Raw genomic sequence first — 122,471 nt, forward strand, 5'->3', positions numbered from 1 at the left:
GCCCCAGTATTTATATCGCCCCCTACTGTTATAATGGTACTACAGTGCCACCAGTATTTATATCGCTGCCTACTGTTATAATGCTTGCCCTGAAGCGCTCCCAGTATTTATAATGGCCCCTGCAGTTAGATTCCTCTGTTTAGTGTCCTCAGAAATAATAATTCCTCAGGCCCTCCACCATACAGTCCCATGTAAATAACATTATTTCCCTCCCTCCGCCATAGAGTCCCATGTTAATACCATCACACCACCTCTCCAGTCTCCTCCAATATACAGTCCAACATAAATTACATCACCCCCTCCCCAGCCGCCTTCAACATACAGTCCCATGTAAAAAACATCCCCCCCTCCCCAGCCACCTTCAACATACAGTCCCATGTAAATATCACCTCCTAAATATTTAGTTCTATGTAAATAACATCAATCCCCCTGGACACCTCCAACATGCAGTCCTATTTAAATAACATTATCCCCCAACATTCAGTCCCATGTAAATAATATCACTCCCTCCCACTGCCACCTTCAACATATAGTCCCATGTAAATAACACCCCCCTGTCCCAGCCACCTACAACATGCATTCCCATGTAAATTACATCACCCCCTCAACTTTTAGTCCCATGTAAATAACTTCCCTCCCTTCAGCCCTAACATACAATCCCAATTAAATAACTACAACTCCCAAGATTGATCTGTCTCTCACACTGAGTAATCTACCCCTTCACTTACCTCTCCTCATGTAGCAGACCTCACCTCAGCTTCTTTCCAGGAATTCACTGCTGAGCCATCCTCTTCTGCACTGGTCACATGATGGTGACATCATTGCAGGTCCTTTTCAGCTACTGCATATAGAACTGGTGGTCACATGACCTGTGATGTCATCACAGGTACTTCATCTTTTGCAGGGCATTAGATTCAATTGTATTGCCGTCTTGAGGATGGCAATACAGTTGTATCTACAAACCGGATTCCAAAAAAGTTGGGACACTGTACAAATCGTGAATAAAAGCTGAATGCAATGATGCGGAGGTGCCAACTTCTAATATTTTATTCAGAATAGAACATAAATCACGGAACAAAAGTTTAAACTGAGAAAATGTACCATTTTAAGGGAAAAATATGTTGAATCAGAATTTCATGGTGTCAACAAATCCCCCAAAAGTTGGGACAAGGCCATTTTCACCACTGTGTGTCATCTCCCCTTCTCCTTACAACACTCAACAGATGTCTGGGGACCGAGGAGACCAGTTTCTCAAGTTTAGAAATAGGAATGCTCTCCCATTCTTGTCTAATACAGGCCTCTAACTGTTCAATCGTCTTGGGCCTTCTTTGCTGCACTTCCTCTTTATGATGCGCCAAATGTTCTCTATAGGTGAAAGATCTGGACTGCAGACTGGCCATTTCAGTACCCGGATCCTTCTCCTACGCAGCCATGATGTTGTGATTGATGCAGAATGTGGTCTGGCATTATCTTGTTGAAAAATGCAGGGTCTTCCCTGAAAGAGATGACGTCTGGATGGGAGCAGATGTTGTTCTAGAACCTGAATATATTTTTCTGCATTGATGGTGCCTTTCCAGACATGCAAGCTGCCCATGCCACACGCACTCATGCAACCCCATACCATCAGAGATGCAGGCTTCTGAACTGAGCGTTGATAACAACTTGGGTTGTCCTTGTCCTCTTTGATCCGGATGACATGGCGTCCCAGATTTCCAAAAAGAACTTCGAATCGTGACTTGTCTGACCACAGAACAGTCTTCCATTTTGCCACACTCCATTTTAAATGACCCCTGGCCCAGTGAAAACGCCTGAGCTTGTGGATCTTGCTTAGAAATGGCTTCTTCTTTGCACTGTAGAGTTTCAGCTGGCAACGGCGGATGGCACGGTGGATTGTGGTCACTGACAATGGTTTCTGGAAGTATTCCTGAGCCCATTCTGTCATTTCCTTTACAGTAGCATTCCTGTTTGTGGTGCAGTGTCGTTTAAAGGGTTTCTACCACCAGAAATACTGTTATGTAGCTGACTGACATTAGCGATGCACTCATGTCAGCACTACATAACAGTATGTTTCTAATGTTATTCCCTGCAGCCGTTTTTGTTAAAAATGCACTTTTATTATATGCTAATGAGCCTCCAGGTGCTATATGTGTAGTGTACGGGAGAGTAATACCCCGTCACTACAGAAGGGTCACTTGGGTACTGTCGTTCCCCCTGTATTTATGGGGAGGTTGGTATAGAACATCTTGCTAATGTCATGCTATGTACTTCCTGTTACTGTGAAATGTGCATGTGCAGGCCGGCTAGGGTGTCATTCCAGCTCTGAGTCAGTAGAGGGAGCTAGGGAACCCTAGTCTATATAAGGCCCAGTCAGGAAGTAGTAAGCAGGCAGACAGTGGGAAAAGGAGTCAGAGATGATCCTGTGTCTGAGTCAAGGCCAGGCCATGGGCCTGTGAGGGTAAAGCAGGCCTGAAGCCTGCCGACTAGGAGAGGGTAGTATAGGCCCTGTAACCGGGTTCCGGATCCAAGGAAAAGGTTCCCCTCCTGAGTCATCATCCGTTTAATCCGAAACATCATAATCAACCAGCCGGGACACAGAATACAACAGAGGCCAATCTGATAAAGCAAGAGGTACTCAAGATAACAGAGGAGGTACTAGATAAAAATAGCTTCAAGGATACGCCAGAGATAGGGCATTAGACCTTGGAGAATAAGTCACATATATTCAGGACCAGGCAGGAATAGAGTGCAAGCCGCCTGTACTGCAACTCCTGTAATTAACACTCTGCAAATAACATTGCTAAGACCGGCCAGTCTGTCACTTCTATGAACCAACTGTACTAATATACAAACCAACTGTCTTCCAATGGAACTGCGTTTCCAATTATGTCCGTGCGTGATTATTGCTGACATTCAGTAAAGTTCCAGTTTTGGTTGGCTATCCCGTGGTTGTTCCGTTATTCCACATTACTTTACACGGCGTGTCACCGTTTAATTGACACTGGCGTCACGAACATTAAATACCTGCCTGTTCCAGTATCTGCCCAGAATTGAAGACGTCAGTGAATCCCAGGTTAGTGGGTTACTCTGCACTACAAAGCCCAGCATACACTACTGACCCCCTGGGACACTGCATCGCTCTTTTTGGCGTCACGAACAGGATCCACATACTTCTGAAGTGCAGAGAAGTGTGAACTGTGTGCTTTAACTATTCCACCACCGTATTGCAAAGACTGTAACCTTTATTCCCAAATCTGTGGATTACAATTGTGCCTGGGAGGAATCGGAGGCGCTGGGCTATGCCGCGCTACCCCCAGAGAAAAATCGAATTGTTGGACTGTGACTTATTGGACTTTTCATCAACCTGCTTGCTGTTACTGAATTGCGGAAACAGGACACCCAAGATGGCCGCCGACGCTATGGAGCTTTTTACTGCGCCATCACGATGTACAGAGGCGCGAATATTTGGCGCCAAAACCCTCCAAGAGAAAGGAGGAGATTGCCCTGGAGCGCCACCCACCTTGATGAGTGATGATGCGGCTGACTTCCCTGAAGAGTTACGCCTGGGAGGCGGGCCTGAGATGGAAGTAGACCGGCCCAGTGAGAGGGAGGAGCCAGTGTGGTCTCTGAACATAGCGGAAGAGGAGATGGCAATGGCGGGTGCTGAGAGGCCCGAATTTGATGCCACGTGTGAGTGGGGCGCAACTCCACCGGACTGTCCTGCTTTAGAGACATGGGCTCCCCCAGCCTGGGCGGCCGGTTTCCAGGACCAGGAACAAGCTGTAGACCTACGAGTGACCCGTCGCCGGCATGCGCAATGGCCGACCCTAATGACCGAATTAAAAGCCGCGGTCGCGAAAAAAAAATACCAGCCGGAAGAAAAGATTTGAAGAGATGGCTAAATCCATTCAAGGGGACTCCTTCCCAGGTAAGCCCCAGCTGGAAAGGCGCCGCGGGATCGTGGTGGCCTTTGATAAGGAGCGGGAGTTCGGATTCATCCAGGAGCTGGGGACTGGCCGGGACTTCTTTGTCAACCGGCGCTCAGTAAAGCGGCACTATCTCCCGGAGCGCCTCCATAACTTGACACTGGGGGAAATAGTTGAATACACCCCAGCGGAGAGCTTAAGGGGCCCCTATGCTACCGCCGTCACTCGCCCGAAGGCGCCGGCTGAAACTTGGGACCCAGAAAAAGAGGAGACAGACCCGAGTGAGGCAGAGGAGGTGAGAATTGGGCCGGCCCGAACCACTTACCTGCATAGTCAGATTTATCTAGGCCCCGATGTCTTTTGGGAGCCCATCGTTTTGCAGGGGCCGGAAGAACAATACCCCCCTCCCGATGCGGTGAAGCGGGAGGTGGAGAAAGAGAGGCTAGACAGCTACCAGCGGGCGGAGGACTGCGCAGAGGCCCGGCGTCTAGCAGCAGCTGCCGTAGTTACACTAGAGGCCACTGTTACCGGACCCCCGGTGGAACCGCTGACCAGTACAAAGGCAGACCTAGCGGCCCTGAAGAAGAGGATCTACTGGGTGGAGGACCTCGGGTACGCCGGATGCCAGTGGGTCCCGTTTCCCAGAACCGATGCAGAGATAGAGGCGATGAAAGATAAGCCTCCCCCTTTAAAGATCATCAGAGGGGACGGATTCCAGATGTGGCCGGCCTTACCTGAACATTTGCTGCAAGGATCTCCTGTTGAGTCTTCATCGGATGAGGAGTATGACACTCGTCTGTGAGTAGGCCTTGCTATATGTTTTTCTCCATGATGGTCGAGTTGTCCCTCCTGTTGGCAGAGCTGGTAAAGCTCGCTGCCAGTTCTACACGGCCGGTGGCATGATGACCAAGAGGAAGTGCCACTGTATACCACAGCTCCCAGCCTGCCCATGTTGTGTTTGGGACACCCGGCCTGCTGCTACAATATCCCGGTTGTGCCTTTAGTTTTGCACCATTTTACCCCTTTTTACCCCCATTTCAGGTTGAAAAGACATTTTTATGTCAGCACTATTTTAAAGGGTAAGCAGGACTTGCCAGGATAACATGGCCCTGGTATTGTTAGAGTCCTGTATTGTCATTTTATATATGTGCTGCTGACTGTATTTAATAACCGGTTTTTATTCACGTCTATGTGCCCAGAGATGGACTTCCTATGTGCAAGCCTCTGAGAGGTTGATTTTATTATGGACTTATTTATTGTCATGGACTATCCTGGTTCTTTAAACATCCGCTGTGCCAGGTCAGCGCCCCCGTTCCACTCACTATCCTGAGAAGAAGAGATCGACGCCCCTTGTCACCGCACTTCACCTTTGCCAATTGGGTCTGATTTGAGTATAAATGACATATCTGTATGCATACATGTGTCTTTCTCTATTTCAGGTGATGATTCCAGTTGGGCGGGCCCTGATGGAGTACGAGGTCGTACTCAGCTTAAAGCAGCGGGGTATGTAGTGTACGGGAGAGTAATACCCCGTCACTACAGAAGGGTCACTTGGGTACTGTCGTTCCCCCTGTATTTATGGGGAGGTTGGTATAGAACATCTTGCTAATGTAATGCTATGTACTTCCTGTTACTGTGAAATGTGCATGTGCAGGCCGGCTAGGGTGTCATTCCAGCTCTGAGTCACTAGAGGGAGCTAGGGAACCCTAGTCTATATAAGGCCCAGTCAGGAAGTAGTAAGCAGGCAGACAGTGGGAAAAGGAGTCAGAGATGATCCTGTGTCTGAGTCAAGGCCAGGCCATGGGCCTGTGAGAGTAAAGCAGGCCTGAAGCCTGCCGACTAGGAGAGGGTGGTATAGGCCCTGTAACCGGGTTCCGGATCCAAGGAAAAGGTTCCCCTCCTGAGTCATCATCCGTTTAATCCGAAACATCATAATCAACCAGCCGGGACACAGAATACAACAGAGGCCAATCTGATAAAGCAAGAGGTACTCAAGATAACAGAGGAGGTACTAGATAAAAATAGCTTCAAGGGTACGCCAGCTATAGGGCATTAGACCTTGGAGAATAAGTCACATATATTCAGGACCAGTCAGGAATAGAGTGCAAGCCGCCTGTACTGCAACTCCTGTAATTAACACTCTGCAAATAACATTGCTAAAACCGGCCATTCTGTCACTTCTATGAACCAACTGTACTGATATACAAACCAACTGTCTTCCAATGGAACTGCGTTTCCAATTATGTCCGTGCGTGATTATTGCTGACATTCAGTAAAGTTCCAGTTTTGGTTGGCTATCCCGTGGTTGTTCCGTTATTCCACATTACTTTACACGGCGTGTCACCGTTTAATTGACACTGGCGTCACGAACATTAACCACCTCCGGACCGCCTAACGCACATGTGCGTTCCGGAGGTGGCAGGCTGGCGCACAGTCACGCATATATGCGTCATCTCGCGAGACGCGAGATTTCCTGTGAACGCGCGCACACAGGCGCGCGCGCTCACAGGAACGGAAGGTAAGCGAGTGGATCTCCAGCATGCCAGCGGCGATCGTTCGCTGGCAGGCTGGAGATCCGAATTTTTTAACCCCTAACAGGTATATTAGACGCTGTTTTCATAACAGCGTCTAATATACCTCCTACCTGGTCCTCTGGTGGTCCCTTTTGTTAGGATCGACCACCAGAGAACTCAGGTAGGTCAGTACTGTCGCACCAAACACCACACTACACTACACCCCCCCCGTCACTTATTAACCCCTTATAAACCCCTGATCACCCATGATCACCCCATATAAACTCCCTGATCACCCCCCTGTCATTGATCACCGCCCTGTCATTGATCACCCCCCTGTCAGGCTCCGTTCAGACGTCCGTATGATTTTTACGGATCCACGGATACATGGATCGGATCCGCAAAACACATGCGGACGTCTGAATGGAGCCTTACAGGGGGGTGATCAATGACAGGCGGGTGATCACCCATATACACTCCCTGATCACCCCCTGTCATTGATCACCCCCCTGTCATTGATCACCCCCCTGTAAGGCTCCATTCAGACGTCCGCATGATTTTTACGGATCCATGGATACATGGATCGGATCCGCAAAACGCATACGGACGTCTAAATGGAGCCTTACAGGGGGGTGATCAATGACAGGCGGGTGATCACCCATATACACTCCCTGATCACCCCCCTGTCATTGATCACCCCCCTGTAAGGCTCCATTCAGACGTCCGCATGATTTTTACGGATCCATGGATACATGGATCGGATCCGCAAAACACATGCGGACGTCTGAATGGAGCCTTACAGGGGGTGATCAATGACAAGGGCGTGATCACCCATATACACTCCCTGATCACCCCCCTGTAAGGCTCCATTCAGACGTCCGCATGTGTTTTGTGGATCCGATCCATGTATCCATGGATCCGTAAAAATCATGCGGATGTCTGAATGGAGCCTTACAGGGGGGGTGATCAGTGACAGGGGGGTGATCACCCCATATAGACTCCCTGATCACCCCCTGTCATTGATAACTCCCCTGTAAGGCTCCATTCAGACGTCCGCATGTCTTTTGTGGATCCGATCCATGTATCCATGGATCCGTAAAAAATCATGCGGATGTCTGAATGGAGCCTTACAGGGGGGGTGATCAGTGACAGGGGGGTGATCACCCCATATAGACTCCCTGATCACCCCCTGTCATTGATAACCCCCCTGTTAGGCTCCATTCAGACGTCCGCGTGTCTTTTGTGGATCCGATCCATGTATCCATGGATCCGTAAAAAATCATGCGGATGTCTGAATGGAGCCTTACAGGGGGGGTGATCAGTGACAGGGGGGTGATCACCCTGATCACCCTGATCACCCCCTGTCATTGATAACCCCCCTGTAAGGCTCCATTCAGACGTCCGCATGTCTTTTGTGGATCCGATCCATGTATCCATGGATCCGTAAAAAATCATGCGGATGTCTGAATGGAGCCTTACAGGGGGGGTGATCAGTGACAGGGGGGTGATCACCCTGATCACCCCCTGTCATTGATAACCCCCCTGTAAGGCTCCATTCATACGTCCGCATGTGTTTTGTGGATCCGATCCATGTATCCATGGATCCGTAAAAAATCATGCGGATGTCTGAATGGAGCCTTACAGGGGGGGGTGATCAGTGACAGGGGGGTGATCACCCTGATCACCCTGATCACCCCCTGTCATTGATAACCCCCCTGTAAGGCTCCATTCAGACGTCCGCATGTGTTTTGCGGATCCGATCCAAGGATCCGTAAAAATTATACGGACGTCTGAATGGAGCCTTACCAGGGGCGTGATCAATGACAGGGGGGTGATCCGGGAGTCTATATGGGTGATTACCCCCCTGTCATTGATCACCCCCCTGTCATTGATCACCCCCCTGTCATTGATCACCCCCCCTGTCATTGATCACCCCCCCTGTAAGGCTCCATTCAGACATATTTTTTGGCACAAGTTAGCGGAAATTTTTTGTTTGTTTTTGTTTTTTCTTACTAAGTCTCATATTCTACTAACTTGTGTCAAAAAATAAAATCTCCCATGAACTCGCCATACCCCTCACGAAATCCAAATGCGTAAACATTTTTAGACATTTATATTCCAGACTTCTTCTCACGCTTTAGGGCCCCTAAAAAGCCAGGGCAGTATAAATACCCCACATGTGACCCCATTTCGGAAAGAAGACACCCCAAGGTATTCCGTGAGGGGCATATTGAGTCCATGAAAGATTGAAATTTTTGTCCTAAGTTAGCGGAAAGTGAGACTTTGTGAGAAAAAAACAAAAAAAATCAATTTCCGCTAACTTATGCAAAAAATAAAAAATTTCTAGGAACTCGCCATGCCCCTCATTGGATACCTTGGGGTGTCTTCTTTCCAAAGTGGGGTCACATGTGGGGTGTTTATACTGCCCTGGCTTTTTAGGGGCCCGAAAGTGTGAGAAGAAGTCTGGGATCCAAATGTCTAAAAATGCCCTCCTAAAAGGAATTTGGGCCCCTTTGCGCATCTAGGCTGCAAAAAAGTGTCACACATCTGGTATCACCGTACTCAGGAGAAGTTGGGGAATGTGTTTTGGGGTGTCATTTTACATATACCCATGCTGGGTGAGAAAAATATCTTGGTCAAATGCCAACTTTGTATAAAAAAATAGGAAAAGTTGTCTTTTGCCAAGATATTTCTCTCACCCAGCATGGTTATATGTAAAATGGCACCCCAAAACACATTCCCCAACTTCTCCTGAGTACGGCGATACCAGATGTGTGACACTTTTTTGCTGCCAAGGTGGGCAAAGGGGCACACATTCCAAAGTGCACCTTTCGGATTTCACCGGCCATTTTTTACAGAATTTGATTGCAAAGTTCTTCTTACACATTTGGGCCCCTAAATTGCCAGGGCAGTATAACTACGCCACAAGTGACCCCATTTTGGAAAGAAGACACCCCAAGGTATTCCGTGAGGGGCACAGCGAGTTCCTAGAATTTTTTATTTTTTGTCACAAGTTAGCGGAAAATGATGATTTTTCTTTTTTTTTCTTTTTTCCTTACAAAGTCTCATATTCCACTAACTTGCGACAAAAAAATAATAATTCTAGGAACTCGCAGTGCCCCTCACGGAATACCTTGGGGTGTCTTATTTCCAAAATGGGGTCACTTGTGGCGTAGTTATACTGCCCTGGCAATTTAGGGGCCCAAATGTGTGAGAAGTACCTTGCAATCAAAATGTGTAAAAAATGACCGGTGAAATCCAAAAGGTGCACTTTGGAATATGTGCCCCTTTGCCCACCTTGGCAGCAAAAAAGTGTCACACATCTGGTATCGCCGTACTCAGGAGAAGTTGGGGAATGTGTTTTGGGGTGTCATTTTACATATACCCATGCTGGGTGAGAAAAATATCTTGGTCAAATGCCAACTTTGTATAAAAAAATGGGAAAAGTTGTCTTTTGCCAAGATATTTCTCTCATCCAGCATGGGTAAATGTAAAATGACACCCCAAAACACATTCCCCAACTTCTCCTGAGTACGGCGATACCAGATGTGTGACACTTTTTTGCTGCCAAGGTGGGCAAAGGGGCACATATTCCAAAGTGCACCTTTTGGATTTCACCGGCCATTTTTTACACATTTTGATTGCAAGGTACTTCTCACACATTTGGGCCCCTAAATTGCCAGGGCAGTATAACTACGCCACAAGTGACCCCATTTTGGAAAGAAGACACCCCAAGGTATTCCGTGAGGGGCATGGCGAGTTCCTAGAATTTTTTATTTTTTGTCGCAAGTTAGTGGAATATGAGACTTTGTAAGGAAAAAAAGAGAAAAAAAAAAAATCATCAGTTTCCGCTAACTTGTGACAAAAAATAAAAAATTCTAGGAACTCGCCATGCCCCTCACGGAATACCTTGGGGTGTCTTCTTTCCAAAATGGGGTCACTTGTGGCGTAGTTATACTGCCCTGGCAATTTAGGGGCCCAAATGTGTGAGAAGAACTTTGCAATCAAAATCTGTAAAAAATGGCCGGTGAAATCTGAAAGGTGCACTTTGGAATATGCGCCCCTTTGCCCACCTTGGCAGCAAAAAAGTGTGACACATCTGGTATCGCCGTACTCAGGAGAAGTTGGGGAATGTGTTTTGGGGTGTCATTTTACATTTACCCATGCTGGATGAGAGAAATATCTTGGCAAAAGACAACTTTTCCCATTTTTTTATACAAAGTTGGCATTTGACCAAGATATTTTTCTCACCCAGCATGGGTATATGTAAAATGACACCCCAAAACACATTCCCCAACTTCTCCTGAGTACGGCGATACCAGATGTGTGACACTTTTTTGCTGCCAAGGTGGGCAAAGGGGCACATATTCCAAAGTGCACCTTTTGGATTTCACCGGTCATTTTTTACACATTTTGATTGCAAGGTACTTCTCACACATTTGGGCCCCTAAATTGCCAGGGCAGTATAACTACGCCACATGTGACCCCATTTTGGAAAGAAGACACCCCAAGGTATTCCGTGAGGGGCATGGCGAGTTCCTAGAATTTTTTATTTTTTGTCGCAAGTTAGTGGAATATGAGACTTTGTAAGAAAAAATAAAAAAGAAAAAATCATCATCATTTTCCGCTAACTTGTGACAAAAAATAAAAAGTTCCATGAACTCACTATGCCCATCAGCGAATACCTTAGGGTGTCTACTTTCCGAAATGGGGTCATTTGTGGGGGTTTTCTACTGTTTGGGCATTGTAGAACCTCAGGAAACATGACAGGTGCTCAGAAAGTCAGAGCTGTTTCAAAAAGCGGAAATTCACATTTTTGTACCATAGTTTGTAAATGCTATAACTTTTACCCAAACCATTTTTTTTTTGCCCAAACATTTTTTTTTTATCAAAGACATGTAGAACAATAAATTTGGCGAAAAATTTATATATGAATGTCGTTTTTTTTGCAAAATTTTACAGCTGAAAGTGAAAAATGTCATTTTTTTGCAAAAAAATCGTTACATTTTGATTAATAACAAAAAAAGTAAAAATGTCAGCAGCAATAAAATACCACCAAATGAAAGCTCCATTAGTGAGAAGAAAAGGAGGTAAAATTTATTTGGGTGGTAAGTTGCATGACCGAGCGATAAACGGTGAAAGGAGTGTAGTGCCGAAGTGTAAAAAGTGCTCTGGTCATGAAGGGGGTTTCACCTAGCGGGGCTGAAGTGGTTAAATACCTGCCTGTTCCAGTATCTGCCCAGAATTGAAGACGTCAGTGAATCCCAGGTTAGTGGGTTACTCTGCACTACAAAGCCCAGCATACACTACTGACCCCCTGGGAAACTGCATATGGGCGTAAAATCAGCACCTAGAGGCTCCATCCACTCACCCTGTATTCCGCCCAGGTCCTGTGTTGTGCCCGCCCAGCTCCTCTTTATTGATGCCACTGTTCCCTGCATCATTGGCGAAATCCCGCGCCTGCGCCGTTCACTTCTGTCTTTGGCGCAGGCGCAGTGAGTGAATGATTCAATCCTGGTGCCGGCTTCCTCACTGCGCCTGCGCCGACTACGTCACAGTGAGGAAGCCGGCATCAGGAGAGCGCCCTTCACTCACTGCGCCTGCGTCAAAGACCGAAGTGAACGGCGCAGGCGCGGGATTTCGCCAATGATGCAGGGAACAGTGGCATCAATAAAGAGGAGCTGGGCGGGCACAACACAGGACCTGGGCGGAATACAGGGTTTGTGGACGGAGCCTCTAGGTGCTGATTTTACGCCCATCGTAGTTGAGACACATTTGCAGTCAAGAATTGAGAAAAGCTGGATTAAGGATCCCTTGTCTCTGAGGAATTGACATTCTTCAAATGACTCAATGCACCTGGTGCTCAACCCATCTTGACCTTCTTCTGCATTGGTATTAACTTCAGGAACCTCTGAGGAGATGTTCCAAATCTCGAGGTCTACAGTATATTTACCCTGAAGGACTGCAGTAATGATTTTCATTTCATATCAGATAAGGTGTCCATAAATCTATTCAGCTCTGAGCTTAAAGGGACACTGACAGGGCCAATAAGCATATTGAGGTAAATATATGGCACTACAGGTCTTATAATGGGTATTACAATCATATAAGTATCCCCCCTGTCCACATTATACATACAGTAAACTTAAAGGGAACCTGTCACCTGGAAAAGACAATTTACACTAATCACAGTACCTTAAAGTATCTCTCATAGTGTGCCCAAAGATGTATTCATATCTTCTTTCTGCATTATGCGGTCTCATAAAATCGACTTATAAAACTGTGTTTGCCACCTTTTTGAAGTCGTGCTGAAGTCACGGGGGCAGCGGCCTCCTTGACTTAACCGTCGGATAAGCCCGCCCCTATGCCGCTCCTCCGCATATTGATAGACATTTTTCCCTGTAGCCGTGACCGCGCTCTTCTCGCGCATGCGTCGTGCGTGTCCTGCCACAGCATGATCCCGGCTACGGCTCCCTCCCTCCCTGGCATCTTCTTGTTCACTGCGCCTGCGCCGTTCCTATACAGCACGCTCGCGCCCATCGCTTCTCTCCTGCGGCGTGAGCGCGATCACTGTCTGCTTGCACTGCAGCGCAGGCGCAGTGAACATGCAGATGCCAGGGAGGGAGGGAGCCGTAGCCAGGATCGCGCTGCAGCAGGACGCGCACGGCGCATGCGCGAGAAGAGCGCGGTCATGGCTACAGGGAAAAATGTCCATCAATATGCGGAGGAGCGGCATAGGGGCGGGCTTATCCGACGGTTGAGTCAAGGAGGCCGCTGCCCCCGTGACTTCAGCACGACTTCAAAAAGGTGGCAAACACAGTTTTATAAGTCGATTTTATGAGACCGCATAATGCAGAAAGAAGATATGAATACATCTTTGGGCACACTATGAGAGATACTTTAAGGTACTGTGATTAGTGTAAATTGTCTTTTCCAGGTGACAGGTTCCCTTTAAGTTTACTGTATGTATAATGTGGACAGGGGGGATACTTATATGATTGTAATACCCATTATAAGACCTATAGTGCCATATATATACCTCAATATGCTTATTGGCCCTGTCAGTGTCCCTTTAAGAGTCTATTTGATTTATAACCCATAAAAGTTGTACTTGGAAGTATTGTCTGTGATCCAGGGTCAGAAAGTCAGAAAGCACAGCACAGATGCTGTGAGACATGATCCCCCAAAATTTGTGGCTTGCGGGAGCTGCATATTTTTCTCCTTGAAGTCCAGGGCTGAGTTTGCACACACAAACTGCTGGGACAGTCCATGGGCAGGACTTCTGGCCATATTACAGCCTAAGGCCCCTTTCACACGGGTGAGAATTCTGCACGGGTGCAATGAGTGAGGTGAACGCATTGCACCCGCACTGAATCCGGACCCACTCACTTCAATGGGGCTGTGTACATGAGCGGTGATTTTCACGCATCACTTGTGCGTTGCGTGAAAATCGCAGCAAGCTTTATATCTGGTTCTGGGTACAAAACATGCCGAAAAATCACATATAGTCCCGCAACGCACCCACATCTTGTCCGGCCCTCACACGCGACGCCCGTGTGAAAGAGGCCTAACATTGGAGCAACCACGCTACTCTGCAGTCTACCTGCCTGGGGCTCTCAGGTTTGCATGCAAGCCAGCATGCATCACCACATAAAAGCCTATTGGTCATATTATTGCCTATTGCAGACCTAACTGGAGTGCCGCATCAAGCCTAGGCTGGTATCGTCTCCTGTTGCTGTGAGGCCTCCCAGTTGCCATTTGGCATTCATGACAGGGGACTAGGATTGAGTGAACCCAAACTGTAAAGTTCGGGTTCGTATCGAACTTTAGGATTTTTGGACCCGGACCCGAACTTTTCAGTAAAAGTTTGGGTTCGGGTACGGTGTTCGGCGAGTTGTTGGCGCTTTTTGAAAGGCTGCAGAGCAGCCAATCAACAAGCTTTTAACTCGTGTGCCCTTAGAAGCCATCACAGCCATGCCTACTATTGGCATGGCTGTGATTGGCCAGTGCAGCATGTGACCCCGCCTCTATATAAGCTGCAGTCACGTAGCGCCACACGTCACTCTGCTGTTACTAGTGTAGGGAGAGGATGCTGCTGCTGTGAGGGAGAGAATAGGACAGAATCTGTTATCAAAAGTGCTTGTTAACTCAGCGATTTACATAGATTTTGTTTAGTGAGTGCAGTGCACAATCTTTTTACCATGCCCTGAGCCCAGTGACACAGAAAACTAACTTGTATCCGTCTGTTAGTTAGGTGGGCGGCGGCGGCCATTTAATGCAAGCTCAGTGCACCAGCACAGCATATGTGCATTTGTGACAGTCAAATACAAGCTTGAAATACTGCAATTATATACTGGGTTAAAAAAAAAAAACACCCATTTTTTGCAGGACCCTACATCTGGGGCCTTTGCAGCATTTGTCAGTGTGAAATACAAGCTTGAAATACTGCAATAATATTCTGGGTTTTAAAAAACACCCATTTTGGGCAAAATACTAAATTTCCGGCGTTTGCTGCATCTGTCAGTGTGAAATACAAGTGTTAGATACTGCTGTTATATTCTGTTATTTAAAAAACACCAATTTTTGGCAATAACCTACGTCTGGGGCCTATAAAGCATTTGTTATTGTGAAATACAAGCTTGAAATACAGCAATAATATTCAGTTTTTGGGCAAAATGCTAAATTTGCGGCGTTTGCTGCATCTGTCAGTGTGAAATACACGAGTTAGACACTGCTGTTATATTCTGTTATTTAAACAAATAAAAAAAATTTGGGGAAAAATCCTAAATTTGTGGCGTTTGCTGCATCTTTTAGTGTGAAATACAAGCTTGAGATACTGCAATAATATTCTGTTAAAAAAACACCCATCTTGGGCAAAATACTAAATTTGCGGCCTTTGCTGCATCTTTCAGTGTGAAATACACACATTAGATACTGCTGTCATTTTCTGTTATTAAAAAAACACCCATTTTATGCAAGATCCTAAATTTGCGGAGAATGAGGAGAGCGTCAAATAAGGGACGTGGCCCTGGTCGTGGTGCTGCTGGTGGAGCTCCTGTTGCAGGGAGAGGACGTGGTCGATCTGTGCCAGATACACGCACAAGTCAAACCCCTTCCTCAGGTGCGAGTAGGCGACAGAACCTTCAGCGGTATTTGTTCGGGCCTAATGCGGCTCTACAAATGGTGAGGTCTAAACAAGTACAGGCGATAGTAGATTGGGTTGCTGACAGTGGATCCAGTTCCTTCACACTGTCTTCTACCCAGTCTCCTGCAGAAAGATCAGAGTTGTCACCTGCAGCCGATGACCATCAGTCTTTCACCTCACCCCCTTGCAAATCAGCCAAGCAGTCTGAGCCCCAATTCATGCAGCAGTCTCTTCTGGGTTTTTTTATGACTCTGTTAGCAGGCTTTCCCAGGGCCGTGCACATAGCCCTGCCCCAGAAGTGGAAGAGATTGACTGCACCGATGCCCAACCACTTATGTTTCAGGATAAGTACATAGGAGGACCATGGCAGCACGTCTCGGATGATGACCAAACACAAGTGCCAACTGCTGTGGCTTTCTTAAGTGTGCAGACCGACAAGGAGGGCAGGGGTGAATACTGGGTGAAGGATGATGTGGATGACGATGAGGTCCTCAACCCCACATGGAATCAAGGTCATGCGAGTGACCTGTGTAGTTCGGAGGAAGTGGCGGTGGTCGCACAGAGCCACCAGCACAGCAGAAAATGGAGCAGGGTGAAAAAGCGGAGCGGCCGTCCTCTAGACAGTACGCATGCTACTGCACACCACAGCATGGGACCGAGCACACCAAAGCCAGCTCCAAGGAGTTCCCTGGAGTCGCAGTTCTTCAGACAATGTGCCGACGACAAGACACGAGTGGTTTGCACTCTGTGCAATCAGAGCCTGAAGCGAGGCCTAAACGTTCTCAACCTGAGCACAACCTGCATGACCAGGCATCTAAGTGCAAAGCACGAGCTGCAGTGGAGTAGACACCTCAAAAACCAAGAAAGGTCTCTGGCTCCTCCTGCTTCCTCTTCTGTTTCAGTCTCGGCCTCTTCATCCACCTCTTGAATGACAGTGCCACCTGCCACCCCGCAAACAGAGGATCTGCCAGCAACACCACCACCTGGGTCACTAAGCATCTCCACAATGTCCCATGGAAGCGTTCAGCTATCTATCTCTCAAACACTGGAGCGGAAGAGGAAGTACCCTCCTACCCACCCGCGATCCCTGGCCCTGAATGCCAGCATTTCTAAATTACTGGCATTTAAAATGCTGTAATATTGTCTGGTGGAGACGGAGAGTTTTAAAAGCCTTATGGCGGTGGCTGTCCCACAGTACGTCGTGCCCAGCCGCCACTACTTTTCCATACGAGCCATCCCTTCCCTGCACAACCTAGTGGGGGACAAAATCAGGTGTGCACTGCGCAACGCCATCTGTGGCAAGGTCCACCTAACTACGGATACGTGGACCAGTAAGCATGGTCAGGGACGTTATATCTCCCTAAAAGCACACTGGGTAAATGCAGTGGCGGCTGGGCCTGAGGCGGATAGCAGTTTGGCACATGTCCTTCCACCACCGAGGATTGCAGGGCGCTTCAGTTTGCCTCCTGTTGTTTCCTCCTCATACTCCGCTTCCTCATCCTCTACCAGCTCCTCATCCGGTCAGCATTACAACTTCACCACCAACTTCAGCACAGCCAGGGGTAAACGACAGCAGGCAGTTTTAAAACTTATCTGTTTGGGGGACAAACCCCACACCGCGCAGGAGCTATGGACGGGCATGGAACAACAGACCGATGAATGGTTAGTGCCAGTCAGCCTCAAGCCCGGCCTGGTGGTGTGCAATAATGGGCGAAATCTCATAGCAGCTTTGGGAGTAGCCGGTTTGACGCACATCCCTTGCTTGGTGCATGTGCTGAATTTGGTGGTGCAGAGGTTCGTTGAAAAATTACCCCAACATGTCAGAACTGCTGCAGAAAGTGCGGGCCGTCTGTGCGCACTTTTGGCATTCTCACCCTGCTGCTGCTCGCCTGTCAGCGCTGCAGCGTAACCTTCCCGCTCACTGCCTCATATGCGATGTGCCCACAAGGTGGAACTCCACCTTGCACATGCTGGACAGACTGTGCGAGCAGCAGCAGGCCATAGTGGAGTTTCAGCTGCAGCACGCACGGGTCAGTCGCACTACGGAACAGCACCACTTCACCACCAATGACTGGGCCTCCATGCGAGACCTGTGTGCCCTGTTGCGCTGTTTTGAGTACTCCACCAACATGGCCAGTGGCGATGACGCAGTTCTCAGGGTTACTATCCCACTTCTATGCCTCCTTAAAAAAAACGCTTCTGGCGATGATGGAAGAGGATGTGGCACAGGAGGAGGAGGAAGACGGATCATTTCATAGGGTTTCCGGCCAGTCATTCACAAGTGGCTCCGAGGGTGGGTTCCTGCACCCACAAACGCCAGGTACACAATTGTCCAGCCAGGGCACAATTCTGGAGGATAAGGAGATGGAGGAGGATGAACCGTGTTCACAGCAGGGTGGCACCCAAATCAGCTCATGGCCATCACTGGTGCGTGGCTGAGGGGATACAGAGGACACAGACGATACATCTCCCACAGAGGACAGCTTTTCGTTGCCTCTGGGCAGCCTGGCACACATGAGCGATTACATGCTGCAGTGTCTCCGCAACGACCGCCGAGTTGCCCACATTCTAACTTGTGCTGATTACTGGGTGGCCACGCTGCTGGATCCCCGTTACAAGGGCAACGTACCGTCCTTAATTCCATCACTGGAGCGTGATCGTAAGATGCGCGAGTACAAGCGCACACTGGTAGACGCGCTGCTGGTGGCATTCCCACCTGACAGCGGGGGCACAGTGAAAGCACAAGAGGAAAGCAGAGGAGGAGGAAAAGGTCGCCAACGCAGTTAGTACACCGCCAGGACCTCAGAAGGCAGGGTTAGCATGGCCGAAATGTGGAAAAGCTTTGTCAGCACACCACAACAACCAGCATCACCAGCTTATATGGAACGTCTTAGCAGGAGGCAGCATTTCAGCATCATGGTGGAGAAGTATGTGTGCACACGCCTACACGTACTGAATGACGGGTCTGCCCCCTTCAACTTCTGGGTCTCCAAATTGGGCACATGGCCTGAGCTTGCCCTTTACGCCTTGGAGGTGCTGGCCTGCCTTGCAGCCAGTGTATTATCTGAATTTGTGTTTAGCACGCAGAGGGGGTCATCACAGACAAGCGCAGCCGCCTGTCCACAGTCAATGTGGACAAGCTCACGTTCATTAAAATAAACCAGGCATGGATCCCACAGGACTTGTCCGTATCTTGTGCAGAATAGACATGTATACCGGCACTAACCCGCCATTGTTATACTGCAGCACAATTGCTCATTGTTGTATTTTTGATATTTCCCCCTCTTTTGGGGTGTACCCTATTTATTTTTTTTATATTAAAATCAAAAACCAGTGTTGGCTACCTCAGCCTCCTCCACCGTCGCTTCCACCTACAACGCTACGTCCACCGCGTCCCCAACCTCCTACTCCATATGGACCTCCACCTCATACATCTAATATTTTATTTGAATGTATTTTATTTTAAGTTATTTCAATAATTTGTCGGTTACATTTTCGGGTGAAATTCACCAATGTTTGGCTGTGATATTGTCACGGGATGCCGAGGCGCTCACTCTCCTCAGCGCCATCAGCGTCCCCTCTCTGTGCAGGAGCCTCTGCACGGCCGGCGTCCTCGGTTCCCTCGGAAACCAGGGGAGGTCTGAGCACCGAGCTGGTCACTTGGTGCTCAGCTGTATTGACTAGTGTGGGTCATGTGGCGCTGGCCACGTCACATGACCCCAGCTAGCCAGTATTTAACAGGCAGCCTGCTGGCCAGAGGTTGCCTGTTAATTAGGTTCTTGGCGATATTTGTTACCTGGCATACTTACCTGTTCCTGTGTTCCCTGACGATCCTCTGCCTGCTCCTCCTGTACTGCGCTACTCTCCTGGTATTCTGACCCCAGCTTCCAGCTGACGATTCTTTGCAGACTCCTGTGGTACTTCATTACTCTCCTGGTATTTGACCCCGGTTTCTCCTGACTATTCTCTGCTTTATTCTTTTGTACTGCGTTGCTCTCTTGGTATTGAACTGGTCCGTTGACTATCCCTTATTTGTCTTGTCTGTCCTCCCAGCACGTATTCTAAGCTAGGGATTGCCAACCAGTTGTCCCCTGTCATTAGGACTTGCGAGGCAAGTAGGCAGGGCCAGGGGTGAGGGTGGAGCGCAGTGGTCACCATCCTCCCCACTGTGTGTGTGTGTACATGTCCGTTACAGATATAACCCTGCTCTACCTAGTAGACAGGTAAACAAATTTCACTAATTTGTCTGTTACATTGTCATTTGGCATTCACAAAATTTTGTGCTGTGATATACCCCTGCTCTACCTAGTGGAAAGGTTAATAAATTTCACTCATTTTTCTGTTACATAGTTGGGTGACATTCACAAATTTTTGGCTGTGATATACCCCCTGCTCTACCTAGTAGACAGGTTAATAAATTTCACAAATTTTTCTGTTACATTGTCGGGTGACATTCACCAATTTTTGGCTGTGATATACCCCTGCTCTACCTAGTGGACAAGGAAATACATTTCACTAATTCATCTGTTACATTCTTGGATGACATTTTACAATTTTTGCCGTGAATAAACCCCTGCTCTGCATAGGTGACAGGGCCCGAAATTTTTAAAAATCGTCTGTTCCATTGGTGGGTGACATTAATCAATTTTTGGCAATGAAAAACCCCTGCTCTGCATAGGTGACAGGGAATAAAATTTCAAAAAATTGTCTTTAATTGACTCACGCCCCCTCCTTTCATTCAATGCTTCAACTTTACCAACTTGTTCCACATTTCCGCTCAATCACATTGGAGCCATTGACCTCCCTTGAATGTGGTATCTCTTTCTCACGCTCCCTCTCCGGCGTGGAACCCTGATTCGCCATTTACCGTGATCAACATGGTAGGCGCAGAAAAGAACATCTAAAGTTGATAGAGAAGATATTCAAATAGATGGTGGACATCACGTGCGATCAGGCAGAAGTTATCTAGAGTCAACAAAGCGGCAGCAGGGCCTCTCCTGTGTAACGTTTCCAAATCCAAAATACCCCAGTGACATTCCCTATAATTTTTTATTACTCATTCCAATAACAGGGCATCTTAAGAGTCCTGTATTGTTATTTATCGTCACTACCTCCCCGAGTCGGGAGTGTGTAATTGCCGCGTGCCCCCTGCATTACTTGGAAGCTTCGGCTTCAATAATTTGTCCCATATTTTAGCTTGATCACATTGCAGCCATTGACCTCCCTTGGATGAGGTCTCTCTTTCTCACGCTCCTTCTCTGGCCTGGAACCCTGACTTGCTGCTAACCGTGATCAACATGGTAGGCGCAGAAAAGAACATCGAAGGTTGATAGAGCAGATATCCAATTGGATCGTGGACATCATGGGGATATGCACACGCCTACACGTAATGACTGATGGGTCTGCCTCCTTCATCTTCTGGGTCTCCAAATTGGGCATGAGCTTGCCCTTTAAGCCTTGGAGGGGCTGGCCTGCCCTGCAGCCAGTGTATTGTCTGAACGTTTGTTTAGCACGGCTGGAAGGGGGTTATCACAGGTTATGTTTCTCAATGTTTTGGGGTTTACCCTAATTTAAACAAAAAAATAAAAATAAAAACCAAAAACCAGTGTTGACTACCTCCTCCTCCACCGCCGCTTCCACCTACACCATCACATCCACCGCTTCCTCAACCTCCTACTCCATATGGACCTCGTCCTCCTAGATCAAGATTATAATTTTTTATTTTTGCGTATTTTATGTTATTTTAAGTCATATCCCTATCCACATTTGTTTGCAGAATACTTGCCATGCTCTTAACCACATTTTGCTGCCATTTTCATCCCTCTAGCCCTTTCCATGACTTTTTTAGAGCCATTTTAGCACTCCAAAGTTCGGGTCCCCATTGACTTCAATGGGGTTTGGGTTCGGGGTCAAGTTCAGGTCCCGAACTCAAACCTTTTTGTGAAGTTCGGCCGAACCAGTCAAACCCGAACATCCAGGTGTCCACTCAACTCTACAGTGTACCTCACTGTGTAATAGCAGTACCCTGTTAACTTTCTGGCAGTCATCTTGATCTAGGGATCTCCAGTGTTTGGCTGGTTGCCTGGAGGTGTGCTTGGGGTTAGCTGCTCTTCTCCTTCACCTTGGAAGGCATTTATATTGCTCCTAAGTCCTGGATTTTGCATTGAGGGGACCTTGGCTGTGCTTTGGGGTCCTCTGCTTGTCGGGGTGATAAGGGGCACAGAGTTGGACCACTGGAGAACTTATGGATAGATTTCCTTGTCATTGTTGAGGTTGTCATCTGCTGTGGAGCATGGCTGATAGGAGCTCCACGAGAGATACCGTCTGACCTGGAATCAAGGGAGTATAGCTATGTACAGACTTCTTTATTTGTTCCCTTTTTCATTCAGTGTGCTGTGGATCCCTGCCTTGTTGCTCATTCTAGACGGATCTCTTGTTGAACACTTTTTCACTTTAAATAAGCACAACTTCAGAACAATGAACTCTTCTTATTACTCCTTGCATACCTTGTGGACCATCTGCAGTTAGATCAGTTTGAGTTATTTATAGTTAGTTATACTTTACTTATGGTCTTTGCACATTAGAGATTTCTTATGTACAGCTTCCATCTAGTGGTTAACCTCAATATCAGTAGCCACTACTGAAATATCCTTACATAATACAACTAGAGTTGAGCGGACACCTGGATGTTCGGGTTTGTCAGGTTCGGCTGAACTTGAAAAAAAAGTTCGGGTTCGGGACCCGAACTTGACCCGAACTTGACCCCGAACGCGAACCCCATTAAAGTCAATAGGGACCTGAACTTTTGGACACTAAAATGGCTCTAAAATAGCCCTGGAAAGAGCTAGAGGGCTGCAAAAGGCAGCAAAATGTGCTTCAGAGCATCAAAAATACTCTGCAAACAAATGTGGATAAGGAAATAAATTTTTAAAAACATAAAATACCTTAAAAAAATAAAAAAAAGGAATGATGTAGGAGGAAGAGGTTGAGGAGGCGGTGAATGGGTGGAAGCGGTGGTGTAGGCTCACGTGGCGGTTTAGGTGGAAGCGGCGGCAAAGGAGGAATAGGTAGCCAATAGGGATGAGCGAACCCGAACTGTATAGTTCGGGTTCGTACCGAATTTTGGGGTGTCCGTGACACGGACCCGAACCCGGACATTTTTGTAAAAGTCCGGGTTCGGTGTTCGTCGCTTTCTTGGCGCTTTTTGAAAGGCTGCAAAGCAGCCAATCAACAAGCGTCACACTACTTGCCCCAAGAGGCCGTCACAGCCATGCCTACTATTGGCATGGCTGTGATTGGCCAGAGCACCATGTGACCCAGCCTCTATTTAAGCTGGAGTCACATAGCGCCGCCCGTCACTCTGCTCTGATCAGCATAGGGAGAGGTTGCATCTGCGACGTTAGGGCGAGATTAGGCAGTGATTAACTCCTCCAAAAGACTTCATTCAGAGATCGATCTGCAGCTGTGGATCATTGAACTGCTGCTATTGAATTGCTCACTGTTTTTAGGCTGCCCAGAGCGTTTTTCAGTCACTTTTTTCAGGGGTGATAGGCGGCCATTTTGTGTCTTGTGGTGTGCCAGAACAAGCTGCCACCAAGTGCAGTTAACCCTCAATGGTGTGGTTGTTTTTTGGCTAAATCCTACATCAGGGTCAAGCTGTCACACCAAGTGCATTTAACCAGCAATAGTGTGGTTATTTTTTGGCCATATACTACATCAGGGGCAAGCTGCGCCCGTCACCAAGTGCATTTAACCCTCAGTAGTGTGGTTGTTTTTTGGCTAAATCCTACATCAGGGTGAAGCTGTCACACCAAGTGCATTTAACCAGCAATAGTGTGGTTATTTTTTGGCCATATACTACATCAGGGGCAAGCTGAGCCTGTCACCAAGTGCATTTAACCCTCAATGGTGTGGTTGATTTTTGGCTAAATCCTACATCAGGGTCAAGCTGTCACACCAAGTGCATTTAACCATCAATAGTCTGGTTATTTTTTGGCCATATACTACATTAGGGGCAAGCTGAGCCTGTCACCAAGTGCATTTAACCCTCAATAGTGTGGTTGGTCAAGCTGTAACACCAAGTGCATTTAACCATCAATAGTGTGGTTATTTTTTGGCCATATCCCAGTCTAATTCTGTCAGTAAACGTATACCTGTCACCCAGCGCCTAAATAATAGGCCTCAAATTTATATCCAGCTAAATCTGTCGTTACTGCTGTGGCTGGTCAAGTTATTTAGTGTCCGTCAAAGCACAGTTTTTGTTCTGGGTTGAAATACAATTCCCAATTTAGCAATTTCCTAATTTAGTGGTTTCTGCTGTATCAGAGCTATTTTAAATCTATCCCTAAAAGGGTATATTAGATTCAAGGTGCACATAGGGTCATTCTGAATAACTTCACACACACCCGCTACTGTGCATATCCCAGTCTAATTCTGTCTGTAAACGTATACCTGTCACCCAGCGCCTAAATAATAGGCCTCAAATTTATATCCAGCTAAATCTGTGGTTACTGCTGTGCCTGTATTAGTGTAATACGGTACCTAAATAGATGCCAGATAGTGTTAGGTGTCTGTAAAAAAAAGGCCTGAATTTGAATTCAATACATTGGGCCAAATAATATTTTTCTTATTGTGGTGAACGGTAACAATGAGGAAAACATCTAGTAAGGGACGCGGACATGGTCGTGGTGGTGTTAGTGGACCCTCTGGTGCTGGGAGAGGACGTGGCCGTTCTGCCACAGCCACACGTCCTAGTGTACCAACTACCTCAGGTCCCAGTAGCCGCCATAATTTACAGCGATATATGGTGGGGCCCAATGCCGTTCTAAGGATGGTAAGGCCTGAGCAGGTACAGGCATTAGTCAATTGGGTGGCCGACAGTGGATCCAGCAGGTTCACATTATCTCCCACCCAGTCTTCTGCAGAAAGCGCACAGATGGCGCCTGAAAACCAACCCCATCAGTCTGTCACATCACCCCCATGCATACCAGGGAAACTGTCTGAGCCGCAAGTTATGCAGCAGTCTCTTATGCTGTTTGAAGACTCCGCTGGCAGGGTTTCCCAAGGGCATCCACCTAGCCCTTCCCCAGCGGTGGAAGACATAGAATGCACTGACGCACAACCACTTTTGTTTCCTGATGATGAGAACATGGGAATACCACCTCAGCATGTCTCTGATGATGACGAAAGACAGGTGCCAACTGCTGCGCCTTTCTGCAGTGTGCAGACTGAACAGGAGGTCAGGGATCAAGACTGGGTGGAAGACGATGCAGGGGACGATGAGGTCCTAGACCCCACATGGAATGAAGGTCGTGCCACTGACTTTCACAGTTCGGAGGAAGAGGCAGTGGTGAGACCGAGCCAACAGCGTAGCAAAAGAGGGAGCAGTGGGCAAAAGCAGAACACCCGCCGCCAAGAGACTCCGCCTGCTACTGACCGCCGCCATCTGGGACCGAGCACCCCAAAGGCAGCTTCAAGGAGTTCCCTGGCATGGCACTTCTTCAAACAATGTGCTGACGACAAGACCCAAGTGGTTTGCACGCTGTGCCATCAGAGCCTGAAGCGAGGCATTAACGTTCTGAACCTTAGCACAACCTGCATGACCAGGCACCTGCATGCAAAGCATGAACTGCAGTGGAGTAAACACCTTAAAAACAAGGAAAACACTCAGGCTCCCCCTGCTACCTCTTCTGCTGCTGCCGCCTCGGCCTCTTCTGCTGCTGCCGCCTCGGCCTCTTCTGCTGCTGCCGCCGCCTCGGCCTCTTCTGCTGCTGCCGCCTCGGCCTCTTCCTCCGCCTCTGGAGGAACGTTGGCACCTGCCGCCCAGCAAACAGGGGATGTACCACCAACACCACCACCTCCGTCACCAAGCATCTCAACCATGTCACACGGCAGCGTTCAGCTCTCCATCTCACAAACATTTGAGAGAAAGCGTAAATTCCCACCTAGCCACCCTCGATCCCTGGCCCTGAATGCCAGCATTTCTAAACTACTGGCCTATGAAATGCTGTCATTTAGGCTGGTGGACACAGACAGCTTCAAACAGCTCATGTCGCTTGCTGTCCCACAGTATGTTGTTCCCAGCCGCCACTACTTCTCCAAGAGAGCCGTGCCTTCCCTGCACAACCAAGTATCCGATAAAATCAAGTGTGCACTGCGCAACGCCATCTGTGGCAAGGTCCACCTAACCACAGATACGTGGACCAGTAAGCACGGCCAGGGACGCTATATCTCCCTAACTGCACACTGGGTAAATGTAGTGGCAGCTGGGCCCCAGGCGGAGAGCTGTTTGGCGCACGTCCTTCCGCCGCCAAGGATCGCAGGGAAACATTCTTTGCCTCCTGTTGCCACCTCCTCCTTCTCGGCTTCCTCCTCCTCTTCTTCCACCTGCTCATCCAGTCAGCCACACACCTTCACCACCAACTTCAGCACAGCCCGGGGTAAACGTCAGCAGGCCATTCTGAAACTCATATGTTTGGGGGACAGGCCCCACACCGCACAGGAGTTGTGGCGGGGTATAGAACAACAGACCGACGAGTGGTTGCTGCCGGTGAGCCTCAAGCCCGGCCTGGTGGTGTGTGATAATGGGCGAAATCTCGTTGCAGCTCTGGGACTAGCCGGTTTGACGCACATCCCTTGCTTGGCGCATGTGCTGAATTTGGTGGTGCAGAAGTTCATTCACAACTACCCCGACATGTCAGAGCTGCTGCATAAAGTGCGGGCCGTCTGTTCGCGCTTCCGGCGTTCACATCCTGCCGCTGCTCGCCTGTCTGCGCTACAGCGTAACTTCGGCCTTCCCGCTCACCGCCTCATATGCGACGTGCCCACCAGGTGGAACTCCACCTTGCACATGCTGGACAGACTGTGCGAGCAGCAGCAGGCCATAGTGGAGTTTCAGCTGCAGCACGCACGGGTCAGTCGCACTACGGAACAGCACCACTTCACCACCAATGACTGGGCCTCCATGCGAGACCTGTGTGCCCTGTTGCGCTGTTTCGAGTACTCCACCAACATGGCCAGTGGCGATGACGCCGTTATTAGCGTTACAATACCACTTCTATGTCTCCTTGAGAAAACACTTAGGGCGATGATGGAAGAGGAGGTGGCCCAGGAGGAGGAGGAGGAGGAGGAGGAGGAAGAGGGGTCATTTTTAGCACTTTCAGGCCAGTCTCTTCGAAGTGACTCAGAGGGAGGTTTTTTGCAAAAGCAGAGGCTAGGTACAAATGTGGCCAGCCAGGGCCCACTACTGGAGGACGAGGAGGACGAGGTGGTGGAGGAGGATGAGAAATGTTAAATGTTATGTTCTGTGGTTAACAAAAGAAACTTTCTTGCACTTTTACTGCAGACACTCCAAGTAGAATAACCTTCAAACAATGAAAACTAGGTGAAGAGATAAGAAACAAAAAAAAAAGACAAAAGTAATAAGGTGTCCCCTACTTTTATATAAATTCTTATCCTCACAATAACATGCACAAATTGGTGTTAAAGGCGTTTGTACTAGTTAGTAGTGATGAGCGAACTTCTGTTTTAAGTTCGGCGTCCGGTTAGCGGAGAATCCCGATATGGATTCCGAATACCGTTGTGGTCCGTGGTAGCGGAATCAATAATGCCCGATTATTGATTCCGCTACCACGGACCACAACGGAAGTCGGAATCCATATCGGGATTCTCCGCTAACCGGAAGCCGAACTTTAGACGTCGAACTTAAAACAGAAGTTCGCTCATCACTGCTAGTTAGCTAAAGGCAACAATATTCCCCCAGGCTTCATAGCGCTGTGGGCCGGGTGGGAAACTGTGACATAACCGGGAGTAGATGTCGCAAGGAGGACAGTTCCTCAAGTAAATCTGTTACTATTTAACCTTGGCTCCCCATGATTGTGGAAGATGCGCAAGAGAATTATGATACTCATACGTATGTCGAGGACGACATAAAATTTTGTGGGGGAGAGTGTAAGAGATGTCAAAAATAGGCACCCCATAAGAATAAACTAATATCTATATAATTTCTAGCTTCAACAATCCATGAGTATGACTGTATTATATTAAATTCATGACATTGCTATTAACCACCAGTAGATGGCAGCAGAGCGAAAGCTTGAATAGCAGAGCTACAAACAGCAAAGGGGAACTGAATAACGCAGATCTTGGTTTATGGGTGTCACGACCATGTTTATGGCCGTGACTCCTTGGGAGCCGCATACAGTTGCCCGCGGTTTGGGTTGTTGTGTTAACCGCAGCTGGAGGCATTTTGCTGTTTGCCTCAGGTGCGGTTGCCGCGGGCAACAGGTATGTGTGCGGTTGCCTTGGAGTTGTGTGCGTGTATGTATGCACTTTTGTATGTCTGGTGTGCACTCTGTTTTATGTTTGGTGTGCACTGACATCTTTCCTTCACTGTGGTTGCCCATGGCAACGTTTGGTTGTATGTGTACATGTGGTGGCAGTGTCCCGGCCTTCGGGCTGACTCCCAGGACATGGTTGCCACCCATGTCGTTGCCTGCGGCAACAGCCACAGTGTGTTCTTGGATTGGACACTTCCCGTTTAAGTTTGTGTTTCCCTTCCCTGGTGCTGGAAGGGTTAACTCCCTTCCCAGTATGTGTGTTTGTTGGGTGTGGCTACTTGGGCCTATAAAGCCTCAGTGTGTAGCACATGTCTGAGGGTTGCTTCAGCCATGCTTAGCTGGAGCAGCCTCCTGTGTTTTACACCTGCCAGTGGGGGCCACCTTTGTGGTCATAAGATTTATGTCACATTAAGTTTATGTCATGTTTATGTGTGATGTCTATGTGATGTTCAGTTGGGATTTCCCTTTTGTTGTTTGGTGCAGCTTATGGATCTGGATTCCTGTGTGTGGATATGTGTTTGCTGGGTTCATTGCATGTTCTGTGGACATCAGCTTGCCAGCACAGGGATCCAGTCTGCAAGGCTGTGGCAGGTAGGTGGAACTACTTCAGTTCACCTGCCATATCCGTAAGACTGTTAGTGTTCCCCTTTTCCCTGCAGGCGCACGCTGGTAGACGCGCTCATGAGAGCTTTCCCGACTGACGCCGGGGGACAAGTGGAAGCACACGGCGAAGGCAGGGGAGGAGGAAGAGGTCACCAACGCAGCTGTGTCAGTGCCAGCACCTCAGAAGACAGGGTTAGCATGGCCGACATGTGGAAAAGCTTTGTCACCTTGCCACAACTACCGTCCCCAACTGCTGATATGGAGCGTGTTAGCAGGAGGCAGCATTTGAACAACATGGTGGAACAGTTCCCGCGCACTCGACTACACGTACTGACTGATGGTTCTGCCCCATTCAACTTCTGGGTCTCTAAATTGTCCACATGGCCAGAGCTTGCCCGGTATGCCTTGGAGGTGCTGGCCTGCCCTGCAGCCAGTGTACTCTCTGAACGTGTATTTAGCACAGCAGGAGGCGTCATTAGAGACAGACGCAGTCGCCTGTCCACAGCCAACGTGGACAAGCTCTTGTTCATTAAAATGAACCAGGCTTGGATCCCACAAGACTTGTCTGTACCTTGTACTCAAAGGCACTTATTCCTTTTTTTTTTATATATGTCCCAATATTTTGGGGGATACCCCTATGTAAAAATGCTAAATAACACACATCTGTGTTGGCTACCTATTCCTCCTTCGCCGCCGCTTCCACCTAAACCGCCACATGAGCCTACAGGGCCACATCCACTCATTCACCGCCTCCTCAACCTCCTCCTCCTACATCATTCCTAATTTTTATTTTTTTAAGGTCTTTTATGTTTTTTTTATTCATTTCCCTATCCACATTTGTTTGCAGAGCATTTTCCATGCTCTTAAGCACATTTTGCTGCCTTTTGCAGCCTTCTAGCTCTTTCCATGACATTTTTACAGCCATTTTAGTGCTCAAAAGTTCGGGTCCCCATTGACTTCAATCGGGTTCGGGGTCAAGTTCGGGTCCTGAACCCGAATTTTTTTTCCAAGTTCGGCCGAACCTGCCAAACCCAAACAACCAGGTGTCCGCTCAACACTACCTATAATCCTAGATGTGCACTATATGAAACAGATGTATGAGAAAGCTGTATTTCTGGCCTACATTGTACAGTCACTTATGCAGCGATAATCCTAGATCGGCAGACATTTTATGCAACGATAGTGCACCAGCAAATACAGCTTTTAAACACTGGGGTTAAAAAAACAAATTTTTTCATATAGTGCACCTATATGAAAAAATTTGTTTTTTTAACCCCAGTGTTTAAAAGCTGTATTTGCTGGTGCACTATCGTTGCATAAAATGTCTGCCGATTATGTATTGATATTGACAACTGAAGGAAAAAAAGTTCGTTTTCAGCAGTAGTTGGCTCAGGGCAGGCTTAAAAAAATGGTGCACTGCACCCACTAAACACTTTTTCTGTAGATCGCTGAGTACATAAACCAGTTCTTCATAAGATTTCTCCCTGATCTCTCACTTAGAGCAGCTGCAGCCTCTCCCTACACTAATCCGAGCAGAGTGACGGGCGGCGCTACGTGACTCCAGCTTATATAGAGCCTGGGTCACATGCTGCAGTTGGCCAATCACAGCCACAGTAGGCATGGCTGTGATGGCCTTTTGGGGCAAGTAGTATGACGTTTTTTGATTGGCTGCTTGGCAGCCTTTCAAAAAGCACCATAAAAATTGGCGAATACCGAACCCGAACTTTTACGTAAATGTTCGGGTTCGGGTCCCGGTGCCGAAAAACGCTCAACTCTAGTGCTCACTAAAAATCCCTTTTGATTTAATCTAATATTATCATTCTACAAACAAATTTAGATAAAATGTAATTCATTTGAATCCACCCCAAATTTTTTGGTAAAAATAAAATAAATCCAGGTCCAAAAAAAAAAAAATACCAGGAGACACTTGTGAAAAATCAAATAATAAAGTATATATAATCCTAGTATATTCCACTGGAGCAGAAACATGATAACCTCAACAGATCCTACTGTGATCATTCAATATAACATCTTATTTCCATATAATATGCTACTTGATGTTTTACTACAATATAATTGCAACAACTGATCTCCAGATCTCACATATGAAAAGATCAGACATGAGTGGAGATCCAGTGCATTATTTCTCGTGTCTGGGTCTCCACTCATATGATGGAGAAAAGAGTTATATAAAATGAATAGTCCCGATAATGTCTGTTGTAACGCTACTTGTTATGTTTGCAGTAACCCTTCAGTAGCGCCAGGGTCGAACTGTGGTTCCTTGGGCTCACCAGAGGAAATTATTATGGGGGCCCAACCCACATATCAACGATACAGTCTAAATTTCCATTCAAAGAAATAGATCCTAGCTGCAATGTTCTGTGTCCAAAGGCAGCTCCAAATGATTTGTTTCTCCTGGTATCAGAGCCTAGGTGGCTGACCGCAAGATCCTCAGTTAGGCCACATGCACACGAACGTATTTTGTTTCCGTGTCTGTTCGTTTTTTTTTTGCGGATAGGATGCGGACCCATTCATTTCAATGTCCTATTCTTGTCCGCTTTAGGCATTGTTACAATTGATCCACAAAAAAAATGGATGGCATCCGTATTTTTTGCGGACCGAAGAAGACGTAAGGTCATGTGCATGTAGCCTCACTCTGGTGGGCCAGTCTGACACTAAGTAGCGCTAATTGTATAATTAAACCAGGTAATGATAATTACTGCTGGATAACTGTGTGATTTCACAAAGAAAATTCTAATTACTGGTGTTGAGGAAGTCAATAGTTCGGTCAGAGCTGGAAGAAGCAAAGTATATGAATAATCGCCTATATATCTTGCCTATATAGCAGTCAGAGCTTTATTTTTCTTAGGCTACTTTCACACTTGCGTTTGGTGCGGATCCATCATAATTCTGCACAAACGCATCCGTTCAGAATGAATCCATTTGTATTATCTTTAACATTGCCAAAACGGACCCATCTTGAACACCATTGAAAGTCAATGGGGGACAGATCTGTTTCCTATTATGCCAGACTGTGTCAGTGAAAACGGATCCGTTCCCATTGACTTACCTTGTGTGTCAGGACGAATCCGTTTGGCTCAGTTTTGTCAGACGGACACCAAAATGCTGCAAGCAGCGTTTTGGTGTCCTCCTCCAAAGCGGAATAGAGGCGGAACAGAGCCAAACTGAGCCAAACTGATGCATTCTGAGCGGATCCTTATCCATTCAGAATGCATTAAGGGCAAAACTGATCCGTTTTGGACGCTTGTGAGATCCCTGAACGGATCTTACAAACGGAAACCAAAACGCCAGTGTGAAAGGAGCCTCCATTTCCCCTGCACAGGCTTAGAGTTCAAAGATGAAATTCTGCTCCATTCAGTCACCACTAGGGGGAGACAAATGTATGCATCTCTTAAAGATGTGTCTTCAGCAAGCTCCTAAGCTCCCTCTAGTGGTGGCTTCAAAGTGATTTTCTGGGGGTATAATATTGATTATATAGCCTCAGGATAGGTCATCAATATCTGATTGGTGGCATCCTCGAAGAACAGCTGTGTGAAAAGGCTAAGTAATTAAAGGGAGGCTGTTATTTGAAGATTTACATTTCTGGAGGCACAGACTCCCCTAAATCTCGAGAAGACAGCACTTTTTTATTTTTATGAAACCAGCCAGAGGCATAACTAGAACTGACTGGGCCCCATAGCAAATTTTTGTACGGGGCCCCCCACACACACTTCTTCACAAAGACTTTTTATTTACTGTATTTACTGTCATTTTTAGCACGACTGTTTTTTGACATTTCCAGTTACTGACGGAGTTAATATTCAACTCAACCCCTTTAAAACCTGCGCTGCAATAGTAATAGACCCGTCTGATTTACCTTTACATATCCACAAGTATTTTAGCCTCTGTACCTTTCATACCACATACACGGACGCAGTCATACACGCACTCTCCACATACACGGACGCAGTCATACACGCACTCTCCACATACATGGACGCAGTCATACACGCACTCTCCACATACACGGACGCAGTCATACACGCACTCTCCACATACACGGACGCAGTCATACACGCACTCTCCACATACACGGACGCAGTCATACACGCACTCTCCACATACACGGACGCAGTCATACACGCACTCTCCACATACACGGACGCAGTCATACACGCACTCTCCACATACACGGACGCAGTCATACACGCACTCTCCACATACACGGACGCAGTGATAGAAACACTCTCCATATACATAGATGCACTCCTACACATACATGGACACAGTCATACACGCACTCTCCACACACATGGACGCATTCATGCACATACTCTCCACATACATGGACGCATTCATGCACATACTCTTCACCTACACGGACGCAGTCATACACGCACTCTCCACATACATGGACGCAGTCATACACGCACTCTCCACATACATGGACGCAGTCATATACGCACTCTCCACATACATGGACGCAGTCATACACGCACTCTCCACATACATGGACGCAGTCATACACGCACTCTCCACATACATGGACGCAGTCATACACACACTCTCCACATACATGGACGCAGTCATACACGCACTCTCCACATACACGGACGCAGTCATACACACACTCTCCACATACACGGACGCAGTCATACACGCACTCTCCACATACACGGACGCAGTCATACACGCACTCTCCACATACACGGACGCAGTCATACACGCACTCTCCACATACACGGACGCAGTCATACACGCACTCTCCACATACACGGACGCAGTCATACACGCACTCTCCACATACACGGACGCAGTCATACACGCACTCTCCACATACACGGACGCAGTCATACACGCACTCTCCACATACATGGACGCAGTCATACACGCACTCTCCACATACACGGACGCAGTCATACACGCACTCTCCACATACACGGACGCAGTCATACACGCACTCTCCACATACATGGACGCAGTCATACACGCACTCTCCACATACACGGACGCAGTCATACACGCACTCTCCACATACACGGACGCAGTCATACACGCACTCTCCACATACACGGACGCAGTGATAGAAACACTCTCCATTTACATAGATGCACTCCTACACATACATGGACGTAGTCATACACGCACTCTCCACATACATGGACGCAGTCATGCACATACTCTTTACATACACGGACGCAGTCATGCACATACTCTTCACATACAGGGGCGCACTTATACACACAGTCACCACATACATGGACGCACACATATAAAATACACATATATAGACACCCAGCTTTCCTGCTGTGCCTCTCCCCCATACTCTAATGCCTCTGCACTTGTGCCATGCAGGATAGCAGGGAAGCTGGATGACATCTCATGATATAATTCACCCAGTTCCCCTGCCACTCACATCACTGGTGCAGTTGTGGCAATCCAACTGGTGTTCAGCATGCTGGGCAGGGAAGGTTCAACTTCAGGCAGCAGGAATCGCGGTCATAAAAGGGGGCGGGGCTATTATAGCTCCGCCCACATCGGGCCGTCCTGTTGCTGGTCATGCTGATGTCACTGATGTCAGGTCAGTGACAGAGCGACTCAGATAGAGATAGCGCTAATCTGACTGGCGCCAGTGCAGCAGCACTCCCTCTCCCTCCCTAGTCCCTCCACAACAGGTAAGCCCCTCCCCTACACGGCCTGGCTCGGCCCCGCCCCCTCCACAGTTCGGCCCCGCCCCCTTCACCGCCTGAGTCCGCCTCCTCCTCCCTCTAGTTACCTACCTCTTCTGCTCGTGCGGCAGTGAGCCCCAGGCCCGCCTGCTTCAGCCTCCAGTCCTGACCTGACTACTCCTCCTTGCCTTCCCCCCAGCCAGGCCCGAGCCGCGGACCGCCCACGCCCCGCCCACTACACTGGGCGGGCGGTCGGGCCTGGCTGCCTGTGTGTTTTTACTGTGCACTGTGACTTAATAAAAAAAAATAATAATAAATTTATGCGGTCCGGACGGGCCCCCAGTGGCGTAGGGCCCCATGCCACTGCTATGGTTGCTATGGCGATCCCTACGCCACTGAAACCAGCCTAGAGCTCAGCTGATCTCCACACCTATGGTTTTTGAAACTTCTGGATATCAGTTGTTGAAGTTGTCAGCAATTGTTCATTATTGTTGATGCTCGGTAATTGTTGTACTATGTGATGGCCAATCAAGTATGGGCCCGGTTTTTGTCTCTAGGGTAAATTCTCCAAATGCAATTGGGATGCATAATGATAAGTACAAAAATAGGTGAAATTCAGAATCACCAAATTCACGAATGCAGGCGGTTCACCAGTGTGTCCTTACAGTGCAGTACCCATCCTATTCCACCATGTCTGTTGAGGAGTGAAAGCTTCAGAACTGCACCAAGTCCATGCTGCTTTTTTTCTCACAGCTATTACTATATTGCTTCCAAAAAAGTGATAGAGGTACATGATTAATATAGTGTTTTGCAACCTTCTCCCAACATTTAAATCCTAAATCCAATGTTTAACCCCCACTCATAGGAACATCCGTAAAACTGCCAGAACTAGCCTTTTAATGCAAATGTGTATAAACCATGATGCCTCAAGAAACCTGGTTTGGGCAGCAGTCCAGGAGGAAAAGAGACTGTCATATCAATACTGTCCCTACCTGTGGGTCCTCCTGTCATTCCTACAGCACTGCGTCACCTAATGAACAATTTGAACATCATTTATATGTAGATGTAGAAAGTTCAGATGTGGTTGTGTATGTCTATTTTATATCAGCCTCACATTCCTCAGGACTTCCTATAGGCAGGTGCCTACAGGTAAGTCCAGCCCCGTATGTAAGTACATTTAGTAGGCAGTTAAATGAGTTACCAAAGCAGAGGAAATGCTGCATCTGCTGATTGTAATCATGTATCAGTTTAAATAATTATACAGAATCCACTGAACATAATGGGATTAAACAGCCTCCTCCTCCTCCTCCGTTCAGTCTATTTCACTTGTATTTCAGCGTATTCTGTTTCGGGCTGACTTGAAGCCACTTTGATGGGTTTAGCAGTAAAAGCGAGCGTGGAATAGTGCAGGTCTTCCTGATCCGATGTGACCTCACTTGAGTCCATATCGTTGTCTTTGGCCTCCTATGCAAGAAATACAAAATTTTACTATAAAATACTTTTATAATTATTTTTCACTTACATGAACATTGTGATATCAAGGTTTAAAATTGCTCTTTTGTCTTGCATTTGGAAGATGATCTAAAGTCAACAAGTCAACAAGGTCTGAGATCCTCCTTCTCTCCTTGTTGGATCCATTAGTTGTTGATCCTCTACACAGGCACACATCCTTCAGCTGGACTTTGTGTCTCAAGGACCGACTGGGGCTAAGCTGACCCAAACTTACTGCAACCTACTGATCTATAAGGTAGTGGGTTCCAGCCGAACCATTGTTCTACTGAGTACAAGACATCAGACCTGAGATGGAATTTATGGCATCATAGATCCCTATGATGTAGTAAGTTTGGGTCAGCCATGCAACAATCAGTATGAGAACTGTGGTCGTCATTAGTGTCGAGCGCAAATATTCGAATTGTAAATTTTAATCGAGAATATCGCCACTTCGAGAATTCGTGAAGATTTAGAATATAGGGCTATATACTCGTATTCGCGAATATTGTAGATTTTGTTTAATCTGAATCCATGATTCTTCTCTGCTTCTTGCTTGTGGGCCAATGAGAAGGCTGCAATGTCTTTGTCTGAGCTTAGCAACATCCCTAGCAACCAATAGGAAAGTTGCCTACCCCTTACTATTTAAGAACCACCCAGCAGCCATTTTCTGAGAGAGAGAGAGCAGTGTCATTGCTCTGCTCTGTGCTTTCCACACTACATTAGATAGATAGTTAGAAGCTTATATATATATACAGTACAGACCAAAAGTTTGGACACACCTTCTCATTCAAAGAGTTTTCTTTATTTTCATGACTATAAAAATTGTACATTCACACTGAAGGCATCAAAACTATGAATTAACACATGTGGAATTATATACCTAACAAAAAAGTGTGAAACAACTGAAAATATGTCATATTCTAGGTTCTTCAAAGTAGCCACCTTTTGCTTTGATTACTGCTTTGCACACTCTTGGCATTCTTTTGATGAGCTTCAAGAGGTAGTCACCTGAAATGGTCTTCCAACAGTCTTGAAGGAGTTCCCAGAGATGCTTAGCACTTGTTGGCCCTTTTGCCTTCACTCTGCGGTCCAGCTCACCCCAAACCATCTCGATTGGGTTCAGGTCCGGTGACTGTGGAGGCCAGGTCATCTGGCGCAGCACCCCATCACTCTCCTTCATGGTCAAATAGCCCTTACACAGCCTGGAGGTGTGTTTGGGGTCATTGTCCTGTTGAAAAATAAACAATGGTCCATATAAACGCAAACCGGATGGAATAGCATGCCGCTGCAAGATGCTGTGGTAGCCATGCTGGTTCAGTATGCCTTCAATTTTGAATAAATCCCCAACAGTGTCACCAGCAAAGCACCCCCACACCATCACACCTCCTCCTCCATGCTTCACGGTGGGAACCAGGCATGTAGAGTCCATCCGTTCACCTTTTCTGCATCGCACAAAGACACGGTGGTTGGAACCAAAGATCTCAAATTTGGACTCATCAGACCAAAGCACAGATTTCCACTGGTCTAATGTCCATTCCTTGTGTTCTTTAGCCCAAACAAGTCTCTTCTGCTTGTTGCCTGTGCTTAGCAGTGGTTTCCTAGCAGATATTCTACCATGAAGGCCTGATTCACACAGTCTCCTCTTAACAGTTGTTCTAGAGATGTGTCTGCTGCTAGAACTCCGTGTGGCATTGACCTGGTCTCTAATCTGAGCTGCTGTTAACATGCGATTTCTGAGGTTGGTGACTCGGATGAACTTATCCTCCGCAGCAGAGGTGACTCTTGGTCTTCCTTTCCTGGGGCGGTCCTCATGTGAGCCAGTTTCTTTGTAGCGCTTGATGGTTTTTGTGACTGCACTTGGGGACACTTTCAAAGTTTTCCCAATTTTTCGGACTGACTGACCTTAATTTCTTAAAGTAATGATGGCCACTCATGTTTCTTTACTTAGCTGCTTTTTTCTTGCCATAATACAAATTCTAACAGTCTATTCAGTAGGACTATCAGCTGTGTATCCACCTGACTTCTCCACAACGCAACTGATGGTCCCAACCCCATTTATAAGGCAAGAATCCCACTTATTATACCTGACAGGGCACACCTGTGAAGTGAAAACCATTTCAGGTGACTACCTCTTGAATCTCATCAAGAGAATGCCAAGAGTGTGCAAAGCAGTAATCAAAGCAAAAGGTGGCTACTTTGAAGAACCTAGAATATGTCATATTTTCAGTTGTTTCACAATTTTTTGTTAGGTATATAATTTCACATGTGTTAATTCATACTTTTGATGCCTTCAGTGTGAATCTACAATTTTCATAGTCATGAAAATAAAGAAAACTCTTTGAATGAGAAGGTGTGTCCAAACTTTTGGTCTGTACAGTATAATACAGATAGTTAGTGTAGGTTATATCCTGATATAGTGCAGCTGATAGGTTCTGCTGTCCATACATACATGCTACAAACATAGTGCTGGGATGTCACAACAATACTTAGTGCACCAATCAGTATTATGTAGTCAGACCTGCTCAAATGTGAAGTTGCACATATTGCACCAAAATATGAACATCATTAATTGCCGATTTGGGCAATTGTGAATATATTGGAGCACTCTATCTACATATAAAGCTATAAAGCTATTGTAATTTTCTGCTGTGCCAAACATTTTCTCCAGTCTCTAGAAATTTCTAGCAGCTTGAAAAAGTAGCAAAAGTGACCCACGCCTGAATTGCTCGCGCAATACGCGCATATTACATTGCCGGTTAAGAAAATAATGGCAAATTTGCGTATTTATGATGGATATTCACCCACATATTTGTGAAATATTGCAAATTTGAATATTGCCCCTGCCGCTCATCACTAGTCGTCATATGGATTGTATTTCCCAGACTGCACAAACTCATTTGACACTATCCTTAGGGATAGCTCCTAGATGGGACAAGCCCAGGCATTTAACAAATATAATACACACATATACAGTACAGACCAAAAGTTTGGACACACCTTCTCATTCAAAGAGTTTTCTTTATTTTCATGACTATGAAAATTGTAGATTCACACTGAAGGCATCAAAAGTATGAATTAACACATGTGAAATTATATACCTAACAAAAAATTGTGAAACAACTGAAAATATGACATATTCTAGGTTCTTCAAAGTAGCCACCTTTTGCTTTGATTACTGCTTTGCACACTCTTGGCATTCTCTTGATGAGCTTCAAGAGATAGTTACCTGAAATGGTTTTCACTTCACAGGTGTACCCTGTCAGGTTTAATAAGTGGGATTTCTTGCCTTATAAATGGGGTTGGGACCATCAGTTGCGTTGTGGAGAAGTCAGGTGGATACACAGCTGATAGTCCTACTGAATAGACTGTTAGAATTTGTATTATGGCAAGAAAAAAGCATATAAGTAAATAAAAACGAGTGGCCATCATTACTTTAGGAAATTAAGGTTAGTCAGTCTGAAAAATTGGGAAAACTTTGAAAGTGTCCCCAAGTGCAGTCACAAAAACCATCAAGCGCTACAAAGAAACTGGCTCACATGTAGACCGCCCCAGGAAAGGAAGACCAAGAGTCACCTCTGCTGCGGAGGATAAGTTCATCGGAGTCACCAGCCTCAGAAATCGCAGGTTAACAGCAGCTCAGATTAGAGACCAGGTCAATGCCACACAGAGTTCTAGCAGCAGACACATCTCTAGAACAACTGTTAAGAGGAGACTGTGTGAATAAGGCCTTCATGGTAGAATATCTGCTAGGAAACCACTGCTAAGGACAGGCAACAAGCAGAAGAGACTTGTTTGGGCTAAAGAACACAAGGAATGGACATTAGACCAGTGGAAATCTGTGCTTTGGTCTGATGAGTCCAAATTTGAGATCTTTGGTTCCAACCACCGTGTCTTTGTGCGATGCAGAAAAGGTGAACGGGTGGACTCTACATGCCTGGTTCCCACCATGAAGCATGGGGGAGGAGGTGTGATGGTGTGGGGGTGCTTTGCTGGTGACACTGTTGGGGATTTATTCAAAATTGAAGGCATACTGAACCAGCATGGCTACCACAGCATCTTGCATAGGCATGCTATTCCATCCGGTTTGCGTTTATATGGACCATTGTTTATTTTTCAACAGGACAATGACCCCAAACACACCTCCAGGCTGTGTAAGGGCTATTTGACCATGAAGGAGAGTGATGGGGTGCTGCCCAAGATGACCTGGCCTCCACAGTCACCGGACCTGAACCCAATCGAGATGGTGTGGGGTGAGCTGGACCGCAGAGTGTAGGCAAAAGGGCCAACAAGTGCTAAGCATCTCTGGGAACTCCTTCAAGACTGTTGGAAGACCATTTCAGGTGACTACCTCTTGAAGCTCATCAAGAGAATGCCAAGAGTGTGCAAAGCAGTAATCAAAGCAAAAGGTGGCTACTTTGAAGAACCTAGAATATGACATATTTTAAGTTGTTTCACACTTTTTTGTTATATATATAATTCCACATGTGTTAATTCATAGTTTTGATGCCTTCAGTGTGAATCTACAATTTCCATAGTCATGAAAATAAAGAAAACTCTTTGAATGAGAAGGTGTGTCCAAACTTTTGGTCTGTACTGTATATCCAAAAATATATCTTTATTGAAATTGATTAAACAAATAAATAGATGCATAAATTGGCAAAGACAAACACAACCACATGGAGCGTGCACAAAACACGTCGGGACATCAAGTTATAGCATTGCAAGTAATGTAAATACAAGTATAAGTAAATACAAAATCAAACCATGTGGCTCTCCCACCTAGATTAAAAAAAACATGATTCACAGCATATACACAATGCAGACCCGGCTAGTGGCACCTCCAAGAGACCCCGACATGTGTTTCGCGCCAGCTTCCTCGCCACCTTCTCCATTACTTGCAATGCTATAACTTGATGTCCCGACATGTTTTGTGCACTCTCCATGTGGTTGTGTTTATCTTTGCCAATTTATGCATCTATTCATTTGTTTTATCGATTTCAATAAAGATATATTTTTGGATATATATTTGTGTATTATATTTGCTGAGTGTTTTATCGATTTCAATAAAGATATCTTGTTGGCTATAGTGATGAGCAGCATAGGCAATATTTGTTTTCGCAATATTTCACAAATTTTTGGCCTAATATTCGCAATAAATTTACAAATTCTAGAATTCATGATCTCCGGTCATTATTTTGCTGACTGCAAAAATCGGCAATGTAATATGCGCATAATGCGCGCAATACAGGCGTGGGTCACTTTTGCAAAATCTTTCAAGCTTCTAGAAGTTTACTGAGACTGGAGAAAATGCACAGTACAGTAATTCCTATCACACTACCTAACACCCTGCACTGGAACCTATCAGCTACACTATATCAGGATATAACCTACACTGACTATCTCCCACTCACTATCTGTATTATATATATATAAGCTAACTAACTAATGTAATTGGATAAGGATCTAGAAAACTCAGCAAAGCACAGAGCACAGCAATGCCACTGCTGTCTCTCTCAGAACTGCAAAAAACTGCAGAAAATGGCTGCTGGGGAGTTTTTTATATAGTAAGGGGTAGGCAATAGTGATGAGCGGCATAGACAATATTTGAATTTGCGATATTTCGCAAATTTTTGCCCGAATATTCACCATAAATTTGCAAATTCAAGATCTTCATTCAATGTTTACTTGATTGCGAAAATTGGCAATGTAATATATTCGCAATAAATTTGTGATAAATTTGAAATTAGAATATTCAACACTATTCGCAAATACGAATATATAGCACTATATTCAAAAAATTTGCGATTCGAATATTCGTACTCAACACTAGTAGGCAACTTTCCTATTGGTTACTAGGGATGTTGCTAATCTCAGGCAAAGATTTTGCAGCCTTCTCATTGGCTCACAAGCAAGAAGCAGGAGGGTACTGATGAAAAAAAAAATCTAGAATATTCACGATTATGAAGAAATAGTACTATATTCTAAATCTTCGCGAATTCTTGAAGTGGCGATATCCTCAATAAAAATTTGTGATTAGAATATTCGCAATCAACACTATTTGGATATACATTTGTGTATTATTTTTGCTGAGTGCCTGGGTTTGTCCCATCTAGAACACTTGCGTTCTATTTGTGTTGTACAACCTTATTCCGGTTTTGTGTTTTATTGCTCATTGGTATCCTACTATCCTTAGAGACAACCTACAGTCCATTCCCATAACTCAGAAGGGCATGGACAGAATCTGCTCAATTACTGTATATACAGTACAGTACTCAAAAAATGCAAGTGTCAATCTAACAATTGCATGATGGGGCCCTAAAAAGCAGTAGAAAACATTTTTAAACCTCCTTTCACCAGGATTAAAAAATAAACATCGAGAAAAATAGGCATAATAGGCATCGCAACATCAAAAATGCCCATACTATTAAAACCGCAAACAGTGTAAAGGGGAAAAAATAGCCGATTTGCCGCTTTTTATTCATTTCACCTCCCAAAAGTTTTACAAAAAAGTGATTAAAAAAAATACAAACTACAGATGATCCTGTGAAAAATGATCCCCCACACAGTTCCAAAGATGTAACTATAACTATAAGCACGAGAACTCCTGCTCATGAGACACATTGATTCGTTAGAGTAGATCTTCTCATCCCTACTGGAATTTCTCATGAAATAAAATCAACACAAGGCTACCCAAACCCTCCATGGGCTGCAGTTCACAACACAACCACAGTGTGGCCTCATACAACATGCACCTGTAATGTACATATCTCCTGACACAGTGTCACAAATTAATCATGTTTTTCAAAAAAGCAAAAGGAGTGTACCTCAGCTTTCTGTTCAGGTTTGCTGACATTCATGTATATCTCATCTGTCGGTGGTTCTGCACTGGTAGACGGTTCTTCTGTTCTCAGATAGGTCTTCTTATTGGTTATTGTTTTCCTAAAATAATTTGCATAAGTGATCAGAGAATGACACATTGTTTATGTTCCAGCCATTCCAGAAGAAAATGTAAATTGTTTCACATATTTTGACCACTAGGAGTAACGTACAGAAATGAACACATCTGTGTCATGACAGCACGCCAGGTGGTCAGGCAGAGTATTGCAAGTAAATAGAATTTTGATTGTTTGAGTTTTAATAGGGACGTCTTTCACTTTCACAATGTAATGTTTTGCCCCTGAAGCATGCATGATGATACCCGTCTCTCTGTACTTTTGCATTACACAACCACAGGAACTTTGTGTAGATTCAGAGTAGAATGACAACAGACAGTGCAAAGCATACAAGTTCTTGCCTTTGAATTAATTTGTACAGCAGAAGGATTAACAAAACAATACTCATTCCACATATGAAGGCAATCGCTACATCTCGGTATAAAACTGAACCTGCGGAAGAAGCAAAGAAGATAAAATTAAAGATCTGCCAGTATTTTTTTGGTTCCTATTTATTATGGTTCCTAAATGGATCCTAACACTATGTCAGAAGTTGAACTATCGAGATAAAGGCATCAGAGAGATACCCCATAAAAGTTATACTTGTGGACACAGATAAATCCATAAAACAGATACACAAGGTACTAACTGGGGGCTGCAAATAAAAAGTGTCCTCATTGTGTGGAGTCACATGGTATATCACATGATCCCTCTCAGCCAATCAGCATATTTGAAAAGGATCAGGTGATGCAGTTGGCAACTGCTTTTTGTGAGGAGTCATGGAGAATACTGCATGTCACATCAGAGTTAGGAGGATAACAGAAGAGACAAGGACAAGGCAGAAGAGAAGAAGTAGGGGAGAATGAGAATGGAGAAAGTAGAAAAAGATGAGCAACAAAAGAGGAAAAAAGAGGAGGATGAGATAAAAAAGGCAGAAATCAAGATATAGAAAAAAAAAGATTAAGAGTAGAGGAGGGTGAGAGGAAGGAGAAAGTGGTAGAAGAATGGGAAAAGAAAGAGGGAAAAAGATACAGAAAGTGGAAAAAGTAGGAGGAAAGAAAAGAAGAGAAGTAGAAGAAAGAAAAGGAGACAGAGAAGAAGGAGATAGAGAAGGTGAGATGAAGAGGGAGGAGTAGAGGAAGTCAGGGGAGTAAAGAAGTAAAGTAAAAGGGGGGTGGAGAAGAGCAAAACAAGGAGAAAACAGTAGAGGAAGGAGAAATTCAAGGAGAAAAAAGGGGAGGAGAGGATGAGGAGCAGGATAAAGGGGAGGAGGAGGAAAAATAAGGAGAAAAATGTGGTAAAATTGAATAGACAAAACAAACCAAATAGGATGACAAAATGAGTGAAAGGTAAAGTCTCACCAAGGGTTGTTGGTTCAGTTACTGTCCCCAAATCAGCTAAAAGAGATAAAGAATAAAATCTCATGATCAACATTAAATAATATCATCTGAACAGTTAAAGGGGTTTTCCAGGTTCAGAGGTAAACCCAGACACATCCCCCATCTTCATGCTCTAATGCTCTCCATTGCTCAGCGCTTAATCGCAGGGTAAAGGCATTTTTAGGAGATCCGGTGATGTACTGGATTCTCCTTATGGTTGCCAAGCGGAGGCTTCCCCCCAGCAGTAAGCCCAGTGACGTCACCGCCACTAATGGATGGGCTTTAGCGCTGCCCTAGCCTGTAAAACTACTAAAGCCCGCCCATCAGAACCGGTGATGTCACCGGGAACACAGCTGGGTGGAAGCCTTCGCCCAGCAGTGTGCAAAGGTAAGAAAAAGTGCCTTTGCCCTGCGCGATACAGCGCAGGGCAATGGAGAGCATCAGAGCATAAAATGCTCCAATGCTCATAAGAGGGGGGCCGGAGGGGTAAAGATGGGGATATGTCCGGGTTCAGCTAAAACAAGCCCTTTAATAATTTACATTAACTTAAATCCGCTGTCTGACATCAATTTTATATTCATGGCTGATGTCTGACATTGTAACTCAACCTAATTGCCTTTTTTTTATTTATTTTTATTATAAATATTTTTATTTTCATTTTCAATATAAAAAAAGAGAAACAAAAAAGAAACAGAAATATGCACAAACAATAAGTATTACATGATTATCGTTGATAACATCGTATTTATATCGTTATCGTTATTTGATTTCACATAAAAAAGGTATATATAGCCCCCCCTCCCACCCCCCCTGGGTTGTCTTGGGTGTTTCCAGGAAAAATTGATTTCATGATCTCATATCGGGGGCTTCAGTCGTCCTTCATTCATTATTTATTAGTTCGACACTTTTTGACTCTTTATTCCCCTTTTCCTTCTGTCTATTTACCTTCCCTTTTACTTTCTTTTATCTTGCAGATATATTCATATCTCTGCGTCCTCTCACATAAATTCTTCCATTCTTCAATATTTGGTGGTCTTTCCGCCCCCCCCCCACTCTCTAGCCACAACGACCCGCGCCATCATTAATCCTTTTTCCCATTTCACCTCACATTTTCTTTCCAAACCTATTTCTCATATATCCAAACACAGCTATCAAAATCTCCAATGGCTTAATACTACCAGTTACTCTGCTAAGCTCTTTAAATACTTGAGTCCAGTAGACCTGTATAAGAGGACAGTACCAGATTAAGTGGGTAAAATCCACGTTATCTATTCTGCATTTCCAGCATCTAGAGTCCCTTGTTTTATACATCCTGCTCAACACCCAAGGAGTTATATAGGTACGATGGAGAATAAAATACTGTATCAGCCGGAAATTACTCAATATAGTGCTCCTTTTTATACTTTTATAAATAAATCTCCAATCTATAGTGTTAGAATCCACTTCTTGTGCCCATTTACTTTCACTTTTAAATTTTCACTACATTTACTACTATCAATATCTGTGAAATTGATACTTTGGTAGCGCTACTATGATAGCAGAATTCTACAAATTCTGTTTAGTGATTAAATAATATTTATTCTCGGTTGAGTCAAATGCATGCTTCAATCGAAGATATCTAAACCGTGTAAGGGGGTCTAGCTCAATACTAAGCCCCAATTCCTCTAACGTCTTGAGCTTTCCTTTGACCTCAATCTGTGAAACAAACTTAATGCCATTTTTTTCCCAAAATACATAGTCATCCAACCTCTGAAACTCACCTAAATTAATATTTCCCCATATAGGGGTGATCCTTAATGAGTGGTTTATACCCAGTAGTTTTTTTACATTAACCCATATTAAGTGCATCATATTACTAATTGGACACTTCCTTCCCTTAATTTTTATAATCCCAGTTTCTAAGAAACTGAAGATGTTATATCGGAGACTTTCGAACTCACCCACCAAATAATGACGCAATCTGTCATCCTCCATTGTTAACCACTGTAGCTGGGATGCATAATAGTAGCCTCGAAAGCAAGGGGGATATGTCTGGGTTCTGCTAAAACAAACCCTTTAATAATTTACATAAACTTAAATCCGCTGTCTGACATTATTTTTTTTATTCATGGCTGATGTCTGACATTGTAACTCAACCTAATTGCCTTTTTTTTCATTTTGGACAAATGTCTTACTGGTTTTTTTTATTTAAAAAAAGTGTTTACTTTAATTTTATTTCAGTCTCCTCTGACGTTTACTACGGTCTTTGTTCTTTCATAGTCTCATGGTGGACTTCCTGTTTGAGTTATTCCTTTTGTTATCATCTGTTCCTCTTCTGATGGTTTTACATCTAATTCCTGCTTTAAGAAATGCTTCATTTTGTTTGGACTTTTCCTATTTTTAATTTCCTTTTTTTCAGAGCTTACTTGTAAATTACAGAAAATCCTTCTCTTCTCGTCTATTATAAGAATACTTCTATGAGCAGGTGAAAATTCTAAATCCCTGGGAAGGTAAAGAGTTTCCAAGATCATCTCATCACCTCAAGATCTCCAAGCCTTAAGGACACTGTCAATAAATATCCGCAGCACAACTTCATGACCACACACACCAACTCACATAGTGACATCTGCATACTTGTAATCCAAAATTGGCCTCACTTAGGCTACTTTCACACTTGCGGCAGTGTGATCCGGCGGGCAGTTCCGTCGTCGGAACTGGCCGCCGGATCCGCCGATCTGCTGCTGCCTGAAAGCATTTGTGAGACGGATCCGGATGCGGATCCGTCTCACAAATGCATTGCAAGGACGGATCCGTCTCTCCGCTTGTCATGCGGACCGACGGATCCGTCTTGTACATTTTTCGCATTTTTACCGATCTGCGCATGCGCATGCCGGAACGACGGCTCCGGCATTCCGGTATTCTGAATGCCGGATCCGCCGCTAATACATTCCTATGGGAAAAAATGCCGGATCCGGCGTTCAGGCATGTCTTCAGTTTTTTTCGCCGGAGAAAAAACCGTAGCATGCTACGGTTTTCTCTTTTGCCTGATCAGTCAAAACGACTGAACTGAAGACATCCTGATGCAAACTGAACGGATTACTCTCCATTCAGAATGCATGGGGATATGCCGGATCAGTTCTTTTCCGGTATAGAGCCCCTGTGACGGAACTCTATGCCGGAAAAGAAAAACGCTAGTGTGAAAGTACCCTGATTAAATGATATTTAAAGAATTTCATGAACGTCCAAAACTCATTTTCAGGGAAAGGAGGAGGGGGGACTCTGAAAAGCAGCATAGCCCAAAGCAGGCTACACCCCACTGAAAAAAACGTTAACATGAAATATCAATAAGAATGTAACAGGAATAATCAGGTACAATTCAACGACGTATAAATGTTGTGAAACCATCTGCTAGAGATGAGTGAAGTTAACAAAAATTTTATTTGACTGCTTCGCTGAATTTCACAAAGAAGTTCAATTACCGCATTTTCCGGCGTATAAGACGACTGGGCATATAAGATGTCCCCCAACTTTCCCAGGTAAAATATAGGGTTTGGGCTATACTCGCCATATAAGACTACCCCTTCAATGCTATTTAATTTGGCATCAAGATCTGCAGGTAATTGTTGTGCAGGTTTCGTCTTTTGCCTCAGTACCATACTATGCCTTTCCAAGACTCTAGTGCACCAGGATGCAGTGGCCTTAAATCTGTGGCTATGATCTGGGTTAGATTTAGCCACTGAAGTGCAAACAAACGTATTTTATTTCGTGTCACTACATAACCGTTTTGGCGATGGTCATTCACCATGTCTGCTACATGTTTTTCGAGTTATGGCCTCTTCCTAATGCACACTTAACCCTTGGCATACTCTTTAAGGCTTTTTCATTTGCTTTCCAGTCCCGAAACATATTTTCTGTTACTCCATATTGTCTTATAGCAGCACAGTTATTATGTTCCATTGCAAAGGTTACAACTTTAAGCTTGAAACTGGCTTTATATTTCTTTCTTCTTGCTGGTAGAGCCATGATGGGGTCTTGACTGTTAGCCATTTGTATACTGTACTGTATGTACTGGCGCTATACTGTATGAACCGATGCAGATACTGGTGCTGTACTGTATGAACCGGTACAGATACTGGTGCTGCACTGTATGTTCAGATACTGGTGCTGTACTGTATGTTCAGATACTGGTGCTGTACTGTATTCGCCACCACATGTATCTGCTCCTCAGATAGACTCAGTTTTTTCAGCACAAATAAGATGCACACCAAACTTCATTAGAGATCCGCCATTCCAACATTAGAATTGGCTGAAGTGCAGATGCTCCTGCTTCCCCTAGAATCGCCAATCCAACCTAGTATACAACAACCAGCCAATCACGGCAAGCGATGTACCAGTATTTTCTGTGCACACTGCATACCAAGCCTGCTTGGATTGGGTGGGTCAGCTCTCCCTGCCTGCCCAGCCCTCCCTGTCTTCAAGACGATCTGAGCGGTAGTACGCAATGTGATACTGTCGGCATGAGAAAACCACTGAGAGTAGGGAGAGGGGGCTGCTTCAGGAGCGGCTGGCCGGGATGCAGCGCACAGTGGCTCAGCTAGAGGGCGCCTGTCCCTGAAGCTGGAGAAGGACAGCTTCTCCAGTCCGGCTAGGAAGTAAGTTTCAGTATGCTGTATACCGGCATAGAAGACGACACCTGGCGTATAAGACGACCACCGACTTTCGAGAAGATTTCCATGTGTTAAAAAGTAGTCTTATACGCAGGAAAATACAGTAGTTACAAAGTACTTTGTCACGAGTTGCATTCCATTGTATGTAGCGGTTGCAATGATGGGGAACTCCAATCGTGCCCCCCCATCAATGAACCCCTCAGATGCCGCTTTTCATAGCGCTCTGATGTGGTGATGTTACACTTCCACAATGGCCTCTCCACGAGCAAATGGATGGGGTCAGCATTTTTTTCTTACCACGAAGCGCGAGTTAAATTGGCTTTGTGGCGAATCAAAATTTTCCTAAAATTCTAATCGAAGTCAATTCGTTTCACTTCGATTCGCTCAACACTACTATCTGCAATAAAGAGGTCCACTTTCAATCTTCCATTACCAGATAACTATTTGCAGTATCTTCTTTGACCTGTGCCTCTGAATTTGTATGTACAGTATTTTATTAAAGACACGTGTGGGCGACAGGACATTGGACAAAACCCAATGATTCTCAGAGCCCGTATCAGTCGTTCCCGTCGATTCTATGAAATGCTGGCTATAAAGTGTTACTCTTAAGCCCATATATCGGAATGTGCAGTACGGATGTCTTTAGTTGCAAGCTTGTCCACACAAACATCCCTAACTCTAGATAGTCCCTATAGGCATCTGAATGAGAGAAATACATTGAGCATGCATGCGCCTTTAAAGGGGTCGGCACATCTCACACATTGTTGGCATATCGCTAAGATATGCCACCAATATCGGATACGGGCAGGTCCCATCTATGGGATCTAAATTAATCTCTAGGATGGGCCTCCAAACAAACGGAGAGCACAACTCTCATGTGCAGCGTCCTCTTTATTAACTTCTAAGGGAGTTCTAAAAAGAGTCGCGTGAACGCAGAACTCCCTTAAAAGTGAATGGAGAGCACACCGCGCAAGTGCAGGCACCTGTCCATTCTCCTCAATGGAAGTTCTGGAAATATCTTGCATTTGGCTATTTATCTCTCTCCGATAGAAGTGCATTGTGCATTCTCGTTCATTCACTTTGGAGCCCCCATTCTAGAGATAAGTGAGGGTCCCAGACATGGGACCTGCGTCTATCTGACATTGGTAGCATATCCTAGTAATATGTCTCCAAGGTGGGAGATGGGCCAACCGCTTTAAACGGTTACTCCAGGCTCCTGTCCTGATATTTGATGACCTATCTTCAGGTTAGGTTATTATCAATATCCAATCGTTGGGGTTCTACACTCCACACTTCATCAGTCAGTCGTTTCCTGTGGCTTCTGGCTCAAGAATTAGCACAATTAGCCCAGAAAATCCCTGGAGTCCATTTTGGAAGTTAACGTCACAATGATTTATTTTTTTCTCTCATCTCCACATTATTTTTCAATCAACAAAACCATACAAGGGCTTTAATTTATGTGCGAAAAGTTGTATTTCATCTTCTAATGTATTGTAAAACGATTATGGAGGTACCAAAATAAATAAAAAAATTAAGTAGTTTGTAATGCTTTGTGTTTCTGTATACTGATATCCATATCTTTTTTTATTTCTCTACTGACGAAGCGCAGTAAGGGGTGGTTTTTTGCAATGCAAATGTTGATAACATTGATAACACCGATAACATTTTGATGATTTTTTAACCTGACAATTCAGACATTATAATTATTTTTATTTTTTTACGCCGTAATTTAACTCCTTTCTGACACAGCAATTTTCCATTTTTGCATTTTGGTTTTTTGCTCCCTGTATTCCCAGAGCCATTATTTTATTTTATTTTTTCCGTTCACAAACAGAACCTGTAGGGCTTGTTTTATGCAGGAGAAGTTGTACTTTCTAACCTTTTAATATGGTATACAATGTAGAGGAAAGATGAAAAAAAAAAATCCAAATGGGGTGGAATTGGAAAAAAACACAGTACCGACACAGTTTTACGTTTTTTTTTTTTAGGGTGTTCAATATGCGGTATTACTTTTGCTTCATTTTCCCGGTCAGAATAAGGCTACAGGCACATGACTGTTGTGTGTTTTGCGGTCCGCAAACCGCGGATCTGCAAAACACGGATGACGTCCGTGTATATAACTGCCTATTCTTGTCTGCATAGCGCGGACAAGAATAGGACAGGTTATGTTTTTTTGCGGGGCCATGGAACGGAGCAACGGATGCGGACAGCTCACGGAGTGCTGTCCGCATCTTTTGCGGCCCCATTGAAGTGAATGGGTCCGCATTTGAGCCGCCAAAACTGCGGCCCTGATGCGGACCAAAACAATGGCCATGTGCATGAGGCCTAATTATAGCAATACCACACTTATATAATTGCTTTTGCATTTTAATACAAAAAAAATTAAAATAAATTTTTTTCTTGTCATCTCCATATTCTGACCCCCATAGATGTGTGAACGTTCATTATTTTGCCTGAAAATAGTTTTTTTATAATATCATTTTGGGGTGTGAATTACTTTTTCAATTTTTACATTTTTGGGGGGAAGTGATGAAAAACAGTGAGACATTTTTATTTTTTCTGTTATGTCATTGTATAAAAAAAACATATTTTCAACGTTACAAGGCTATAGCTTTTTATTATGGGTTAAATGATGGGAAAAAAAACTGAAGAAAAAATCTAGAAGACTCTTCTAGGATTTGAACGTGAGACATCTTCATGCACGGCTGACCACTTGCCTCCAGAGTACAGCCTTATCATATTGAGAAGAGTGGTTTTCTACTTAGAAAGGTAATACATATTACTGGTATCTTTATAATTAAATGTTGTGCCTGTGAATAAACCAGTAATATGCATTAGCTTTCTAAGCATAGAAAACTTCTATTCTCAGCATGGTAAGGTTGTAGTATAGTATATGATGTGCATATGCTAGGACACAGCTTTGCCCTCATCATGCTGATGTCTAGCACTGTCAATCAAGGGGAGGAAGAGTGTGCAGACCACAGAGGTGTTACAAAAGTAGTGCTCCAAGGATTCAGCCCAGCCCCCCCGGTCCTCCAATGTTCTAATTTGCATTTGCAACTGTTTAACATACAAAAAAAAAAGGTTTTGTTTTAATCAGCATTATCAACCCTAGCGTTTATTAAAGTTAATCATGCTGACAGAGACTCTTCAGGACATAACATTTATTGTTTGTGTTTTTGAAAGGGTTATCCAGGAATTTGATAGTGATGACCTATCCTCAGGATAGATTATTAATATCAGATTGTGGGTGGCCCGGCTCCTGGTATTTTTGCCAATTAGTTGTTTGAAGAGGTTGTTTCTCTCACTGAACCTCCAATGAGAGCTGTGATCTTTTCATAACTTACACAGAATTATATCATTTTATAACTGAACTGCGTCTAGGCCACATGACCGATGTACGGTGACGTCACTGGCCTAGGAAGAGGTCTGAGTGCTCAAAGAGCGCTGCAACCGCCTCCAACAGCTGATGGACGTGAGTCCTGGGAGACAAACCCCTACTGGTCTGATAATGATGACCTATCCTAAGGATAGATTACCAATGTTCTACTCCCGGAAAACCTCTTTAACAAAAAATACATACTTTTTGTTTTACAATTATTGAATAGCTTTTAAAGAAACAGTTGAATGAGCACTTGGCAACTTAAGGCATCTGTGTTGGTTAAATGTGTCCTCATTCCTGAGAAAAATGATGTTTAAATATATGCAAATAAGCCTATAGGAGCAACGGGGACATTGTCATTGCACCTAGAGGCTCTGCTGTCCCTGCAACTGCTGTGCCTTCGGACTTCGATTTACATAGCCAGACATGATCATGCTTACACTGCCTGGGTCTATCCATCAAAGTGGAGAGGACATGGCAGTTGCAGAAAGAGCAGAGCCTCTAGGTGTAATGGCAACGCTCCTGTGGTACCATATTGTGGCACATTATATCACCCCAACAGAGCCAAATACCACAGTCCCTCACAAAATACTGCCCCATCAGCACAAAATACATCCCCAAAAACGTCCACTGGCCGGGCATGAAGAAAGCTCAGGTGGCCCCCCGGGCATCGGCCCACCGGGAAATTTCCCTGTAAGGTGTATGGCCAATCTGCCACCTTGTAGAAGTCTTCTACACAGCTTAAAGGCCTCCATACACAATAGAGAATGGCAGGTTCAGCCAACAAGTGTGTGAAGAGCTACCAACTCTCTCTCTCGGGGGAGAGAAGGATCGAGCAAAGGGAATATTTTCATCAAATCCTTTTGCTCTCCAAGGAGATAAACTGGAAACCAGAAGTGTCTGGCAGCTACTTTCTCCTCTCTCCCCATTGAATATTCTTCCACATTTGAACAAGCTGAATGTGTATGGGGTAGTCTGCAGACAGCTATTGAATGTGTATGACTGCCTTAAAGGGTTTTTCCTAGAGGTTTTAACTGATGACCTACTGTATCCTCTGGATAGGTCATCAGTATCTGATCGGTGGGGTTCCAACACATGGGACCTTCATCGATCATCTGTTGATTCTACATGCCCTGTGCAGCCATTTTGTCCAACACAACAGGCAAAAGTGTGTGTCTTTCACACAACAGTATTACCCCTTGTCTTCAGAGATACTACCCTAGGAAGCGCTGTGTCTTTTTTCTTTTTTAGTGTGTCTACTGTTAGTAGGATTTTCTGGTTTTACAAAAATAAATGTAATTTTATAGTAATAAAAAGTGTTCCATCATTTTGTAATATACTCTTTGTGTCAATTTCTCACAGTATTTAAGATCTCTGCTTACAGATGCTAGCACAGGTACATGGCTCCAATTAGCAGGAACATTAGCTATGGAGCATTTTCAGCTGCACAGGGGCCCTGGGACCCAACACCTATTAGTAGTAAAGGCCCCCTATATATAATCATGTTAAAGAAGCTTATACCGAGGAGGCACAAGCTTGTCCGGCCTTGTACCGAGGAGGCACAAGCTTGTCCGGTCTTATACCGAGGAGACACAAGCTTATCCGGTCTTATACCGAGGAGACACAAGTTTGTTCGGTCTTGGTCTGGAGAAGAAGAGGCTCACTCACAGTTGACTTCTGCTGTTTGTATCCACCCTGCTTGGCTCATTATAAAGGAGATCTCTGATTACTGTGACAAGCCATGTACCGGTGTGACCACTTACTAACCAGGATGGATATTCATCCTAAGACAGTAAACTATTGAGGTTTCCAATTAAACTACAGAAAGTTGAAGTTTTCTAAATCCTAGACTCCAGCTTTAGAACATCTGTATTAAAGTGCTAAATCTCCATAGTTCGGTGCTGTACAAAGACACAGAGCATCTATAGTTCAGTTCTAATGATACAACTAGTTTTACCAGGTTTTTCTCCAACTTGAATCCGTCGTTCTATCAACCCAATTGCATTCCACGCCAGGCATCTGTAGACGTCAGAGGTTGATAATGTCACGTTTATCATTGCTGATGATCCACTGTTATTCGTTTTGGGTGATTGCATATCTACTTCCCCCTTTACCCAGACCACAGTAGCATTTGGGTTAGCATCAACATTGCAGACAAGGGCCAGCGTCTCGGTTGGATCAATAACCACTGGTTGACTAGATGGACGTTCTCCACCTGCAAAAATTTTACATGTGACAAATTGATCAGTGGCTGCATTGGTGCGGTGTGCTTCCCATTAATTTCTATGGGACATCAGAAAAAAGCAGAGTGTGCTGCTTGCATGCATGCTCTTCTTCACTTTGCTGGCATCATTTTAGATATAACTGGGGCTTCTATGGTGTATTGGCTACAAATACGACTCACCTGATTCTTCAATTGACAGCCCGAGGGAGTTCACTGGGACACAACATTGTAAAAAAATGGCATAACCTAGACCCAATGAGGTAGATTTCTCAAAATTAGCTACAGCTATCAGACATTGGTGGCATATCTTAGTGATATGCCACCAATGTGTGAGATGACCCAACCTTTTTTAAGGGGTTGTCCCGAGAAAAATCTATATCACCAAGTTACAGGATAGTTGACAAATGTTGGATTGCTGAGGGTTCAACTGCTGGGATCCTCATTAATCTTAAAAATAGGTATCCCTGAGTTACCTTCTTAGAATGCAGTAGTGATACCCATGTAGGTCCACCTCTCCATTCACTTCTATGGGACTGACAATAGACAGTGCTCCATGAGTCCTACAGAAGTGAATGAAGTTGTGGATCAATATGCATGCCACCACTTCATTCTGAGGGATCCAGCAGTTGGACCACAAAAAAAGAAAATAGCTATGGATACTTTTTCTACGATATTACCATTGTAAGTGCAAAACAAAATTAAAGACTGTGGACACCTTTGGGGGCAATTGTTTTTGATTATTATTGAGCTAAAATATTATTTTAATTGGCCTTTGTTAAAAATTGACATCCCCTTTCTCTGTACAGCCTTGAGATTCTCTAGTACCAGGCTCTGTGTTTTCCATCAGGAAGAAGTTTTGATAAATCAACATACCAGGGTTCCAAGATTTTCCTAAACAATGGTCGAGGGTGCCCTCTTCCATAGACCATGGCAATTAGTTGTAATTTGTAAACCCAGCTGCCAGAGGTCAATTCCCCTGCACACCCACCATAGGGGAACTGAAGCATTACACGGTTCTCATTGACATCAGTAAATGGGTATAATAAGAACATAATGGGTCCTCCTGATATTCTGTTAAATAGATTGATAAAACCTTTTTTCCTTCTGGCTAGAATGGGGCATACGTTCAATACTTAGTTTAGAAGCCATTCTTATGGGTTTTTGCCAGATTTTAACCAGCTGTGTAGATTAAGTTAAAGATCCTGAAACAGAAACCATAGTGTGACAATGCTGGCTGTTCACAGACAGAGGAACTGGTCCTTCACTTGTAGTTGTAACTTTTCCTGAATACAGTACTAACTGTATACATCATTACTTAGATATCTCCAGGACTTACAGTAGGGCCAAATTACAGTATATACCAACCAGATGGTTGCAGGAAAAATATATTAAGCACGTATGAACAATGGCAGGCAACAAAGCTACAGAAATAAACTCACTGATAGACAACAGGAGCCAAGTAACGATGGCAATTGATTAAGGAGATGGTAGTCCGTCAATAAAGCAGACGGGAGAAGACACTGATATTCAAGATGAATAAAAAAACAACTCAGCAAACAAATGACAACATTTAGCTGTAGCAATGAACAGCAGGAGAATCACAGGTCATGTGACAATCACACAACACTAATAGAACATGATACCACAAATCTGAAAAAAATGCACAGAAGCTATGTTATCACCAACACAGAAGAGCAGAAACATTTAAAGGAAGGATAACCAATCAAAAACTTATCTGTATATTAACCACACTAAGCAAGGGGATAATCTGACCCAAAATTCAGGTGTAAGGCAGTTGCATTGCAATGTAAGGAATCTTAGTATACAAGAGAAGAAGAGGCAGCCCGGAATTCTGTTCTGTTCTGTTGCTTGTAGCACAGAGGTCATGTCTACCAAGGGTGTACCTTACTGGAGCATTTTTAGAAACGATAAGGAGAGCATTCTGGGGCACTCTCTAGCTGCAGCCTCCTGTTCTAATAGTGGAAGAGTTTGGATTGCAATCAACACTCTATCTGGAAGAGACAGCAAGGACAGTAAATTGATGTTAATTAGAAGTGTGTAATGCTTCATGTCTCCAGTAGTGGCGCTGCAGAGAACTGGAAGAGTGACCCTTCTAACACAGAGGGATTGTCTAAAAACTCTTACTTTTACCTGCCCTCCAATGTGAAATCACATTTAAAGCAGATCTGTCCACATGCTACCCCACACTATGTGAGGGGAACATATTATGGGGGTGGCTATTCTTTTCCATTAGCCCAGACAGCTGCTTGGCTAATAGAGTCTAATGCTACTTTCAAACTAGTGTTTTAGTTTTCCAGTATTGAGATCCGTCATAGGGGCTCAATACCGGAAAAAAAATTCTCAGTTTTGTCCTGATTCATTGTCAATGGGGACAAAACTGAACTGAGCAGAACGGAATGCTCCAAAATGCATTTCGTTCCGTTTAGTTGCGTTCTTATACCGGAGAGCAAAACGCAACATGTTGTAATTTGCTTTCCGTCCTAGGATGCTAACACGGAATAAAGTCCACAGTCTGCACTATTCATGAGCCGCCCTTCATACAGCAAACTCAATTGTATAAGGCTCAGTCTGCTTCAGTACATATACAGCCAGGTCCATAAATATTGGGACATCGACACAATTCTAACATTTATGGCTCTATACACCACCACAATGGATTTGAAAGGAAACTAACAAGATGTGCTTTACCTGCAGACTGTCAGCATTATTTTGAGGGTATTTACATCCAAATCAGGTGAACGGTGCAGGAATTACAACAGTTTGCATCTGTGCCTCCCACTTGTTAAGGGGCCAAAAGTAATGGGACAGAAAAATAATCATAAATCAAACTTTCACTTTTTAATAATCGGTTGCAAATCCTTTGCAGTCAATTACAGCCTGAAGTCTGGAACGCATAGACATCAACAGATGCTGGGTTTCATCCCTGGTGACGCTCTGCCCGGCCTCTACTGCAACTGCCTTCAGTTCCTGCTTGTTCTGAGGGCATTTTCCCTTCAGTTTTGTCTTCAGCAGGTGAAATGCAGCTCAATCAGATTCAGGTCCGGTGATTGACTCGGCCATTGCATAACATTCCACTTCTTTCCCTTAAAAAACTCTTTGGTTGCTTTTGCAGTAGGCTTTGGGTCATTGTCCATCTGCACTGTGAAGCGCCGTCCAATGAGTTCTGAAGCATTTGGCTGAATATGAGCAGATAATATTGCCCGAAACACTTCAGAATTCATCCTGCTGCTTTTGTCAGCAGTCACATCATCAATAAATACAAGAGAACCAGTTCCATTGGCAGCCATACATGCCCCACCCATGACACTACCACCACCATGCTTCACTGATGAGGTGGTATGCTTAGGATCATGAGCAGTTCCTTTCCTTCTCCATACTCTTCTCTTCTCATCACTCTGGTACAAGTTGATCTTGGTCTCATTTGTCCATAGGATGTTGTTCCAGAACTGTGAAGGCTTTTTGAGATGTCGTTTGGCAAACTCTAATCTGGCCTTCCTGTTTTTGAGGCTCACCAATGGTTTACATCTTGTCGTGAACCCTCTGTATTCACTCTGGTAAAGTCTTCTCTTGATTGTTAACTTTGACACCCATACACCTACCTCCTGAAGAGTGTTCTTGATCTGGCCAACTGTTGTGATAGGTGTTTTCTTCACCGGGGAAAGAATTCTTCGGTCATCGACCACAGTTGTTTTGCTTGGTCTTCCGGGTCTTTTGGTGTGCTGAGCTCACTGGTGCGTTCCTTCTTTTTAAGAATGTTCCAAACAGTTGTTTTGACCACGCCTAATGTTTTTGCTATCTCTCTGATGGGTTTGTTTTGTTTTATCAGCCTAATGATGGCTTCACTGATAGTGACAGCTCTTTGGATCTTATCTTAAGAGTTGACAGCAACAGATTCCAAATGCAAATAGCAGACTGGGAATGAACTCTGGACCTTTTATCTGCTCATTGTAATTGGGATAATGAGGGATTAACACACACCCGGCGATGGAACAGCTGAGAAGACAATTGTCCCATTACTTTTGGTCCCTTAACAAGTGGGAGGCACATATGCAAACTGTTGTAATTCCTGCACCGTTCACCTGATTTGGATGTAAATTACAGCTGACAGTCTGCAGGTAAAGCACATCGTCTGTTTCATTTCAAATCCATTGTGGTGGTGAATAGAGCCAATGTTAGAATTGTGTGAATGTCCCAATATTTATGGACCTGACTGTACATATATAACATATTAAAATATGTAACTGTACCTTTGGATGACATAATGGTGATTTTCATATTTCTAGGTGAGTCTGTAAAAAAAGTGTTTTAAAAAAATCACATTTTGTGTTAATTTTTTTCATGATGTATGTTATTATCTGGTAAAAACTTAATAAATCCGACATGTCAATGTTTTTCTCATGAAAACAATCCCTGTCCATGTGCCCGATAACAGATTGTAAGGAAATGGATTCCCCACATCTGCGCTTGGAATTCCATTTTTCTATTTAATGATAGAAGACACAGAAACAAAAATACTGGCAGTGCTGAATCCATGATATGAGAAGAAAGAGCCGCTAATGAGACATGACTAATATTAAATAAGCCAGCATCTCAGCTTCCCAGAATTCCAGAGGAACATGTATGGCCTATAAGTCTTCTCACACTGATTAAGGCACTCTCTAAAGAGATAGCACCCCCTCAAATCCTGACTTAGGCCTCTCACCCTGTTAGGCCATTACTCTCTGTTCTGCACTGATGAGGGGCAATCACCCTGAGGCAGCTGACTGCAGATGAGGTGCTGGCTTATTTAATATCCGAGTCATGTCTCAAGGCCTAGTTAATGGGTTGAACATTGACTTATCAGATAGCTGCCTTACATCTGTTGGCATTAGAGGTGGAGCTTGTTAAGAGTTCATTTGCATCCCTTTCTTCCCAGAGTTCCATACACGCATATATGGCCTATCAGTCTTCCCATGCTGATTAAGGTGCTCTCTCCCCAAGCAAAGATTGTTCCCCCCCAAATACATCATATGAGTATCACCAGCAGCATCTGATAAACTCCATTGATTATAATGGAGTCTGTTATTCTGTCAGGCAAAAATTTGCTACATAGTTTGCTATGTATCCTGCATTTTTGATGGGATCTGCAATGGAGGTCTCTATTAGACCCTCCAACACATTTATGAACGTAAGGTCATCTATAAGCAAAGATTTAAATCATGGCTATAATATGCCTAAAAAACAATGGCTAGGTATGCCTGAATAAAAATAGTATCATAAAGTAAATCGCCAATAAATATATATATATCTATAAGTATCCACACGTGTATTCAATTTAAATCAACATACTGGTAAAATGGTGGTTTAAATGTCAATTCATAAAAATCCTGTTGGGAAAAAAATCCTAATGAAAAAGGGAGATATTATACATCTGTTGAAAAAGAGTCTATGGAAGGAGAATCCAATCTCATGATGCGGTATCCAGTGGAAGGAATGAAATTACAAATCCTGTTAATAAAAACTGATAGACAATGTCCTGAAATGTCAATTGTATTCAAGTCCTGTTGTAGGAAAAAACGTCTGGTGGACCAATGAGATAAGTGTCTCCTTGTGACAAGAATATCACATTAGATTTGATATAGAATTTCGTTACAGGTCCAATGACATGAGCTGTATATATGAGAAAACTACTGCTGTATAAGCAGGTACGTTACCCTCCTGTTAGTCGTTGGTGGAATAGTGAGGTGGAATGGTTCGAACCAGCCAGCACCAAGGAAAAGGATTCTATAACCTAACAGAAGCTCCGGAGCTATTTTCCTTCCCCTCCTGTTTAAACTGCAGCACTTTTCCCGCCACCCACTTCCATGTGGCAAGCCGACACCAAGTCGAGCGGGAAAATCCGCTTCAAACGCATGTGACGTCACCGGAAGTGAAGACTGCACGGCCGGAATACTCAGCGGGCGGGAACCTCGCACGTGCACGCCGCTCTGCAGGCAGGAGCCGCTCACTATTCCACCAACCACTAACAGGAGGGTTACTTTATGATACTATTTTTATTCAGGCATACCTAGCCATTGTTTTTTAGGCATATTATAGCAATTCTTTAATAAATAACTCTTGAATAAACATATCATCCATACATCACATATGTTTTGAGTGCCATCCCTTTACTTTCGCCTACTCCTCCTCCATTACAAGCGTTGGGTACGCTTTGTCTGGATCGAGCACCTTAATCCACCCCTTTGAGTCATAGTGAGCCGCCTCATTCTTATACTAAAGATTTAAATCATCTTTATATCTTTACACAAAATATAACAATAAAAACACATAAAAATCGTCTTACAAGGTGAGACACAGCAATCAAAGACCTGGACCCGTCCTCCAGAAAGTTGTATGACTCTGGTTACATAAGCAATATCATAGCATGTTCTAGAAAGATATTAATCAGACAAGTACAAACTGGATATCCATATTGTAAAAACAAATAATTGCAATGAAAAGAACACATGTATACCCAGTAACAAGCGCGTCCACCCTAATGTGCGTTTCGACTTCAACCTTCAAACATTATACAGTGTGTAATAGTGATACTTACATTGTACAGTTATGTTGATATTTGCACTTTTTTTCTCATATTCATTCTTGGCTGTGCAAGTGTAGATACCGGCCTGGGTCATCATGATGTTTTCTAGTTTTAGCTCTAACTCCTTTCCAGTTCCACGCTGAAGAATGTTGTTCTTATTATCCGTCCAAGTCACATCAAGTGGTAGGATACTTTCCACTAAGCAGGTCAATGTCATTGATGAACCTTCATCCACTTTTATAGGATCTGGTTTATTTTTTTTCTTTCCTAGGAGAAAAAGTCAAACAACCGTTTATAAACTACAAATGGAGATGATGTACTGATGTATTGGTGGTGATAAGCATTTTAGAACTCAGAGTCCAAATCCAGGCTGTCCACAGAAGCGACAACTTTTGGAAAGAAGCCCGTTAGGAATTTACCCAAGAATCATGGAAAGTTGATGAGGCAATGAAACCCAAGTCATTCTATCCCAGTCAATATGAGACATCAAAATGGGAGATTTCACTCAATACAGGTGGACTTACTGTTAAAATGGTACATTATTATGGCAAAGTTGACATACGAAGATGGAGATCCCACCTCTGGGACACATGCCTTTCTCTAGAATGAGGCTAATTCTACTCCATCCTGCAGACTGCAAGAGGCGGCTAAGTTAAAGGAAAGTTCAATGTGCTACAATCTTTCCCGATTTATTTCCATAGACGTAAATAGGAGTTACCAAAACACTGTAGCACAGTGAGCTTTGCTATTTCCATAGACATGGCCATCCATCACAGGCTTCATGAAGGAGCAAAGGAGCAGGGTGTGGCAGGACTTGGTTGGGGCCTACCTGTTCTATAGATATCCTGTGGATATGTCATAGTTTTCTGATACTAGAACACCCTGTTGACCCAGTTTTGTAATGGCTCACAGAATTCCAAGTAAGCAATATCAATCTACTCCTTTGTTAAACATTCTCATCTTCTTTATAAAGAATTTGTCTGGTATTTTGAAAGCTCCTTGAGATGAGCAACTTCAATAGCAATTAAAATATGAGTGACAAATTTTCAAGGGAATTTATGTTGGCCTCCAAGACTACCAGAGAGAACAATGCACAGTAAAAATAATTAAAAAGTTTGTCTGCTTTGGTCTGCATACACACTGTATGTTCTGTTTGGGCACATGGCCATTAAAGAAGATAATCCCTAATGGAGGGGAAAACCAAAATTGGTATTCACTGTCAGGATGACCCATCTTGCCCATGCATTAATTAGGCAATCAACTGATTTCCATTGGTCACATATAATACGCCATTTTTTATACATTGTTTCAATAGAACACGTGAACACTTCCTGCCACTTTTACTTCCAAAAAGGCACTTGTGGATATTGGAGTCCATGATGTGATATAGGTTGTGCCCGCCTCTGTCTTGCTGTCCTGGTCATGCGCAAACGTTGCCCGACTCTGTGAACTTTTCTTCAGCACTGCAAAAGTGAATCCTTTCCTCCTGCCCCTGCCCAGGTGTTGGTTAATTTGACCTTCTGTCCCCCTATTTTGCTGGGCTGTGATTCCACCTCCTCACTGCAGCTTTGAGCTTGTCTAGACTCTTGTAAATAACAAAGGTGTGTTCTCCTGTCTGACTAATAGTGATGAGCGGAATAGGCAATATTCATTTTCGTGATATTTTGAATTTTTTTTGCATAATATTCGTAATAATCTTGCAAATTCTAGAATTCGTGATCTCCAGTCATTATTTTCGCAATTGCGCAAATCAGCACTAATGATGCGCATATTTTTTGCGCAATATGTGCAACTTCACATTTTATCAGGTCTGAGTAGATATTACTGATTGGTGCACTATGTATTGTTGTGACATCACAGCACTAAGTCTGTAGCATGTATGTATGGACAGCAGAGAAACAGTAATCCCTATCACACTACCTAACACCCTGCACTGGAACCTATCAGCTACACTATATCAGGATATAACCTACACTGAGTATCTCCCACTCACTATCTGTATTATATATATATGAGCTAACTAACTAATGTAATTGGATAAGGAATAGGATCCAGAACTGCAAAAAAGCAGCAGAAAATGGCTGCTGGGGAGGTTCTTATATAGTAAGGGGTCGGCAACTTTCCTATTGGTTGCTAGGGATGTTACTAAGCTCATTGCAGCCTTCTCATTGGCCCACAAGCAAGAAGAAGGGAGGTTACTGATGAAAAAAAATCTAGAATATTCACGATTACGAATATATAGCACTATATTTTAGATTTTCACGAATTCTCGAAGTGCCGATATTCGCAATAAAAATTCACGATAATAATATTCGCGATCGACACTACTGACTAACCGTGTACCAAACCTTGCTTGCCTTTTGATTTTGCTCCAAAGTTGCCGCTTGCCCCAAGTGCTATCTGGATTACGCATGTACTCAGCCTGCCCCACCTTGGAATAAGCACATACTCAGCTTGCTCAGGCCGTGGACTGTATTCAGACTATGTATTCTACCTGATTCCATACTGCCCCGCACCTTTGTCTCTGACCCCTGTGCGTCAGCGCCCACGAGACCAGGACTACTCCAGGAGATAGCGGCCTGGTTGGTTTTCGGTGTCAAAGTCCATATCCCTGTACAGGGTTTAGAGGGTGAAGACCAAGGAACTGCCAGAACAACGTTTTTAGGGTCCATTAACACGTCCGTATGTGTTTTGCAGATCTGCAAATTGCGGATCCGCAAAACACGGACACCGGCAATGTACGTTCCGCATTTTGCGGACCGCACATCACCGGCACTCTCATAGAAAATGCCTTTTCTTGTCGGCAATTGCGTACAAGAATAGGACATGGGCTATTTTTATGTGGAACAGAAGTGCGGATGCGGAAGTGCGGATCTGCAAATGTGGTCAGCACATTCCGGCCCCATTGAAAATGAATGGGTCCGCACATGTTATGCAAAATTGCGGAATGGATGCAGACCCATTTTGCAGACATGTGAATGGACCCTTAGGTGTAGCATAAAAGTCAAACTGGTTAATTTGCACAGTGGGTCAACATCGACTGTCTGTTCCAAGGTCTAGGTAATGGTTGTCTAAGCCGTAGTCCTTCACTTGCAGCAGAGTCTTTAAAGTGGTGATTTTGCTGATCACCCTGTTGTCTAGGCACACTAAGGCTTTTTGGAAGCTGTTTTCTTGATTTTGTCTACAGTATTTTCCGGTAGTGAAAGAGACTGTGAGACACAGGAGAACTGTTGTGTAGGAGCTCTGATGTGCTTCCTACCTCTGCTCTGTCTAGACTCACACTCCCCCACCTGGCAGGAAGTGGGACCAGCTCACTTCTACCAAGAGGGGAGTAACAACTATTGCCAACCATACCTCCAGTGCTGATATACATTGCAGAAACATATGATAATACACAATAATGATACTAAATATAACCATACAATGAGTAACAACATTTCAGATACCTCCAAGTCTGGGGTACAGCAAACTCTATAAAAAAGGCATACTGCTTGGTACCTTGATACCTGTCTTGTGAAAGTCAGTTGTGGCGCTCCTGAGAAGAATAGACTTTTTTTTCTTTATGCAACTGAGGACATCAATGCATTGAGAGGTGGGGCCTAACCCCCGGTGCACCTCAGCGTCCCAGCTTTCCAGTGCTGGGCCTGCCCCTCAGGGCACTAAACTCTCACACAACTCTTTTTCTTATAAACGCCACATGTCATTGTAATCAGCAGGATAAACCCTATCAGGCAGTAAGTCTTAGGGCGGATCCTGCTGGCAGGTACTATTTAAAAGTAATGTCTCACTTCAGCAAATTACATTTATCATGTAGAGAAAGTTAATACAAGGCACTTACTCAGGGGCGTAGCTAAAAGCTCATGGGCCCTAGTGCCAGAGTTCAGCTTGGGGCCCCCCTTCCCTCTGTGCTTTGTGGTCAGGGGCAGGGAAGCACACAGCCTTTGTGCTGTCTGATGCAAAAAATTTAACGGCAACACCAACCCTTCATGCCAAATTCTTGACCTAACCCCTTCCCTCCCAGCCAGAGGGGTAACTTGACCAGCATGCACTTTATATAATACTGGTGTCTTATTCACCACGAGGGTCTTCCCCCCCCCCTCAGACTCCTGGGCCCAGTAGCGACTGCTATCTCTGCACCCATTATAGCTACGCCCCTGCACTTACTAATGTATTGTGATTGTCTGTATTGCTTCCTTTGCTTTCTGAATTCATTTTTTAATCGCATTATACACTGCTTGTTTCCATGGTTACGACCACCCTGTAATCCATTGTCAGTGCTCGTGCTTGCACAATACAGGAAAAAGCACCAGCCTCTTTGGTGGCTGGGACCATGGGAGATCACATGAGCTGGTGCTTCTTCCTATAGCGTTCAAGCAGGGCCACTGTTGATGGATTACAGGGTGGTCGTAACCATGGAAATGAGCAGTGCATAATGTGATGGAAAAATGAATCAAAACAGCAAAGGAAGCAATATGGATAATAACAGTACATTAGTAAGGCGCTTGTATTAGCATCCTCTGCATGATAAATGCTATTTGCTGAAGTAACACAACCCCTTTAAGTTTTACAGAGGTAGCAGCGCTAGCTCATTCATTTTACATTGTCTGCTCTCGTAGTATTGGAGGCCAACACACATACATTCTAAAGTTGAGTTTTAACACAGCTGGTTCAGCATGAGGTGTCAGTTATGGATTAAGTAAGGACAGAAGGAAAATCACCAACATCATGACATTTCAGTGAGTTATCCAAGTACAGAAAACAGTAATACAGCAAATTCTGCTCTACATGATGAATATGTTCTTACCAGGAATGTTCCATGTGATTGTAATGGTTAAGGGACCTGTAATAGAGAATATATAAATGCAAATCTACATTATTATCCCATTAGTTTAATGATACAGTGACACATTCTCTGATTTGCTATATGGGATCTCTTCATTAAGTATGTTCATTGTCTCTGTCCCTCTTATTTGTGCTGTTTTCCTCCACATTCACCACCCTTTTACTCATTCATTGCTTTCTATACACATCAGCCCCTCTCTCTTTCCTTCCCCCATATACAGCTCACATGCTTTATTCACCTTCTTAAATCATTCTCAACCCATCATGTCCCAGGGTGAAGCTCAATTACAGAACCATTTGCCCTTTCTCTTTACACGTTTCCTTCTAACTTCAGGTGACATCTCACCTAACCCCGGCCCACGCTTTTCCAATTCAACTCCCATGCAATATCACATAGAAACCCTGATAATCTCATTAACATTTGTTGTGTTTCCTCTCTTCCCTCTTTTAATTGTGTGCTCTGGAACCCAAGGTCAGCGTGCAAAAAACTCCCCTACATTTACGACTTCTTTCTTATTAATTCACTTAATTTGCTGGCTCTCACACAAACTTGGATTCAGCACTGACACTCCTTCTCCTGCTGCTCTTTCTAATGGTGGCTTACATTTTTATCATACCGCCAGACCTGGAACAGACATCAGTGGCCGTAGAGACTACATACTTTTCTCCCCACAATCCACTTTCCTAGTCATTCCCCCAGTACCATCACTCTCATTCTCATTTTTTGACATCTACACCATCAGAGTCTTCCATTCTCGCTCTCTTACAGTGGTGGTTATTTACCGATCTGCTGGCTCACCCACCTAGTTCCTGAATCACCAATTACCAACTTTGATAAATAGAGGTCTTCCTTGTAGTCTCTTATATCTATGTATAATTTTATCTACACTGAACAAAAATATAAACGCAAGACTTTCGGTTTTGCTCCCATTTTGCATGAGCTGAACTCAAAGATCTGAAACATTTTCTACATATACAAAAGACCCATTACTCTCAAATATTGTTCACAAATCTGTCTAAATCTGTGTTAGTGAGCGCTTCTCCTTTGCCAAGATAATCCATCCCATCTCACAGGTGTGGCATATCAAGGTACTGATTAGACATCATGAATATTGCACAGATGTGCCTTAGACTGCCCACAATAAAAGGTCTCTCTGAAATGTGCAGTTTGATCACACAGCACAATGCCACAGATGTCGCAAGGTTTGAGGGAGCGTGCAATTGGCAGGCTGATTGCAGGAATATCTACCAGAGCTGTTGCCCGTGCAATGAATGTTCATTTATCTACCATAAGCCGTCTCCAAAGGCGTTTCATTGAATTTGGTAGTACATACAACCGGCATGACAACCGCAGACTACATGTAACCACACTAGCCCAGGACCTCCACATCCAGCATGTTCACCTCCATGATCGTCTAAAACCAGCCGCACGGACAGCTGCAGCAACAATCGGTTTGCACAACCAAAGAATTTCTGCACAAACTGTCAGAAACCGTCTCAGGGAAGCTCATCTGCAGCTCGTCGTCCTCATTGGGGTCTGGACCCGACTTGAGTGGGCAAATGCTCACATTCGATGGCGTCTGGCACGTTGGAGAGGCGTTCTGTTCACGGATGAGTCCCGGTTTTCACTGTTTAGGTCAGATGGCAGACAAAATGTGTGGCGTCGTGTGGGTGAGCAGTTTGCTGACATCAACGTTGTGGATCGAGTGGCCCATGGTTGTGGTGGGGTTATGGTATGGGCAGGCATATGTTATGGACAAAGATCACAGGTGCATTTTTTAATGGCATTTTTAATGCACAGAGATACCGTGATGAGATCCTGAGGCCCATTGTTGTGCCTTTCATCCACGACCATCACCTCATGTTGCAGCATGATAATTTACGGCCCCATATTGCAAGGATCTGTACACAATTCCAGGAAGCTGAAAACATCCCAGTTCTTGCATGGCCAGCATAGTCACCAGATATGTCACCCATTGAGGATGTTTGGGTTGCTCTGGATCGGCGTATACGACATCATGTTTCAGTTCCTGCCAATATTCAGCAACTTCGCACAGCTATTGAAGAGGAGTGGACCAACATTCCACAGGCCACAATCAACAACCTGATCAACTCTATACCACGGAGATGGGTTGCACTGTGTGAGGCAAATGGTGGCAACCCCCCCCCCCCCAGTAAGGCAAAACTGTGCACATTTCAGAATGGTATTTTATTGTGGGCAGTCTAAGGCACACCTGTGCAATATTCATGCTGTCTAATCAGCACCTTGATATGCCACACCTGTGAGATGGGATGGATTATCTCAGCAAAGGAGAAGTGTTCACTAACACAGATTTAGACAGATTTGTGATCAATATTTGAGAGTAATGGGTCTTTTGTGTCTGTAGAAAATGTTTCAGATCTTTGAGTTCAGCTCATGCAAAATGGGAGCAAAACCGAAAGTGTTGCATTTATATTTTTGTTCAGTGTATATGTTGTGTGATTCTGTGTACTTTAATTCTTTTCATACCGAGCCACTTTTCACCTTAAATCCCTGGCCGATTTTTGCAAATCCGTCACTTTGTGTCACTTTATGTGGTAATAACTTTGGAACGCTTTTACTTATCCTTAGACTTTTAGAAGACTTTTTTTTAAAATTTTCAACAAAATTTCCACAACCATTTTTTTAAGCACCAATTCAGTTACAGTCAGGTCCATAAATATTGGGACACCAGCACAATTGTAACATTTTTGGCTCTATACACCGACACAATAGATTTGAAATAAAACAAACAAGATGTGCTTTACCTGCAGACTGTCAGCTTTAATTTGAGGGTTTTACATCCAAATCAGGTGAACGGTGCAGGAATTACAGCAGTTTGCATATGTGCCTCCCACTTGTTAAGGAACCAAAAGTAATGGGACAGTTGGCTTCTCAGCTGTTCCATGGCCAGGTGTGTGTTATTCCCCCATTATCCCAATTACAATGAGCAGATAAAAGGTCCAGAGTTCATTTAAGGGCTGTTTCACATGAGCAGATGCCGTGCGTGACATCCGCTCCGTGAAAGAGTGACAACTGTGATTTCGTAGTAAAGAGATCACAGAGAGGCACGGAGCATTATCAGTCATGTTAATGCTCCATGCCTCTGCAGTCTGCATCAGGTCTTGGCACTCTTTCACGTAGCGGATGTCACGCACGGCATCCGCTCGTGTGAAACATCCCTAAAGTGTGCTATTTGCAGGCGGAAAGCTGGAGCATGGGAGCGTCTGACGTATGATGCTAGGCTCCACCCCTCCGCCGTCCCTGCACGCTGGCCGCCTGATACCACCCGGATCACCTGCTCGCTGAGCCTGCCTGCTGTGCGATGGTGTCTGTGATCGCTTGGGCCCGTCCTCGGCGCTCAGCCCTGCCTGTCGCTGTTGGAGTCCTGTGATCTATGCCTGTCGCTGATGGAGAGGGCTCTGATCCCTGCCCGTTACTGCTGGAGAGCTGCTTGCCGGGTGGTGAGTGACTGTAGTGGCTGAATTGAAAGAGCGAAGGAGATCGATAGTAGAGGTACTGCTAAGCTCCGCCCCTTCTGCGCTCCTGTACGCTGGTCATCTGTCCACTCGCCGCTGCCGTCGACTGCCGATATGATGCTTGCGGCCACCGCCAATCTGCGACTAATGCCATGCCTGCTCTGAGAAGCCCTGTGGGACCTAGATGCCGTTGCTGAGGCTGGTTTGCAGTTTCCCACTCCAGTGAGAAGTGGGGGGGATACAACAGCTGGCGAGTGTGGTATAATAAGGTTGGAGTGGCTGGGGAGGCTGGGGCCACAGTGGAAAATCCTATTGGGCCTGATACAAAGGGAATTTATTGCTCTGAGGGTCTGCTCCTGATGTCCTTTTTCTTTTGGAAGGAATAAAGTAAGAAGTAAGATTGGAGAGAGGGAAATAGGGAAGGAAAACAGAAAAAAAAAAAAGGGAAAAGGGGGATTGAAGATATCCGTTAGGTGGCTGATACAGTTTACTGTAGCCGCTATATGCTTTCCCCTATTGGTATTCTTGTATGTGTCTGGACCCTAGACCCTAACCCTCTAAAGAAGCTGTTTCCTTCTACAGGACTAATCCCTTATTTAACATTGTTGAATTCTTTTGGACTAATCAGGGACTAACCAGGGACTAACTTACCTCTATGCGTCTTTACTCTTGTATTTGAATTGCAAAGGGACTACTCGCTGTGCCACTATTGTGACTTTCTCTTTCTTCCCGTTCTCAGGAATTGGAGTCTCTCTTCATTTTTACGTGGTATTTATGGATGTTAGGAAATCATCTCAACCCGATTGTTGGAATTGTTTTCTTTAACTCCTTTTTTTTTTTACCTTCCTCTTGCCCCCCCCATATACTAACAATTTGTGTCTTTAACAAATGTATGGTTGCTGTAACTGATTGTTTGCTATAATACGCAAACAAGATCTTGAGTTTGAGGGTCAACATATCGCTGGACTTAAGGTTTTGGTGTAAGATAAGTATATCAGTGTAACGTGGAGGGGGGAAGGCGAGGGAAGCGAGGGAAGGGAGGGGAAAGGAAGGATAAAATCTAAAATGCCATAAAAAAAAAAGGAGGAACAGCGCGGCCCTACGGGGAGTACCGCCAGGCGATCCGTAACAGGGTTAGAGAGTGGGCCTAAACAACAGGGTTTAAATAAGTTTTTGGTCCCGAACTCACCTGGGTCCAGATCCCCACAAAAAGAAAAAACGATGGATGTCGGGCCTCAAGGCCCGAAGCATGAGATTGCGCTTGCGGGGGGAGGGGGAGAGAGGGGAACCTCGGCGACATTTACAGAAACAGATGCAAGAATGATGCAGGACATATTTTGCACTGTCTCGAGGATGGAAAATGTAATGGGTAACATAGTAACACAGCTCGCGGCAGTACAAATAGATGCTACGGTAACACGGGACGAGATGGAGAAAGTAAGGCAGCGCTTGCATGAGATGGAAAAAAGGATTCCCGTCCTGGAACACTCTGTTCAGAATTTAGAGAAGGAGGTGGTACTTTTAAAACAGATAAATGGCAAGATGGAACAAAAATTAACTAATCAAGAAGATAGATCAAGATGATCTAATATAAGATGTGTAGGGATCCCAGAGCGAGCAGAGGGGGGTAATTGTACTGAATTTATGGAGAAATTGATAAGGGAGAACTGTAAGGAGGGTACTCTTTCCCCCCTGTTCGCTATTGAAAGAGCACATAGGGTCCTCACAAAAAATAGGGTCCAGGGGGATTATCCCAGACCGATACTGGCGAAATGTTTAGTAACTAAGGACCGCAACATAATATTATCTGATGCCAAAAATTCTGAAAAATATCAGATACAGGGTGTAAAGATTAGATTTTTTCCAGATTATTCAGCTAATACTAATTCACAAATAAGAGAGTTTATAACTGTAAAAAAAAGAATAAGAGAGGCAGGTTTAAAGTAAAGCTTACTTTTTCCGGCAAAATTAAGGGTGGAATATAAAGGAAGGAGTGTTTTTTTCCAGACTCCGGAAGAGGTTAGCGAGTGGGCGGACGGGGAGGGCCTTTGAGGCTGGTGGTGGCGGAGGGGAAAGGAGTCTTTATGCTAGGTTATGGAGTCGTCCCGACTGCTGGCTAGCAGAGGGGGGGACTATTCAGAGTGGTCGGGGGGTATGGGGAGGGGGGAGGTAGTTTGGAGAGGAGGGAGAGAGAGGAAGGGAATTTTAATTATTATTATTATTTTTTTTTTTTTTTTTCTTCTCTTCCCTCTCTGCTAGATGGTTAGGATCCTTTCATTGAACGTGAGAGGTTTAAGAGCGAGAGTAAAGAGATATGCTATCCTTGAGTGGATGAAGAGGTTCTTGCCAGCCATTGTTTGCCTCCAAAAGACACACCTAGACAAAGAATCTCTAGGGTGGTTAGAGAAGAGATGGATAGTGGAAGGGTATCATTCGGTACATACTACTTATTCAAGAGGGGTTTCAATTCTGATACATCATAGGATTAAATTTGAGTGTGTCGCATATGAGGCTGACGACTGTGGTAGGTACCTCTTTTTGCAATGTAATATAGAAGGGGTTAAAATAGTAATCGCAAATATATATATTCCACCACCATATAAGCCAGATGTTCTGTATGAATTACATAGATTTATGTTGAATAGACAAGAATGTATAATGGTAGCGATAGGTGACTATAACGCTGTAATGGACCCACTCAAGGATAGGTTCTCTAGCAGAGGGGGAAGAACACAAAATGTAGATTTGTTTAAATTGGCCTCGGAATTCAACTGGATAGATGTGTGGCGCTATCAGAACCCGGAAGAAACCATGTATTCTTGCTATTCTAAAACTCATCAAACCTGGTCAAGAATAGATATGGTCTTGGGAAATAGAAATCTAGTGTCTCAAAATAGGATTAAGATAAAGTATTTACCCATGGTCCTATCGGATCATAGTGCAGTGGTAATGGAATTGGATTTGAATAGAAAGAACAATCTCCAATTGTTCAAGTTCAACCCTCATTGGCTGTCATTGATTTCAGATACAGAGTGTATAATGGATGAACTAAAAAAAAAAAATTCCAGGAGAATAACAATTCTGCTAACAGATTGATAGTCTGGGACACCGCCAAAGTATTCCTGAGAGGACTTTTGTTTAAAAAGGTGAATTACTGGAAAAAAAAGTAATAAGGAACGAGGTAATCTAAAAATCTATTGGAAAAGAAATTAGAAGAAGCAAGAATAGCATGTATGATGAATCCTACTGAATACAATAGGAAGGAATGGGAGGAGGAACAGGAAAAGCTAAAAAATACATCAGCTAGAGAAAAGTAGGAAAGATTTGTTCTTCCAAGGGTTTCGGCTGGCTTCAGAGGGAGAAAAAGTTTGAAAAATTTTGGCAAGTATTGTAAAAAAATCAAAGAGGCAAATCTTGGATAGGGGCAATTAGAGACAATAGGGATAAAATAATTAGTTCACCGGAAGGAGTCAAAAAGGTTTTCATGGAGTATTTCCAGGAACTCTACAAAACTAGGGTACGATACACAAGAACAGAGTTGGATTCATATTTAGACCAGATCGTCTGGAGAAAGATATCCCAGGCTCAAAATGAAATTTGGATAGAGAAATATCAACCGTAGAAATTAATGAGGTTCTGGTTAAGGTAAACCCCGCAAAAACACCAGGGTGTGATGGCCTCCCCTTTGAAATATATAAGGCCTTTGCCCAGGTTTTAACACTTGAATTAAAAATAGCATTGAATGAGGCACAAAAGATAGGGGACTTACCAGACTCCATGAAAGAGGCAATTATTACATTCATTCCAAAAAAGGGTAAAGAACAATTAGATCCTGGATCATATAGACCAATATCCTTGTTAAACACGGATGTTAAAATCTTGGCAAAGGTTTTGGCAGGGAGGCTCTCTAAAGTGATTAAAGGTATAATCCATGAAGTCCAGACTGGCTTTATACCTGGTAGAACTATATATTCAAATATAAGAAGGTTGTATCTTAATATCGAGGCTAATAGAATAAAAACAAGTGAGAAAGCTATACTTTCATTGGATGCTCAAAAGGCATTTGATTGTATTGAATGGGAGTATCTATGGGCAGTCTTAAAAAGGGTCGGGATAGGGGAGGGGTTTATAAGATGGATTCAGCTCATATATTCCAACCCGAGGGCTAGGGTGATGGTGGATGGGAGCCTGTCCCTGCCTCTTGCCCTTCATCGGGGCACTAGGCAGGGATGCCCTCTCTCCCCATTACTATTTGCTATAGCAATTGAGCCCCTCGCAAGTATAATAAGTAATGATAGGGAGTTTAAAGGTTTTCAACATGCGGAAGGAGACGAAAAACTATTAATGTATGCCGATGATATTTTATTATTTATGCACAACACAGGGGATCAGTTTAGTAGAGCAATAGATAAAATAGATAAGTTTGGTTCTTTTTCTGGATTAAACATTAATTGGGGGAAATCCCATTTGATGTTATTGGGAGATGGGCAATTAGGGAGGGACTCAAGGGTGCATGTACTTGAGAAACACGAGAGCTTTAAATATTTAGGCATACAAATCTCCGGCAGTATAGAAGAATATGAAAAACTAAACGTACTTTCCGTAATAAAAGAACTTAGAACCAAAATACATATTTGAAAAAAATTACCACTCTCTATTCAAGGTTGGGTAAATCTAATAAAAATGATTTTTCTCCCAAAGTTACTTTATGTTTTACAAAATGCCCCAATAAGACTGCCGCAGAAGATATTTAGATTACTGGATCGCCTAATGGGGGAATTTATTTGGAAAGGTGCTATCCCTAGGATAAAAAAAGAAGTGCTACAGCTCCCAGTAAGAGAGGGTGGTTTGGCAGTTCCTAACTGGTTTTCGTATTATTTGATAACACAATATAGTCAGTTAAGAGATAGTTTGAATGGTTTAGTGGGAAGACAGGAATTAAATAAAATGGGTTGGAGAGGGGAATTCAATCACTTAGAGATATTGGAATCTGGTACACTAGGGAAAAATACCACAGGAAATAGAATAATGAATTCAATGGATCACACATGGGGGCAGATTAAAAAACTATTGGGGATTAAAGTAAAATGTAAATTTAAAGGAATTGCAAACGATTAGGAGTTATATTGATTGGGGAAAAAAAGGGGATAAAATATCTAGCCCAAGTATTTGAAGTAGATAAATTGAAGGACTTTAATACACTCGCTAGGGAGTTTGGGATCCCCCAAAAGGATATTTACAAATACCTCCATCTCAGGAACGCTTTGAGGACAGTGGTAAAGGTAGATAAATATAGAAAGGAACAATCAGACAGAATATATAAATTCACTAACGGAGAGGAAAAAAGAGGTATAACAAAAAAAAGATACGGGATATTGATGGAAGGAAAGAAAGAACGGATTACAATACTTGCTAAAAAAAATGGGAAAAAGAACTTCAGCTTTTCTTTTCAGAAGAGAAATGGAAAGATGCTCTTAGAAGTTATGCTATGGTATCGGATAGGGGTTCACGTAAAATATCATAGTTTTTTATAGTACATAGATTACATCGATCTCCTAAGATGCTAAAGAAAATGGGGGTGAGAACTTCAGATAATTGCCCAAAATGTAGGGGAGGGAACGCAGATCTAATACACTGTTTTTGGAGATGCCCGAGACTCTTTAGATATTGGAAGGAGATAGCTGAGATTGTATTTGTATTCCTGGATGTTCAGGTGCTTCAAGATCCAGTAGTTTGTATATTGGGAGCAACTGAACATTTTAAATTAGAGAAAGAAGTACGATTGGTTCTGGGTAAAGTACTATTTCAAGCTAGACTCCTCATACTTAGGAAATGGATAAAGGAAGACTCACCCACAGTGGGACAGTGGCGTGAAGCAGTGGTTAATCTCATTAAAACTCAACGGGTTTCTGAGTGCTATACTAAAAATCCAGAAGGACTTGATGAGATATGGAATAAATGGCCATATTAGGTTGAGGAAAAAATGTTTTTAATTTTTTTAAATTTTTAAATTTTTTTCTCAGTTCCTCTCTCTCTCCTTTTTTCCATGGGGTGGCGGGCGGGTATTTGGGTGAAGAAAAAAAGAAAGAGGAAAATAAATAAATAAAATAAACTAATGGAGGTCATGGATAAGGTCTAAATGAGTACTGTTCATAGCAGCAAGCCTTTTCCAAGTCCTCCTCAGTTTACACAGGCAAGCCATGATTGTGTCATTTCTTTCATCAAATTACCTTATTTCTGCATTTTCTGTAACTGTGATTACCAAAGTATGTGATCATCTATGATTATGGAGCACTTTTATGATGTTATTTGTTTTATACCTGCAAATGTCATGTCAATTGATGGAAATATTTGTCAAAAATTAAAATAAAGATTTAAAAAAAAAAAAAAAAAAGTCTGCTATTTGCATTTGGAATCTGTTGCTGTCAACTCTCAAGATGAGATCCAAAGAGCTGTCACTATCAGTGAAGCAAGCCATCGTTAGGCTGAAAAAAAAAAAAAAAACATCAGAGAAATAGCAAAAACATTAGGCGTGGCCAAAACAACTGTTTGGAACATTCTTAAAAAGAAGGAACGCACTGGTGAACTCAGCAACACCAAATGACCCGGAAGACCTCGGAAAACAACTGTGGTGGTTGACCAAAGAATTCTTTCCCTGGTGAAGAAAACACCCTTCAAAACAGTTGGCCAGATCAAGAACACTCTCCAGGAGGTAGGTGTATGTGTGTGAAAGTCAACAATCAAGAGAAGACTTCACCAGAGTGAATACAGTGGGTTCACTACAATATGTAAACCATTGGTGAGCCTCAAAACCAGGAAGGCCAGATTAGAGTTTGCCAAACGACATCTAAAAAAGCCTTCACAGTTCTAGAACAACATCCTATGGACAGATGAGACCAAGATTAACTAGTACCAGAGTGATAGGAAGAGAAGAGTATGGAGAAGAAAAGGAACTGCTCATGATCCTAAGCATACCACCTCATCAGCAAAGCATGGTGGTGGTAGTGTCATGGCGTGGGCATGTATGGCTGCCAATGGAACTGGTTCTCTTGTATTTATGGATGATATGACTGCTGACAAAAGCAGCAGGATGAATTCTGAAGTATTTCGGGCAATTATATTGCTCATATTCAGCCAAATGCTTCAGAACTCATTGGATGGCGCTTCACAGTGCAGATGAACAATGACCCAAAGCATACTGCAAAAGCAACCAAAGAGTTTTTTTAAGGGAAAGAAGGGGAATGTTATGCAATGGCCAAGTCAATCACCTGACCTGAATCCGATTGAACATGCATTTCACTTGCTGAAGACAAAACTGAAGGGAAAATCCCCCAACAACAAGCAGGAACTGAAGACAGTTGCAGTAGAGGCCTGGCAGAGCATCACCAGGGATGAAACCCAGCGTCTGGTGATGTCTATGCATTCCAGACTTCAGGCTGTAACTGACTGCAAAGGATTTGCAACCAAGTATTAAAAAGTTAAAGTTTTATTTATGATTATTATTCTGTCCCATTGCTTTTGGTCTCTTAACAAGTGGGAGGCACATATGCAAACTGCTGTAATTCCTGCACCGTTCACCTGATTTGGATGTAAATACCCTCAAATTACAGCTGACAGTCTGCAGGTAAAGCACATCTTGTTTGTTTCATTTCAAATCCATTGTGGTGGTTTATAGAGCCACAGATGTTAGATTTGTGTCGATGTCCCAATATTTATGGACCTGACTGTATAAAGTAATTTTGAGGGGCTTATGTAATGGAAACACCCATAAATGACCCCATTTTAGAAAGTACACGCCAGTAAATTAATTAAAACAGATTTTACAAACTCTGTGTTCCACAAGTATTGATGGAAAATCGAGGTGATATTTCTAAATTTCATATTTTGGTAGATTTTTTTTATCAATTGTCAATGTTAATCAATTTTTTTCTAAAACACAGCAAGGGTTAAGAGCAAAATAAACCTCAATATAAATTGCTCTGATTCTGCAGTTTACAGAAATACCCTATATGTGGTGGTAAACTGCTCTATGGGCACCTGGCAGTGGTCAGAAGGAAAGGAGTGCCATATGGATTTTGGAGGCAGATTTTGCTAGAATTTGAAGAGACCCTGGCGTACCCCTACAGTAGAAACCCTCAAAAAGTGACTGCAGTGGCCAGGTTTGATGTGGCTCCAATGCTACACTGGGTCCCCCGGACACCGTCGAGGTGTCACCACATGTTGCTACCCTATGGAAGGGATGGTAAGGCGTGGTACACCACATTGGGAAATAAGTCCAAAGAGTCAGGGTCTGCAGTAAACCAAGGTGCTTCTTTATTGGAGGAATTCAGGTACAAAACAATACAGGTAAGGCATTGGGCAGGCTTCTCCAGTCTCCTCCCTGGCAGAAGAAGGGCTTTATGCTGAGGAAAGGTCTGAGCTAGCTGTCCCTCTTTCTTCTCAGAAGGGTGGTACCCTGGTCCAAGGCTGGTGATCCAGGGCCTGTGGCAGCGTATCCCCATCTCAGCGTCTTTTTCTGGTCACTCAGTATTTTGGCAGAGTCTCCTCCCTGGCAGAAGAAGGGTTTGATGCTGAGGAAAGGCCTCAGCTAGCTGTCCCTCTCTCTCTCAGAAGGATGTCATCCTGGTCAAGGACCCACAGTCTGTAGCTCAGTAGTCCAGGTGGCTCCTTGGTCACAGGGCTAGTGACCCACAGTCTGTGGCTTAGTGTCCCCATCTCAGCGTCTTCTTCTGGTCACTTATGCAGGCATGCATGAGTCTTTCCCCTAAGCACTGGTCCCTAACTGCAGCACCATAGGGGCTCTGACTGCTCTCCTTATACTCAGTTTTTGCTAGACTAGAACCTTCTAGTGGGAGGGGTGGAGTGGAGAAACTCAGCACAAAGATACATTGTTTCAGCTTTCATCTGGTATAGACTTACATTAAAGCTTTAATGATACTCAATGGCAATGACACAGCGGGTTTTCCAGACAAAAACAGGTTTCCAGACATAACAACATAGCTAAAAACCAGACATTTAAAAGGTCAAGCTGTCTGCTTTTGGTGGTAAACAAGTCTGTGTTTTTCCCTCCAAAACTTGGTATTCTTTAAACCCTACGGCAGCTGTGGAAAATTACCAGCTTCTCAATCAAAGCCCTAACAGTCTCTCAGTATTCATTAACCCTTTCCACAAAGCTATGTAAATACAGTGATAATGAACAGGATAATGAAAATGCAGGTACACAGTATTAAACAGTATAAGTTAACCCTTTAAAGAGAAATAAAGCAAGAAGTTTTAACTTTGCATAGGGGGTATAGGCAAATGTCCACAAATGTCCAAATGTAAAAGTACTCCCGCTGTAGGGCACTACATGACCCCATTTTGGAAACTACACCCCTTAAAGAATATATTAAGGGGGTACTGAGTAGTGTTAATTAGCTAAAATGCTCCATAGTAGTTTTTTCTTTTCGAATATTTGCTATATTGCTATATATTCTTGTTTTTGAATATTACGAATATTTAAAAAAAACAAATATATTCGTTTTATAGAATATATATTTTTTTTTTTATCTGTACAGTTGTTCCACTTTGGCATACTCCTCCCCAACAAGCGTCCCTGTCACCATGGGAATGCCATACTATCGGATCTGAGTTTTCACAATCTCATTGATTCTCATTATGAAAATTCGCATCACAAAAATTCTCATAATGAAAATTTGTATTCCGAAAATTCGCAATCAACACTACTAACGAATATTCAAATTTGCGAATATTCGACAAATATTTGATGAATATTCCACTAAATATTCGTGAAATATCGTGAATTTGAATATGACCCCTGCCACTCATCACTACTACTGAGCACTTTGACCCCTTAAGCGTTTTATGAAATTTGGAAACACTTGGCTCTGTAAATAAAAAGTTTAATTTCTTCCAACAAAATATTGCTTTAACCCCAAATTTTTCATTTTCACAAGGGGTAACAGGAGAAAAAGCATCCCATAATTTGTTACCCATTTTCTCCTGATAATGGCAACACTACATATGTAGTGGTAAACTGCTGTGGGGGGACATGGCAGGACTCAGAAAGGAAGGAGCGCCATATGGCTTTTGCAGCGCAGATTTTGATGGACTGGTTTACTGGTGCCATAGTTTTTTTATTTTTTGAGTGATTGTCTAATGTGGGCGTTAATTTTTTTGCGGGATGAGGTGATGTTTTACTTGTACCATTTTGGAGTACATATGACTTTTTGATCGCTTAGTTCATCCTTAATAAATGTATTAAGGATCCATCGTTTGGCCTACAATACTGTGTACCCGGTGTACCGTGGGCTCTCTATAATGAGAAAGAGTACCACTTAGACAATGCATACTGTATATATTGTTGGGAAATACACATTTGAGTACTAGTCTCTCTCTAACTCTGTGTGTATGATTCTCATATATTGGTTTGCCGGAAATGAATAACAAAAAGTTCAATAAAATCTGACCTTTTTGAGAAGTCAGAACCACTTAGTTCATCCTTAATAAATGTATTTGTGTGTATATATTGATGGATCATGTGAAATTTTTTAGAGCCAGTCTATACGAATGCGGCAATACCTCCCCCCCCCCCTATTTCTTTACAATTTTAAAAAAAAATATTTTGGGAAAAGGACACTTTTTTTTAACTTGAAACTTAAAACTTTTTTTTTTTTTTTCTTTTTGTTTTGTCCCACTTTGGGAATTCAACTTTTGGGGGTCTAATCCCCTCTACAATGCATTACAATGCTTCTGTATTGTAATGCATTGGCTCTAAGTGTATTACACTGAGTAATAAACTTCAGCCTGCTTGCCTGTGAGATTCAGGGGGCTGGATCTCACAGGGATGGCAGCCATGATGCCTAAGAAAAGCATTGGGCAACCTTCCAAGCCATCGGACTCCGTTACAGAGTGGGGACCTGATGGACATCGCGACCTGACATGATACCGCACATGGCATGGTCAGTGGTGACCGCGGCATTGCAAAGGTTAATGCGCTGGCATCGGTGTTTTCACTGATGCCGGCACATACAGCAGGGGTCTCGCTATCAGTGACTACCAGACCCCTGCAGCTGATCGTGCGGGGGCAGCTCCTGCGCCCGCCCAATTGGCACGCTGTAGCTCGGATTTAAGACACAGTTCCCAGCACTGTACATATACAGCGCTGGTATCCTAAAGGTTAATGCCACCATTCTGTAATATTATCTCTACTTTGTTGCTCAGGATCAACCTGTTTGGGGAATACTTATCCACCGTGGAGGAAATACAATTAGTACTAGCCTGCTAAATACTGCTAAACACTCCACTCATTACAGCTGACATCCCATATAATTTGGGATCCCTACAACGGTTATATTTGGTATTAATCCTTTGGCCACCTCTGCCATACATGTACGGAGAAAGTCGACACTTCAAAGATGACTCCCACTCACGCGTGCAACTGGCATGATAACCACCTGGTTTCTGCTGTTTCAAACAGCAGAGACCCGCATTGGATGTAATTGCATACATTTCATTCCTCAGATGCATTGATCAAATGTGACCACAGCATCTGAGCGGTCTGTATGTGGGAGTTGCTCGCTCCTGCACCTGTAACAGCACTCTCTGGCTGAGATCGGAGAAGCTGTTACAGTATAGTAATAGCCAGCAGCCTCCAGCAGGCTTCGGTAGCAATAACTAAAATATACCAATACAGGCCAGCAGGTGACAGCACTGTATTGGTATATTGTAAATGAATTGTCATTGTTGCCATTGTTCCGTTTTTGAGTTCCGTTGTGTTTCCGTTTCCGTTCCGTTTTTCCGTATGCTATGTACAGTATACAGTAATTACATAGAAAAAAATGGGCTGGCCATAACAGTTTCAATAGATGGTTCAGAAAAAACGGAACGGAAACGGAAGACATGCGGATGCATTTCCGTATGTGTTCCGTTGTTTTTTTTTGCGGACCCATTGACTTGAATGGAGCCACGGAACGTGATTTGCGGGCAATAATAGGACATGTTCTATCTTTCAACGGAACGGAAAAATGGAAATACAGAAACGGAATGCATACGGAGTACATTCCGTTTTTTTTTGCGGAACCATTGAAATGAATGGTAGACGGCCCGTACACTGGCAAAAAAAAACGTTTGTGTGAACTAAGCCTAACTCTGTGTGTCTGTCTCTCATATATTGGTTTGCCTGAAACGAATCACAAAAAGTTCAATTAAATCAGACTTTTTTTTAGAAGTCAGAACTAGGGATGAGCGAACTCGAACTGTATAGTTCGGGTTCGTACCGAATTTTGGGGTGTCCGTGACACGGACCCGAACCCGGACATTTTCGTAAAAGTCCGGGTTCGGGTTCGGTGTTCGTCGCTTTCTTCGCGCTTTTGTGACGCTTTCTTGGCGCTTTTTGAAAGGCTGCAAAGCAGCCAATCAACAAGCGTCATACTACTTGCCCCAAGAGGCCATCACAGCCATGCCTACTATTGGCATGGCTGTGATTGGCCAGAGCACCATGTGACCCAGCCTCTATTTAAGCTGGAGTCACATAGCGCCGCCCGTCACTCTGCTCTGATTAGCGTAGGGAGAGGTTGCGGCTGCGACAGTAGGGCGAGATTAGGCAGATTAACTCCTCCAAAGGACTTGATTAACTGATCGATCTGCAGCTGTGGATCATTGAGCTGCTGATCCTCAATTGCTCACTGTTTTTAGGCTGCCCAGACCGTTTGTCAGTCACATTTTTCTGGGGTGATCGGCGGCCATTTTGTGTCTTGTGGTGCGCCAGCACAAGCTGCGACCAAGTGCATTTAACCCTCAATGGTGTGGTTGTTTTTTGGCTAAAGCCTACATCAGGGTGAAGCTGTCACACCAAGTGCATTTAACCAGCAATAGTCTGTTCATTTTTTGGCCATATACAAAATCAGGGGCAAGCTGCGCCTGTCACCAAGTGCATTTAACCCTCAATGGTGTGGTTGTTTTTTGGCTAAAGCCTACATCAGGGTGAAGCTGTCACACCAAGTGCATTTAACCAGCAATAGTCTGTTCATTTTTTGGCCATATACTAAATCAGGGGCAAGCTGCGCCTGTCACCAAGTGCATTTAACCCTCAATGGTGTGGTTGTTTTTTGGCTAAAGCCTACATCAGGGTGAAGCTGTCACACCAAGTGCATTTAACCAGCAATAGTCTGTTTATTTTTTGGCCATATCCCAGTCTAATTCTGTCACTAAATCCATACCGGTCACCCAGCGCCTAAATACTAGGCCTCAAATTTATATCCCGCTAAATCTGTCCTTAGTGCTGTAGCTGGGCGAGTTATTTAGTGTCCGTTCAAGCACATTTCTTGTTCTGGGTTGAAATACAATTCCCAATTTAGCAATTTCATAATTTAGTGGTTTCTGCTATATCAGAGCTATTTGAAATCTATCCCTAAAAGGGTATATAATATTCAAGGTGCACATTGGGTCATTCAGAATAACTTCACACACACCCGCTACTGTGTATTTCCAAGTCTAATTCTGGCACTAAACCCATACCTGTCACCCAGCGCCTAAATACTAGGCCTCAAATTTATATCCAGCTAAATCTGTCCCTAGTGCTGTAGCTGGGCGAGTTATTTAGTGTCCGTTCAAGCACATTTCTTGTTCTGGGTTGAAATACAATTCCCAATTTAGCAATTTCATAATTTAGTGGTTTCTGCTATATCAGAGCTATTTGAAATCTATCCCTAAAAGGGTATATAATATTCAAGGTGCACATTGGGTCATTCAGAATAACTTCACACACACCCGCTACTGTGTATTTCCAAGTCTAATTCTGGCACTAAACCCATACCTGTCACCCAGCGCCTAAATACTAGGCCTCAAATTTATATCCCGCTAAATCTGTCCTTAGTGCTGTAGCTGGGCGAGTTATTTAGTGTCCGTTCAAGCACATTTCTTGTTCTGGGTTGAAATACAATTCCCAATTTAGCAATTTCATAATTTAGTGGTTTCTGCTATATCAGAGCTATTTGAAATCTATCCCTAAAAGGGTATATAATATTCAAGGTGCACATTGGGTCATTCAGAATAACTTCACACACACCCGCTACTGTGTATTTCCAAGTCTAATTCTGGCACTAAACCCATACCTGTCACCCAGCGCCTAAATACTAGGCCTCAAATTTATATCCCGCTAAATCTGTCCTTAGTGCTGTAGCTGGGCGAGTTATTTAGTGTCCGTTCAAGCACATTTCTTGTTCTGGGTTGAAATACAATTCCCAATTTAGCAATTTCATAATTTAGTGGTTTCTGCTATATCAGAGCTATTTGAAATCTATCCCTAAAAGGGTATATAATATTCAAGGTGCACATTGGGTCATTCAGAATAACTTCACACACACCCGCTACTGTGTATTTCCAAGTCTAATTCTGGCACTAAACCCATACCTGTCACCCAGCGCCTAAATACTAGGCCTCAAATTTATATCCCGCTAAATCTGTCCTTAGTGCTGTAGCTGGGCGAGTTATTTAGTGTCCGTTCAAGCACATTTCTTGTTCTGGGTTGAAATACAATTCCCAATTTAGCAATTTCATAATTTAGTGGTTTCTGCTATATCAGAGCTATTTGAAATCTATCCCTAAAAGGGTATATAATATTCAAGGTGCACATTGGGTCATTCAGAATAACTTCACACACACCCGCTACTGTGTATTTCCAAGTCTAATTCTGGCACTAAACCCATACCTGTCACCCAGCGCCTAAATACTAGGCCTCAAATTTATATCCCGCTAAATCTGTCCTTAGTGCTGTAGCTGGGCGAGTTATTTAGTGTCCGTTCAAGCACATTTCTTGTTCTGGGTTGAAATACAATTCCCAATTTAGCAATTTCATAATTTAGTGGTTTCTGCTATATCAGAGCTATTTGAAATCTATCCCTAAAAGGGTATATAATATTCAAGGTGCACATTGGGTCATTCAGAATAACTTCACACACACCCGCTACTGTGTATTTCCAAGTCTAATTCTGGCACTAAACCCATACCTGTCACCCAGCGCCTAAATACTAGGCCTCAAATTTATATCCCGCTAAATCTGTCCTTAGTGCTGTAGCTGGGCGAGTTATTTAGTGTCCGTTCAAGCACATTTCTTGTTCTGGGTTGAAATACAATTCCCAATTTAGCAATTTCATAATTTAGTGGTTTCTGCTATATCAGAGCTATTTGAAATCTATCCCTAAAAGGGTATATAATATTCAAGGTGCACATTGGGTCATTCAGAATAACTTCACACACACCCGCTACTGTGTATTTCCAAGTCTAATTCTGGCACTAAACCCATACCTGTCACCCAGCGCCTAAATACTAGGCCTCAAATTTATATCCCGCTAAATCTGTCCCTAGTGCTGTAGCTGGGCGAGTTATTTAGTGTCCGTTCAAGCACATTTCTTGTTCTGGGTTGAAATACAATTCCCAATTTAGCAATTTCATAATTTAGTGGTTTCTGCTATATCAGAGCTATTTGAAATCTATCCCTAAAAGGGTATATAATATTCAAGGTGCACATTGGGTCATTCAGAATAACTTCACACACACCCGCTACTGTGTATTTCCAAGTCTAATTCTGGCACTAAACCCATACCTGTCACCCAGCGCCTAAATACTAGGCCTCAAATTTATATCCCGCTAAATCTGTCCTTAGTGCTGTAGCTGGGCGAGTTATTTAGTGTCCGTTCAAGCACATTTCTTGTTCTGGGTTGAAATACAATTCCCAATTTAGCAATTTCATAATTTAGTGGTTTCTGCTATATCAGAGCTATTTGAAATCTATCCCTAAAAGGGTATATAATATTCAAGGTGCACATTGGGTCATTCAGAATAACTTCACACACACCCGCTACTGTGTATTTCCAAGTCTAATTCTGGCACTAAACCCATACCTGTCACCCAGCGCCTAAATACTAGGCCTCAAATTTATATCCCGCTAAATCTGTCCCTAGTGCTGTAGCTGGGCGAGTTATTTAGTGTCCGTTCAAGCACATTTCTTGTTCTGGGTTGAAATACAATTCCCAATTTAGCAATTTCATAATTTAGTGGTTTCTGCTATATCAGAGCTATTTGAAATCTATCCCTAAAAGGGTATATAATATTCAAGGTGCACATTGGGTCATTCAGAATAACTTCACACACACCCGCTACTGTGTATTTCCAAGTCTAATTCTGGCACTAAACCCATACCTGTCACCCAGCGCCTAAATACTAGGCCTCAAATTTATATCCCGCTAAATCTGTCCCTAGTGCTGTAGCTGGGCGAGTTATTTAGTGTCCGTTCAAGCACATTTCTTGTTCTGGGTTGAAATACAATTCCCAATTTAGCAATTTCATAATTTAGTGGTTTCTGCTATATCAGAGCTATTTGAAATCTATCCCTAAAAGGGTATATAATATTCAAGGTGCACATTGGGTCATTCAGAATAACTTCACACACCCGCTACTGTGCATTTCCAAATCTAATTCTGTCACTAAACCCATACCTGTCACCCAGCGCCTAAATACTAGGCCTCAAATTTATATCCCGCTAAATCTCTCGTTACCGCTGTCCTGTTGTGGCTGGGAAAGTTATTTAGTGTCCGTCAAAGCACATTTTTTGTTCTGGGTTGAAATACAATTCCCAATTTAGCAATTTCATAATTTAGTCGTTTCTGCTATATCAGAGCTATTTGAAATCTATCCCTAAAAGGGTAGATCATATTGAAGGTGCACATAGGGTCATTCAGAATAACTTCACACACACGCTTCTGTGCATTTCCAAGTCTAATTCTGTCACTAAATCCATACCGGTCACCCAGCGCCTAAATACTAGGCCTCAAATTTATATCCCGCTGAATTTGAATACAATACATTGGGCCAAATAATATATTTGTTGTTGTGGTGAACCATAACAATGAGAAAAACATCTAGTAAGGGACGCGGACGTGGACATGGTCGTGGTGGTGTTAGTGGACCCTCTGGTGCTGGGAGAGGACGTGGCCGTTCTGCCACATCCACACGTCCTAGTGTACCAACTACCTCAGGTCCCAGTAGCCGCCAGAATTTACAGCGATATATGGTGGGGCCCAATGCCGTTCTAAGGATGGTAAGGCCTGAGCAGGTACAGGCATTAGTCAATTGGGTGGCCGACAGTGGATCCAGCACGTTCACATTATCTCCCACCCAGTCTTCTGCAGAAAGCGCACAGATGGCGCCTGAAAACCAACCCCATCAGTCTGTCACATCACCCCCATGCATACCAGGGAAACTGTCTCAGCCTCAAGTTATGCAGCAGTCTCTTATGCTGTTTGAAGACTCCGCTGGCAGGGTTTCCCAAGGGCATCCACCTAGCCCTTCCCCAGCGGTGAAAGACATAGAATGCACTGACGCACAACCACTTATGTTTCCTGATGATGAGGACATGGGAATACCACCTCAGCATGTCTCTGATGATGTCGAAACACAGGTGCCAAACTGCTGCGTCTTTCTGCAGTGTGCAGACTGAACAGGAGGTCAGGGATCAAGACTGGGTGGAATATGATGCAGGGGACGATGAGGTCCTAGACCCCACATGGAATGAAGGTCGTGCCACTGACTTTCACAGTTCGGAGGAAGAGGCAGTGGTGAGACCGAGCCAACAGTGTAGCAAAAGAGGGAGCAGTGGGCAAAAGCAGAACACCCGCCGCCAAGAGACTCCGCCTGCTACTGACCGCCGCCATCTGGGACCGAGCACCCCAAAGGCAGCTTCAAGGAGTTCCCTGGCATGGCACTTCTTCAAACAATGTGCTGACGACAAGACCCGAGTGGTTTGCACGCTGTGCCATCAGAGCCTGAAGCGAGGCATTAACGTTCTGAACCTGAGCACAACCTGCATGACCAGGCACCTGCATGCAAAGCATGAACTGCAGTGGAGTAAACACCTTAAAACCAAGGAAGTCACTCAGGCTCCCCCTGCTACCTCTTCTGCTGCTGCCGCCTCGGCCTATTCTGCTGCTGCCGCCTCGGCCTCTTCCTCCGCCTCTGGAGGAACGTTGGCACCTGCCGCCCAGCAAACAGGGGATGTACCACCAACACCACCACCACCACCTCCGTCACCAAGCGTCTCAACCATGTCACACGCCAGCGTTCAGCTCTCCATCTCACAAACATTTGATAGAAAGCGTAAATTCCCACCTAGCCACCCTCGATCCCTGGCCCTGAATGCCAGCATTTCTAAACTACTGGCCTATGAAATGCTGTCATTTAGGCTGGTGGACACAGACAGCTTCAAACAGCTCATGTCGCTTGCTGTCCCACAGTATGTTGTTCCCAGCCGGCACTACTTCTCCAAGAGAGCCGTGCCTTCCCTGCACAACCAAGTATCCGATAAAATCAAGTGTGCACTGCGCAACGCCATCTGTGGCAAGGTCCACCTAACCACAGATACGTGGACCAGTAAGCACGGCCAGGGACGCTATATCTCCCTAACTGCACACTGGGTAAATGTAGTGGCAGCTGGGCCCCAGGCGGAGAGCTGTTTGGCGCACGTCCTTCCGCCGCCAAGGATCGCAGGGCAACATTCTTTGCCTCCTGTTGCCACCTCCTCCTTCTCGGCTTCCTCCTCCTCTTCTTCCACCTGCTCATCCAGTCAGCCACACACCTTCACCACCAACTTCAGCACAGCCCGGGGTAAACGTCAGCAGGCCATTCTGAAACTCATATGTTTGGGGGACAGGCCCCACACCGCACAGGAGTTGTGGCGGGGTATAGAACAACAGACCGACGAGTGGTTGCTGCCGGTGAGCCTCAAGCCCGGCCTGGTGGTGTGTGATAATGGGCGAAATCTCGTTGCAGCTCTGGGACTAGCCAATTTGACGCACATCCCTTGCTTGGCGCATGTGCTGAATTTGGTGGTGCAGAAGTTCATTCACAACTACCCCGACATGTCAGAGCTGCTGCATAAAGTGCGGGCCGTCTGTTCGCGCTTCCGGCGTTCACATCCTGCTGCTGCTCGCCTGTCTGCGCTACAGCGTAACTTCGGCCTTCCCGCTCACCGCCTCATATGCGACGTGCCCACCAGGTGGAACTCCACCTTGCACATGCTGGACAGACTGTGCGAGCAGCAGCAGGCCATAGTGGAGTTTCAGCTGCAGCACGCACGGGTCAGTCGCACTACAGAACAGCACCACTTCACCACCAATGACTGGGCCTCCATGCGAGACCTGTGTGCCCTGTTGCGCTGTTTCGAGTACTCCACCAACATGGCCAGTGGCGATGACACCGTTATCAGCGTTACAATACCACTTCTATGTCTCCTTGAGAAAACACTTAGGGCGATGATGGAAGAGGAGGTGGCCCAGGAGGAGGAGGAGGAGGAGGAAGAGGGGTCATTTTTAGCACTTTCAGGCCAGTCTCTTCGAAGTGACTCAGAGGGAGGTTTTTGGCAACAGCAGAGGCCAGGTACAAATGTGGCCAGCCAGGGCCCACTACTGGAGGACGAGGAGGACGAGGATGAGGAGGAGGTGGAGGAGGATGAGGATGAAGCATGGTCACAGCGGGGTGACACCCAACGCAGCTCGGGTCCATCACTGGTGCGTGGCTGGGGGGAAAGGCAGGACGATGACGATACGCCTCCCACAGAGGACAGCTTGTCCTTACCCCTGGGCAGCCTGGCACACATGAGCGACTACATGCTGCAGTGCCTGCGCAACGACAGCAGAGTTGCCCACATTTTAACCTGTGCGGACTACTGGGTTGCCACCCTGCTGGATCCACGCTACAAAGACAATGTGCCCACCTTACTTCCTGCACTGGAGCGTGATAGGAAGATGCGCGAGTACAAGCGCACGTTGGTAGACGCGCTACTGAGAGCATTCCCAAATGTCACAGGGGAACAAGTGGAAGCCCAAGGCCAAGGCAGAGGAGGAGCAAGAGGTCGCCAAGGCAGCTGTGTCACGGCCAGCTCCTCTGAGGGCAGGGTTAGCATGGCAGAGATGTGGAAAACTTTTGTCAACACGCCACAGCTAACTGCACCACCACCTGATACGCAACGTGTTAGCAGGAGGCAACATTTCACTAACATGGTGGAACAGTACGTGTGCACACCCCTCCACGTACTGACTGATGGTTCGGCCCCATTCAACTTCTGGGTCTCTAAATTGTCCACGTGGCCAGAGCTAGCCTTTTATGCCTTGGAGGTGCTGGCCTGCCCGGCAGCCAGCGTTTTGTCTGAACGTGTATTCAGCACGGCAGGGGGCGTCATTACAGACAAACGCAGCCGCCTGTCTACAGCCAATGTGGACAAGCTGACGTTCATAAAAATGAACCAGGCATGGATCCCACAGGACCTGTCCGTCCCTTGTCCAGATTAGACATTAACTACCTCCCCATAACCATATATTATTGGACTCCAGGGCACTTCCTCATTCAATCCTATTTTTATTTTCATTTTACCATTATATTGCGAGGCTACCCAAAGTTGAATGAACCTCTCCTCTGCCTGTGTGCTAGGCCTAAATATATGCCAATGGACTGTTGCAGTGGTGGGTGACGTGAAGCCTCATTCTCTGCTATGACATGCAGACTAATTCTCTGCTGACATGAAGACAGATTCTCTGTTACGGGACCTCCCTCCTCTGCCTGGGTGCTGGGCCTAAATATATGCCAATGGACTGTTGCAGTGGTGGGTGACGTGAAGCCTGATTCTCTGCTATGACATGCAGACTAATTCTCTGCTGACATGAAGACAGATTCTCTGTTACGGGACCTCTCTCCTCTGCCTGTGTGTGTGCTGGGCCTAAATATATGCCAATGGACTGTTGCAGTGGTGGCTGACGTGAAGCCTCATTCTCTGCTATGACATGCAGACTAATTCTCTGCTGACATGAAGCCAGATTGTCTGTTACGGGACCTCTCTCCTCTGCCTGTGTGTGTGCTGGGCCTAAATATATGCCAATGGACTGTTGCAGTGGTGGCTGACGTGAAGCCTCATTCTCTGCTATGACATGCAGACTAATTCTCTGCTGACATGAAGACAGATTCTCTGTTACGGGACCTCTCTCCTCTGCCTGTGTGTGTGCTGGGCCTAAATATATGCCAATGGACTGTTGCAGTGGTGGCTGACGTGAAGCCTCATTCTCTGCTATGACATGCAGACTAATTCTCTGCTGACATGAAGCCAGATTGTCTGTTACGGGACCTCTCTCCTCTGCCTGTGTGTGTGCTGGGCCTAAATATATGCCAATGGACTGTTGCAGTGGTGGCTGACGTGAAGCCTCATTCTCTGCTATGACATGCAGACTAATTCTCTGCTGACATGAAGACAGATTCTCTGTTACGGGACCTCCCTCCTCTGCCTGGGTGCTGGGCCTAAATATATGCCAATGGACTGTTGCAGTGGTGGCTGACGTGAAGCCTCATTCTCTGCTATGACATGCAGACTAATTCTCTGCTGACATGAAGACAGATTCTCTGTTACGGGACCTCCCTCCTCTGCCTGGGTGCTGGGCCTAAATATATGCCAATGGACTGTTGCAGTGGTGGGTGACGTGAAGCCTCATTCTCTGCTATGACATGCAGACTGATTCTCTGCTGACATGAAGCCAGATTGTCTGTTACGGGACCTCCCTCCTCTGCCTGGGTGCTGGGCCTAAATATATGCCAATGGACTGTTGCAGTGGTGGCTGACGTGAAGCCTCATTCTCTGCTATGACATGCAGACTGATTCTCTGCTGACATGAAGCCAGATTGTCTGTTACGGGACCTCTCTCCTCTGCCTGTGTGCTAGGCCTAAATATATGCCAATGGACTGTTGCAGTGGTGGCTGACGTGAAGCCTCATTCTCTGCTATGACATGCAGACTGATTCTCTGCTGACGTGAAGCCAGATCGTCTGTTACGGGACCTCTCTGCTCTGCCTGTGTGCTAGGCCTAAATATATGCCAATGGACTGTTGCAGTGGTGGGTGACGTGAAGCCTCATTCTCTGCTATGACATGCAGACTGATTCTCTGCTGTCATGAAGCCAGATTGTCTGTTACGGGACCTCTCTGCTCTGCCTGTGTGCTAGGCCTAAATATATGCCAATGGACTGTTGCAGTGGTGGGTGACGTGAAGCCTCATTCTCTGCTATGACATGCAGACTGATTCTCTGCTGACATGAAGCCAGATTGTCTGTTACGGGACCTCTCTCCTCTGCCTGTGTGCTAGGCCTAAATATATGCCAATGGACTGTTGCAGTGGTGGCTGACGTGAAGCCTCATTCTCTGCTATGACATGCAGACTAATTCTCTGCTGACATGAAGACAGATTGTCTGTTACGGGACCTCTCTCCTCTGCCTGGGTGCTGGGCCTAAATTTATGACAATGGACTGTTGCAGTGGTGGCTGACGTGAAGCCTGATTCTCTGCTATGACATGCAGACTGATTCTCTGCTGACATGAAGCCAGATCCTCTGTTACGGGACCTCTCTCCTCTGCCTGTGTGTGTGCTGGGCCTAAATATATGCCAATGGACTGTTGCAGTGGTGGCTGACGTGAAGCCTCATTCTCTGCTATGACATGCAGACTGATTCTCTGCTGACATGAAGCCAGATTCTCTGTTACGGGACCTCTCTCCTCTGCCTGTGTGTGTGCTGGGCCTAAATATATGCCAATGGACTGTTGCAGTGGTGGCTGACGTGAAGCCTCATTCTCTGCTATGACATGCAGACTAATTCTCTGCTGACATGAAGACAGATTCTCTGTTACGGGACCTCCCTCCTCTGCCTGGGTGCTGGGCCTAAATATATGCCAATGGACTGTTGCAGTGGTGGCTGACGTGAAGCCTCATTCTCTGCTATGACATGCAGACTAATTCTCTGCTGACATGAAGACAGATTCTCTGTTACGGGACCTCTCTCCTCTGCCTGGGTGCCGGGGCCTAAATATCTGAGAATGGACTGTTCCAGTGGTGGGTGACGGGAAGCCAGATTCTCTGCTATGGAACCTCTCTCCAATTGATTTTGGTTAATTTTTATTTATTTAATTTTTATTTTAATTCATTTCCCTATCCACATTTGTTTGCAGGGGATTTACCTACATGTTGCTGCCTTTTGCAGCCCTCTAGCTCTTTCCTGGGCTGTTTTACAGCCTTTTTAGTGCCGAAAAGTTCGGGTCCCCATTGACTTCAATGGGGTTCGGGTTCGGGACGAAGTTCGGATCGGGTTCGGATCCCGAACCCGAACATTTCCGGGATGTTCGGCCGAACTTCTCGAACCCGAACATCCAGGTGTTCGCTCAACTCTAGTCAGAACCACTTAGTTCATACTTAACCCCTACACGACTGCAATATGTTTATATACGTGATATTTGCACATACCCCGTGCAGCTACCACGTGTATAAACGTCAAGCCAGCTCTTTAATCCAAGCGCTGCAAAACGCTTGGATTAAAGCTTCTGCCCCAGGCACTGCTGCTGTCACGGACAGCATACAGTGCAGTAATTCCGGCAAGGACCAATCAGAATGGTCCCTTGCCGGCAATCGATCCGATTGGTTAGTCTGTGCAGACTAACCAATCGGATCGCGGCAGTGAAAAAATGCCTGTTCCAGGCCCTGATCTACCTTCTGCAGATCAGAGACTGAAATCAGGTAGTGTCCCCATCCCCCCGATCTATGCCCCCCCAATCTGTGCCCCCCGATCTGTGCACCTCCAACCCTCCCTGTCCGTGCCTGCCCCTAATGAAGTTCCCCGCCCCCATTCATATTCATGTATCCTGCCCCTGATGCGGTCTGTCCCCTCCCCGCCCCATACATTCATCATGCCCCATTTGTGCCGGCCCAATGCTGGCCGTACCTTTCCCCTCCTCCTTTCCAGCGCTGCCCCCTGCCCTTTTCCTTCGATGCAGTGCGGTCCCCCTGCAGTGTTTGATGGCGGCAGCTCCATTCCTGAGCCGCCGCCATCAGCAGCGAGTGTCAGCTCTATGCTGACACTCTGCTGTAACTCTCTCAACCATCAGGGCTGCCGCGCTGTGATGGCAGTGCCCGATGGTTGCCTTGGCAACCGGACGCTTTACAAAAGCGTCTGCTGTTGCCACCTACAGGACATGTGATAGTATTATACTTTGCAATGCAAGAGCATTGCAAAGTATAGTACAGCCATCAGCCCCACTGAATCTTCAAGATCCAAGAGGGACTTGATAAAAAAAGAAAGTGAAAATAATAAAAGTAAAAAAAAAAAAAAGTAAATAAAAAAACAAATTGCCTTTTCCTATAAAAAATGAAAAAAGAAAAAGAAAATATTAAGTGTCACCGCGTCTGTAACGACCGTCTCTATAAATATATCACCCCGATATGATAGACCCCGTCCGATAAACAACATAAAAAATAAAAAATAAAAACTGTGTAAAAAGCCATTTTTGTCACCTTACATCACAAAAAGTGCAACACCAAGCGATCAAAAAGGTGTATATCAAATAACAGGGTACCAATAAAACCGTCACCTCATCCTGCAAAAAATGAGGCCCTACATAAGAAAATCTCTCAAAAAATAAAAAAAACTATAGTGCTTAGAACATTGAGACACTAAAACATAATTTTTTTTAATTTCAAATATGCTATTATTGTGTTAAAGTGAAATAAATAAAAAAAAGTATACATATTAGGTATCGCCGCATCCGTAATAACCTGCTCGACAAAAATATCACATGACCTAAATAAAAATAACAATAAAAAGTGTGTCAAAAAAGCCATTTTTTGTCACCTTACATCACAAAAAGTGTGATATCAAGCGATCAAAAAGTCATATGCACCCTAAAATAGTACCAAACCATCATCCCATACCTAAAAAAATGAGCCCCTACATAAGTCGCCCCCAAAAAAATAATAATAATTACGGCTTTCAAAAAAATGGAGACGCTAAAAAAAAATCTTTTAAAAAAAAATGTTTTATTATTTAAAACTGAAACTAATATTTGGTATTGCCGCGTCCGAAACAACTTGCTCTATATAAATACCACATGATCTAAACTGTCAGATGAACATTGTAAATAACAGAAAATAAAAACGGTGCCAAAACAGCCATTTTGTGTTACCTTCCCTCACAAAAGTGTAATATAGAGCAACCAAAAATCATAAGTACCCTCAAATAGTACCAACAAAACTGCCACCTTTCCCGTAGTTTCCAAAATGGGGTAATTTTTTGGGAGTTTCCACTCTAGGGGTGCATCAGGGGGTCTTCAAATGTGACACGGCAGCTTAAAATTATCCCAGTGAAATCTGCCCTCCAAAAACCATATGGCGTTCCTTTCCTTCTGCGCCCTGCCGTGTGCCCGTACAGCAGTTTGCGACCACATATGGGGTGTTTCTTTAAACTACAGAATTAGGGCAATAAATATTGAGTTTTATTTGGCTGTTAACCCTTGCTTTGTTACTGGAAAAATGGATTAAAATGGAAAATCTGCCCAAAAAGTGAAATTCTGAAATTTCATCTACATTTTCCTTTAATTCTTGTGGAACAACTAAAGGGTTAAGAAAGTTTGTAAAATCAGTTTTGAATATCTTGAGGGGTGTAGTTTCTAAAATGGGGCCATTAATGGGTGGTTTCTATTATGAAAACCTCAGAAAGTGACTTCAGACCTGAACTGGTCCTTAAAAAGTGGGTTTTGGAAAGATTTGCTTCTAAACTTCTAAGCCTTCTAACGTTCCAAAAAAGAAAATATAATATACAAAATGATCCAAACATGAAGTAGACATATGGTAAATTTAAAGTAATAATTATTTTAGGAGGTATCACTATCTGTTTTAAAAGCAGAGAAATGTAAATTTTGAAAATTGCGAATTTTTCAATTTTTTTTGTAAATTTGGTATTTTTTTTATAAATAAAAATGAAATATTTTGACTCCAATTTACCACTGTCATGAAGTAAAATAAGTGATGAGAAAATAATCTCAGAATGGCCTGGATAAGTAAAAGCGTTTCAAAGTTATCACAACATAAAGTGACACATGTCAGATTTGCAAAAGGGGTTAAAGATGGTGCCCGATCCTAAGTGGAGTGGGTGCCATAGCTGTGGGGTGCCTGCTGTTTCATACAGCTGCCTCAGTAGTCACGTCCCATATACTGTTGAGGCCAGCGATTGGCTGCACACTCACCTGTGTTCACAGTGTGCCACCCCTGCAGCCAGAAGCATGACATCAATGCTGCAGGATTGTAGCACGATGCTTGAAGTCACGGGAGGGAAAAGTGGTGAGCATCAGTTTTTTTCAATGTTTGTTGTAGTTTTATTTAATGTGGACAATATCTTTAAAGGGACACTGACAGGCCCAATAAGCATATTCAGCTATATATATGACTGCACAGGTCTTCTAATGTGTATTAAAATCATATAAGTATACCCCCTGTCCACCTTATAAATATAGTAAACTCATGTTTTATAACCTGATAGAATCATCTTCTTTCTGCCCAAGGTGCGGTGTTTCAGCTTCACTTGCGCCCAGCCAGCCTTGCCCCAACTGTTTTGAAGCGCTGCCCAGCTTCTGGTGTTGGTTACTCACTTACTGACTGATCTTGGAGTACTGATCTTGGAGTACTGGGTGCCTGTCTGTCCCCACCTCCATATGATGCTTGCACAGATTCCCTACATCCTTAAAGGGACACTGACAGGCCCAACAAGCATATTTAGCTATATATATGACTGCACTTCGCTGGGCGGCTTCTGCTGTCCCCGACTTTCTGAGATTCCATAGCTTTCTACTGGGCATGCACCGGATCTTGGAACATCAGGGACAGCAGAGGCCGCCCAGCGAAGTGCAGTCATATATATAGCTAAATATGCTTGTTGGGCCTGTCAGTGTCCCTTTAAGGATGTAGGGAATCTGTGCAAGCATCATATGGAGGTGGGGACAGACAGGCACCCAGTACTCCAAGATCAGTACTCCAAGATCAGTCGGTAAGTGAGTAACCAACACCAGAAGAAACCTGACTTTAAGGATTACATTTATTAAGACTGGCGTTTTAGATGCCGGTCTTAATAATGCCCCATAGCTGGTAGTAGATCCGCCGGAGTTATGTGTAACACCCTAGAGTTCTGTTACTACACTCCTCTACCCTGCTACTATCTCCTAGGAGCCTTTATACTATCATCAGATATAATTTACATTATGTCTTCCACAAATGTGCATATAAATCTATGTTAAATGCAATTGTTTATGTAATTAGCATGGTTACCAGTAGGTGGCAGCAACTTATTGGCAAGTACAGCTTAGTCTTTAATGTATCTGAGCTGGAATGGATTATTCCAGCTTAGCTCCCCCTCTGTGGAGAGGTGGGCTGGTCCCACATCCTGAAGCATGGGTGGAGAAGGAAGTTAGAGTGGAGTGTAGCCCAACCCCTGCTAGGGGTAGGGTGTGTGTGTGTGCACAGGGAAGACAGCAAAGACCTTGTCTCGGCTGAGACTTGGCCGTATTCCCAGTCTGAGAACCTTCAGCTCAGCTGGATGAGAAAAGCAGAAACTACAGACAACCTCCAGAGTTCCAGGAAGAAAGCATCCCCTGAGAATCCATCTGTGATATAAGTCAAGAGACCTAGGGGAAGCCAATTCCTTCTCAGCTAGTCTGTCCCCACACAGCAGAAGGTACCAGATAAGTGCAGAAGCTAACCCTGCCATAGTTACAGAGCTACCAAGCAGACGTTTTATCCTGCAAGCTCCACATTTAAAGCAGAAGTACTCATTCCTGACAATGATTGCCAAAATCTGCTGGGACCAAGAGATCAAAGCTGTATACTGCTTGGATGAAAGTTATTTCAAGTAAAGCAACATTTGAACTTCATCTAAAGGTCTGGACATAATTTCTTCAGAAAAATTCCTTGATTACTCCTACTATCACTACACTCAAATTTATTGCAAGTGAGCCAGGAGCCAGGAGTCTGGCTGCAATTGCTGTCACGACAAATACAGGATATATTATCCACCTGACTCGGCCACTGCACTAAAAGTGGCATTAGCGAACCCGTTCCTGGTCACTGCGTATGTAGAGGCATCGGCCTGTCCATAAAGTCTGCGTATCCAGCGTCAGTTCTAAATGCAAGACAGCTTCCTTGCTGTCTTGCATTTAGACCTTTTTCTACCCCTAAAACAAGCATAGAAAATGATGAATGAGACAGGCCTGCCGTCTTGTCCCCTTCCCCGCCCACGTCACACCCACAATTTTAGATCTGGCGTAAGTGGGGCAAAGTTGCAGATAGTGGCGCAACGAACCGTTTTGCTGTCATCTACACTTAAAATCCGCCTAACGTAGGCATATTTCACATTAGTAAATGACCCCGTAAGGTTTTTCTTATTTTTCTTTCTATTTATTCACCAAAAGCAGGAACAAATGAAGAAAAGGAAAGGAAAGAAAGAGAGAAAGGAAAGAAAGAAAGGAAGAAAGAAAAGAAACAGAGAGAGAGATAGAGATAGAGAGAAAGAAAGAAAGAAAGAAAGAAAGAAAGAAAGAAAGAAAGAAAGAAAGAAAGAAAGAAAGAAAGAAAGAAAGAAAGAAAGAAAAAGAAAGAAAGAAAGAAAGAAAGAAAAAAAGAAAGAAAGAAAGAGAAAGAGTGAGAGGGAGAGAAAGAGAGAAAAATAGAGAAAGAAAGAGAGAAATAAATAAAGAGAGAGAAAGAAAGAAAGAAAAAGAGAGAGAGAGAGAAAGAGAAAGAGAAAAAGAAAGAAAGAAAGAAAGGACGAAACCCATAACAATTATGTTCTTATTTTACAGATTTTACCCCAGTCTCGTACTCTAGTAAGTGTCACCCTGTTTTCAGGCACCGCAGTCTCATCTGGCCATAAAGAGCTGCTGTCTTGAAATGGGCACTAATCCAGGGTCATGTGAAGACACCTGTCTATTAGCTGTTGTCTTCTGCTGCACTACTCTGGCCCATGTTGTGTAGCAGTCTGGACCCACCAGAGGATCTTCTGGTACTGAACCCTGGAGAAGGCTATTTGCAAAGCTAACATGTACTTACTGTAGACATGAAGGAGAATGTTTTTTTGAGTTGTCGTTCCCTTGGCATTAGTCATCTGACATGTGATGGTTTTCTGGTCATCATCTGTAGATGGGGTAAATGTTATTGTAGATGAATTCTTCCAGATACCAGCCACATTACTCTTCTCCCATTGAAAATGTAAGGATGTGGCAGAGCAGTTCCCAGGAGGAGCGCAGGTCAATGTCTTATTTACACCAGCAATCACTGTCCCAATATCTGAGATGACCGGTTCTTCTGTGAGACCTACATATGGAATAATCAACCAGTGATACAAGATGTATAATAATTCCTCTGATCAACTTGTATCCAGCAGGAATAATTGTGAAGCCACATAAAGTGTTTAATCACAGGTCAGATCATAACTAAAACACAATTAAAAATGGAATAAAAAACCCCAAAACTGTTCTGGGTAAAACTAAAATACAGAAGCATCAGGAAGCTGCTGCCAAGCCAAATAACATTATGGTATGACCATGACCTAGGTGTGTATGATGGGAAACATTTTGTGAATTCACAAATTAATTATTTGTTTCACTGTTTAGAGGAAAAACTGAAGAACTTATCAATATGTATATTCATATCATCATCAGAAATGGCCGCCTTATTTATGCCTCCATTTTGATTCTATTATTAAATTGAGACATACATTTTTTTAACTATTTTAATATTTGAGGTTCCTAGTAGTAAAATTATCTAAGAAGTTTATATATTCTGAGGCATAAAACAAGTGGAACCAGGAACAAATGGACTATTAAATTGTTGTCTACATATGTCTGTCATGGTTTTATTTTTTTATATTTAATTTTCAGAGTCCCAGCTTCACCTTTGCTTAACTTTGGTTAAAGATTTCATATTCTCAGAAAACCAATTGAATACAGTATGACAACACGCTAACAAAACCCTTGGCGGGCTGCAATGGTCATCTCGTGCCACATGTCTCAGAATATGTCAAGCCAAAAGGAAAGGTAAGGATGGACATGGGTCCTTCATAGTTTAGGGAATTTTACCAATATGACCAAAAAGGACATTTGGGGTTTCCATGAGGGATTGGGATAGAAGATTGTGACATGGGGCCCCATAACCAGGGTTGCCAACTGTCCAGAAATTCCTGGACAGTCTGTAAAAACAGGGACTTTTTTGCAGTGTCTGTGAAAAACAATTAGACGTGTCTGTAATTTTTTGGAGGTTGGTGGTACTTGATAGAAATTGTCAGGATTTTAGACTCCACAGTAAACTCTGGTAATGTGTTCAGTATTAGTATCCGATTTATAGACAGGTATTACTTATAATCTTTATAATTCATTATAGTTTTCCAATTTGTCCATAAAAAATGTCCATGATTTTTGTATAAATTGTCCAGAAAAAAAAAAAATTTAGGTTGGCAACCCTGCCCGTAACCTACCTGAGAAAGGGACCCTCATTTTCAATATATGCAACATGTGAGAGAACATTTTAGGGGCCATCCTTTTTTCCCCTCTGGCTGATTTTACAAAGTGACGTCCCCTCCTCACCTACCCCCCTCATACAGCCGATGGTCCTTATAAGAGGTACTGTGACTATTGTCCTGGTCTTTACACCCTCTCCTACTGTATGACCAGTGTGAGCTTATATAGGGTTTGTCTACGGTCTGAATCCACTGAGACATATAGATCTGCAGAGGAGCTGTAGACACAAAACTGAGTATTTTTATTTTATTTTTGTCCCTAGAATTTTGGCAAGTCTGCTTCATTTTTGATTTTATTTGAGATGTTCTGGGTCAATATGGTTTGTAAATGGACATAGCCTGTAAATGTCATTTGACATGTGAAATACATTGGACTGCATCATACATACTGCAGAGCGTCACATCTACTTCATGAGGTGCAGAGTATTCTTCTTATAACACAATAATTTGACATGAAATGTGCAGCAAGGTTACATAGGGCGGAGCAGATATAGATCCCGGCTGTATCAGGGGATATGATATAATCACTTACCTGTCACAGTGATAGTAGTTGGTGTTTTCTCATAACTAAATCTCGGACCGTTGCCTTTGTTGCCTTCAAATCTAAAGTAATATTTCCCCGCATCGCCTTCTGCGGTATTAGATAACGTCAGGGTGCAGTCCCCAGAATCTGGGTTTCCCGTCAGACGGAAGTTTGTTTGCACAGTATCTGGATTATTATTAGTGGCTACGACAGAGTTTGAACCAGAACGTTTCCAGTAAACGAAGGGATCTGTGAATGTACTTTTACCGTCAGCAGTGAATTTACAAGGAATCGTGACGCAGAGACCCTCCTGTACACTGACACTGGAATTCACTTCAATAGTATAGAGAGGAATCTGGCCTGTGATACCTGTAGAAGGATAGAGGATGACATGACATATCAGCTACTACATGTATCACATCATCCACAGAGATACTGACTGAGCTTCTATTTCTTAATTAGTAAAACGGTATTTACAGGTAGTAGAGATGAGCGAATCGAAGATGACGAAGTGGAATTTGATCCGAATTTCAGGAAAAATCGATTTGCAACTAATCCTAATCTCCTCAGGCTTCGTGGAAACGAATCAAATTGTTTTCTTAAAATGGCTGCTGCGCGTGTGAGGACATGGAGCAAGGAACTCTGGGAAGGAGGGATCACCCACAATGCCATGCATGCAGCCAATCAGCAGCCAGCCAGCCCTGTGATGTCACAGCCCTATAAATAGCCTCAGCCATCTTGGATTCTGCCATTTTCCAGTGTACTTATTGCAGCGAGAGTATAGAAGTTCAGAGAAAGGATAGGGAGGAATCATTCCACAGCATTTATGCTGAACAGGGTTCAGTCGGGGAGGTTACAGCCTGGGTAATAGGAACAAATTGCCATTATACAGCTCTGTAATTCCAGCAAACCGTTCTTGCTATTGGGGTGCAAGTGCTGTGTGATAGTGTTGAGCGCGAATATTCGAATCGCAAATTCGAGAATTCGCGAATATTTAGAATATAGTGCTATATATTTGTATTCACAAATATTCTAATCACGATTTTTTGGGCGAATTTATTGCAAAAATCGTCACTTAGCAACATCCCTAGAACCAATAGGAAAGTTGCCTATAGTAGTGTTGATCGCAAATTTTCGTATCGCGAATTGACTAGAGATCAATGACTAGAAACAAATATTTGCAAAATATTGCAAATTCGAATATTGCCCTTGCCGCTCATCACTGCTGTGTGATACAGCCATTAACAGGGTTTTTTACAAGGGAATATTTCTACGTCTTATTTGCCCTTGTGCGGTGCAGTTATATGTTCTAAAGCATTTTTTGGCGTGTATTAGTGGGAAAAAGGGCTTATTAGCCGTTGTGTGGTGAAGTGCTAAAATTACAGCCCTTTTTGACGTGTATTAGTGGCAAAAAATATATATTTTCTGTTTAACGGTGCAGTTATATGTTCTAAAGGCATAGGCAGTAGGCAATATTCGTTCTCCTGATATTTCTCAATTTTTTCGCTTAATATTCGCAATAGATTAGCAAATTCTAGAATTCATGATCTTCAGTCATTAATTTTGCTATTGCGCAAAATGGCACTAATGATGCGAATATTTTGGCGCAATATGTGCAACTTCACATTTTATCAGGTCTGAGTAGATATCACTGATTGGTGCACTAAGTATTGTTGAGACATCACACCACTATGTCTGTAGCATGTATGTATAGACCGCAGAGAAACAGTAATCCCTATCACACTACCTAACACCCAGCTACATTATATCACGATTAGGGATGAGCGAACTCGAACTGTATAGTTCGGGTTCGTACCGAATTTTGGGGTGTCCGTGACACGGACCCGAACCCGGACATTTTCGTAAAAGTCCGGGTTCGGGTTCGGTGTTCGTCGCTTTCTTGGCGCTTTTGTGACGCTTTCTTGGTGCTTTTTGAAAGGCTGCAAAGCAGCCAATCAACAAGCGTCATACTACTTGCCCCAAGAGGCCGTCACAGCCATGCCTACTATTGGCATGGCTGTGATTGGCCAGAGCACCATGTGACCCAGCCTCTATTTAAGCTGGAGTCACATAGCGCCGCCCGTCACTCTGCTCTGATTAGCGTAGGGAGAGGTTGCGGATGCGACAGTAGGGCGAGATTAGGCAGATTAACTCCTCCAAAGGACTTCACTTGATTAATCGATCGATCTGCAGCTGTGCATCATTGAGCTGCTGAAATTCAAATGCTCACTCACTGTTTTTAGGCTGCCCAGACCGTTTGTCAGTCACTTTTTTCTGGGGTGATCGGCGGCCATTTTGTGTCTTGTGCGGTGCTGCGACCAAGTGCATCCAAGCTGCGACCAAGTGCATTTAACCCTCAATGGTGTGGTTGTTTTTTGGCTAAAGCCTACATCAGGGTGAAGCTGTCACACCAAGTGCATTTAACCAGCAATAGTCTGTTCATTTTTTTGGCCATATACTAAATCAGGGGCAAGCTGCGCCTGTCACCAAGTGCATTTAACCCTCAATGGTGTGGTTGTTTTTTGGCTAAAGCCTACATCAGGGTGAAGCTGTCACACCAAGTGCATTTAACCAGCAATAGTCTGTTCATTTTTTGGCCATATACTACATCAGGGGCAAGCTGCGCCCGTCACCAAGTGCATTTAACCCTCAGTAGTGTGGTGCGTCAAGCTGTGACACCAAGTGCATTTAACCAGCAATAGTCTGTTCATTTTTTGGCCATATACTAAATCAGGGGCAAGCTGCGCCCGTCACCAAGTGCATTTAACCAGCAATAGTGTGGTTATTTTTTGGCCATATCCCAGTCTAATTCTGTCACTAAATCCATACCGGTCACCCAGCGCCTAAATACTAGGCCTCAAATTTATATCCCGCTAAATCTCTCGTTACCGCTGTCCTGTTGTGGCTGGGAAAGTTATTTAGTGTCCGTCAAAGCACATTTTTTGTTCTGGGTTGAAGTACAATTCCCAATTTAGCAATTTCATAATTTAGTGGTTTCTGCTATATCAGAGCTATTTGAAATCTATCCCTAAAAGGGTATATAATATTCAAGGTGCACATTGGGTCATTCAGAATAACTTCACACACACCCGCTACTGTGTATTTCCAAGTCTAATTCTGTCACTAAACCCATACCTGTCACCCAGCGCCTAAATACTAGGCCTCAAATTTATATCCTGCTAAATCTCTTGTTAACGCTGTCCTGTTGTGGCTGGGAAAGTTATTTAGTGTCCGTCAAAGCACATTTTTTGTTCTGGGTTTAAATACAATTCCCAATTTAACAATTTCATAATTTAGTGGTTTCTGCTATATCAGAGCTATTTGAAATCTATCCCTAAAAGGGTATATAATATTCAAGGTGCACATTGGGTCATTCAGAATAACTTCACACACACACGCTTCTGTGCATTTCCAAGTCTAATTCTGTCACTAAATCCATACCGGTCACCCAGCGCCTAAATACTAGGCCTCAAATTTATATCCCGCTGAATTTGAATACAATACATTGGGCCAAATAATATATTTGTTGTTGTGGTGAACCATAACAATGAGAAAAACATCTAGAAAGGGACGCGGACGTGGACATGGTCGTGGTGGTGTTAGTGGACCCTCTGGTGCTGGGAGAGGACGTGGCCGTTCTGCCACATCCACACGTCCTAGTGTACCAACTACCTCAGGTCCCAGTAGCCGCCAGAATTTACAGCGATATATGGTGGGGCCCAATGCCGTTCTAAGGATGGTAAGGCCTGAGCAGGTACAGGCATTAGTCAATTGGGTGGCCGACAGTGGATCCAGCACGTTCACATTATCTCCCACCCAGTCTTCTGCAGAAAGCGCACAGATGGCGCCTGAAAACCAACCCCATCAGTCTGTCACATCACCCCCATGCATACCAGGGAAACTGTCTCAGCCTCAAGTTATGCAGCAGTCTCTTATGCTGTTTGAAGACTCCGCTGGCAGGGTTTCCCAAGGGCATCCACCTAGCCCTTCCCCAGCGGTGAAAGACATAGAATGCACTGACGCACAACCACTTATGTTTCCTGATGATGAGGACATGGGAATACCACCTCAGCACGTCTCTGATGATGACGAAACACAGGTGCCAACTGCTGCGTCTTTCTGCAGTGTGCAGACTGAACAGGAGGTCAGGGATCAAGACTGGGTGGAAGACGATGCAGGGGACGATGAGGTCCTAGACCCCACATGGAATGAAGGTCGTGCCACTGACTTTCACAGTTCGGAGGAAGAGGCAGTGGTGAGACCGAGCCAACAGCGTAGCAAAAGAGGGAGCAGTGGGCAAAAGCAGAACACCCGCCGCCAAGAGACTCCGCCTGCTACTGACCGCCGCCATCTGGGACCGAGCACCCCAAAGGCAGCTTCAAGGAGTTCCCTGGCATGGCACTTCTTCAAACAATGTGCTGACGACAAGACCCGAGTGGTTTGCACGCTGTGCCATCAGAGCCTGAAGCGAGGCATTAACGTTCTGAACCTGAGCACAACCTGCATGACCAGGCACCTGCATGCAAAGCATGAACTGCAGTGGAGTAAACACCTTAAAACCAAGGAAGTCACTCAGGCTCCCCCTGCTACCTCTTCTGCTGCTGCCGCCTCGGCCTATTCTGCTGCTGCCGCCTCGGCCTCTTCCTCCGCCTCTGGAGGAACGTTGGCACCTGCCGCCCAGCAAACAGGGGATGTACCACCAACACCACCACCACCACCTCCGTCACCAAGCGTCTCAACCATGTCACACGCCAGCGTTCAGCTCTCCATCTCACAAACATTTGATAGAAAGCGTAAATTCCCACCTAGCCACCCTCGATCCCTGGCCCTGAATGCCAGCATTTCTAAACTACTGGCCTATGAAATGCTGTCATTTAGGCTGGTGGACACAGACAGCTTCAAACAGCTCATGTCGCTTGCTGTCCCACAGTATGTTGTTCCCAGCCGGCACTACTTCTCCAAGAGAGCCGTGCCTTCCCTGCACAACCAAGTATCCGATAAAATCAAGTGTGCACTGCGCAACGCCATCTGTAGCAAGGTCCACCTAACCACAGATACGTGGACCAGTAAGCACGGCCAGGGACGCTATATCTCCCTAACTGCACACTGGGTAAATGTAGTGGCAGCTGGGCCCCAGGCGGAGAGCTGTTTGGCGCACGTCCTTCCGCCGCCAAGGATCGCAGGGCAACATTCTTTGCCTCCTGTTGCCACCTCCTCCTTCTCGGCTTCCTCCTCCTCTTCTTCCACCTGCTCATCCAGTCAGCCACACACCTTCACCACCAACTTCAGCACAGCCCGGGGTAAACGTCAGCAGGCCATTCTGAAACTCATATGTTTGGGGGACAGGCCCCACACCGCACAGGAGTTGTGGCGGGGTATTGAACAACAGACCGACGAGTGGTTGCTGCCGGTGAGCCTCAAGCCCGGCCTGGTGGTGTGTGATAATGGGCGAAATCTCGTTGCAGCTCTGGGACTAGCCAATTTGACGCACATCCCTTGCTTGGCGCATGTGCTGAATTTGGTGGTGCAGAAGTTCATTCACAACTACCCCGACATGTCAGAGCTGCTGCATAAAGTGCGGGCCGTCTGTTCGCGCTTCCGGCGTTCACATCCTGCTGCTGCTCGCCTGTCTGCGCTACAGTGTAACTTCGGCCTTCCCGCTCACCGCCTCATATGCGACGTGCCCACCAGGTGGAACTCCACCTTGCACATGCTGGACAGACTGTGCGAGCAGCAGCAGGCCATAGTGGAGTTTCAGCTGCAGCACGCACGGGTCAGTCGCACTACAGAACAGCACCACTTCACCACCAATGACTGGGCCTCCATGCGAGACCTGTGTGCCCTGTTGCGCTGTTTCGAGTACTCCACCAACATGGCCAGTGGCGATGACACCGTTATCAGCGTTACAATACCACTTCTATGTCTCCTTGAGAAAACACTTAGGGCGATGATGGAAGAGGAGGTGGCCCAGGAGGAGGAGGAGGAGGAGGAGGAAGAGGGGTCATTTTTAGCACTTTCAGGCCAGTCTCTTCGAAGTGACTCAGAGGGAGGTTTTTGGCAACAGCAGAGGCCAGGTACAAATGTGGCCAGCCAGGGCCCACTACTGGAGGACGAGGAGGACGAGGATGAGGAGGAGGTGGAGGAGGATGAGGATGAAGCATGGTCACAGCGGGGTGGCACCCAACGCAGCTCGGGTCCATCACTGGTGCGTGGCTGGGGGGAAAGGCAGGACGATGACGATACGCCTCCCACAGAGGACAGCTTGTCCTTACCCCTGGGCAGCCTGGCACACATGAGCGACTACATGCTGCAGTGCCTGCGCAACGACAGCAGAGTTGCCCACATTTTAACCTGTGCGGACTACTGGGTTGCCACCCTGCTGGATCCACGCTACAAAGACAATGTGCCCACCTTACTTCCTGCACTGGAGCGTGATAGGAAGATGCGCGAGTACAAGCGCACGTTGGTAGACGCGCTACTGAGAGCATTCCCAAATGTCACAGGGGAACAAGTGGAAGCCCAAGGCCAAGGCAGAGGAGGAGCAAGAGGTCGCCAAGGCAGCTGTGTCACGGCCAGCTCCTCTGAGGGCAGGGTTAGCATGGCAGAGATGTGGAAAACTTTTGTCAACACGCCACAGCTAACTGCACCACCACCTGATACGCAACGTGTTAGCAGGAGGCAACATTTCACTAACATGGTGGAACAGTACGTGTGCACACCCCTCCACGTACTGACTGATGGTTCGGCCCCATTCAACTTCTGGGTCTCTAAATTGTCCACGTGGCCAGAGCTAGCCTTTTATGCCTTGGAGGTGCTGGCCTGCCCGGCAGCCAGCGTTTTGTCTGAACGTGTATTCAGCACGGCAGGGGGCGTCATTACAGACAAACGCAGCCGCCTGTCTACAGCCAATGTGGACAAGCTGACGTTCATAAAAATGAACCAGGCATGGATCCCACAGGACCTGTCCGTCCCTTGTCCAGATTAGACATTAACTACCTCCCCATAACCATATATTATTGGACTCCAGGGCACTTCCTCATTCAATCCTATTTTTATTTTCATTTTACCATTATATTGCGAGGCTACCCAAAGTTGAATGAACCTCTCCTCTGCCTGTGTGCTAGGCCTAAATATATGCCAATGGACTGTTGCAGTGGTGGCTGACATGAAGCCTGATTCTCTGCTATGACATGCAGACTAATTCTCTGCTGACATGAAGCCAGATTGTCTGTTACGGGACCTCTCTCCTCTGCCTGGGTGCTGGGCCTAAATTTATGACAATGGACTGTTGCAGTGGTGGCTGACGTGAAGCCTGATTCTCTGCTATGACATGCAGACTGATTCTCTGCTGACATGAAGCCAGATTGTCTGTTACGGGACCTCTCTGCTCTGCCTGTGTGCTAGGCCTAAATATATGCCAATGGACTGTTGCAGTGGTGGGTGACGTGAAGCCTCATTCTCTGCTATGACATGCAGACTGATTCTCTGCTGTCATGAAGCCAGATTGTCTGTTACGGGACCTCTCTGCTCTGCCTGTGTGCTAGGCCTAAATATATGCCAATGGACTGTTGCAGTGGTGGGTGACGTGAAGCCTCATTCTCTGCTATGACATGCAGACTGATTCTCTGCTGACATGAAGCCAGATTGTCTGTTACGGGACCTCTCTGCTCTGCCTGTGTGCTAGGCCTAAATATATGCCAATGGACTGTTGCAGTGGTGGGTGACGTGAAGCCTCATTCTCTGCTATGACATGCAGACTGATTCTCTGCTGACATGAAGCCAGATCGTCTGTTACGGGACCTCTCTGCTCTGCCTGTGTGCTAGGCCTAAATATATGCCAATGGACTGTTGCAGTGGTGGGTGACGTGAAGCCTCATTCTCTGCTATGACATGCAGACTGATTCTCTGCTGACATGAAGCCAGATTGTCTGTTATGGGACCTCTCTGCTCTGCCTGTGTGCTAGGCCTAAATATATGCCAATGGATTGTTGCAGTGGTGGCTGACGTGAAGCCTGATTCTCTGCTATGACATGCAGACTGATTCTCTGCTGTCATGAAGCCAGATTGTCTGTTACGGGACCTCTCTGCTCTGCCTGTGTGCTAGGCCTAAATATATGCCAATGGACTGTTGCAGTGGTGGGTGACGTGAAGCCTCATTCTCTGCTATGACATGCAGACTGATTCTCTGCTGACATGAAGCCAGATTGTCTGTTACGGGACCTCTCTCCTCTGCCTGTGTGCTAGGCCTAAATATATGCCAATGGACTGTTGCAGTGGTGGCTGACGTGAAGCCTCATTCTCTGCTATGACATGCAGACTAATTCTCTGCTGACATGAAGCCAGATTGTCTGTTACGGGACCTCTCTCCTTTGCCTGGGTGCTGGGCCTAAATTTATGACAATGGACTGTTGCAGTGGTGGCTGACGTGAAGCCTGATTCTCTGCTATGACATGCAGACTGATTCTCTGCTGACATGAAGCCAGATCCTCTGTTACGGGACCTCTCTCCTCTGCCTGGGTGCTGGGCCTAAATTTATGACAATGGACTGTTGCAGTGGTGGCTGACGTGAAGCCTGATTCTCTGCTATGACATGCAGACTGATTCTCTGCTGACATGAAGCCAGATCCTCTGTTACGGGACCTCTCTCCTCTGCCTGGGTGCTGGGCCTAAATTTATGAAAATGGACTCTTACAGTGGTGGGTGACGTGAAGCCTGATTCTCTGCTATGACATGAAGACTGATTCTCTGCTGACATGAAGCCAGATTGTCTGTTACGGGACCTCTCTCCTCTGCCTGGGTGCTGGGCCTAAATTTATGACAATGGACTGTTGCAGTGGTGGCTGACGTGAAGCCTGATTCTCTGCTATGACATGCAGACTGATTCTCTGCTGACATGAAGCCAGATTGTCTGTTACGGGACCTCTCTCCTCTGCCTGGGTGCCGGGGCCTAAATATCTGAGAATGGACTGTTCCAGTGGTGGGTGACGGGAAGCCAGATTCTCTGCTATGGAACCTCTCTCCAATAGATTTTGGTTAATTTTTATTTATTTAATTTTTATTTTAATTAATTTCCCTATCCACATTTGTTTGCAGGGGATTTACCTACATGTTGCTGCCTTTTGCAGCCCTCTAGCCCTTTCCTGGGCTGTTTTACAGCCGTTTTAGTGCCGAAAAGTTCGGGTCCCCATTGACTTCAATGGGGTTCGGGTTCGGGACGAAGTTCGGATCGGGTTCGGATCCCGAACCCGAACATTTCCGGGATGTTCGGCCGAACTTCTCGAACCCGAACATCCAGGTGTTCGCTCAACTCTAATCACGATCTAACCTACACTGACTATCTCCCACTAACTATCTGTATTATATACAGTATATGAGCTAACTGACTAATTATCTAATGCAGGCATCCTCAAACTACAACCCTCCAGCTGTTGTAAAACTACAAATCCCACAATGCCCTGCTGTAGGCTGATACCTGTAGGCTGTTCAGGCATGCTGGGAGTTGTAGTTTTGCAACAGCTGGAGGGCCGCAGTTTGAGGATGCCTGATCTAATGTAATTGGATAAGGAATAGGATCCAGATGAAAGCACAGAGCACAGCAAGGTCACTGCTCTCTCTATCAGAACTGAAGAAAAAAAAAACAGAATAAAATGGCTGCTGGGGACTTTTCTTATATACAGTAGTAAAGGGGCAGGCAACTTTCCTATTGGTTGCTAGGGATGTTGCTAAGCTCTGACAGACATTGCAGCCTTCTCATTGGCCCACAAGCAAAAAGGGAGGTTACTGATGAAAAAAAAAATCTAGAATATTTGCGATTGCAAATATATAGCACTATATTCTACATCTTCGCAAATTCTCCAAGTGCCGATATTCACGATAAAAATTTGCAAATAGAATATTCGCGATCAACACTAGTGTATTAGTGGCACAAAAATATATATTATTTGCCATTCAGTGGTGCAGTTATATGTTCTAAAGCCCTTTTTGGAATTTATTAGTGGAAAAAAAAGGGCCATTGTGTGGTAAAGTGAGAAAATTGCTGACTTTTTTGGGTTGTTTTACTTTCCTTTTTATTTATTTGTGACATCAGACACCCCCAGCCAAGAGTTATTGGGCTCGTCAGACACAACCCTTAGTTGGCATGGCCCGAGAGCAGGCCCTGCTCTCAAACTGTCTGTCCATTTCTGTTCCCTCAGCCAGAAAAGTATTATATGCTGTGGGTTCAGCTCCACTATTCAGCAACGACGAGCTACTAGAGGACAGTCAGCAGCTACTGGCCAGCCAAGATGTGGAGGAGACATCTGCCACTTCCTCCGGTAGGTGGGCAAGTAGTGATGAGGAGAGTGGTGTGGGAGCTGGTGTTGCGAGTGGTCAGGCTTCTGACCCAGAAACTGTTGAGGAAGACATCAGTAACGTGCAGACAGTACTCGATGATGATGATGTAGCTGATCGCACTTGGGAGCAGGGTGAATTAGGTGATTCATCATCATCGGGAGAAGAGGGTGACATATTGCCCGTGAGACAGCGGCGGAGCCAGAAAGTCGGTAGCATGTCCGGGAGTTAGCAGGGTGGCAATAGTGGTAGGTCGGGAGCCAAACGTGCCCAGGGCAGACCACCCGCTTCACAGGAGTCTACCTGCACGGAAAGTACAAACCGGATTCCCAAAAAGTTGGGACACTAAACAAATTGTGAATAAAAACTGAATGCAATGATGTGGAGATGGCAAATGTCAATATTTTATTTGTAATAGAACGTAGATGACAGATCAAACGTTTAATCCGAGTAAATGTATCATTTTAAAGAAAAAATACGTTGATTCAAATTTTCATGGTGTCAACAAATCCCCCAAAAGTTGGGACAAGTAGCAATAAGAGGCTGGAAAAAGTAAATTTGAGCATAACGAAGAGCTGGAAGACCAATTACCACTAATTAGGTCAATTGGCAACATGATTGGGTATAAAAAGAGCTTCTCAGAGTGGCAGTGTCTCTCAGAAGCCAAGATGGGTAGAGGATCACCAATTCCCACAATGTGGCGCAGAAAGATAGTGGAGCAATATCAGAAAGGTGTTACCCAGCGAAACATTGCAAAGACTTTGCATCTATCATCATCAACTGTGCATAACATCATCCGAAGATTCAGAGAATCTGGAACAATCTCTGTGCGTAAGGGTCATGGCCGTAAAACCATACTGGATGCCCGTGATCTCTGGGCCCTTAAACGACACTGCACCACAAACAGGAATGCTACTGTAAAGGAAATCACAGAATGGGCTCAGGAATACTTCCAGAAACCATTGTCAGTGAACACAATCCACCGTGCCATCCGCCGTTGCCAGCTGAAACTCTACAGTGCAAAGAAGAAGCCATTTCTAAGCAAGATCCACAAGCTCAGGCGTTTTCACTGGGCCAGGGATCATTTAAAATGGAGTGTGGCAAAATGGAAGACTGTTCTGTGGTCAGACGAGTTACGATTCGAAGTTCTTTTTGGAAATCTGGGACGCCATGTCATCTGGACCAAAGAGGACAAGGACAACCCAAGTTGTTATCAACGCTCAGTTCAGAAGCCTGCATCTCTGATGGTATGGGGTTGCATGAGTGCGTGTGGCATGGGCAGCTTGCATGTCTGGAAAGGCACCATCAATGCAGAAAAATATATTCAGGTTCTAGAACAACATATGCTCCCATCCAGACGTCATCTCTTTCAGGGAAGACCCTGCATTTTTCAACAAGATGCCAGACCACATTCTGCATCAATCACAACATCATGGCTGCATAGAAGAAGGATCCGGGTACTAAAAAGGCCAGTCTGCAGTCCAGATCTTTCACCTATAGAGAACATTTGACGCATCATAAAGAGGAAGGTGCAACAAAGAAGGCCCAAGACGATTGAACAGTTAGAGGCCTGTATTAGACAAGAATGGGAGAGCATTCCTATTTCTAAACTTGAGAAACTGGTCTCCTCGGTCCCCAGACGTCTGTTGAGTGTAGTAAGAAGAAGGGGAGATGCCACACAGTGGTGAAAATGGCCTTGTCCCAACTTTTTGGGGATTTGTTGACACCATGAAATTCTGATTCAACATATTTTTCCCTTAAAATTGTACATTTTCTCAGTTTAAACTTTTGTTCCGTGATTTATGTTCTATTCTGAATAAAATATTAGAAGTTGGCACCTCCACATCATTGCATTCAGTTTTTATTCACGATTTGTATAGTGTCCCAACTTTTTGGGAATCCGGTTTGTAGTTCTGCATGGGTTCACTGAAGCAGCGGTGGTAGCAGTCAGTCAGTGCGGAGTGTTGGGGGTAAAATCACCTACTTGGCGGTGTGGCAGTTTTTTGTTAAGCCGCCGGAGGAGGTGAACAAGGCCATTTGTAGAATCTGTTGGCATAAGGTGAAGCGTGGCCTGGGTGCCAATGTTGGCACCATGGTTCTGCGTCAACCATATGCAGTGTCACCATAAAGTGACCTGGGAGAACCATGGCTCCGATGTGGTGGTCAAGCCAGCCGCAGCAACCGCTGTATCACCCAGTGGCACACACCCGATGTCAGGAAGTCAAGGCTCCACCACCTCAGTCAAAGGGAGCTGTTTGTCCTTCCCTTCATCTGCTGGTCCTGATGCTCCTGCTCCTGCTCCTCCTCTTAATCCTCGTCAGTCATTCCATCAGCAATCGATCACTGAAGTGATTGCCAAGAGACAACAGTATGCATGCGTGCAGAAGCTAAATGTGCTCCTGGCCAAGTTGCTGGTGCTGCAGTCCCTCCCTTTCCAAGTGGTGGACTCTGCACCTTTTAGAGAACTGATGGCTTGTGCCTAGCCGAGGTGGAGAGTCCAAAGCCATCATTTCTTTGCCAAAAAGGCAGTTACAGCCCTGCACACACATGTAGAACAGAAGGTGGGCCAGTCCTTGAGCCTGTCGGTGTCTGCCAAAGTGCACGTCAAGGTCGACGTGTGGAGCTGTAACTACGGTCAGGGAAAAATATGTCTTTTACGGCCCACTGGGTAAATGTGTTTCCTGCACAGCCACACCAGCAACTTGGCCAGGTGACACCACTTCCGCCTCCACATTCTCACGCTGTTGGTCCTGCAACAATGTCTGCCTCTGCCTCCTCATCCTCCACCGTGTTCCCAGCCTCCACTGCAGGGACAAGTCACAGTGCCCCTCCAGAATACCACATGTGCAGGGCACGTCCGTGTCACGCTGTCCTGCACCTCGTTTGCCTGGACGAATTGAGTCACACAGGGGAGGAACTGCTCTGTGTCCTTCATTAAGAAATCGAATCCTGGCTTTCTCCATGACAACTAAAAATCGGAACCATGGTGACCCAAAATAGGAAGGACATGGTGTTGGCGCTGCATCAAGAAGGGCTGAGCCATGCGCCCTGCATGGCACACATGTTCAATCTGGTTGTAAGACATACTAAAAATGGCCAGGAAACTTGGCATGCACTTCAGTCACTTGTACACCGCAAAGCACACCCTTTTTGAGCTGCAGCGGGAGAACGGCATCCCCCAACATAGACTGATATGCAACGTTTCCACCGGTTGCAATTCCACCCTCCATATGTTAGACCGACTGTACAAAAAGAGAAAGGCAATAAACGATTTCTTAATGATCCAAGCGGACAGGAGTACTCCCCTGTGTAACTTCGATGTCAGCTAGTGGCAGCTAATGCGTGACACCTGCCGTTTGCTCAGGTCCTTTGAGGAGGTCACGTTAGGACTACGGGATGAACAACGTCATTCCACTGCTTCATGTCCTGAAACAGATGCTGGTAAATCTGGCTGGTTAGGGGACTGGAGACATGGCGACTAGATCTCATGGCCACATGAGCCCTGTGGGGGCTGAACTGGAGGAGTAGGAAAACATTGCAGCATAAGCAATGTGTAGCAAAATGGGTGTTTTTCTACACATGTGACAGGAGAGGAGGAGCAGCCAGAGGAGCTACAGGGCGATGAGGAAGACGAGGCAGAGGACCTAGACACACCATGGCAGTATGCAGTGGATAGGGAGGCATGGAGTTCCTCAGAGTCACTTGCACAAATGGCCCGATGCATGCTCACTTGCTTGCGTAGTGACAGCCGAATTATTAGCATTCGGCAGAGGGATGACATCTGGCTCTCCACCTTGTTGGACCCTCGCTACCGGTCCAAAATGGGGGCCTTTTTTACACCTGCTGAGAGGACGGACAAACTGAACTACTATAGAGACATTCTATGTAGTCAGTTGGCCGCTGCCTATCCGCGCCATCGTCCATCCTCTCGCAGGTCTGACCGCGGGGGGCCCTCTGCGCTCACGTTCCTCTGCCATGGCTGCTGGGGAGGGGGGGGATAGAAGCAGTTCCAGCTCCATTAGCAGCAACTTGAGTCTAGAGTCCCTGATGAGCAGCTTTCTTCACCCGCCTAGTGAAGAAACTACTTACCAGCAGCAGCAGCTAAACCTGGAACAGGACCTTAACTAGCAGGTGGTGGCAAACTTGGACAGCACCCTGACACCTCACATTGAAGATCTGCTGGACTACTGGGCAGCCAAACTGGATTTGTGGCCACAACTGTCATCAGAGCGGGTGTTTAGTGCAGCGGGGGGCCATAGTTACCCAAGAAGAACTCACCTGATGTGGAGAGACTGACCTTTGTCAAGATGAATTAGGCGTGGATCAGCCAGGATTTCCACCCACAGATGCATTATGCATAAGACTAAATCATCCATGGTGCCACACCAACACTTTGACAAAAGAGACTGCTTTCTTCTGGCTACCTGCCTCAGCTACTATTCTGATGCTGCCACCCTCCTGATGCCACACATCTGATGCCAAGTGCTCCTTCTTTTACCCACCATCTTTAGCTCCTACTGGTATTGCCACCCACCTCCCCACTTTGTCACCGGGTCACTCTGTGGTCTCCTAATGCTGCTGCCACCACCACATAATGTCACTTTGCCACTTTGTGGTCTCCTGATGCTGCTCTGACCTCCACACTATGTCACCTTGCCACTCTGTAGTCTCCTGATTCTGCTGCCACCTCCACAGTATGTCACCTTGCCACTTTGTGGTCTCCTGATGCTGATGCCACCTCCACACTATGTCACCTTGCCACTCTGTGGTCTCCTTATGCTGTTGCCACCTCCACACTATGTCACCTTGCCATTCTGTGGTCTCCTGATGCTACAGCAACACTATGTCACATTGCTACCCTGTGGCCTCCTGATGCTGCTGCCACTCCCACATTGTGATTGTGCCACCCTGTGGCCTCCTACTGATGCTTCTGCTGCCACCTCCACACTGTCATTGTGCCACTCTGTGGCCTCCTCCTGATGCTGCTGCTGTCAACTCCACACTCTGTCATTGTGCCACTGTGTTCTCCTCATGCTGCTGCTGCTTCCACCTCCATACTGTTATTGTGCAACCTTGTGGCCTCCTCCTTATGCCGCCACATCCACACTTTGTTATTGTGCCACGCTGTGGCCTCCTCATGCTGCTGTCACCTCCACACTGTCGTTGTGGCCTTCTCCTGATGCTTCTGCTGCCGTCACCTCCACACTGTCATTGTGTCACCCTGTGGCCTCTTTCTAATGCTGCTGCTGCCTCCGCCACCTCCACGCTCTGTCATTGTGCCACTATTTGGCCTCCTGATGCTTCTGCCACCTCCAAATTGTCATTGTGCCACCCTGTGGCCTCCTCCTGATGTTGCTGTTGCCGCCATCTGAACACTCTGTGATTGTGTCACTCTGTGGCCTCCTGATGCTGCTGCCACCTCCACACTATGTCACCTTGCCACTCTGTGGTCTCCTGATGCTGCTGCCACTTCCACACTATGTCACCTTTAGTGTTGGGTGCGAATATTCAAATCACGAACATTAATCGTGAATATCGGCACTTTGAGAATTTGCGAATATATTGATATATATTCATAATTTCGAATATTCTAGATTTTGTTTCATCAGTAACCTCCGTTTTTGCTTGTGGGCCAATGAGAAGGCTGCAATGTCTTTGTCTGAGCTTAGCAACATCCCTAGCAACCATTAGGAAAGTTGCCTACCCATTACTATATAAGAACCTCCCGAGAAGCCATTTTCTATAGTTTTTAAAGTTCTGAGAGAGACAACAGTGTTATTGCTGTGCTCTGTGCTTTCCACGCTACATTATATAAATAGTTAGATAGCTTATATATAATACAGATAGTTAGTGGGAGATGGTCAGTGTGGGTCATATCCTGATATTGTGTAGCTGTTGCAGTGCAGTGTGTTAGGTAGTGTTATAGGTTCTGCTGTCCATACATACATGCAGACCTGCTAAAATGTGAAGTTTCACATATTGCACCAAAATATTCACATCTTTTGTGCCGATTAGCCCAATCGTGAATATATTGGAGCACTCTAACTGCATATAAAGCCATTTTTAATGCTTTGCTGTGCCAACCATTTTCTCCAGTCTCAGGAAACTTCTAGCAGCTTGTAAAATGCAGCAAAAGTGACCAACACCTGTAATTCACGCGCATTACGCGAATATTACATTGCCGATTTTTCACAATCAAGAAAATAATCTTGAATTTGCGAATATATGTTGAATATTCGCCCAAATATATGTAAAATATTGCAAATTTGAATATAGCCCCTGCCTCTCATCACTAGTCACCTTGCCAATCTGTGTTCTCTTGATGCTGCCGACACCTCCACAATATGTCACCTTGCAACTCTGTGGTCTCCTGATGCTGCTGCCACCTCTACACATAGAAACATGGAAACATAGAATGTGTCTGTAGATAAGAACTATTTGGCCCATTTAGTCTGCCCAATATACTGAATACTATGAATAGCCCCAGCCCTATTTTATATGAAGGATGGCCTTATGCCTATCCCATGCATGCTTAAACTCCTTCACTGTATTTGCAGCTACCACTTCTGCAGGAAGGCTAATCCATGCATCCACTACTCTGTGCAAGGTCCTGATATCACCTTGCCACTCTGTGGTCTCCTGATGCTGCTGCTCCACACTATGTCACATTGCCACTCTGTGGCCTCCTGATGCTACTGCCACTCGCACACTGTCATTGTGCCACCCTGTGGCCTCCTCCTGATGCTGCTGCTGCCACCTGCACACTCTGTCATTGTTCCACTCTGTGGTCTCCTCATGCTGCTGCTGCTGCCACCTCCACACTTTCATTGTTCCACTCTGTGGCCTCCTCTTTATGCTGCTGACGCCACCTCCACACTGTGTTATTGTGCCACTCTGTGGCCTCCTGATGCCGCTGCCACCTCCACACTGTCATTGTGCCACCTTGTGAGCTCCCACTGATGCTGCTGCTGCCACCTCCACACTGTCATTGTACCACCCTGTGGCCTCCTACTGATGCTACTGCTGCCGCCAGCTCCACATTCTGTCATTGTGCCACTCTGTGGCCTACTGATGCTGCTGTCACCTCCACATTGTCATTGTACCACCCTGTGGCCTCCCGATGATGCTGCTACTGCCATCTCCACACTCTGTCATTGTGCCACTCTGTGATCTCCTTATGCTGCTGCCACCTCCACATTGTCATTGTGCCACTCTGTGGCCTCCTCCTGATGCTGCTGCCGCCATCTCCACACTCTGTCATTGTGCCATTCTGTGCCCTCATGATGCTGCTGCCACCTCTACACTGTCATTGTGCCACCCTGTGGCCTCCTCCTGATGATGCTGCTGCTGCTGCCGCCACCTCCACACTTGGTCATTGTGCCACTCTGTGGCCTTCTGATGCTGCCACATCAACACTGTCATTGTGCAACCCTGTGGCCTTGTCCTGATGCTGCTGCTACCGCCACCTCCACACTTTGTCATTGTGCCACTCTGTGGCCTCCTGATGCTGCCATATCAACACTGTCATTATGCCACCCTGTGGCCTCGTCCTGATGCTGCTGCTGCCACCTCCACACTCTGTCATTGTGCCACTCTGTGGCCTCCTGATGCTGCAACTATCTCCACACTGTCATTGTGCCACTCTGTAGCCTCCTCCTGATGCTGTTCCCACCTCCAGACTCTGTCATTGGGCCACTCTGTGGCCTCCTCATGCTGCTTTCACCTCGCCACTATGTCATAGGAGCACTCTGTGTACTTCTCATGCTGTTTCCACCCTCCCCACTGGGCCATTATTTTGCCTGGTTGAAATCATAATTTATTTGACTCCTCTTCTGCTCTGTCACAGACGCACAACGGATCCTGTCTATGTAACAGCTGTAAGGCCTGCATGACATGGTGCCTATTTTGCATCAGAATTAGCTTATGATTTGGGAGCCAAAAGCAGGAGTGGGTACAATACACAGACGACATGCAAATATTCCATTCACGTGTGATCTCTGTTTTGGATCTGCTCCTGTTTTTTTTTTTGTTGCTTTAGCAATACTGATGGATTACTGACCAAATGCTGACCAAAGGCGGATGCTCCACAAACAGAATCCGTTTTTGGGGGTTATTGTTCTGACGGATCAGAGAAAAGGCAAAATAAACAGTCAAGTCAACACAAACTTACTGCTGACACCCTCTGCACTCTACTTGTATAAGCGTTTAATAGAACAGGTTCTGTAGACATCTATGTGGAATCAGCTGACGACGGTGTAAATGGAGTGTGCTCTTTCACACTATAGTAGGATCTTGGCCCTTTGTACGGTCTTTATACCTGGTGCTAACATTGACCTGTAAGGCTGAGTTAACACTTGAGTCATTTGGTCAGTTTTGGCCCCATAACTGACCAAATAAGTGAAGTGGGCAGTAATTCTAAGAGCGACGCCTGTCATCTGCCTATCATACTGACTCACAGTATTGTTTCACTACCCCAGCAGACTCCCTATGCGTGTTACTGCAAGGCACAGTGTTCTACACCACTATACAGGCTCTCTGCAGCCAGGAAATAGCAGTTTTTTAACTTAATTCATCAGTAATAAATTCAAATCAAATCAAATCTTTTTGGGAAATTTGGCGAACCCACCAAATATAATTTTTTTTAAATGTGCTCATCCCTAGTCCTCGGAGAGAAGGGGCACTGTCATAAATGGTCCCATTCCTTTTGCTATTAAGTGGAGAAAACATGTTCTGGACTCTTCTATCCAAAAAAACTTTATGGTTGGAGAACTGACCCATAGAAAGGTGCTACATGGCGTGATAAAGGGGCTGTGCCAAAAGATCAGCGTATTTTCTATCCACAGTATGGGCTGCAGGAATATAGCTTAGTGCCGTACCATGCCAGTTATATGGAGAATGGATGGAGAGGCAGTGCACATGCTCAACCTGCTGCTCTGTGTATTTGGGGACTCTTGGAGTGTTCTTATGATACTTGGGGGACACAGTGGTCTGACCCCCCACCAATCAGATACTTTCATGTGGATGAAAGATACGTTTATTGTCACGGACTTACCGAGACATAAGGACGTCCCCGCGACAGTGAGTGGTAGGAGATCTTTGAGACTGGCAACACGTGGTTTGGTTTGACATGTTTACCTTGTGGATCAATAGGAGTCTCAGTGGTTTCTGGTACTGGCCATACCCTTAACCTCCAGGTGTTGCTATTGTGGTGATTTAACCATCCCTATTTATAGTTGTTTCTCCCACAATGCTGTGCTTTTTATGTCTTCAGTTGGACCTGTGGATAGCTGGTGTTTGGATCTCAGCTGAGTTTCTGGCGCTGCCATAGCTTCTTGGAAGTTAAGTACTACCTTTCCCTTTGTATTTTGGCTTTTCTGTGTGTTGCATTTCTGGTTGTTTTGTATTAGGCCTTTGGGAGACTCCCATTAACCCTTCCTTTTGGAGGCACAGGATGTCTTATTCCTGTCATTAGTACCAGAGTCCTTTAGGGTTAGATAGGACTTTAGGTATTTCTGTGTATAAACTCACCTACCTCTGGGGTCTGTTCATACTGGTAGTCAGTCAGGGCTTTGATTAGGGTTTTCACTAGGAGGTGTCCATCTTCCTTCCCTAGTTTTCAGACCTTATTTGCTTTTCCCTTTCCCTCCTATGTTTGAGGGTTTCCCTCCCACACTACAGCATGACATAAAGAGGACCCTTTATGAGCAAATATCATCTTAGGGAATCTATTTTGGTCTATGAAACTACCTTTTCAATGTCTGGGATGAGACTGGAAAACTCCAATTTGATCACATCCTGAACAAGGTTAAACATGTTCTTAGGTTTTGCTGCTGACAGCAATTCACAGGCATCTCCATGTCCTCTTCTCATAGAGATCCAGGAAGCTATGATCTATGGTGCTGTTTGGCAGGGAGCTCAAATGTATGACACATATCTGTAGTACAGCTACGTGCATGCCTTACTCTCCCGAGATCTCAGCTTCCTGCAATAAGACAACTGTATCTAATAATTAAAGTAGAACTCCCGCAAAATGTTTGATTCTCTGACCTGCTAAATGGTGCATGTAATCTGTAGTGAGAGCCCTCCTTTCTTATTTTAACTGTGTCATGTGACAACTCTCTGATCTCCAACAGACACAGGACAGGAAGTCAGTTACTTCTCTATGTATTCCTATGAGACTGAGAGCGAGGCTTCCATAGGAATACACAGGGAAACGGACTTCCTGTCCACACATAAGATGCTGTGTCAGTTGGAGAGTCTGATTGCTGGTCACATGACACAGATGAGAAGCAAAAGGGAGGAATATGGGAGGTTTTATTACCACTGGTAAGGCCTCATGCACAGGGCCGTTGTTTGGGTCCGCATCCGAGCCGCCATTTTGGCGGCTCGGATGCGGACCCATTCATTTCAATGGAGCCGCAAAAGATGCGGACAGCACTCCGTGTGCTGTCCGCATCCGTGGCTCCGTTCCGTGGCCCCGCCCAAAAAATATAACATGTTCTATTCTTGTCCGCGATTTGCGGACAAGAATAGGCATTTATATTGCCGGCGCCCGTTCCGTTCCGCAAATTGTGGAAGGCAACATGGGCGCCTTCCGTCTTTTGCGGATCTGCGGTTTGCGGACCGCAAAAAAACGGCACGGTCGTGTGCATGAGGCCCTAGAATATTACATTCACTACAGATTGCAAACATGTACCTTTCGAGCAGGTAAAAGAGGAGAGAATATTTAAAAGAAGAAAAACGGCTACAAGAGGACATAGTTTTTAATTAGAGGGGAAAGGTATAACAGTAATATCAGGAAGTATTACTTTACTGAGAGAGTAGTGGATGCATGGAATAGCCTCCTGCAGAAGTGGTAGCTGCAAATACAGTGGAGGAGGTTAAGCATGCATGGGATAGGCACAAGGCCATCCTTCATATAAGATAGGGCCAGGGGCTATCCATAGTATTCAGTATATTGGGCAGACTAGATGGGCCAAATGGTTCTTATCTGCCGACACATTCTATGTTTCTATGTTTCTAGGTCAGGGAATACATTTTTTTGCGGGAGTTCTTCTTTAATCATGAACAGAACTGATTCTCGTCACCCAGATATCGGTGTGATACACTTACCTTTCCAGAAAAGAGGGAGGAGAACCACAAGACTGAGCCACATGCTGCTGAGCTTTACCTGCCTCCTCTTGATACTGAGATGAACCTTTGGTTGTAAGGATTATAGCTTCTATGAAAGGAAATCAAAGAAATATAATGTCACTATTATTTCATCATCACGCTGGTTACTGGACAGTTTTTATTGTCACAATAATCTGCACGGACAGATCTCGATATTCTTATGCAGGGCTTTTTTTCTGGCGTTCCGCCACCTTTTGACATCGCAGCCTGCCATGCTCCAGCATGGCAGGCTCCGATGTATCAGTGGGGAGGGACTGGGAGGAGGAGCTGGGGGCCGGTGCGTTCACTGTGCTCCGGCCCCGCCGCTCCAGTACAGTTATAAAATGTGTAATTCAATTAATAATGATTCATGCTGCCCCCTCTGTAACTAATAACATTCAATTAAATCCTACTCCCACAGGGCTTACTGTGTATAGTTGGATGCCCGGCCGGGCAGAACGAGCGGCCAGCGTGACTGACTGACGTCAAGTGGCCTGCGCCGCCTGCTTCCATTCAGAAAGTAGGTCCGGGGCATGCACGTGTATGTCAGTCAAGTGACGCTGCCCGCGCGTCTGCCCGGCCGCCTGCCAAAATTACAATAAACAGTAAGCCCTGTGATACAATATATTGAAGTGTATACGTTACAGAGGGGGCAGCATGAATCATTATTAATTTAATGAACACATTTAATAAACGTGACTGTGAGCGGCAATGGGTGGTTCCCTTGGGGAGGACACTGTTAGGTGGGTCCTGTGGGTGACACTGTTATGGGTGGGGGGGTCTGTGGGTGACACTGTTATGGGGTGGGGGGGTCTGTGGATGGCACTGTTATGGGGTGGGGGGGTCTGTGGATGGCACTGTTATGGGGTGGGAGGGTCTGTGGATGG

The 122,471-nt window shown here is 44.9% G+C and overlaps 1 protein-coding gene across 1 annotated transcript; it reads right to left on the bottom strand.

Annotated features, from left to right (window-relative positions):
- Positions 1 to 35,406: 35,406 nt before the first annotated feature.
- Positions 35,407 to 121,657, bottom strand: LOC122927121 (sialic acid-binding Ig-like lectin 14). The gene is made up of 11 exons (XM_044278703.1): positions 121,546 to 121,657; positions 100,114 to 100,473; positions 98,117 to 98,380; positions 65,633 to 65,668; positions 60,841 to 61,095; positions 58,514 to 58,555; positions 53,979 to 54,236; positions 43,976 to 44,011; positions 42,977 to 43,067; positions 42,507 to 42,621; positions 35,407 to 35,655 (listed from the first exon to the last, which is right to left on the bottom strand). The coding sequence occupies exons 1-11, from the start codon at positions 121,586 to 121,588 to the stop codon at positions 35,509 to 35,511; spliced, it is 1,647 nt and encodes a 548-aa protein (XP_044134638.1). The 5' UTR covers positions 121,589 to 121,657; the 3' UTR covers positions 35,407 to 35,508.
- Positions 121,658 to 122,471: the final 814 nt, after the last annotated feature.

The sequence above is a fragment of the Bufo gargarizans genome, chromosome 2 (assembly GCF_014858855.1).
Source record: "Bufo gargarizans isolate SCDJY-AF-19 chromosome 2, ASM1485885v1, whole genome shotgun sequence".
NCBI lineage: Eukaryota > Metazoa > Chordata > Amphibia > Anura > Bufonidae > Bufo > Bufo gargarizans.

Coding starts and splice junctions, on each gene's coding strand:
- LOC122927121 (XM_044278703.1), bottom strand. CDS start 121,588: ATGTGGCTCAGTCTTGTGGTTCTCCTCCCTCTTTTCTGGAAAG. Junction 61,096..65,632: donor AATCACATGGAACATTCCTG/GTAAGAACATAT, acceptor TTTTTCTCCTAG/GAAAGAAAAAAAATAAACCA. Junction 42,622..42,976: donor CTGTACAAATTAATTCAAAG/GCAAGAACTTGT, acceptor AAATTATTTTAG/GAAAACAATAACCAATAAGA.